At 45.0% G+C, this 144,179-nt stretch overlaps 5 protein-coding genes across 9 annotated transcripts; 4 read left to right on the plus strand and 1 right to left on the minus strand.

Annotated features, from left to right (window-relative positions):
* Window positions 1–3,339: 3,339 nt before the first annotated feature.
* LOC111861157 (proliferating cell nuclear antigen-like) lies at window positions 3,340–6,865 on the plus strand. The gene is made up of 6 exons (XM_023845510.2): window positions 3,340–3,776; window positions 4,647–4,744; window positions 4,905–4,972; window positions 5,194–5,388; window positions 5,767–5,890; window positions 6,284–6,865. Exons 1-6 carry the CDS (start codon window positions 3,556–3,558, stop codon window positions 6,358–6,360), a joined length of 783 nt encoding a protein of 260 aa, XP_023701278.1. The 5' UTR covers window positions 3,340–3,555; the 3' UTR covers window positions 6,361–6,865.
* Window positions 6,866–13,036: 6,171 nt separating this feature from the next.
* LOC111861158 (calsenilin-like) lies at window positions 13,037–47,874 on the plus strand. Of its 4 annotated transcripts, none has more exons than XM_023845515.2 (9): window positions 13,037–13,172; window positions 28,292–28,478; window positions 43,209–43,333; window positions 43,784–43,853; window positions 44,084–44,154; window positions 45,806–45,913; window positions 46,144–46,248; window positions 46,694–46,756; window positions 46,940–47,874. In XM_023845515.2, the coding sequence occupies exons 1-9, from the start codon at window positions 13,167–13,169 to the stop codon at window positions 46,985–46,987; spliced, it is 783 nt and encodes a 260-aa protein (XP_023701283.1). In that variant the 5' UTR covers window positions 13,037–13,166; the 3' UTR covers window positions 46,988–47,874. The 4 variants fall into 4 exon arrangements, with proteins under 4 accessions (XP_023701283.1, XP_023701281.1, XP_023701282.1 ...); XM_023845513.2 differs by lacking the exon at window positions 13,037–13,172 and adding an exon at window positions 15,706–15,765; XM_023845514.2 differs by lacking the exons at window positions 13,037–13,172; window positions 28,292–28,478 and adding an exon at window positions 38,259–39,095 and having other exon boundaries at window positions 46,694–46,785.
* Window positions 47,875–51,870: 3,996 nt separating this feature from the next.
* Window positions 51,871–77,860, plus strand: LOC111861173 (solute carrier family 23 member 2-like). Its single transcript, XM_023845551.2, has 15 exons — window positions 51,871–52,136; window positions 57,134–57,334; window positions 58,511–58,609; window positions 63,798–63,914; window positions 64,680–64,837; window positions 67,971–68,059; window positions 68,348–68,415; window positions 68,571–68,752; window positions 68,925–69,045; window positions 69,506–69,662; window positions 70,132–70,279; window positions 70,385–70,490; window positions 72,356–72,623; window positions 74,835–74,930; window positions 75,376–77,860. The coding sequence occupies exons 2-15, from the start codon at window positions 57,230–57,232 to the stop codon at window positions 75,636–75,638; spliced, it is 1,977 nt and encodes a 658-aa protein (XP_023701319.2). The 5' UTR covers window positions 51,871–52,136; window positions 57,134–57,229; the 3' UTR covers window positions 75,639–77,860.
* Window positions 77,861–78,056: 196 nt separating this feature from the next.
* Window positions 78,057–88,952, plus strand: LOC111861159 (ras association domain-containing protein 2-like). Of its 2 annotated transcripts, none has more exons than XM_023845517.2 (10): window positions 78,057–78,262; window positions 83,257–83,336; window positions 83,496–83,571; window positions 84,166–84,317; window positions 84,701–84,834; window positions 84,931–85,097; window positions 85,546–85,699; window positions 86,245–86,366; window positions 86,912–87,009; window positions 87,223–88,952. In XM_023845517.2, the coding sequence occupies exons 2-10, from the start codon at window positions 83,284–83,286 to the stop codon at window positions 87,290–87,292; spliced, it is 1,026 nt and encodes a 341-aa protein (XP_023701285.2). In that variant the 5' UTR covers window positions 78,057–78,262; window positions 83,257–83,283; the 3' UTR covers window positions 87,293–88,952. The 2 variants fall into 2 exon arrangements, with proteins under 2 accessions (XP_023701285.2, XP_023701284.2); XM_023845516.2 differs by lacking the exon at window positions 78,057–78,262 and adding an exon at window positions 79,218–79,737.
* Window positions 88,953–108,626: 19,674 nt separating this feature from the next.
* LOC111846232 (polyunsaturated fatty acid 5-lipoxygenase-like) lies at window positions 108,627–122,185 on the minus strand. The gene is made up of 20 exons (XM_072714109.1): window positions 122,011–122,185; window positions 121,711–121,779; window positions 120,352–120,378; window positions 119,894–119,989; window positions 119,273–119,332; window positions 118,893–118,997; window positions 118,371–118,454; window positions 118,114–118,204; window positions 116,936–116,968; window positions 116,601–116,720; window positions 116,324–116,424; window positions 113,415–113,566; window positions 113,076–113,216; window positions 112,468–112,668; window positions 112,288–112,374; window positions 111,981–112,150; window positions 111,659–111,771; window positions 111,405–111,505; window positions 111,136–111,306; window positions 108,627–110,787 (listed from the first exon to the last, which is right to left on the minus strand). Exons 2-20 carry the CDS (start codon window positions 121,733–121,735, stop codon window positions 110,608–110,610), a joined length of 2,058 nt encoding a protein of 685 aa, XP_072570210.1. The 5' UTR covers window positions 121,736–121,779; window positions 122,011–122,185; the 3' UTR covers window positions 108,627–110,607.
* Window positions 122,186–144,179: the final 21,994 nt, after the last annotated feature.

Raw genomic sequence — 144,179 nt, forward strand, 5'->3', positions numbered from 1 at the left:
AGTAAACATAACCTTACTGACCATTGTGAAATGAGATCATGTTACTTTGCAGCTGTGGTTTTCATAGCTGTGTGATAAACCTGATTCTGTGTGATGGAGAACAGATCCACGGAACATGGAGCCTGCGGGATGGAATGGGGCAATTTTATTACTGCCCTCGGAATGTTTGAGCCAAACACCAAACGGAATATCTGAATACAAAACATCATTTCACTCGATAATGAGAAAACTGTGAAGTCACTGCTCCCAATCTCTCTCTTCTTCTAACACACACAGAAACATGCCAAAATGGGCTTCAAACTCACAAGATATTCGGTTACGGGAGATGCATAGATGATCTAAATGTTCTTTGTGGGCCATTTATCCAACAACAAAAGAACCGCATAATGCCGAAACAGGTTAATTAGCTGAAAACAAATGTAAAATTTCATACTTTTTTTCAGGCCGTTGGAGTAAAATGTAGCGCAAACCCCATAACACTATTACACTGTTTCACCTTTATTGACAAGGCGCTATAATTGACTGGTCAGGCATTTAAAAGAATTTATATGGTGTTAAGCCAATTATCCAAATCCTGACAGACTGAACTCCGTAAGTTTAGACAATGAGAGCAAGTCTATAAAACAAGCCTGCAATGTGTTCAAAATGATTTAAATGAAGCACATCACACCAGAATCATGATGTACTTCAGTAGTTGTGGTGCTTATTTGCAAATTTACCTGAACTTCTATTTTTATTTCAGAGTGGAACTCCATTTTCAGGTAGAACACTCTGATGGTGCACTTAAAAGTCACCATGGATCCCACCTTCAAAGTCTCTAATGTAGGCTATGTATTTATAGCACTAATTAAGGACAAGAAATTGGACAATAATGTTCCTTCTCTTTTACATAAATTTATGAAGCTATTGTAAATGATAAACTCATGGACAAAATAGGAAACACCTGCATGAATGTTTACAATGAGAATAGTAAAATTCTCACAATTGGAGTGGACTACCGATACATATATAATGGAGAGATCTGTTTTTCTATGTGTATGCGCAAAAAAATTGAATAGGTTAAGCAGAAGATCGCCTGGAGAGTAGAAATGCACCACTTTGTGATCATAATTCAGTTTATTGCTAAGGCTGTTGTCCCCACCTTGTGGTTATATCTGGGAATGGCGGACAAAGTCAGCCGCAAGCTGTAACCATCAAACGCGGCACCTCTCACGTTCTTCTTCTGCTGTTTGTGGAAACAACCAAGGTCCGCTTAAAGACCTCGCTCAAGGGCCCAGTGGTGGTCTGCAGGCCCAGTCTGCATAATTCCCGGCACAGGCACAAAATTACTTCAAACGGGTCGCCATCACATGCACCCCCTCCCACCTGGGCTCTCTGTTACACCCACCCGGGCCAAGGCTAGCTTCCCCAGTTGTCGGATCTGGCCTGGTGATATGATTAGTCTGCTGGCCAAGGGATTTGAACCTGAATTAAGATTCCTAACTCACTGCACTAAAAACATTTTATATCCAAGACTGTCTGGGTGGCCCCAGAAACCAGGCTGGGAAACACTGATGTAAACTGGACATGGGGTATGACTTTGTGTATTTGTGCTCTGCTATGGGCTGGCACCATGCTTGGTGTAGACCCCAGTCACCCTGACCAGGAAACATGCTTAGAAGATGAATAGAAATAATAAAAGGTGATTGGCAGCAGTTTGTTTCTGCTAAGTGTCTTGTAATATTGTCCTGGCATCAAACCACGACCAATTCTGTTATATTTGTAAATAAACTGTTCTGAGTTCGGTGAATGTTATGAGTAGTGTCTTCATTACTGATCAAAGTTGAGTTTTCATTTAGCATATCAGAAAAATAACTGTTTCACTCACTTTCCGAGGTAACCCATAGAGCTTCTAAAGGGACAGGGTCAGAAAACAATATTGCTGCCACCATGACAAAATAAAATTTGCCCACTTAGTCGTTATAAGGAGAAAAACATTTCTTGGAGGCTCAGTGGTATGTACAGTGCAGACAAAGTTTGGATATGCTAAGCCAGCAACAAAGGAGAGTGATGGTGTCACACCACATGACCTGGCCGTCGGACCTAAACACAGTAGAAATGTTTTTGGAGGAGTTAGACCTGAGATGGAAGGAAAAGCAGCCAATGAGTGCTCAGCATATATGTGGAACCTTTTTCAGGACTGCTGGAAAAGCATCCCAGGAGGCCACCTCATGATGTAGAGTAGGATCAGCCAGTCCATTGAGCATTGAGGTTAAGGGCCTTGCTCAAGGGCCCAACAGTGACATCACTCTAGTGGCCCAAGGATTTGAATTGGCATCCTTTTGAGTCCCAACCCACAGGTTGTATGCGGGACCTCTTTCAGGACAGCTGGAAAAGCATCTCTGCAGGCCACCTCATGATGTAGAGGAGTAAGGTCAACCAGCCCTGGAGCATTCAGGTTAAGGGCCTTGCTCAAGGGCCAGTGGTGACATCACTCTACTGAGGGATTTGAACTGGCAATCTTTTGCCTGTTCAAATCCCACAAAGCTGCCCGCCTTCCAACATTTTTTTTTACTTAAGTGCATAATTCCATATATGTTATTTTATAGTTTTGATGTCTTTACAATTATTCTCAAATGTGGAAAATAGCAAAAAATAACCTTTCTATGGGGGGCTAGGTGTGTCCAAACTAGTAATGTTCATGTTTTTAGGCCTATTATAGTATGTAGGTTTGAATGACAATTACCTCAAAATTGCACCATAAAATTGGATCAAACTTGTCAGATATATGGGAATATTCTCAAATTGTAATGGGAATCATGATTATGGCTTATTTTAAAAATTGGAGCGAATAAATTTAGTGTCGTAAAAACCATAGTATCTGCACTATTTCAAACTATGTGCGAATAACTTGACCCCAGTCTAACACCCAGCATATTGATCAAATCATGTAAACGAGTCATTATCAGTTTGGCTCTCTCCTTTGACTTTAACATTTTTCTCCTTACAACATAGCATACCCATTATGTTATAAGGATAACAGTTTCGTTTTAGCCAGATGAGTTAGAATTAAATTAAAAGGCAAACACGTACCTCGTTATAACAAAAAACGGACGAATTGTACTTTGTCATGGTGGCAATAATACGCTGCGGTACGATTCTCTCAAGCAAATATTTCGCGCGCTTCGCTGTTTTCGTCGCCTGTGCGCGGGCGCGAAGTGACGGCCATTTTGGCTCAACGCAACAGGAAAGAATTTGGTCGAATGCATTGCAGGCTTGACGGTGGATCCGAAATGGAACCTCGTCAATCTCCGTTTTCACTTCCGGGGGAGGAGTCTAGCGATATCGGAAATGACCGAAGGAACGCAGAGTAGTTTTATCTACGCTGAGGCGCGCTGAAGCTCAATATCCTAGTGCGCAGTTTGCCGAAGAAGTTTCTGCGCGTTAGTAGAGGCCCTTATTTGAATTAAAGAACGTCATCGATTTGTTTCCAGTTATTTGAGAGTACAGTACGTTTTGTGCTAGCGACGTAGCCAGGTCACTTTTGTTGTAGACGTTTAAAGTCGAGTTTTGATCATGTTTGAGGCACGTCTAGTCCAGGGTTCAATTCTGAAAAAGGTTTTGGAGGCGCTTAAGGACCTCATCACCGAAGCTTGTTGGGATGTCAGCTCGTCGGGGATCTCGCTGCAAAGCATGGACTCATCCCATGTCTCCCTGGTCCAGCTTACCCTGCGGAGTGATGGTTTCGACTCCTACCGATGTGACCGAAACCTCGCCATGGGAGTTAACTTGAGCAGGTGACTGTCCTAAATTATGAAATGGCGTACAGTAGTCATAGTCCAGCCCTTTCCTTACCTTTGTAAGATAATGATTAGTCGTTATTTTAAGTGCAATTTCTGTATCTGAGTGCACGGGGTATGTTTTCTGGAACTTGGCATGAGTGAATGTATTAAGGGTTGGGCATGTCTGTACATGTCTGCACAATAACCCCGGGGCGCGGGGTACTTATAAATTAAATGCTTACCTAGTTACTTAAATCGATTAATCTATTCAAAGGCAGCCTGCGTAAATCATATTACCGTACTCAGCGATTTTTAAAATGTGCTGGTGTGGTTCGGTTTGCAGAAGAAACTCACTGTAGCATTGGATTACAGTAAATGCGAAAAAGGATAGAAATGACCTCGTGATGAAATCAAGAAATAGTGAAACAGTGGATTAGATACTGATAACTAAAATGTAAAGCTAATCCTGTGCCTCTCCTCTTTGATGGCCACGGGCCGCTACGAGCTGCAAAGAGACTTGTTGTGACGTCACTAAGGCGCCAAATCTTGAGAGTCTTAGCGCGAAATTGTAGCACAGCCTTGTGCACCCTTATAATCAACCCAGCACTGCTCAAACGATAGATGATAATGCTTTTTGATATTTCCGATTCAGTTGTCGGGCGTTATGTTTAATAACTGGTGTAATTAATTAAATTAAAATTTACTAGTATATAATAATGAGTAGCTATCCAATATTGACAACTGCACCAGCTGTCTTACAAATGAAAACCAGCGGTTGACTGGTATACTTTTTCCTTATATATATATATATATATATATATAAATAAAAGAATTTCGGAATTTCCTGTATGTGTAATCTGAATGTGCGTTTCTGGATCTTTACAGCATGTCCAAGATCCTAAAATGTGCTGGTAATGAAGATATCATCACAATGCGGGCGGAGGACAATGCCGACACGCTGGCCCTGGTCTTTGAGACGCCCAGTAAGTTACTTTAAGCCTTAAGCATGATGCCATGGCTTTGAGGAAACGCTGCATCCCCTAGGTAACATAAGCAACTGCCAGGATTTGTTCCCTTGATACTGTTTTTTGTTCCATGTGTGATTCATTTTTTATGGTGTAAACCAACCACGTTCTCTCTCAGACCAGGAGAAGGTGTCTGACTATGAGATGAAGCTCATGGACCTGGATGTCGAGCAGCTAGGTATTCCCGTAAGTGCAGCTCCTGTCATGCTCGTTGTGTCCCACCAAAACATTGCTGGTTCCACGTGGCTGTGGAGTGATTATCTTTTTCATTGCACTGTATATGAGTCGTCATGATTGCACATTTGATTTTATTGCCAGATGTCTGTGATGCTGCTCCTTTAAACCCCGCCCACTGTACCATGTGACACTGACAGCTGTGAAGTGACGCGTCTCCTTCTTCTCCCCAGGAGCAGGAGTACAGCTGTGTGGTGAAGATGCCGTCGGGCGAGTTCGCCCGTATCTGCAGGGACCTGTCCCAGATCGGAGATGCAGTCATGATCTCATGTGCCAAGGACGGCGTCAAGTTCTCTGCCTCCGGAGAGCTGGGCACGGGCAACATCAAGCTCTCGCAGACCAGCAGTGTGGACAAAGAGGAGGAGGCGGTTAGTCTCCATTTAAGGGCAAAGGGATGCTGGGAGTCAAAGACCACTAACCACTACAAAGACCCTTGATCACACTCCTTTTTTGCTGACATATACTTAAGCATTTCTTGTAAGTAGATAGTATGTGGGTCTTAATTTTTGAGTCTGATTGATCTAATACTATTCAGTGGAATCTAGATTTGGCAGCGTGGGCACAGTACTTTCACAAAAATGCTGAATATCTAGCACTTTATGACTGCCAATAAGTGGTCTTAGTAGGTGTTAAGATGGTGGTTGTCAGGATGTGCTGTGCATTTGAGAGAGCAGCAGGGCAGACTTATGTAAACGTTGCGTATTGAAGGCGGTACCCGTGCGTGAACTCCTGCATCTCCTCTCCAGGTGACGATTGAGATGAACGAGCCTGTGCAGCTCATCTTTGCCCTGAACTATCTCAACTTCTTCACCAAGGCCACACCCCTCTCCAAGACCGTGGTCCTCAGCATGTCTGCAGATATTCCCCTGGGTGCGTATCCCTGCCATGTCAGGCTACAACCCCTCACACATCAGTAGATTAAAATTCATGAGTTCATGAGCAATTGATTCCTTGATAAGTGATTTTTTTCCCCCAGTGTGTCTTAAATGTGTACAATTCAGTGCCTTAAGCCACAGTATCAGCACATTGGTCTTTGTACAAGATATCACATAGTGGTATAACACACTCATAAATCTGCTGATTTAAACTTTTAAAATAGGGTCAGGTCAGTGAATTTCCTCTAAGCTTTGGCTGTACAACAGCAGATTTCCCAATGATTTTAAATGTATGTGTTTGTTGATATTGCTTATTTTATCATTTTACGTATGCAAGTAATCCATCTGGACAGAATCACCAAAGTAAACGTCTTATTTTCTTTGACAGTGGTGGAGTACAAGATCGCCGATATGGGCCATGTAAAGTATTACCTGGCACCCAAGATTGATGAGGAGGCCTCCTGATTGGTAGACCACGGAGCAATGGACCAATGAGCTTGCTTGTGGGAGGGGCCAGTTTCCTATGAAAATTTCATTTTGAATAAATCTGCTGCATTAGGAATATTGTGCCAGGAACAACCAATTTTGAGCAGAAGCAAGTTGCTCCAGCAAATGTGTGTGTGTGTGTGTGTGTGTGGGGGGGGGGGGGGGGGGCTGAGTTCATGAAATAAGTGTATTACATTAAACAGTAATTGCTCTATTATGTGGGGGGGCAGTGAACAGTAGTTTTTTTTTTTTTTGCTGTAGTCCTGGGTGTTTTTTTTTTTTTTCTTTTTAAACGATTTCATTTGTTCAGAAGCCCAGTCAGCCTTTTCTCTCTTTCCCCGCTTTATTCATACTTAATGATTCAGCAGAATGTTCCCTTCTGAATTGTAGATATCGTTTTCCTGTAAATATATATTGTTTGGTCCAGTTTTACCTTTTTGTATAACTTTTTTATTGAAAATAAATACATGTCTATGCAGCTAAATACTGTGTCAGTTCAGTTGTTTTAGGTTGTTTGTGCTCTGGCCTGTGGAAGGTTTGCTACGACACCTGCACAGGGTTACAGGGTTACAGGGATACAGGGATACAGGGTTACAGGGATACAGGGTTACAGGGATACAGGGATACAGGAGTGTGTCCTGCCTCCAGTGCTGTTGCCCTGTTCAAAGCAAGTAGCTTGATTTTCAACCCATAGTACTAAAGATTCTTGTCTTAATGATGAGGTTTATCTTAAGGAATCAGGACGAAAAGCCTGTTTAATTTTGCTTTAAAGTAATGCGATGGATTATGGAAAGGTATTGTGTAGCTGAGTCCCCATGCCCTAAGGTTGTGGGTTCAGATCTCAGGAATGTCTGAACCCATCATTTTCTGTTTTGCTTTGTGAAAAGCAACTTTTTTTTTTTTTTTTTTTTTTTTTGCTTTTTTCTTAGTTCTTACCAGTAGGTGCCACCATTTAGTCGTTAATCGAGAAACCTGTCATGAGTTCAGTGTTTTTTTTTTTCTTCCTCTACAAGCGGTTCCTCTTTTAGGATGTACCGTCCATGATTAGCAAATATTAGAATTTATTCAGGGCTATTATGAGAATAGCTAAAATGCTGATTATTTCTGCTACAACGACACCCTACATGAAGCAGAAATGCTCTCAACACAGGAGGGAAATGGTTAGCATAAGCATAATTTGGATCTAAGCTTCTAATTTAGGATGTCCAGTTGGGGGGAGAGAATTAATGGTTATGTGTAACACCTCTGGTTAACAAAGCCAGCATTCCTGTAGCCTGAATCTAAGCAGTAGGCAGGTGAATAAAAATGATCTGGATCGGAGAGCAGCAAACCCTTTGCTCTTAGTTGTATAACGAAAAGTAGATTGCATCAGATTCATTCATTCATTCATTTTCCGTTACTGCTTGTCCTATTCAGGGGTGGGGGTAGGGGTGGGGGTGGGACAGTATCCCGGAGGCTACGGGTGCAAAGCAGGGAACAACCCAGGATGCATGGGTTCATCGGATCTTTTAATCATAATGCCTTGTTTTTCATATCAACTTTTTAAAATAGATGACTCATCTAATCTGCTTTCAACTGAACTTGGTGTTCTCATTTTAGGTGATGTTTTTCATTTGACTTAATATGCTGTGTTCAACAAATTTGGATTAGGTTTTGAATCCATCCATCCATCAATCTTCCAAACTGCTTTTCTGGTATGGGGTCACAGTGTTGGCACAAGGTCGGTGACACAGGATGTCTGTCCGTGACACTGCCGCACATTGGCAGTTTGTCCATCAGTTTGTGAAACCGTTTAACCCAGTGAGATATCTATTCTTGAGTCACTGCAGTATTAGCACTGTAAGCCTGGAGCTGATCCCAGGGAGCACAGTGTATGAGGTAAGGGGCACTGGACGGAATGCCAGGCCACCGCAGGTCACACACTCTCAGTCTACGGGTAAATTAGAGATGCTTTTTTAAGAACACAGAAGATGTGGAATCAAGTCCCAACCCACTAGGCACGAGGCTACATTGCTATCCACTGAAGAGTATCACAGCCTTGTATTATGGTCGTAAACAGTATTAAAAATACATTTATCTTTAAAATGGTTTTACAAATGGGGTGCAGATACTGCGAAGGCAGTGAAAGTACATAAAACGGTGAGGAGCGCAAACATAATGTTTTCGGTCTCCTCCCCATATGGCTGGCTTGCCGGTGTTATGCCAAAAAAGGCATCCCTGCCGTAGAATGCATGCCTGTCTCTAAATGACCGATTGGTCGCTGATCTGAAACGAGTTGAGCTACTTTGTCGAATGTCGAGTAAGGCTACCGTAGTGCTAATCAATAGCCCCAAAAAACCCGTAAAACTCTAACCCTAACCCCCAAAAGACCCAAAAAACCTCTAAAACCCTAACCCCCAAAACCCCCCTAAAACCCTAACCCCCAAAACACCCCTAAAACCCTAACCCTAACCCCTAAAAAACCCCTGACCCCCAAAATACCCTTAAAAGCTCAACTCGTCTGAACACCGGCATGCATTCTAAGGCAGGGATGCCTTTTTCGGCAGGGATGCATCCTGTAGCGAACCGGTTCCAAAGATGTAGGCAAATTGACGGCGGCCAGTGCCCCCATCCTCACAGGGCATCAGCGAAAGGAAAACGCAAACGGGACTGTGAGAGGAAATGAAGGCGAGCCACTCTGAGAAATAATTAAGCTGTCAGCTTTGTTAGCGCTTGATTAAAAAGTGTGATATCATGTCCTCTGAGCAGGTTAGCTACTTTAGTATTTAATTAGTGAGAGGCAGATTAACGTGGAATTATGGGAGCCGGTCTCAGAGATTGACCAGGTTGCTGGCTTTTTTGCCCTGAGGTTTGAGTCGGTACGTCTTCATGCTACCTTACATAACCTGTTTGACATGCGCCGGTATGCGCATGTCGGTATGCGCATGTCGGTATGTGTTCTTCTGTTGCTTCCTTTTTATCTGTCTGTCATCCTCTAATGTTCCTCTTCCTAGCCGACCCATTAATTACAGTCGTCAATAGGAGGATTGCAGAAGACGACAGAGAGATAATCTTCTCCGGTGAGGTTATTTGTGACGTTGCTTCCTGATTAAAAAGGAGACACTTTCTTCTCGCCTTTTTAATTTTTTAGAACATTTTTCCTGTCATCTTTCCCCTTTCTAGTTAGCATAGCATTGACAATCTCCTTTAGATGTTGAAGTGTTCATGTATGGAGTCCAGATCATATAATTGTTATATGTTTAGCCAGTCAATATACAGCTTCGCTTGTATGTGGCCATCTGCTATACTCCTGTCACAGCTGGATATGCAAAGAATAACTCTTTTAAAGAAAATTTACTTGAGGATATATATCTTGTTGTTTTGAATGTGTAATATGAGAACCCAATGCACGTATCAGCGAAATTCTAAGAGCTACTTTTTAAAATTACATAGCATAGACTCATGGCACCACATCAAACCCATACACATTCAATGAATCCTTGTAGTGCCTCTCAGTCCTCAGGAGACCACAGGCTGAAGCCTGATTCTGGAGCTGAATTTGCTAAAAATAGACCGAGAGCTTGAGATGGACCTGCAGGCAGTTACGTACCTACAGAGGGACCGAACTTCAGGATGAAACATGTAGCTGTATTGATCATATTAGATGAAGCACGTAATTGTATTGGTCATATTGGAGGAGACTAATTAATTTACTAATTGGGTGATTTATAATTTTACACCAAATGCCAGTAGTTCCGTCATAACAGAGACATTTTTACAAACAAAGGTCTATAAAGATGCTCATGGAGTTCAAGCACCTAGAATTGTCTGATTTTGTGTTTGCAAGAATAAGGGTGCTGATCGTTTTTGGGCAGGGCAAGGTCAGCTAATGAGGCTCATTGTCATCCACCTTCTCCTTATTCCCGGTCGATTTCCCTCTCAGACCCTGAACCTGACTGTTTATCCAAGTCCCCAGTTTTATTGTCACATGTGTTCCGAGGAATACAGTGAAATGTTTGTTCTACAGTTGTAAGGAAGGGGCTGGTGCTTGGGGGGGGGGGAATAGGGCGAAGAGCAGTGCAATGAAAGACATGGCAGTGCGAGAGAAAAGAGTGCAAGATCAGGACTGAGGTGCTTTACAAAGGAGGAAGGAAAGGAGGGACCAAAACTTCCCAAAAATGGAGGGGAAAAAAACCTATGGGCGTAGATCAGCTGGCGGCCCAGCCCCCCCTCCCCTCCCCCCCCCCAGGCATGCTAGGCTTATATCATACAAACAAAAAAAATGATGCTGCATTTGTTTGGTTGGTTTTTCTTTGCCCAAACTTAATTTTATATGTTCTTATTAGTTAGAGTATGGAATAGTCTTCCTGCTAGTGTAGCACAAGCTAAAACTCTGGGTTCCTTTAAATCACAGCTAGATAAGATTTTAACAACTCTGAGCTACAGTATTAGTTAAGTTCTCCCCAAATGAGCTTGATGGGCCGAATGGCCTCCTCTCGTTTGTAAATTTCTTGTGTTCTTATGTTCATGCTGATTCTGTTAGACCCACTTCACCTCTCCTCAGTAAGTCTCTGTTCCTTCTCCCTGCCTCCAGGCCATTCGATTGGCTTGCCGCCCTGCCCGGTGATGCATCTCACAGCATTGTTCTGAAAAAGTTATTTCTACATGAGCTCCCGTTCAGACTTTGTCATTCGCTCTTCTCCCCTCCGTTTGACATCCTGTCTCTCTCTTCCTTACGGACCCTCTTAGGTCTGCATGTTATTCCATCATTTCCTGTGTCTTCCTCTCCATCTGCCTCCTTGCAGATTAATTGCATCCTTGGCACTAGCAACAGTTTCCATAGCGACGAGCCCCCCAACCCTCCTGTTCCACCCGTTTAAGGTACACCGCTGGCATTCCTCTGCTTGATTCCCATCGGAAATGTACTGCATAGAAAAGACGTAATTAAGTTGTGTCTAAAGAAAATGGATTCCGTTCATATCGATGGAAGCATCTCGACCACTGTAACTTCACTGAACAAATATTTTTATTCGCTGCTTAATTCCACAATTATTGCCTTTGACCTCTGACTGAACACACAGTATGTGTGGGTGTTTCTGGTTGCTCGAAAGTGCAAGGCCGGTATTTGTTTTTCTTGGGTCTTTAAATAAAACTACATAAGAGACTTTAACTGACATCTACAATGCACTACACCTCACTGGAGAATGATAATTATTGTGGTTGTTATGGCGTGTACAATATTCTCACTTTGGTTTAGCTCAGAACCGAGCCGACTCGGTGTGAAGAGACCCTAAATGGATGGGAGACATTTATCATCATAACATCCTGCTGGCCAAAAAGTGACGATTTTTGTTGCACCTAATATGATTCATGTTGTCCTGCAAAGAAACCTGATTCTAGTTCAACCTCACCATCCTTACCGAATATGAATGAGAGTTTGGCAGAGATTCCTGTAGAGTCGACTGTCCTGGTATGGAAGGACACGAAGGCATGCAGTCTGTGCCCTCCATCCACCGCGAAACATAAGGCAGGAACAGCAGCAGCTTCCTGTGTGACTGGAAGTCGAAGGTGTGTGACTGACATTTGGCACTGACTTGCTGGATGGGTATATGAGGGTGACGAATGGGTCAGTAAGAATGACGTCTGAGTCCTGGGTTCACTCTCCTAACAAAGTAGCTTGTTGGGGTGCCACTACTAGAACAGATCCAGACCATAGGCAGTAGCCTGGAGCATTTTAAGCCAAACCCCGAGTATTTTAGCCCTGATGACAACCTTCCTTCAAAAATGAAGTCAAGCCCCGGATAAGCTTGACTTAACCCCTAGTGTTTTCACCAGTTAGAAACACCCTGATCCAGACCACAGTCTAAGAAGGTATTTTCTACTTCAGTGAACGTGTAAGAAAGCCAGGAAGGAAGAGCTGAATAATTTGGCTGATCTAATAAACCAGTAATCAATGAAATGCTATTACAGCTAAATGGCGACTTCGTTTTCGGATTTGCTAAAAAGGTAATTTCGCCATGGTTGCCTACAATACGCAAAATCTTGTGAAAGATTTTGAAGAATTAAATAGGTTATTAATAACTTCCCATTTGAATAAATCTTCAACACGAGACCACAAGCATCAGCTGAACCATGTGCAAAGCAGGTTTCTGTTAAACCACAGAAAAGATCACCTCTTGAGGCATTTATGCGATTTCTAAAGGGACACAGCTGTTGGCTTTATATACTGTAGCTGTTAACGGAGTTTAAAAAAACTACGCGACTTTTTCAGCTACATTGATATCAGAGCATTTTCCCTACATGTTCGCTATCATCTCTCCGTCCATTATTATTTGTTGTATTGTTGTTGTATAAAAAAATATTGTTGCATAAAATGTATTCTCAATATGATGAAAAAATCCAAATCGTTTCTATGTTTGGAAAATGTAAGAAATACATGCATTTATTAGTCATGTAAAGAAAAAAAGTTAACAAGAATATGGTTTGGTGTAATTCAGATATTGACTGACCATCCGGTCACTGGCATTGTTCAGGTCGTCAATAACCTGATCTTCAAATAATGTGAAGAGACGTTTTCATTATATAAATATCTTGCTGGGATCGAAGGCAGGAAGGGCATCGCGTCCGCACACCCTCCCGCGATTATCTCCGCGTCTCTATCCGTTTTGCCCTTTCCTCGCTCACTCTCTCTCTCCCTCCAGTCTTACGGGGGCCGCAGCGTCTCGCTTCTCTCACACAGACAGTGAAACGCGAGCGCCGGACGCGCAAACGGGACTTTTCCGCGCAGCGGCGCAGCGAAGTGGATCATGCAGGTAACTGTAATGCCTTTCGATTCTTCTATTTTTCCAGTTTGTCCCGTTAGATCCGTAACGAATGATTCGGCTCAAGCGTAATGCCTATTTGCTTAGAACAAACTATGTTTCTTTCCCCGTCTATTTGTTAAATCCTCACAATTGAAACATTAATGTCCTTAGCGTGAAAGTTAAACAATCGTCTCTTACGATACGAGACTCAAAAGTATTATAATACTTCGCGTTGATCAGTATTTTTCTGAGTGGGGTTTTGTATGTTCAGGACAGCAGATGTTGCACCCAGTGTCTCAAGTGAAAGTTGTGTTCACTTACAGTAACTCATAAGATCTTTTCATTGTCTCTTCTAACATCTTATTTTTACAAGCACTTAAATAGTGTAAGTACTTGGTTTTTGTGTATATTCATGTATCTAAGCAGGGTTCCCCAGTTCAGGGTTCCCTGCTTAAACACATTTTAATCAGCTAATTACCAGGTGGGAAATCTGAAAGCTGTGTTGGAATCTGGCCCCCCAGGATCGGAACTGGGAAACCCTAATCTAAGTGGTGCATATTTCGCAACATTTCCAGCTTCTTCCTCTGAGCTGTATACAGTGTCCAACAGTACGCAGCATCCAACGGTATACAGTGTCACAGCGTCCAACAGTATCCAATGGTATAGTGTCACAGTGTTCAACGGTACACAGCGTCCAACGGTATACAGCATCCAACGGTATACAGTGTCACAGCGTCCAACAGTATACAGCGTCCAATGGTATACAGTGTCACAGTGTCCAACAGTATACAGCGTCCAATGGTATAGTGTCACAGTGTTCAACGGTACACAGCGTCCAACGGTATACAGCATCCAACGGTATACAGTGTCACAGCGTCCAACAGTACACAGCGTCCAATGGTATAGTGTCACAGTGTTCAACGGTACACAGCGTCCAACGGTATGCAGTGTCACAGTGTCCAACGATACACAGCATCCAACAGTATACAGCGTCCAACGGTATACAGTGTCTAACGGTATACAGCTTCAAATGTAGTGACTTTAGGGAGCAATAAGTGAAAATGATTTCCAGCTTCTTCCTCTGAGCTGTATACAGTGTCCAATGGTACACAGCGTCCAACGGTATACAATGTCAGAGTGTCTTACGGTATACAGCGTCTAACGGTATACAGCTTCAAATGTAGTGACTTCAAGGAGCAATAAGTGAAAATGATTTAATGACTGAACTCAGTAGTATAACATCTAAGGAAGGGCTATTCAACTCACGGTCCTCAAGGGCCGAGCCCTGCAGGTGTGAAGCCTCTGACCAATCAGAATCAGTATTCTGGTATTCATAGCCTTGGTTTTATTGAACTAGTATCGGGAAAAATTCATTGTAGAGTCTTAAAGCACTTATGTAAGTCGCTCTGGCTAAGGGCGTCTGCCAAATGCTGTAAATGTAAATGTACATGTAAATGTAAATATATTAAACTAACTACCTGGGAGAACTGAAAACAAGGCCTGGATTTGGAATCGAGGGCCTGAATTGAATGGCCCCACTCTACTTGTGATGCAGCTCTCACATGGGTTTGCACCAGTATGGCCCCCTATCACCATGGAGTTAGGATTAGTATGGAGGTACACAGCTGTCCTGTTAGGTTTCCTCACACGTGGTGTGTAGGTTGTCTAAGCATCTCTGTATTGAGAATGTATATCCCATCCTGCATTTGATCCGTGTTGGTAAATACATGGCAGCCATGCAGTTAAGTGTAGCCACACAACCTGGGAGAAAAATAAGAGAATTGGGGGGAAAATAGTTTCTGTGCAACCAGAGAATTGGAAATAGCAGCATGCGGACTGAAAATATGTAGAAATGTGACGTCTTAGTGATGCAGAGCAGCAGTAATGTGTTTTCCACCAACGCTCAATGCAGGCATGCGATGCGTCCTGACACTCGCAGTCTCGCTCAGGGAGATAAACAGTCAGTGTGCAGAAATCAGAGAAATCAAGCTGCTGTACACAGGCAGTGGGTGCGGTTTCCAGTGATCAGTGTATGTCTGAAGCCTTCAGAAGCTGCTTTTTATCAGCATATGGAGGACTTATGATACGTGCTCAGGACAGCTGCCATGGAGCTATCCACAAACAAGACCCTGAGAAAGACATGGGCACATTAATGTCACCCAAAGCCAACATCAGCCAAGCGCAGGGCGAACCCTTACCCAGCGCCAGTGAGGTCCCACCAAGGCAGCTGAGTACTGGTGCTGCGTCTTTGTCTTTGTGACTTTCGGGCTGGTCCATGGTCAAAAGGCGCTCCTGGGCCCACCCTAGATGTTTAGTTGAATTCAGAGTAATAATGGTAATAACCATAACTGTTGCATGAATACGTGCGACACAAAAGGCTTTTCCTGGCTGCATAGGGCACAAGGCAGGCATGTACCCTGAACAGGATGGCAATCCGTCTTTGGCCGTTTGCACGAGACGGGCACCTTGACGGGCACCTTGACGGGCACCTTGGGGTCCCCACCCTGCTGCGACCAGGGTACTCGGAAGAAGCCCACATGACATGCAGAGAACATGCAGACTGCACACACACGCGAAGCAGAGGGGCCATTCAAACCTGCAGGTGCGAGACTTTCCGTACTGAACCACTGCGGTGTGACACCGAATTACAAAGTAATATGCTAAGTTTAGCGTAACGCGACAATTTTGAAATACTGAAATTAAACTGTAAAATCGAACCTGTTCTGGTTTGTCTCTCAGGACAGCTGTTTGGTTTCATATTCTGTAATTGTAGCTTATAGAATATCAAAAAGAATCGCTAAACGCGGTGTTTGGATCAAATGTGCTGATCTGGCTCGAACAAAAAAGTACCGTATCTCCCTGTGCTGTTTGGTGTGAAGGAGCATCCGTCAGGCGTGTGTGTTTATATCGCAGTCGTGGGCGTCTCCATGAGTTGTGGTCTTTACTGTCACAGATATGCATCTGGGACTGCAGGGCCAGGTTCTGCCTGCATGGCGCCCTCTGTTGGTAACATCGTGCATTACATGACTCCTCACGTTAAGCTTATGTTGACAGAGTAGAGATTTGGTGAAAGACTGCTGCTGTCTCTCTTTCTATGTTTGTTGTCAGATTAGAATAGTCATGAACTCATACCTTCAAGGTCACCAGTCCAAGTACCAGGAGGAGCCCAACTGTTGTACCTTTGAAAAAAAGGAAACATTTTATGCTCCAGTTATTCCAGTAAACTATCATGCTGTATGAAAGGGTTAGGGTTAACCCCTTTTCCAATTATTGAAATTCCTTTAGGTTTCCATTTTCTCAGTCCTTCGTTCCCCTTCGGTAACAGGCGACAGGTCTAGCTATGGACTCACACAGCACTGCTAAGCCAAAACATCACCTCCATTTCGCCATTAAAAGCACTCTGCTGTCATTCTCCCCAACTTTCCCACTATAACAGGCATTTTATTGACTACTTCTTCAAAAACAGCACTTTCTTGCTGTCAGCTGGGTGTTCTGTTGAGAATAGTAGTTGCTGTGATCATACTGTTTTCTGGCAGGGATGAGTGATGCTTTGTATTTATTCTCTTTTATTATGTTTGAAATATGGGGGATGACATCCAGACATGGGGGGGGGGGTGTTGATTTCAGATATTCAAGATATTTTGTTGCCAATTTGTAATGAGTGTATACATTCTCAATTAGAACAACAAACCATGTACAAATTATATAGAAATATGCAAACAAACATGGATGAAAGAAACATTTATCTGCTGGTCAGTGTCCTGAAGTTGCTACCAGGGATTAGCTTAAAACCGGTTGGTTTGGCCCTGTGTTACATTTTGTGCAGTGTGCAGGTTATTGATTTTATTATTATATTATTTAGTCTCTGTGTTGTTCTGGACCAACCTCACAAGCCTCTGTTTGGCCATCATGTGCTGAGCTGTTGCCCGACTGAACCATACCGTAATGCCTCTAGTATGATGGCACCATAGCTCAGCACATGGAAAAAAGCTGGAACAATAGAGAGGGAGGCCGAAGAAGAGCGAGTTTGGATGAGAAGAAGAGAACTGGGGGAGTTGTGAAGGTCAAAGAGAGGGAAGAAAAGATGGAGAAGAGAGTAAATGGGCCGTGTCGAGAAGACGAGATGGGGCAGGTTCCTCTGTCTGAGTGGGAAAGATGATGAGGTGAGAGAAGAGGTCAGAGCCTCAGCAGGCAGGGTCTGTGTCGGGCAGGAGGTGGGGGCTGTGGGGCAGGAGGACTGGGGGGGCTTTGAGCATGCACGCGTCCACCAGTGACGTCAGGCAGATCTTCAGCCAGCCCAGAATGCGGGACCTTAATCATGCATGGTGCAGTGCAGTACCTGAAGCAGAGCTTTTACTAATAGATAGAACACGTCAGAGGATAATGCTTCCGCCGCTTCCCTTTCCAGAATGTGAGGAAAAGCAAAATAAAACTCCAGATCCAGAAATTTAAATTTTGAGATAACCAGAAAACATGGATTTTTGAGGATTTATTTCACAAGCACTAAAACTGCAGTCTAGCTAATATTAAGCAGTAGCTATTCATTGTATATTTCACTCCTAACCCAATTTGCACATTGATCGTCAATTATTTCAATAAATAGCCCAGTGACCAAAAGCTATTTAACCAGACAGGTTGACTTGTAAGACTGACCTGTTGCTGTTGTGCAGTGGTTGCCAACTGGTCGATCACTAAGGAAAAATTAACAGAGAGGACCCCCCCTTCTCCAGTCACAGTTGTGATTTGGTAGCTCGCCAGTGTATTGGTCAAAGTAAAAGTAGCTCTCTCAACAGAATGGGGGTGGCAGGAAGCGGTGGGGGTAATTAAGGGTAAATATGACTGCCATTCAGGATGGATGGACCCCATATTCTGCACCAATTGGTTCAGAAATTGCATTTCTTTGCAGTTTCAAAGATGGATTTATGATATCTGAGCCTGGACACCGCTTCAGTTTCCATTGGCGGCTTTCTGATTTGGTGACTTTTGCGAGGTTCCGGAGAGGGAATCAGAAGAATCCAGTGTGCCGTCACTGCGGCCCGACTCCTCAGATGAAATGTCTGGGTCGGATCGCTAACCGCTACGGCGTTGGGGAAATCTGAGAGCACCTGGCTGACCTTGCGAGATGACAGTGCCGGGTGGGTCTTCAAAGGCTAAGGAGTGTGGGAACTCGGCCAGTCAGTGGCCGTGATGCTTAGCTTGGTCCTCTCCGTTATCCTGTTTCCGGTGTGTTTGAAAGGAGATGCTCCTGATCACAGCCATGACTAACACCAGGACTGACCTGCTGTCCTTCACAGGCATGACTGACGCCGGGACTGACCTGCTGTCCTTCACAGCCATGACTGACGCCGGGACTGACCTGCTGTCCTTCACAGCCATGACTGACGCCGGGACTGACCTGCTGTCCTTCACAGGCATGACTGACGCCGGGACTGACCTGCTGTCCTTCACAGCCATGACTGACGCCGGGACTGACCTGGTGTCCTTCACAGCCATGACTGACGCCGGGACTGACCTACTGTCCTTCACAGCTATGACTGACGCCGGGACTGACCTACTGTCCTTCACAGCCATGACTGACGCCGGGACTGACCTGTTGTCCTTCACAGCCATGACTGATGCCGGGACTGACCTGCTGTCCTTCACAGGCATGACTGACCCCGGGACTGACCTACTGTCCTTCACAGCCATGACTGATGCCGGGACTGACCTACTGTCCTTCACAGCCATGACTGACGCCGGGACTGACCTGCTGTCCTTCACAGCTATGACTGACGCCGGGACTGACCTGCTGTCCTTCACAGCCATGACTGACGCCGGGACTGACCTGCTGTCCTTCTTACCTTCTTCTGACCCTATTCATACGTCTGCATCCTCATTTATATCGTAGTAATTAATCAATTAGTGAATGCTATTACCCAGAGGGATGTGCTCAGCTTTGAATTTTACAGAAATCAATCTCATAAGTCAGTGTGTTTAGGGCTTTTCCCCTTTGCGACTTTGGTGACATGTCTTGTTTTTTAATAACTACCGCCCCACACAAAGGCTTTACAATCTATAATTAATTTTTTCAAACAAGATAAAAAACTTCACCACATCTTGATTGTGTATAAACATGTCACTATAGCTGACTTTAATCAGGACTGTCATTGGCCAGAGTCACATGTGACAACACTGCATCATGACACAGAGGGTATGAATAGGTTAGGACAGGGGTGGGCAATCTTATCCTTAAAGGGCCGGTGTGTATGCAGGTTTTTGGGATAACCTTTAGGTCAGCTGTTCAAACCCAGGTGTGAGGACTCTTCAGCCAATCAGTCCTCTAATTAGTGACCTAATTAGGGAGTTTCAGTGAAAACCTGCATACACACCAGCCCTTTGCGGAGAAGATTGCCCACCCCTGGGTTAGGGCGTGTCTCAGTTGATGGCCACATCAAGTGGCTTTGTTGTCCGGTTGGGTGGCTACATCTTGCTAGTTCCCAGACATTGGGGATTTGTCAATCCTCATCTTATCACCTAGCTCTACCTTATGAGACTGATTAGGAGACAGTGGGCTTGTCAGCTATTATCTGCTTATCTGTCAACCATGAAGCCACTGGTTGAAAGACCTCGCAGGAAGGAGGTTTAGGGTGACATCTAGGCCCAAAAATTTTACCCTAAGTTAGCAATGATCCCTCTGGCAAGGTCCGTGTTCATGTCCAGAGATCAGAGGTCCGACACACATTCCTACGCTAGAGGCAAAAATCACACAGCCAGAATATGTAAATTAACAAAAAGATCCACTATTTTAGTACCATGGAAGACATTAAAATCCTCCGTGGAGTCATTTTTGTCTGGATGAGTTTCATTCTGAGGTTCGATTCCTTTAATTCCAAAAAAATAAGCAATCCGAATGCTTTCAGGGAAACCATTTCTTCCGATGCAAAAACTTGGAAAGGAAGTGAAAAAGGAAGACATATTGATGGCGAGAGGCCACTGTCTAACCTGATGCGTTGTGACAGAATAGGGGGGGGGGGGGGTTAATCATGCCGTTAAAGCACAGTGAGTCTCTGGGCGTCCTGCCATTGATGCCAGCTTGATGTAATGGGACAGTTACGCTCGGAATTATTTTGGTTCAGTTTGGCTGTCTTTTGAGTGTTTATTTTAACCTGCCGGGCATGAAAAATAAATTTCAGAAGGTAACAGGATGGAGGATAAGCAGGGAGGGAAGAAGGATGAGTGAGCGATGAGGACGAAAGAGTGAGAGTGGGACTTGGTGTTCTGGGGGTGTGAGCCATAGTGGGACGTACTGTGATGGTTTAATGAAGGCTGTGCATTGGTAATAGGATACACGGCGAGAATGAATATAAACAGTGAGGGAGGTAGGGCTGTGCTACTTTGTTTGGGGAGGGGGTCATTTATGGCGGTAAGATAAGATTCCGTGCTTCACCAAGATGCCAGCTGGCAGACGAGTCTGCGACCTCCCTGCGACCTTCCTGCGACCTTCCTGCGACCTCCCTGCGACCTTCCGAGGGTTCCGTAGGGAGCAGCTTTACGGCGAAGCGGGGGCGTGGGTGGGGGTGGGGGGGTGCATCTCAGCCTGGATCGGCGGGAGCCCCTGATGTGTGTGTATGGCGCCAGCATGTGGATCTGGGAAACCGGGGCTCTGGAGGAGCTCGAGACTCAGGAGGAACCTGCATTCAGGGTCCCCAGGATCCCCAAGAACAGTGAGGCTCTTGGTCCAGTCACACATCTGGCACGGAACTCGGATGACGGGATGAGAGACACGCCGCTGTCCAGTACCAGAGATCCAGGGCCCCCTGGTCTCCGGCACGTATCTGTTTTCCCCCCATGTAGCTGATTGATCACGGCTCAATGCCCTTAAACACTCTGCCCCCTCCCCAGCCCACCCCGCCCCAGACCGAGGGTCTCGCTTTTCATCGTTTTCTTCTGAGGTTTCCTCTCTCGACATGCTCAGAAATAGTTATGCCCGTCGATATATTAGTATCATCCTGAAATATCTCTATGGTTTCCTGTGCGCCTTCCTCATTGCTGCCGCGTTCCCCGTAATGACCAGATATTTGGGTTCTGATGGGCCAGACATGCCTATTTCAACTCTTTTATTGCTTTCAAAATCCCCAGCTTTCACACAGGAGCTGAAAGCTGTCAGAAGAGCTGCATAGAGTGCTGCGTAACACAGTGCTGCGTAACACAGTGCTGCGTAACACATTGCTGCGTAACACAGTGCTGCGTAACACAGTGCTGCGTATCACAGTGCTGCGTAACACAGTGCTGCGTAACACATTGCTGCGTAACACATTGCTGCGTAACACAGTGCTGCGTAACACAGTGCTGCGTATCACAGTGCTGCGTAACACAGTGCTGCGTAACACATTGCTGCGTAACACAGTGCTGCGTAACACAGTGCTGCGTAACACATTGCTGCGTAACACAGTGCTGCGTATCACAGTGCTGCGTAACACAGTGCTGCGTAACACAGTGCTGCGTAACACATTGCTGCGTAACACAGTGCTGCGTAACACAGTGCTGCGTAAGGATCCTCACACTGCGTTATCTGTTTCATTTTGATTTTTTGTCTTTTCATTTAGTGTGGATGATTAAATAAATTAAATTAAAGAAATTTACAAACGAGAGGAGGCCATTCGGCCCATCAAGCTCGTTTGGGGAAAACTTAACTAATAGCTCAGAGTTGTTAAAATCTTATCTAGCTCTGATTTAAAGGGACCCAGGGTTTTAGCTTGTGCTACACTAGCAGGAAGACTATTCCACACTCTAACTACACGCTGTGTAAAGAAGTGCTTCCTCAAATTCAGTTTAAAATGTTCTCCCGCTAATTTCCACCTATGGCCACGAGTTCTAGTATTTAAACTAATATTGAAGTAGCCATTTGGCTGAACAGCATCCAGACCCGTTAGAATCTTATATACCTGGATCATGTCCCCCCTTAATCTCCTTTGTGCGACGCCGAACAGATTCAGCTCAGCTAACCTCTCCTCATAAGACATTCCTCTATGACCAGGAATCATTCTCGTGGCCCTACATTGAACCTTTTCCAAGGCAGCAATGTCCTTAAGGTATGGTGACCAAACCTGCACACAATATTCTAGGTGGGGTCTTACCAAGGAATTGTATAATCGTAGCATCATCTATCTTGACTTAAACTACACACACCTAGAGATGTAACCTAACATCCTATTGGCCTTTTTATTGCTTCCCCACACTGGCGAGAATGAGACATGGAAGCGTCTTTCTCATAGTCAGCTACCTTTATTTCAGTGGAACCCATAAAATATCTGTACTTCATATTTCTGCTCCCTGCATGGATTACCTTTCATTTATCTAAATTCAATTCCATCTGCCTGGTTTCAGCCCAGTCGTTAATTAAATCAAGATCCCATTGTAACCTCTGTAGCCTTGGTGTCGTCTGCAAATTTAACCAGTTTACTGTATGTATTGGTGTCTATATCATTTATGTAAATTAGAAACAATAATGGTCCTAAAATTGAACCCTGCGGTACCCCACTATGAACGCAGGCCCACTGTGACATTGCGCCTCTAATAACTACTCGCTGCTTCCTGTCTGTTAACCAGTTTTTGATCCAAGTTGCCACAGTTCCTAAAATCCCTGCATCTTTGAGCTTTAGCAAGAGCCGTTTGTGGGGGACAACATCAAAGGCCTTCTGGAAATCTAAGTAGATCACGTCGTACGCCTTTTTGTGATCAATTTCTCTTGTATCTTCCTCAAAGAACTCAAGTAGATTCGTTAAGCAGGATCTACCTCTCCTAAATCCATTTTGGCTATCCCTCAGAATGTTATTTGAATCCAGGTAACCTACCATTTTCACTTGGATTATAGCTTCCATTACCTTTCCAGTTATGCAAGTTAACTGATTGGCCTATAGTTTGCTGGATTACTTCTATCCCCTTTTTTGAATATGGGTGTTATATTAGCATGCTTCCAATCAGAAGGTACCACACCCGCAGATAAGGATTTCTGAGATAGTAATGTTAAAGGCTGGCAAATAATATCTCTCATCTCTTTTAAAACTATAGGTAAGATGCCATCAGGGCCCTGAGATTTATTTATTTTGAGTTTAGCTAGGCTATGTACCACATCAGCCTCAGTTATGCATATATTGGTCATAGATGATGCTGTATTTGTACTAAATGGTGGTAAGTTACTCGTGTTCTCTACTTTGAACACTCGTGTAAAATAATCATTAAACTCATTTACTATATCAATTTCATTTTCAATTATAAGACCTTTACTATCCTGCAGATTAGTGATTTCAGCTTTTAGAGCTCTTTTGGAGTTAAAATATTGGAAGAAACTTTTAACGTCATCCTTATCCTCCAATGCAATCTTCCTTTCTACATTCTTCTTAGTGAGTCTAATGTTATTTTTTAACTCAACCTGTAGACTTAGATACTCCTGCTTTATTTTGAAATCGTTAGTTAATTTCCATTTATGGAACAGAGCCATTTTCCTACTGACTTTATTCTTAATTTCCTTAGTAAACCACCTTGGCTGCAGTTTCCAGATTTAGTTTTGCTGGAAACAGGTATGAAGTCCTCTTGCACTTGCAACAATGTGCTTTTAAAAAATTCCCATGCCTCTTCAACTCTTTTGCTGTTTAACTCCACCCAGTTTCCTCTACAGCTACATTAGCTGCTCTATAACAAACCCTGACAATTAGGCCATTTGAGTCTTTAGCATCCAGTTGTATCCATACAGCTTCTGAATTTTTATTTTTATCAGTGAGCTCCCTTGCCTGCAAGTTCTCTTTTACGTATACTGCAACACCACCTCCCTTCTTGCCTATCCGGTCTCTACGGAACAACGTGTAACCATCCATATTATATTCTTCACCATCATTGTCACTCATCCATGTTACAGTTATTCCTATAATGTCGTGTCTGATGAAATAAAAACCTCTAAATCATGAATTTTGTTTCTAATACTCCTAGATTAAATACAGACTGCAAAGGGTAGGCCTTTTACAGTGCCCACTTTTAATATTTATTGGGGCTTTCCATCTCTCCCCACCTATATTCTTAACTAACTTCCCTGCCCCCCCCCCCAGTCCCTATTTTAAACATTCCTCAACTACTCAACACATACACCTCCCCAATACACTGGTTCCCCTCTGGTTCAGATGCAACCCACCTGTTCCAGAAGGTCTTCCAGTGCCCCATAAACCTGAACCCCTCTTTCCTCCACCATTTTAGCCACGCATTTAATCCCCTTATCTCAGCTAACTTAGCCTGGCTTGCATGTGGCACAGGAAGTATTCCAGAGAATACCACCGTGGATGTTCTGCTTCTAAGCTTATCCGCGACTTCTATAAATTTATCTTGCAGAACAGCCCTCCTGCCCTTTCCTATGTCATTGGTGCCAACATGCACCACGACCACTGGATCCACCCCGGCTGGGGCCAAAAGCCTGTCCACTCGATCTGGAAGGTCCCCTACCTGGGCACCAGGCAGGCAAGACACCGTACGAGACCCTCTATCACGGGTGCACACATAACTGTCTACACCTCTAATAATTGAATTAGCACGACCCCCCAGAAAGGAGTCCTGTATAGCACAGGTAAATGCATGGGCGTAAATTATGGGGGGAATGGGGGGGATTGTAACCCCCCCCCCCCCCCAAGAAGCAAATCCAGCCAATATAACCCCCTGGACCACCTTAAATGGGGGAACCTCACCCTCCAGTGCTGAGCCCAGAGCTGAGCCCTATGCTCCTATGCCTTTGGGTGGATGATCCTTTGGTTGTGAACATAAATATGTTTATAGTCATATTTTTTTTTAATTGATGGAGACTACAGCAGTTTCGGCTGCATCTTTTGTATGTCTTGATTGGCTCAACCTTCATTAAACATATTGTGCTCAAACACACCTCTTTACATCCTGCCTTGAGACATCGCCGCTGATGAGATCATTTTACCCTTTCAGTGTATCTTCAGATCTGTTCATCCTGTTGGTTTGTGAATCGTCTCTGACATGTTCTCCGCTCGGAGTATAGCCGGCTGCTAACAGGGTGTAGCTCAGTGGTGGAGTGCGTGCTTTGAGGTCCCTGGTTAAATCCTCACCCTCCTCCCTCTCGGACTGTGGCCCCATGGGATAGGATACTGTCCTCTGCTAAGAAGAAGTCCTCCACGGAGCCAGGTCCTTAACCTCAATCGCTCCAGGGACTGGCTGAGCCTGCTCTCTTACTTGGGCCTAGGCAACCCTGATCCTGATGTTCTGGTATCCAGCAGGTTTTCCATCCAACCTGGAGGGCGTTCCATAAAGCAGGATTTCTCAGTTAGCTGGGTTAACTTAAGCTAGAAGTCAGGATTGTCCAATAGGAATGCTGTTCATCTAAACTCTTACTGGAGGATCATGACTTCTAGCTTAAGTTAACCCAGCTAACTGAGAAATCCTGCTTTGTGAAACACCCCCCTGGTCTCTGATGAACCACACCTGAACTCAAGCAGATAGTAACTCATTAAGTAGGATAGAAAACCTGCTGGATACTGGCTCTCCAGCAACTGGGTTGCCTACTCCCAGTACCTTGCTTTGTATAAAAGTTTCTGCTAAGTAAACCAAACGCAAAAGCTAATGGAGGTCTTGGCTCTGGCCAGAAACATAAAGCCATCTCAGTACAAATCAATGTACGGTGCAGTCTTTAAGGTACCTCTTCTGTTGGTTCTCCGATAGGCTGATGCCAACACTACCAGACAATTCTGGGAGGTGCGTCACTTTATAAAAAACAGCACAATGCATTTTTATTTCCTGGTTTTCATATTGTAATCATTGTAAGCTGATTTATGTGGCCATGAAGTGACTATGAAAACATATTAATTTTTTGAATTACATTAATTTCTTTCTCATCCCTGAATATTTATTCCATTTTCTGTTGTATTACATTCGATGTCAATATACTGTGATTTGGAAGCATTATTATTATAGTTAAAATCTTGGTTTACACACAAGAAAAGCCTGGTGCACATTTTAGGGGGACAAAGTTTGTAAATCCTTTATATCTAGTTTTTCATTCTTTTGACCTAAACCGTAACAGTAAATTCAGGATCAGTCTGCACTTATTTCACTTATTTTCCTTGTAATGGAATTTCGCTGAAGGTCAGATCACATATTAGGTTAAAACAACGCAGGAAAGTGGGTAATTCCAGATGGTTTATAGTGCCGCACTGGTGTTCAATTCGAGCCAGAGTGGTTTTAAAGATGCCAGTCAGGAGTCCTAAGGGAAGCTGAAACAGCTCTGACTTCCCCTTGGCACGATGCTCTTCTAGAGGATGTCAGGTGCAGCTCTGCTTGTCTGCGTAGCAGCATCACCGGGTATCATCAGCCTTGCTGTCTCTGCTGGATGTGAATGAATGAATGCATGTTACATTTATATAGCGCTTTTTCAAACACCCAAAGCACTTCACAGAAGCGATGGGGAGCCACTTCAGCCACCCCCACTGTGTGGCCCCCACCTGGATGATGTGACGGCAGCCATTCTGCACCAGTACGCTCACCACACCGTAGCTAAGGTGGCGAAGGGACAGGGGAGAATTCACCAGTTAGATATAGGGGGTGATTAGGAGGCCAGATTTGATCGGGCCACAGTGGGCAATTTTAGCCAGGGCATCGGGGCACCACCCCTGCTCTCTTGAAAGATGCCCAGGGATCGTTCATAACCTCAGGCAGTCAGGACCTCAGTTTTGCGTCTCACCCAAAGGACGACACCATTTTTGCAGCTGCACTGGGGCATTGGGATCCACACTGACCACACTAATCCTAACCCTGTTAGCCACAGCAACACCTCTTATGTGCTTATGCTCCTCACTGTAGGATGTAAGTTCTGTGCATGTCTGGGTGTTTCTGCGTGTGTGTGTGTGTGTGTGTAGCGCTACCGTGTGGGACAGAGCAGTGTGTCCTGCCCCTTCTCTCCTCTCCTCTCCCCTTCTCTCCTCTTCTCTCCTCTCCTCTCCTCTCCTTTCCTCTCCGAAGGCACATTTCTCCTGTCTGATGTCCTATTGATGCTCTTTTTAGGTGTCTAAATTATGCAGAGTGTCTCTCTCCTCGGGTCACGTGAGCGAGAACAAAGCCTCATATTCGCAGGCAGAAAGTATGTATGTACAGGTGAACAAACACGCCTGTATGAACACACACATATAAGGCAGTACACACACATGCAAACACACAAATACAATCCCACACCCTCGCATCTTGCACGCATACTTATCCATGCAGGTATGCATGCATGCACACAACAGCCCAGAGACACTAATACACATTGTAAAAATGTACAAATGTACAGGATCATGCACACACGCAAACTCATACCCTTATAGCTGCACATGCAAACACGCAGTCATGCACGGGTGCCAAGTGGACACTCTGACGCGCAATTAAACGCACATGCGCCCACACATGCGCCCACACATGCAGACGCAGACAGCCAGTCTTCCCTGAATTCCCATACGCTTCACTTATTCTGTCTCGTCCTGTTATTTATTTTTTTATCTGTCACCCCCCCAATCAGACTCGACCCACTTCCCTGGCTTCATATGCACACCTACCTCTCCAGTAAATTGAGCCGATTCTGATTCCTCTACTCCATTCTAAGCCCACACCCAGTTTCACAGAGTGGATTGGCCTGTTTCTCTGTGAGACATACTGCTGTGACAATGCATCTGGACCTATGTGTCATAATTAAAGCCTTTCGATGGTTATTTAATATGTCAACTGGGTGATTTAATATGTCGTTTCACCTCTGATGTTTAGTCAGTTTCATTGTCAAATTGCACATCACTTGACTTTAATTACAGCTCTGCTTTCAGAAAGTCATTATTGTTACATTCGGTAGGTAAACAGTCAAATATGTGTGACCAGACACCGTGGTCTAAAGTGAGAGCCACTTCCTGGTGATGCACTGCATTCTGGGTGTCCTGTTCAGCAATGGCCATCGGGGACTTGGAGCGGAAACCACGTGGTCACAGAGTGACAAACATGCCACCCGCTCTTTCCTCTCCCAGAAGACCCGGGCGTTTAAGTGCCAGAAAGGGACTCCTCTCTTTTGCTCTGTGCTTAACTGTGTGAGCGTTACTAACCTGAATTACTCCGAAATCAATGTGCAGCCCATCACCCAGGTGGACAGGAAGGTGGCGGACGGCTCCCCTCTGGCCGGTGCCAATGGCGGGAGGCCCAGTCCCCGGATGCAGAAGCCTGCTGGGACCTCGCCCCGGCCCAGACTGACCCGCAAGGCGCTGATGAAGTGCTGCCTGGTCAAGTGGATCCTCACCGGTACCACATCAGATGGGACAGGTAGGGGGCGATACTGAGATTACTTCACAGTGGATCCGGGATGATTGTGCTGGTTAAGGGTGGTTTGGGGGGGTATCTGGGGAAGGCCCTGGGGTGGACAAGGCATAATACACTGGGAGAGCATAATCCAGCATTCCACTAACATGAAGCAGTCATGACTTCACACACAACCTCGGTGTCCCTCCACACAGACTTTTCTGCAGTTAATCATGTCCAGCCAGAGTCGTGACTTTTCCTCCCCCCACTTTCATCCGCATTGTCTAACCTCTGGGGTGTCGCCCCTGTGGCTTCACCTGCTGGAATCCATGGGAATCCTGACACCCTCCCCAGTGACACCCCCCCCCCCCCCTTTGACATTAGCACTGCATCCGCCTGAAGGTTTTTTCTCTCCATTACAGTTTTGTATTGATTTATTCTATTTAACATTCTAGACTCCTTGGTGGTGTCATCATGAGCCTGAAATCCAAAGCCAAGATAAAACAGATTCCAGAAAAAAACCCAGAATGATTACAGTGACTTATAAATAAATTGCATTCATTTAAAAAACAGAGTGATATAGTAATTTCAGCCCTAAAGGGCAATAATCTGCTGAAATGGGCCGGTACAGATTAGTGACTTTTAAATGACTTTTAAAAACTTTTGATTTTCATTTTGTCTATTGATTACTTTACATGTGAGTGTGTATCCCAATTGACATAGTTACACTTTTTGTTACACTTACCTGAAAGTGCATGCAGTTGTTTCCATTTTTTTAACTTTAAGAGATTACTTGAGACATTCATTCTTTTTACAGTATGAATTTTGGAGGAATGATTGAACTTCATGAATTAAGTTGCACTGAGATATTGGCAGCAGATTTTTCTAGTATCCCTGGATACAGGGTCTGTTTCATTAACTGTTGTGCAGAGAATTTTATTGAGCTGGTGCCCTCTAGTGGTGGGAAAAGGATTAGTGGTACTCCATCCATCCATCCATCCATCCATCTTCCAAACCCTTATCCTGGAGATGGTCGATGGTCATACTTAGATAACTGCTAATGGCTACTAGATCAATCGGTGTAACATATTAAAATTCCTCATAGAATTCTTAAATGGTTTTCAAAAGATTGCGGATCTTTTAATAACTTTTTTTTCTATAAAAGGCTGGTGTTCTTTTCATTCTATTGGACACAAGGACAGACAAGATGACCCTTATTAACACCAAAGAAGGTAAATCCACATCTCAGATACAGATTTAGAGCGCCCTCTGGTGGAACATTTTAATCATGACAATACAATATAAATATTCAAATATTCCCAGTAAAGGGTATTGAAATACAGCAGAGATAGGTAACTTGTTGTTTTAACTTATTTTGTTTTATGATTCTGTGTAACTCAAACTGCACATGTGTTGATCCCCGATTCAAAGAAGATGGAGAACATTACTTTGCGTAGTGTTTGCAAGTCTGGAGAACAACATGATCTTGGATGATGTTGGAAAACCTAATAACAGTTTTTCCAGTTCACCATGCATTACTCTCCTCATATTCCTGTATCCATCTGTAGTATTATACACTGCCAGCAGAGGGATTCTGCTACCATGTGTGACAAAGTCATCAACGGTACTGGTTAATCAGATTGGTTAATCTTACCTGCGTGTCCTGGTAAGCTCTCTCCGGCCCTGTTTACACTTGGTTTTAAAATGTGTCTTTGGAGATGGGATCACAAGCTGACACAGCACTGTTTACACCTCTGTCTGTCATGTTTCTCCAAGGTGACGCATGATAGACACAGCTGAGGACTCGTGTTGAGATTCCATTACCACCTGCGTCACTTCTGCTAGAAGCTTAAATGGCCCTGCATACAGTTATTGCAACGTCCAAGTCAGGGACGCATCAAGATGCATTAGTGTTTACACTACAAAAGATGTGTGGTCAAATACGTCCCAGACCGCCTCGGCAAGAGGTTTGAGTGACCGGATCACAATGTGCCTTAGTGGTCATTTCTACTTCTGTTTAACACTGTCTACTCGTCATCCGATCGCCCGAGACACATTTTAAAACCAAATGTGAACAAAATGAGTTTGTTCCTCAAACCCTAGTTTAGTTGCAGTTGTGTTATTGCCCCGCCCCATTGCAACATCCCAGAAGTCCATCATCTACTTGCAGATCCTCCCCCCCCCCCCCCCACATTCCCATGGGGCAGCCTGTCCACCTTGAACATCTTCTCCACCTTGAGCATATAATCTAGGACAATGCCCTGGGTCCCATCTGGCATGTCACTCTGCATCAAGCTCATGATCATCCTGAACTCGACCTGTGAGATACACCTCGCTTCCTCCCAACACGAAACAGCTGTAGATCCCCCCCGCAATTCCCCATTGTACATATTTGGCTGCTTTGCCCATATAAAGCTGCAAACCCAGATGTTGGTTCATGGCCACCGTCATCTCCCACCTCCCACTAAGCCGCACTTCTGCAGCGTGCCATCAGTCCTTCCCAGCACGTCCATAACTGCTCACATGTTTCCATCCACTGGCTTCAAGCTGGAGCCCGTATCAAGTTTGAGAGTTTGGTGCTGATATTCGAGGCAGATAAGGTAACAGCATCATCCTACCTCCAAGTTCCTAACAGATGCTCCTCGCTGTATTCTTGCTGTCCTCAGCATGAGACCGGTTCCAGGCCTGAATGGCTGGAAATGGAAACCTTGTCAATTTTTAGCCTTGGCACTTGTGTGTTATGAAGCAGTATCCCCCAACCCCCAAGGTTTACAGAATCTTTTCATATCTCCATGACATGACTCTGAACTCACCCATATGTTCTGCCACATCTACACATCAGTGCATTTGATAGTCAATCAGATGATTCTGATTGGTAGGACATATGGCAATGGTGATAAGTCACAACTACTCCTGGCCTTTGGTCGAATTGGTCAAATTTAACTTTACGTCAAGCTTAATTTAAGCATTTAATTTATTTTATTTTATCCCAGGAATTCATCTGAATATGCTTAGTAACCTATTGTTAAGATAATTAAGATAATTAGCAGGTTGATAGCAATGCATTCATGCATTGTTTCCTGCTCAGTGTACACAAGTATCATATTATATGCATATTATATAACCTCAGCAGCTCATATATAAACATGCACAGCATTTACCAGCAGTCTGCATGGTTTGGTATTCGGTGTTTATCTCATACAGCTGTGTTTTACCTCCCCCCCCCCCTTGTAAAAACTCCCCTTCCCAACAGACAAGTGATAATGCTCTTGGTTGAGGTTTTGTGTTCAATGTGCACTAGAGCAAAAAACCTGAAAGCCAACATAGTTAGTTCTTGCAAGATCCCTTTATATAATCCCCCTGCAAGATCATGTCACATCAAACCGAAACCCACAATAAAAGCTTATTGTCTGTTGTCTCTGTGTTTTAGGGTAACTGAAATCAGTTTAGGTGTTTGTGTTATAGGTGTAGTTTAACAGCCAAGTGATTCTAGCAGTGGATTTCTCTAAGGGGTTGTTTTGGCAGGTATTTAAACATTCCAGAGGTCAAATGAGAAACTTAAAGTGTCTCAGCCCTGTAACCCGAGAACAGGATGGCCTGGGTTCAACACGTAGATGCGGCACGTAGTCCTGCCCCAGGCAGCACAGAAGGTGCCAGAAGCACCAGTGATATTATTTCAGTATTATCCATTTCATTTTCCATGACTAATTATTTTGTACAGGATCCGAGTGGGTCTGGAGCCTATCCTGAGGAACGCCCTGGATGGGGCGCCAGGCCAGCGCAGGGCACACAAACACCATCAGCAATACAGGGAGACAAATTCACCTAACCATGTGTTTTTGGACCAAGGAAGACGACACAGAAGCTCCGGACACAGCGAGCCTGCAGTGGTTCATATTTATAAAAGCACTTATCGCGTCAAACATGATCTGTTTGTATTGAATTCCTGTTGGCACAGTAAAGGTATGTTTAAAATGTTTGGGATTCCGCCCATTGAATTTATTCTTCTTGCTATTACGTAACCTACACATGACCTACATCTATATGCACTGATCTTACAGTTTTGTGTTTTTACACTCGGAATTTACTGAAATGCTTCAGTTATTACCTCGTCCAGATGAACAATTCCAGCTGTCAGAGTTTACAAAAATGAATTGAACTTCCATCTGTTTAGTCCAGCCACCTGTCCCAGTGAATCTTCTCCGTGGTATTTTCACTCACTCATTGAGTAAAGTACTTTGCCTTTGGGCTTCTTGGTATCAAATCTATTGTGCCTTTTCTGTTTCAATAATTCTGTTAGTACCAGAAACACTGCATTATGCATTAAAGTCGATGAAGAGGAGCAGTGTTCAAATTAAAGTGGCTCTGTAAAATTTTGGGGGGCAGTTGAGGGATGAAGAGTTTGCAGTCTTTTTAATGGCCCCCGATTGACGAGCTGTGATATTTTCTCTGTTTGTAAATCACACACACGCGGCAGTTGTGATGTAATTTCTATCAAGGGGGTCGGCATTAGACACCGCATAGGGGTGCCACGCTCAAGGCCACGCTACGGCAAAGACCGGAAACAATGGGGCAGCTCTGTGGGGACTCCGCCCGATGATAAAAGCGGGACTCCGCCCGATGATAAAAGCGGGACTCCGCCCGATGATAAAAGCGGGACTCCGCCCAATGATAAAAGCAAACCCCGATTGTTCACGGGCCAGGGGAAATGTAGCAGACAGTCGGAAAGTTGTTAGGCCAAATATCGTATATACTCCTTTTCTACCCTCTATTGGCACTCCAACCACCAGAAAAAAACTCACACTGGTCCATTTGGACGAGTGTGGTGCTGAGGTATCACCTGCCACATGGTTGCACTCAGGTTCTCACCCCTGAGGTGGTTTGTCGTGTGGTGGGTGTGGCAACGCACTGTAATCAGCGCACACTCCTTATGCACTGTAATCAGCGCACACTCCTTATGCACTGTAATCAGCGCACACTCCTTATGCACTGTAATCAGCACACTCCTTATGCACTGTAATCAGCGCACACTCCTTACGCACTGTAATCAGCGCACACTCCTTATGCACTGTAATCAGCGCACACTCCTTATGCACTGTAATCAGCACACTCCTTATGCACTGTAATCAGCGCACACTCCTTATGCACTGTAATCAGCGCACACTCCTTATGCACTGTAATCAGCATACTCCTTACGCACTGTAATCAGCGCACACTCCTTACGCACTGTAATCAGCGCACACTCCTTATGCACTGTAATCAGCACACTCCTTATGCACTGTAATCAGCACACTCCTTATGCACTGTAATCAGCGCACACTCCTTATGCACTGTAATCAGCGCACACTCCTTACGCACTGTAATCAGCATACTCCTTACGCACTGTAATCAGCGCACACTCCTTACGCACTGTAATCAGCGCACACTCCTTACGCACTGTAATCAGCACACTCCTTACGCACTGTAATCAGCGCACACTCCTTACGCACTGTAATCAGCGCACACTCCTTACGCACTGTAATCAGCGCACACTCCTTACGCACTGTAATCAGCGCATACTCCTTACCTCTCTACTCTCTATGATCATAATGACAAGTATGGGGGGTAAATTTGAAGCATGACTGACTGCAAATACCGGCATTTATGTGATTCCTTGCTACAGGATTATAAAGACTCCCGGATGGCCACAAACTAACATTAAATAAGTTTGTACTGCAACGCCATATACCTTTACATAAGTTTGTACTGCAACGCCATATACCTTTACATAAGTTTGTACTGCAACGCCATATACCTTTATATAACTTTGTACTGCAACGCCATATACCTTTATATAACTTTGTACTGCAATGCCATATACCTTTACGTGGTTTCTTTTGAGTCACTGTTATTGTTGTTTAAATTTTTTTATTTAGTTTTGAATTATTTTCTATTGTCATTTGAACTAGTTTAGTTTCAGTTTTTGGGGGTTTTGTTAGTTTTTATTTTAATGATATAAATCTATTTAGATATATATTTTATTTTATACTTTAGTTTAGGTTTTAGTAATTTTATTTCTAGGGACAGATGAAAACTTGTAGGACTTTGCTTCCTACAACAGAATATCGTGATGTCATTGGCTGTTTCTATGATTCCTTACTCGAGAGTCCTAAAGATAAAAAAGTAATTACTTCAGCTAAATAGTATTTAAAAACAATAACGGAAAGTATTTGCCGTTGTTTCATTTGGTTTCGGAAGCAATATTTATAGTTCATGTTCAGTTGTAGTTTAAATTTTATTTTTGTATCGTATTTTATTTCAGTTTATGAAAATGTTTTTGTTAATGATAATCATGCCTTGCGTACCATAAATACTATAAATACATAAATGCACGGTCAGTTTTTAGTAAAATTCTTGCTTATTTTTATAACATTCATACCACACTTCATAAACGTAGGCCTAACTTTAAGTGGTCTTCAGCTCTGCCCCAGGCCTGACGTCAAAGTCCATGCTTTCCTGGTGCGTTGGCGCTAGAAGTATGAACATTCAGGATCGCAGACGGTCCAGCACTGCGTTGCGCACACTGTACCCGCTGTCGCGTGAAGTATGAAGCAGCCTTCAGGAAGCTGCCGTTGATTCATGTCTTCTGGCCTCACAGATGGTGTGGAGACCCCTTCATCTCCTCCGCCTCCTGCTTGTCTCCCTTTTGCTCTCCCTTCTTGCTGCTTTCTCCCCCCTGCTGGCTAATGGCTTCGGGCCCCTTGCTGAGGTTAACCTGTCTGTCTCCACCATTATGATGCAGGAGTTGAAGTTAAAGGCTCACTAACACTGTAGAACCTGGCATATGATCTTTAAGGGCATCGTCGATTTGAGAAATTGTGTGTAATAAACTCGCATACAGTATATGTATTGCCTGAGGAAAATTGGACCTGTATAGGTGTCTGCAAGATGTTGTCATGCCTTCCTTACTCTCTATTTAACCATAAGTTATGAATGAAAAGGTTTTTTCACGTTGTTCTGCTGAGAAAAGACATTTGGCAAGAGGGGGTTCTCAAAATGGAAAAGACAATGAAAGAAATGAAAAGTGAGAGATGGAGGGAACATGACCAAGGACAGATACAGGGACAAATATGATAGACAGAGGAAAGATGTACAGTAGGTGGTCAGAAGCAGTGACCTGTACAGACTTTTTGAGAGGCAGGTGACTAAACGGGGGTGTGACCGAATGGTGTCAACCTGGGAGGTGGTCCCACTTGGTTCCTAGTATGCGTGATTGTCGCACTTGGGGGACACTTTCATTTGTTCAGGTGAAAGAGGCAGATCCTCAGGCACTGCCAGCCCTCAACCCCCCCTCCATATGCCTGGTGGGATGGGACCTGTGATGCGCTGAAATGAGGCCCTGAATGTTACTCTAGATGGAATTACATGCTGTCAGTTGTTATGTGCTGTCAGTCATTATGCGCTGTCAGTTGTTATGCATTGTCACTTGTTATGTGCTGTCAGTTGTTATGCAATGTCACTCATTATCGCATAATTATGCATTATGTGCTGTCAGGCCTTATGCACTGTCACTCATTATGTGCTGTCAGGCCTTATGCACTGTCACTCATTATGTGCTGTCAGGCCTTATGTGCTGTCACTCGTTATGTGCTGTCAGTCATTATGTGCTGTCAGGCCTTATGCGCTGTCACTCGTTATGTGCTGTCAGTCGTTATGTGCTGTCAGGCCTTATGCGCTGTCACTCGTTATGTACTGTCAGGCCTTATGCGCTGTCACTCGCTATGTGCTGTCAGGCCTTATGCGCTGTCACTCGTTATGTGCTGTCAGGCCTTATGCGCTGTCACTCATGTGCTGTCAGTCGTTATGTGCTGTCAGGACTTATGCGCTGTCACTCGTTATGTGCTGTCAGTCGTTATGTGCTGTCAGGCCTTATGCGCTGTCACTCATTATGTGCTGTCAGGCCTTATGTGCTGTCACTCGTTATGTGCTGTCAGTCGTTATGTGCTGTCAGTCCTTATGCGTTGTCACTCGTTATGTGCTGTCAGACCTTATGTGCTGTCAGGCCTTATGCGCTGTCACTCGTTATGTGCTGTCAGGCCTTATGTGCTGTCACTCGTTATGTGCTGTCAGTCGTTATGTGCTGTCAGTCCTTATGCGTTGTCACTCGTTATGTGCTGTCAGACCTTATGTGCTGTCACTCGTTATGTGCTGTCAGACCTTATGCGCTGTCACTCGTTATGTGCTGTCAGACCTTATGCGCTGTCACTCGTTATGTGCTGTCAGACCTTATGCGCTGTCACTCGTTATGTGCTGTCAGACCTTATGCGCTGTCACTCGTTATGTGCTGTCAGACCTTATGTGCTGTCACTCGTTATGTGCTGTCAGACCTTATGCGCTGTCACTCGTTATGTGCTGTCAGACCTTATGTGCTGTCACTCGTTATGTGCTGTCAGACCTTATGTGCTGTCACTCGTTATGTGCTGTCAGACCTTATGTGCTGTCACTCGTTATGCGCTGTCAGTCGTTATGTGCTGTCAGTCCTTATGCGTTGTCACTCGTTATGTGCTGTCAGACCTTATGCGCTGTCACTCGTTATGTGCTGTCAGACCTTATGCGTTGTCACTCGTTATGTGCTGTCAGACCTTATGCGCTGTCACTCGTTATGTGCTGTCAGACCTTATGTGCTGTCACTCGTTATGTGCTGTCAGACCTTATGCGCTGTCACTCGTTATGTGCTGTCAGACCTTATGTGCTGTCACTCGTTATGTGCTGTCAGACCTTATGTGCTGTCACTCGTTATGTACTGTCAGTCATTATGTGCTGTCACTCGTTATGTGCTGTCAGTCGTTATGTGCTGTCAGACCTTATGTGCTGTCACTCGTTATGTGCTGTCAGACCTTATGTGCTGTCACTCGTTATGTGCTGTCAGACCTTATGTGCTGTCACTCGTTATGTGCTGTCAGACCTTATGTGCTGTCACTCGTTATGTACTGTCAGTCATTATGTGCTGTCACTCGTTATGTGCTGTCAGTCATTATGTGCTGTCAGACCTTATGTGCTGTCACTCGTTATGTGCTGTCAGTCGTTATGTGCTGCCAGGCCTTATGCGCTGTCACTTGTTATGTGCTGCCAGTCATAAACTTCTAACAACCACCAGTGGAATGTTTGACAGTCCCCAATGATTGACAACACCTGTGAACTCCACCCCCTGGGGCTGTTGAAGCCCAATTTCTCCCTTCAGTGTTTATATGAAAGTATTTCTAAAGATATCTAAAGATACTGTGGGGGTGTGGCACTGGTAGATGAGGATGAAAAGTGGGAAATGCAAGAGGAAAGAGGGAGAGATCAGTGTCTGACGTACTTCAGGGACTGGCCATATGACAGACATAGGATGGTGTGATGGGGGGGAACGCGATGGTAGTCTTTGTTCTCTCAGTCACAGGGTCCTGCACATTCCATATGGAGGCAATTTTAATACACCAAAAATCCCACTGAACAAGTTCCTTCCAGAGATGCTGCTGGTGGAATTCTGGAAATCATTCTGTAAATTTATAGACATCCAATCTATGAAAAGTGCACGTTTTTTTTCTCTTGGATGGGGTATATTTTTGTTTCACCTGGATGTGGAATTGTTTTTGGTCTCAATGAAATGGAAGGTGATACTCAGACTTTGGTAAATATATTTAGAACTTTTCAAAGAGCAATAGTGTTGTTTTTGGTACACAAAACTTCTGCTCTCTGATTTCTCTCAAGAACTGTCTGAATAAGATATACTGCAGAGCTCTAGTCTCAGCGATTCTGATTAAAAAAAAATAGGGACTTTGAATATTTATCTTGTTATTTTTTTCACTTATATAGTGCTTGTGTGGGTGTGTGTGAGAGAGAGAGCGTGAAAGAATATCTTTGAAATTAATTCGCGCAGGTCTCAATGTGTCACAATTAGCGTCTCATGACGGACACACGATCATCTAGCATCGCTGCTGGGAATCTGCTCTGTCTCAAAGAACGCTTAGCATCCCCTCAGCCGCCACTTCTGTGGAAACCATAGAGAACAGGACCGTCGTTAGGGAACCCTTCAAGGCAAGGGACCAACGTCAATCAGATTCCAGCACTTCCGCGACTTCCTGTGGAGCACTATGTGAGGGGCTTCGGCGTGCAATTTTGACGGACACGCATCAGCCATCGTCTTTGTCATCAAGGGCTTCCTTTCTTCCCGTCTTCATGCCGGGTCTGGATCTCAGTGGCTTTCCCGTTTTGCCTGAGTAGGGGTTCAGAGGAACGCTGGGAACAGAATAATAAAATGAAGAACCACAGAACCTTCATGGTGACTCACCTTCCCTTTCCAGCAAGATCACACTTATTATAAAACCCTCTGTGTATCCGGCCTGCACCGCCAAAGATGGATCCTCACAATGCTGACCCACTTCACTAGTTTTGGGCTGCACCAGTCCCTCCAGGTTGCGAGCTGCATCCACCCGGAGTGTACGCCTCACAACCTGTCTGCTTTCCCATCCTCCCTGCACCCACACCGCTGCGCACTGCCAGCGGCCCCCGGCCACCGGGGCTTCTGGGGCATGGAAATCCTCACCATTGGTGTTATCATTGTCTTGTTTGTGGTGGTGTTCAAACAACTGTGCATCTTGGACCCTTTGCCTATAGAAGGTAAGGATTTTATAAGGAATAAAACTGTGTTTCTGTTAAGTGATCGAAAGTTGGATGATGGATGGATAGATGGATGGAGAACCTGGGGCTATGAACATAGATTGTTGAAATGAATGACGAAATATGTTCTTGCACTTTTTTTTTCCAAGATGCGACACTGTCCCTTGGTGCTGCGTATGTGTAAATGTTGGTCAGCTGAGAGAGTTTGGAACACTTAGTTTTGCAATTACTGACAGCTCCGTACGTGTAAAGGACAGTAGGTGGAGGAGCCTGAAAGCATTACTACAGAAAACAGCCAATGATGAAAGCTCATTATTTGGGATCAACAGTTGTCCCTGGCTTTTAGGTGAGAGTTACTCAGTAGCATCTATGGAGGAAAGACAGCTGAATGGAGTTTTTTTGCCTGTGTTTCCCACAATATCGTTATGTTTACATTACATTAAGTTAGCAATTAAGTTATCCAAAGTGACATATTATTCAATGAACGTTGTCAGCCGATCACTGGAGCAGTGGGGATTACGGACCCGATGGCGAAAAGACTCTGCTGACCACAGGATTTGAACTGGCAACCTTCTGATCACAGGCACCTCACCTGCAGAGCCACACATCATCCCCATAATTTTCCAATCATGCATAAGGAAATGTGTCTAAACAGTGCAGGTGTAGTAATGCCGCAGTAAGCCGCCTGTAATTTCCATGTAGCAAATGAGGCCTTTCAGACACACATCTCCTCTTACCTTATTGGTCCCAGTTGCATTACGTCCAGATGGGCCTGATGCTAACCCCGCCCTCCATGATTGTTCCAGACCCACATCTCCTGTTACCTTATTGGTCCCAGTTGCATTACGTCCAGATGGGCCTGATGCTGACCCCGCCCTCTATGATTGTCCCAGACCCACATCTCTCATTACCTTATTGGTCCCAGTTGCATTACGTCCAGATGGGCCTGATGCTAACCCCGCCCTCCATGATTGTCCCAGACCCACATCTCCTGTTACCTTATTGGTCCCAGTTGCACTATGTCAGGAAGGGCCTGATGCTAACCCCGCCCTCCATGATTGTCCCAGACCCACATCTCCTGTTACCTTATTGGTCCCAGTTGCACTATGTCAGGAAGGGCCTGATGCTAACCCCGCCCTCCATGATTGTTCCAGACCCACATCTCCTGTTACCTTATTGGTCCCAGTTGCATTACGTCCAGATGGGCCTGATGCTGACCCCGCCCTCCATGATTGTCCCAGACCCACATCTCTCATTACCTTATTGGTCCCAGTTGCATTACGTCCAGATGGGCCTGATGCTAACCCCGCCCTCCATGATTGTCCCAGACCCACATCTCCTGTTACCTTATTGGTCCCAGTTGCACTATGTCAGGAAGGGCCTGATGCTAACCCCGCCCTCCATGATTGTCCCAGACCCACATCTCCTGTTACCTTATTGGTCCCAGTTGCACTATGTCAGGAAGGGCCTGATGCTAACCCCGCCCTCCATGATTCTCCCAGGCCTCTCATATACTGTTTTCTTGCCTATCTTCTTCCCACGGTTCGTCAGTGTGGCTCCTCTGCTCCCCCACCCTGCACAGGCCCCTGGGCTCCCTTCCTTTCGCCTCCTGCTCTCCTCCCCTGCTGGGCTGACAGGCACAGCTCATCCGCTAAACCCCTTGACGCTCCCACTGTTTATTTTTCCTCTCTTTCTCCACATCACTTGCTCCTTTCGTATTATCTTCGTTATTTCATTGCCTAGCTAATGCTGAATTCCCGCCCCTCCCTCCCCATACAGCTGCATGAATTCCTGAGTTCATGTCAGGCCAGTGCTCTGCTCAAGGGCTAAGCAGTATTACTCCTGCGGCCGCTACAAAAACCCTTCATCTAATCTCACCTTTTCCAGTTGAATATCCTTGCCTCTATACCGTTTGCCTTTGACCCTACACTTCTTAAAAACTCCCCCTATTTCAGTAACATAAATCTTTCAGAGATTCATTCTTGAGGTATCATCGTTGGCTCACAGCACCAGAGTTGGGGGCTTTGAGACCTTCCTGCACCCTGTATCTGTGTGGAGTCTCCCCCAGTGTGCCACAGGTGGTCTCCTGCGGTCCTCATGTGCTGAGGTGAAATGGCATGTCTCAGTTTCCTGTTGCTTGTGTGTGTTTGTTCTCTGATAGACTTGTACACCGACCACGATGTACCTGGGCCTTGCATTCTCCTCTCCTGCTGTTTTCTTCTGATCTGTCTATGTCCCTCATGCAGTCCAGGTTGTACCACATCCTTGTGTTCTATGGTTCCTGGCATAGGTTCCGCCCCACCTTTCCACCCCCATCCCCCAACTCCCTCCCCCCCCTCGACACTGCTCAGGTTGACTGGCTGGAAGATGGACGGATGCTTCTCTCTCGTGTACTATGTGGCCATGCTGCTTCTTCACCGCTCTGCCGTCTGCTTCCTGGCCGCCCACTCCGTCTCCTCTCCGTGTCTCTCCTCCCACATCTCTGCATGGCTTTTTTATCTTATTCTCTCTTCTGAAGCACAGCTCGCTACCAAATGTTTCGTTTTCTTCTCCATCTCATGTAGCTATCAGAATGTTTCTGCGCGTTGTTAAAAATACAAAAGTACTAAGCCAGAATTGAACTTTTCCGTTAAATTAATTTAACTGAAATTGTGTTCATTGTAATGCTGTACATTGTTCTGCTCCCACTCTTTGATGCAGACTTATTGTTTGCAGCCAAACCAGATTTTTACAGGCTTCATTTAACAAAAACAGATTATATTATGCAAGCGGCATCTAGTGAAGTATTGCAGTGTTTTTTTCCTGTCAAGAATTCCATCCATCTAAGTGGTTATCCGATACTACAGGGGATTTCAGCGTTTCTTACACCAGGGACGTCCAGATGAGAAGAAATTAGAGTTAGAGACCCCACCCACTAATGTGTGATCATATAAGTAACTAAGAACTATGCACTAGGGACGCTTTAATCTTTTTTTTTTCCGAGGGGTGGTGCCCCATGAATATTTTTTCTCTGAACCAGCAATTACCCCCCCCAATATGTCTGTGAAGGACCCACTCTAATAAAGGGTCATTGTGGGGGCCTGGAGCCAACTCTAAGAAGCAAAGGAACGTCCTGTAATACCCAGAGGAAAGTCACACAACACATGCAGAACATGCAAGCTGCACATACAGAGAGTGGGGGAGGCGACCCAGGAGGTGCGAGGCGATGGCGTTAGCCATCATACCAACCCTTCTGTAAGGATTTCTCTTCCTAATTTTTTAAATGAGCTTGGTAGATTTTTTTCCATTGTACATATACTGTATATGGAGGGAAACATGCAGTGAGTCATCCATGAAACCAAGGCTACTGCTGCTTATTGGTTAAGAAAGTAAGGCAGTGGAAACATTTACACTGCCTAACGCTCCAGTGATAGAAGATCATCTTTGTTTGGTTTATCTGTGTTTTGCTGGGGTTTCCACAGAGCCCCCCTGTCCCTGAAGGAGGGGGGAGAGCTCCTGTGGGGTTTGGCTCAGTTGTCCAGCTCACACTTACCTCACAGCTGGCTACCTAACTGATGTGCTGCTTCACTTTCAAGTTTAATTTTTCATTGCCTTCTATGTCAGAAATTATTTTCTGTCTTTCCCTGCATCTCTCTAATCTCTTTTTATCTCCCCTTTTCTTCCTCCTCCATCTCTCCCATGGCTACATCTCCCACCTCACATGTCCGCTCTCTCTGAACTTCCTCTCTCTCTCTCTCTCTCTCTCTCTCTCACACGCACCCACATACATGCACACACACGCACATGCACACACACACACACATGCACACACACACACACGCGCACACACACACACACACATGCACACACACACACACGCGCACACACACACACACATGCACACACACACACACATGCACACACACATGCACACACACACACGCACACACACACACATGCACACACACACATGCACACGCGCACACACGCACACACACACACACATGCACACACACACACACGCGCACACACACATGCACACACACACACACATGCACACACACATGCACACACACGCACACACACACACATGCACACACACACATGCACACACGCACACACACACACACGCAGAAGGCAGTGAGATTGACCTTGAGCTGTCTGCTGCACGCTACCAGCCGCAGGGCCTGGACAAGCTGGCTGCCCAGACCAAGTTCACCAGGAAGGAGCTTCAGTCGCTCTACAGGGGCTTCAAGAATGTAAGACGGGGAGCCAAGCAGGGTATGGGCGGTCTGGGTGGCATCATATTTTGGGTCGTGGGCGTTCTGGGTGGCGTCATATTTTGGGTCGTGGGCGGTCTGGGTGGCATCATATTTTGGGTCGTGGTCGGTCTGGGTGGCATCATATTTTGGGTCGTGGTCGGTCTGGGTGACGTCATAATTTGGGTCATGGTCGGTCTGGGTGGTGTCATAATTTGGGTCGTGGTCGGTCTGGGTGGCGTCATAATTTGGGTCGTGGTCGTGCTAGGTGGTGTCATATTTTGGGTCGTGGTCGGTCTGGGTGGAGTCATATTTTGGGGCATGGTCCATTGTTCCTTATGTTGGTTTCTCCCAGTCTGTCCTATGCCTTACACCTTAGTCTGCACTGCAGTGTCTCTCCAGGACAGACGTTCTGTCCATTTACCCCAGTCTTTGCTGTCCCTCTAATAGGAATGTCCCAGTGGGCTTGTGGATGAAGAGACATTCAAAACCATCTATTCTCACTTTTTTCCTCAAGGAGGTGAGGGGCATCTTGGACTCCAGTGCAGTCAAGTAATGTAACTTTCCATCTGATATATAGAAATAGAGTTTGCCTCTGATATATAGAGAGGTAATAGTGATGAATGATAAGACGTTAAGAGGTCAGGAATTGTGATATACGTAGAAAAAGTTGGCAGATTGTCTTAAACGGCAATTAATAACTTGAATAAGTTGCCCACCAGTCACTGAACTCTCTCCAAATCATTACAGATTCCTCCAAGTATGCACACTTCCTGTTTAACGCCTTTGACTTAGACAGGAGCGGATCTATCCGATTTGAGGTGAGACTTTGATATGATATCTATGTGCTAGCAGAACAGGAACACATATGAATACGACTGAACACGACTGAACACAACATGAAAAAAACTCAAGACACTGTGAAAGAACCCAATGGAATGAAACAGAACACAAAACGACATTGAAACAGATTCGAACAGAAAATAATATTATTCAAATCAAATTATTTAATATATTTATATACACTTACATGCTTCTTGTGAATGTTCTATGAATGCATTATGAAGGTGCATTGAATGTTCTGTGAATGAATTATTAAGGAACTATGAAGGTGCAGTTAATGCAAAACATTATCAAATACAAGATAATACAGCAGACCAACAGAATGCCTTCGAGATGAACCAGAATGTAGCTGTCCATTTTTAGCTGTGGTATCACAACATTTAGAAGTTGCATCAAACAGTCGGGGTCAAAGGGCATGTTTTTACATCCTCGACTTTAGCCTTCAGTCAAGAGGCAGGGGGAGACATGACTTTTATGTTATTTTATATTTATTTTTGGTAATAGAAAGTATTTTGTTCTGCACCCTGTCACTTTAAGAAACCCCATCTCCTCCTTCTTGCCTGTGTCCACATCTTACAGTCTGTGCTTTGTTTATTTTGTAACACTTACAGTTTCCTGGGCTTCCTGCCGCTATCTTTGACCGTATCTATCGCCCTTTGCTATGCATGCCTACAGTGTACTTTGCCCAATGAGTCGGTGTATGAATGTGAATGAAATGGCCCTTAACATTCAACAGGATATAGCAAAAAAAAAAAAAGAAACCCACTGTGAAGTGTGAATGTGCAAGAGGAATATGGGTGTGACATCTCATATGGTGCTTCTCCACTGGCTTACAGGAACCGAGCCGTACCGCGAAGAGAGACTAGTTACAGCACGGTTCCAGCTCGCTTCGGTTTTCCACTGCAGAAGGGCCGGCTCGGTAAAGGCGTTGCTGGGTTTGGAAAGCGACAGTGATGTAACACTTAAGAGACGTCTATGTACTGTTCACATGGTGTACATCTTGATTTACTATCTGCAAATTTTTCTTTTTTTTTTTGTTTTTTACTGTGTGCTAATTTCCACACATCTGTGAGAATTGCTGTTTATGTTAGCATCAGACACTAGAGGAATTAGCATTCACTTGTGTGAGTTTGCATTATGAATCCATTCCAACTGTTCTACAGGACTTTTTAAGTAGGAAATGTTGGAAATTTTCAAGTTCTGAGTTATCGGGAATGCATTAATAAATCGTGATGTGCAAAACGTCTAATTAAAAAATTATAAAATATGCTGTTTTTTCCTTCAAATAATCCATGCTTATTGACGCAGATCACTAGTATCTCCATGCTTTCAACCAATCAGAGGGTGGTGATGCAGCAGCTCGCTTTGGTCACGCTTTTGGCCCTGCTAATAAGCAGAGCTGCGTCAGCACTAGTGCGGCTCAGGTACGGCTCGCATGCTTTGCAATGGAAAACCGCCGGTTTGCGGTGCCACTCGGGTTCATCTCGGTTCCTGGTGGCAGTGGAAAAACACCAGTAGTGATGACGTCATCAAATCAGCCAGGTCCCAGCATGCCATGCGGGGGGCAGGCATACTGATCGAGTCAGCTGCTCTACCCTTAACTACTGTGTCACGTGGGGCTCATTGCAGGATTTCGTGCTCGGACTCTCCTTGCTGCTCAGGGGCTCTGTGACCGAGAAGCTGCACTGGGCTTTCAACCTCTATGACATCAATAAGGATGGATATATTACCAAAGAGGTGTGTGACTCCAAGAAGGATTGATTACCTCATTTGGCAGTGTCTAATAGAGTCTTTATGTGTGACTAGAGTTTATTTTAAGCAGATAATATTTTGCGGTTAGCTGATGTTTCTAAAGAATATCAGTCAGCACGAGACTTACCACTAATTCATTTTATGTTATGGTTGTGTCATAAATGATAGCTGGCCAAAGACTGGTTTGACTGACTCATGTGCTTGCTGTCTGGCAGGAGATGCTGGCCATCATGAAATCCATCTACGATATGATGGGTCAGTACACTTCCCCGAGGCTGCGGGACGACGCCCCGGTGGAGCATGTGGAGAAGTTCTTCCAGGTGCACCTCCCACACGCTGTCCAGTGCTCCATCTGGAAGAGCTTACCCCTTACATAATGTGTGATACCATGATACACACATAAGCATTCCAGACCCTTACTGCATTGTAAGCAGTTAGGCTATCACCAACTGTTTAGATCTGCAGATCCTTTTATCAGATTATAGCTATACAAAATTATACTGACATTTTTGCAAAGATAAAGAAGCAACTTTTATTGTCTGCCTCCTATCAATTTCCTCACTCAAGGGTATGACAGTAGGACCCTTTGTGGATTAAAATTCAAACTGTGGCAAAGTCATAAAACAATCTCCTTAAGTGGGATACAGTGACTGTTTTAGGGTATTTTAGATTATTATGACTCCTTTTGTCCTTTGCCTGAACCATAAGTATGAACGGTATGATTTACAAAAAGACCAAATGTCTTAAATTCTTTCTTTTTTCCAGAAAATGGACAGGAATCGGGATGGAGTAGTCACCATCGAGGAGTTCATGGAGACCTGCCGAAAGGTATCGCCGGGACACAGAAAAAGCCAGCGGTGAATGGTTTACCTGGTTGACTGGTTACAGAAGTGGGACAAGGCTAGCATTACACCACAGCCAAAAGCTCAGATAAATAAGCCTCTGTCATTCAACATAGAAAAAGCCACAACACAGTCATTCACATCAGTACATTATTTTCTTCTTTTCTAGGATGAGAACATCATGAATTCCATGCAACTGTTTGAAAATGTTATCTAGGAAGAACCTGCCATGCTACTTGGTCGTAATCTGCCGCACCATTCCTGCATTCTCAACACCGACAGAACACCCCCCCCCCTCCCCACCCCTGTGCTCTGTGAAGGCCGCAATGTGAACCTGGCAAACACAGCAGATATGTTCTCTGCATAACAAGAGGAGGACTACATGTGTGTCAAAGAGCTAAGATGCTACCTTATGGGAGTTTCTGTCTTTAGGAAAAAAAAAAGATAAGGGTAGATGATTAGAAGAAAACTACTGAAGAAAATGATCAGTTTTTCTTTGCTACAGATTTTGTTTTTGAAGAGAGGAATATGAGAGAATATGGCTTGCTGATGCCCTGGGGCCTGTAACGTCTCTGCATCCTCCCACTTTGCTGACCATTCCAGCTCAGCAGGGGATCATCTGGACTGGGATAATGATACTCACGGCTTTAGCCAGTTTGGGTCACAGGGCTACTATATAAGTCGGTGGGCCCTACATCAGCAAGCAAGACTGAAGATCACTATACTGAAGGAGAAAATGAGTATGCTCATCTAAAGTTTGCTATTTAAGGTTTTGTTTTGAGAAAGGCATATTACAAACCTTGCATTTGCTCTGAATTATACTGAATACCTTAAATAACAATGTTGCATTTACTCTACAGTTATAGAGATCAATCACATATGATTTTACAATTGTAAAGGAACACAGGTGGACACCTGAGCCAGAATAGAGTAGAATAATAATCTCTGTTCTCTGTAGCTAACTTGAGACATATCTCAGTGGGGACAATATTGTTTTATCCAAAAAAAATCTGTAATAAATGACCTGTAACTGAAATTTATAAACAATATAAAGATGTAAAACAGAAAACCTCCTAAACAAATAAAATGACTAAGTTTGGTGTATTCTTCTTTTTCAAGGTGCCTCATTTTAAATTATAACTGTAATCCAGGAGTCTATAACTGTGGTCTGGGAGAGTTACTGTCCAGCAGGTTATCTATCTATCCTAAAGTGCCAAGGGGAAACAATCAAACCTGTCACTTTCCAGCTCAGGTATTGCAGCCAAGCTTAATTCAACTCCTTTCAAAACAGGTTACTTGAAAAAGAGCACTGTATGACCAGCAGGGGGATTCCCATTCTCTGACTCGTAAAGAGAGAGAACACAAAAAGTTCTCTCATTTGGCATGCAGGGGATTACCTAGATCACACCAGACATATTCTCTGGTATGGTTCTTTAATGCTTTAATAGAATGTACCAGGCATTCAGTTATAATCCTTTTGGGGAAGGGATTTATACTATCCATGCTTGTCGGTACTCTGACCCCAGACTGGATTGTACTGTAAACTCAACCCGAGAGATGTCGTACTCAACGCCTGCTGATGGCCATTGCTCTGAGCAGATGTTCCTTTAAAGTATAAATATCAAATTCAACTTCCATTGGTTTCTGTGGTAGAACATCTGGAAGCAGTGACAATTACACTAGAGGAATACGGAGACTAAAGACTGCAGGTTCAGTGCAAGCTGCCAAAGATTTCTGATGTATTTAGATTGAAGTTAGAATGTTATTATTGTTATTACACCTGCTAACAATAACCCAACATTTACCATGCTAACTCAGACACTGATAATTGTGTCCAGTATTTACCCACGTCGCTCTACAAGGTTAGATTAGGGGATCAACAGATTTGACACATTTTTCATCCACGCCATTTAAATTGCAGAAAAAAAACCTTCTGATTGGTGTTCGAACATGTGGCCGATTCCCATGTTCACGCCACTGATCGTCTGATGAAGAGCAACTTTCGGGAACGGGAAACAGTTTCTGGCATGATGAAGTCAGCGGTGCAGTCATGAAGCTAATTTATTTCTGTATTGGCCCAAATATAATTTAAATTTACATTCAAAAACTTGGGATTGTCTTATATTCGAGGACTACAATTTAAATGGTATTATACACATTCAACAGTAGATGGCGTAAATTACTTACCTCCTGGCCGTATACTTCAAACGTAATCGACAGAATCGACGTCGATTTAGCAATATGACGTCGTATAAGCGGTTGTGGCCGCGTGTCGATTCTGTTTATTCTGATCCCACCCGCTACCCAGAATAAGCTGATATGTGTGTATGAAACACACATACATATGAAACTAATATATGATATGTGAAACTGATATATGAAACTAATATGTGTATTCCAGTAATTTTGTTAATGGTAAATATCTTAACCGAACAATGGTTGCGGAGGAATGCGTGTAACCGTGAGTGTCTTGTAAATTGTTGGCTTCTCTGTCCGTGGTGCTGCTTATATTAAATCAGGAGTATCTGTTTAAAAAGAGAGTATTTTATTTTAAAAGGGTTATTATGTCTTTCATTATAATGACTCAAAAACTCACCACGATACTTTTTTTCTGTGCTGTTTGGGAAACATTCTGCGCTCTCTGTCGTTGTGCATGGGCTTTGTGGTACTGTATCGATTATAATCTATTGTTCCCCTTCCCATAAAAAAAACAGGCCTACATTTTGATGTTTGCCGTTTGACACTTATTGTAATGCAGTTGCACGTGGTTGCTTTTTTAACATGGATACGGTTAACTTCTTATATGTTCATCTCAAATAAAAATATTTTTCTTTGCAAAAATGAGATTTCAAAAAACGTTTTAGTTATCGAACACGTGGGGGAGTTGTCTAGCTTATATTCGGCCCAAAACGGAATACAACAATCAGAAACGACTGTTACTGGCCGAGGTGCTGACGTTTTCAGCTGAATGGCAGGTATGCGTGATTTCTATCGGCTAATGTGACAACTCAAATACTGAGGCCCGTCAGGACTTAGGAAGTCCGTATGTTCTCCAGCATAGGTGATCATCCTGGGTTATCTCCGGCGATTTAATATGTATAGCCTACTTGTCACATGTATAATCGAAAAAAAAATCTGATCCATGTAAAAGAAAAAAAACAATGTGCTATACTGTATACTCAAATACGAGACCTATATTTGTCGAAAAAATCCAATATTTGCTGTCAAATCTATTGTATTTGCCACATGTGGTTTTTAGCCTCTGTACTGACATGAGAAGGATTCGTTATTGTCCCGTAAAACTGGACTATGATCTATCGTAGATTGAAGGCAAAACTTGAGTTAATTTGATATAATATACGTTCTACACATTTTCCTCGAAATTTAAAATATTTTGACATCAATTTTTGCTTTTACACACGTGCCTGGTCCGTGAGCTCAGGCTGTCCTTGTCCTTGGTTTATCTTTAGTTACCTCCTACGATACAAAGATATTTGGGGTACTGGTTACTGCTGAAATGAATGTGTCGGGACAGCGCGTACGTGTGAGCGCGGCGATGCAGCTCGAGAGCGGCGCGCTGTTTAGTGCCATCATGCACGGCCTGCTTTCCGCGTTACATGTGAGTAAGGCATACTCACTGGGAAATTATTTGATTGACATTTTAAATATTGTTACTCCTTTTTGAAGTAGTACGTGTCCCACTACTTTCGCTGGCTTTACACTCTCTTCCCTCCAGTCATATCTACCCATTTACGCATATGCTTAAATTACCCTGATTGTATTAATTATTCTGCAAGACAACGTGAATCGCCGGTTCGATGGATCAGTAGATTGCATTTTGTATTCAACTTTCAGTGGCGTGCAATTTGCACTTCACCGAAAACGCGTCGGCTTCATCCAGGTAGGCCTACCCCCAAAATTTCTCCCGGAGTACAAACACATGTGAATTAGGTGAGTGAGTGTGTCTAAATTTCCTTTTGTTGAGTAGACTTGTATTTCTGAGTTCCTTGTAATGGATCAGCATCCCGTTCGGTGTGTAGGCTATATTGGTCCAGATTCATCACATTGTTGGGTTGCATAAGCGGTTTCTTTTAACGAGAACAGATGGATGATGATTATATTTCCTCAGTGATTGGATGGGAAATTAAAAGGTGGTGGAACCGCTACAGATTCGCGCCCTATATCAATGAACGCTGTGAGCTCTTGGGGGGGGGGGCACGTGAGGGAAATGACAGAGAAGTTTGTGCTGTGGTTTCAGGTGGGATCAGACCTACTTTGAAATTGCAACCTTTGAAAATGATATGAACATATATGCCTGTACACATATCACAATAAACTGAAATAGTGACATTTTTGAAATTTATTTGGGGTCAGTGTGTTAGGTTTTAGGTAATCACGACAAGAATATAAGTCTGGGGAGCCCAGTCAAAAAAAGTTTGAATATCACTGTCCTATATAATTATAAAACGTCGGCCGCCTTTGGTTTGGACAGAGCTGGTTGTAATGATGTGGGGAGAAGCCATCAGTTTTTTAGACAGTAGTTTACCTTTACTTATTCCTTTGATAAACATTACTCTAACTTCCGAAACTCACTGAACTAGGAGCATAAACTCAGTATGGGGAAATGCAATCAAATATTAACCGTTTTATGACATAATATTTCCATTATCACTGTACGTTATCTTGCGGTAGTGCGTTTTAACCTTTAGACATTTTTGGTAATACTTCTTCCGGCGATGGTTGAATTTCATCAGCAGAGCTGTTCCATGTCAAAAGAATTACTCAAAATAGGTCATTGAGATGATGACCCACTTCTATCGCTAGAGGGAGACGTGGAGGTCGAGACGACTCGAGAGTTCCTAAATTATTGGTGGGGGGGAACACAGAACGATGCACAGGCAGCGTAACGATCACTGGGTCTAAAAACTGGGTAGTTGATTTTTCGTCCATTTTTTTTAACATATTATAAAACAATAATAATAATAGTAACTCCGAAAAAGCTGTCTGTGGGATTACCATGTTTAATCAGAAGCGACGCGCTTCCCGGGGCGGGCTGAAGTTGGGCTCGGCGATGACGTCACATTTAGACAGTGACGCGCCTGGAACCACTCGCCGTGTTTATGTGCGCGTGCGAGTGCGTGCGGGGCTTAGCCGGCGGCCAGTCACGCGAGTCCCGTCGTTACAGTACGGATAAGCAGATATAAACGCGGACCGAAACGCCAGAATCCTCAATATGTGTTAAGTAGAACTAAAGCCAGTGTTAGGTTTTGGGGGGGTTAAATCTACCCAGGGAGCGATCGGCAGTGATCATCGCGGGGGACACCTGAAAGAAGAGGGGACCCTTGAATCGCAGTTTCCCCTGACAAGTAAGTACAATAACCTGCGCGCCCTCGCGTTTATATCAACGTTACGAGGCTATTTGCGACGGAAATTAACTCGCTATTTTTACCGCTTACTCCTCCATTTAGTGCTGCTACCGCATTAGCCAGCCGCCTTCAGTATCTGTATAATGAGACTGACTTTCCATAATTAGGTTAACTAATATGAAACGACGACATGGATTCGCTGTCTGGCGAAAGGCATCGGTTCAGCGCGGCATCGCAGCCGAGGGCAGGGAGGATACCGGGCAGTAGGTGGCGTAGTGGTAAAGGGACTGGCCCCGTAATGGAAAGTCATTCTGCCTTCGCTTCAGATGGAGGTAAAATCACGGCGGATGACCAGATATCCTGTCCTGGGCAGTTAAGGCAGCTGATTGTGTTGGGTGTTAAAATCTGTCATTTCGGATCTGAAAGCCAAACGACGACGGTCGTACCCGGTTCACAGTCCGAAACATACTCTCACATTTCCACCGAGCGATGGCTTTGCTGGCTGGAGAGATTGTTCTTCTGTGACGTTGGGAAGCCTTTTTATACGTATAAGAATTGGGTAAATACAACAAATGACGCCTATTTCCCCCACGATCGAGTCCGCTTGACGGCGTGACGGCTCTGGCGCCGCCGTGGATCCGCATGAAGCACCTATCAGTGGCAGCGCTGACATTTGCGTGGCACTTTACGGCACTTTCCTGCACATGGCTCGTAACTGGTTGTAATTCACACACTTTATCTTCCCGGTGAGGAGTTTCCTGCATTGCGCGTGCGGTTCACACTGCAGTTCATTCATGTTACGTGTAATTTCAAAACCGCAGTAAATGGTTTAAGTCGCTTGACTGACGAAAGCCTGGTTTCAAGATTAATTTTATGGTCAGACAATGAATGTTGGTGCGGATCGGATTTTGCATTAGTCATGCTTATCGTGCCTGTCTTGCGATGGACTGGCGTCCCATAAACGATGATACCGCCTTGATTTACCGACCCCGGGGTCACTGCGATCCACAAGGGGACCCTGAAGTGAAATAGGTCGGTGTTTTAAATGACCAAAAAGCACTACCTAGGATATGAACTAATAACTTACAATCTACTGATATTTAGCCAGCATCGCCGCCGTAAATCCCCGAACAGCGATGTGGGCTTTCTGGGTTAGACCACCATCAAATGTCACCTTGGTGGATTGCGGACACTCCGCTGCAGTTTATCTGTCATTCCGCTCCAGGTGGGGAGTCCCACACTGCAACGTTTACTCAGCCTTTTTATTACTATTATTTCCGACATATTGTCACTCCAGGCGAGTCATTTCCAATCCTATTTTTTTTTGAAAGAGTAAAGTTGCTTGTTTTTCTAATACCTCCAAGCACGCATGCACACCCTATCCCGCCCTGTGTTAAAATGAGCAGGATGCAGCCCCTGACCTCGGACTGCCCCACCCTAATAGAAGTAGGCCTAGCAATTAGTGTTTCACAGCGAGTAGCTAGATAGCATAAAGTTCAGGTGAATTATATCACTTCCGATTGTCGTGAGGAATTAAGGTATGTTGCGGCGCGCGCGTACGTTCGTCTTATCTGACTCCTGGATGCTGGACGTGTTCCGCGTGCTGGAAGCAAACAGTGCATCTTAGTTTGAGATCTCGTTGTTGCAATTGCAAAACCAATCGCCGACATGATCTTTGGGGCGGCGGGTAAACTTACTGTGGATGATAGGAAAAAAAGCACACGATACGAGGCAGTGCGATTGGGAATTGCATCACCCCGGGCATATCTGCTCGGCTCACCTTGGCTGTGTTTTTTTGTCCTTATCCTTATCTAACTCCCCCACCCTTTTACTGCCTGTCTTCGTCAGTCCTGTACCTGCTCTCCCTCCAAACCCAGCGATCATGTCCTCGCCGCTTTAAAAAATAAATAAATACAATGACTGGTCTGTATGAACCTGACAGCTGAGTAAGTTCATTAAAGTCAATATAAAAGCCAACAAAAGACTACAGATTGACGGCTAATCAAAGGTCAGTTTGATGTGTGGTGGTTAAACATCCTCCTCATGATTGCCTTGTATTGCCTTCTGCTATTCAGAGGCCCTTTGGCACGTGGATATTAGCTGTAATACACTTACAAGCATGCAGGCTAATAATTCCTTTAAAAATGTTCAGATACCCACCCACATGTGCACTTTTATATACTATGTCATGTTATCAGTATTCTTTAAGCATTTGAATGATAGTAGCCCCTAACCAATAATAGATCTACAGTTCCCTGTACATGACATTGGATGCACGTCTGCATTATGTTCACAGTTCTTTTCGCTAAATGACCAGAAACGGCTGCCCTGCACTAAGTCAAGAATAGAATTTGGCAGTGAGACTTGGACCTAGATGCCCAGCTGATCAGTTCTAGTTTTTTTACCGAGTTCCCAAACATTGGCCCGGTTCCCTAAGGTCCCATGGAGACGGCTGGGCAGAGAGGATGTGCAGAGTGTCTCAACTCAGATTTCATAACACCGCTGTCACCCTCCGTTAGGGAGTGGCTGGTTTCCAGCGGTGTGTCTGTGTCTGCTTCTGAATTTGGCCCAACATCAGCTTCCCATGGCCGCTGTGTGTTCTGGCTCAGCGGGCCCCTGTCCCTCGCTCATCCGGCTCACCGGGCCCCTGTCCCTCGCTCATCCGGATCACCGGGCCCCTGTCCCTCGCTCATCCGGCTCACCGGGCCCCTGTCCCTCGCTCATCCGGATCACCGGGCCCCTGTCCCTCGCTCATCCGGATCACCGGGCCCCTGTCCCTCGCTCATCCGGCTCACCGGGCCCCTGTCCCTCGCTCATCCGGCTCACCGGGCCCCTGTCCCTCGCTCATCCGGATCACCGGGCCCCTGTCCCTCGCTCATCCGGCTCACCGGGCCCCTGTCCCTCGCTCATCCGGATCACCGGGCCCCTGTCCCTCGCTCATCTGCCGTGGCGAAGGCCTGAGACGTCGGGCTGCTCGATGGCTGCAGTTCCTACATTCTGTGATTTTGTTTGGAGGCAGTAAAACGTTTCTGTACTTTGTAGAGTTTTAAGTTATAAGGTTACCCAAACTGCTGGGACGTCATACCCATTCTGAGGCAGCAGTGTGCCAGTTGCATGAGTATCAATATAAGAGTAGAATACTGTTCCAGCTGCAGAACAGACCCTACACGCTGTTCTGTTGGGCACGCAGAACTTGCTCCTTAGCTCTGGTATCCACGGTTACAAGGTGGTCTAGCGCCCCCCTGCTGCAGGAATTAAATGAACAAAAGCTTCCCTGAATTAGCAGCAGTGAGGAATGTGGGCTCCCCAGGGTGGGGATTTATGGCTTGACAGCAGTACCAGTGCTCAGGGTTCAGTGCCCCCCCCCCCCCCACCACTACCTCGGCTGGTTGTCCACTTCCCTCCGTCTAGCGCTACCACACCACAGTGACAGATCCGCATCACACCTGGAAATGGGGTAATTGGCACAGATGTTTATGTGGGTCGCCACCATGCCAGAATAAACTCCGCTGGTCAGATTTGTGCACTTGTGCCAAACTGGATACGTCTCCAACAAGGAAAAATCACTGTCTAGGTCTGTCAGACTACTGTACACTTTCTCTGTTTATCAGCTGTTAAGAGCAATAAAGTGAATTTTTTTGTAATAGTTTTTTTTTGTTTTTTAACAAACGGTATTAATGCTTTCAGATTCAGATATTTCTTTGTAGAAAGAGTGAGGTTTCGAAGCCCATTGGTTATGGGAGGCTTTATTGTTTTCTGTCAGTCTATGTGTAACTCGGCTCGCTTTAGTTAAATCTGTTGTTGGTTGGCATATAGTAATCCCATCTGTGCTCAATCACCAAAAACACGTTTTAACACAGTAGTTTAGAAATATGCAGGTTATGAATTGCATGCTAAGGCACCGCTGGATTCCTTTGACCCAAACTGAGGTGGGAATGTTGAGAGATTAATTACAAATAATTAATCTCGGTAACATTTCCATATATATATGATACTGAACATTCTGAGGATTGCTTGTTTCCCGAGAGGGTAAACCAAACATAATTAGAAGTTTTGGGGCTTTGCGTTCACCAGGTGACAAGCATGACACAGGAGCCGATGAGATGTAAATCAGGGAAAACCTGTTCTTAAATTGGAGGAAGTTGGGTGAAGTACAAGATGTCTTGCATGAGTGCGTTTGTGCCCACGCGCGTGTGTGTGTCCGCGCGTGTGTGTGCCCGCGCGTGTGTGTGCCCGCGCGTGTGTGTGCCCGCGCGTGTGTGTGCCCGTGCGTGTGTGCCCTCGTGTGTGTGTGCCCGCGTGCCCGCATGTGTGTGTGTGTGTGCTGTGTTCATCATGGTGCTGTCCCACTCCTTTCACAATGGCTAAGTATCATCCGCAGGAGGTGTGCCAACACCTTTTCTGGGAAAGATTTAAGAGCCAAAACTGAACACGCTCAAAGTAGCATCCAAATTGCTGCAGGTTAGGCAGCTAAAACAAAGGCATGTGTCAGGAAAAGGTGCTACGGTGAAACCTAATCGGCAGTCAGCTGCAGGTCTGGCTAAACTAGTAATGCTGGTGATTTACCTGGAGTTCTGGTAGATGTTGATGAAAAACAGATCGTTGATGTTACCTTGAATATCACACTGGTTTATTTCAGCATCTTCTCATAACTTCCCACTTTTTGCTACATAAGGGTACAACATGAATATAAAAAAACAGAACTTTAAAAATGTAATAACGACACAGAATGGACCCCATATGCCCCATAAAGCTAGTTTTCAGTATAAATTGGCCCAGTAGTGGCAGAAATCAACCCGTTACTATCCAGACCTTCCGGAAATTAAAAACAGAACATTTTCACATGCCATGCTGATCTGAGTTCTGTGGGGAGATTCTAATAGAGACGGACAGTTTCCAGGTGTTAATGTGGGTAATTTTTTTTCCCCCGCGAGTGATAATTTGTGGTAGAGAAGGGGAACTGCTCTGAGAGTTCACAGGTCCCGGTATTTTTATAGGGCACGCCACTGGGCTGCACTGGAGCATGTGACTGAGCCGGAGGACGTGCAGTGAGGACACATCTTAAAAAGAGCTGCGTGGAAGGAGCGTCTGGAATGGGTGTGGGCAAGAACGTCACCTCCAAGGCTGTGGATTCCATCGGGGAGGGAGCCATCTGTGAAGACGAGGTTAAGAACGACCAAGGCTTCTACCCCATTCCCGTGAGTAGCTGGCTTTCGTGTCCTCGGAGCGGCTGCTGTTCTTTCCTCCCAGCATTGTGTGTAGTGCCTGGTCGTGTCCCAGGATCCCGCCCATGTTGCTCTGTGCTAATTGCTAATTGTGCTTGAGCTCGTAGGTGCGCCCCTCCCCGTTGTGGACATGCGCGAGAGGGTGTGTCACTTTGCTCTGGTGCTGTTCTCACCGGGACTGGGGAGGGGAGGCTCTGCGTACGAGCTGTGGCACGGTTGGGCCCGTGGAGTCAGAGGTGTTTGGTTCTGCCTGTAGGGCGCCAAGTCGGGAGCCCTGCTGGCTCCACATGCACTGCGGCAACCGGTGTGACCAAAAACCCAAGCCTGTGCAGGCCTAGACCGGTTTGTCAGGACGGCCTGATTGAAGGGACTTTTAATTAAAGCACGGTGGTAAATTTCTCTGACAAAAGACTTCTCCAGCTACGACTCAGCCAACCTTATTTAATATTCTTTTTCCCAGCAGTAACTTATTAAATATTGTAGTGCTGTCTCTTCCTGGCATTTTGCTAGCATTATATCCATGCTGACTAGGCCCCGCCCCTTTCAACTATGCAATGGCCACGCCCCTTTACACTATGCACTGGCCCTGCCCGTTTCCACTATGCACTTGCCCCACCCCTTTCACTACAACTCTCCGTCCCACCTTGATAGCATGCTAACCGGCATAAAAGATGAATGTGGGACAAAATCACTGCACGAGGAACACGATGTAATTCTCACCGAGAGTGTCCTTGTTTGCCTTCCCCGCTCACTTCAGTGACGTCCTGTTTTTTTTGTACGGTCGCGCCATGTCAGATCTCCCTGGGGGAGCGTTTTTTCTCTTTGAATACTGTTTACTCAGGATCTTCTAAGGGTCACAAAGTAAAAGCCGATTCAAAGCTTGTTCCGGCTCGTCGCTCTTCTCTAGCCGTGTTCCTCCCATGTGGCCTTCAGGAAATCCCATTGTGGGAGGTTCAAGTAGGGCGTGGCTTATTTCCTATGTCCGTTTGTATTGTTTTTGTCCTTATCCCCTTATTTTCTGGCTTTTTTATTAGCTTGTATTGTTCTGTTTGTGTGTGTGTGTGTAGTTTTGATACTTCACAAACAGGATGTCCCACTGAGTGTGTCAAAGACTGGCTAGCAGACCACCCCCCACTTTGTTCCTGACAGGTGGTGGTTAATCGAGTAGGCCCGCCCCCTGCAGACCAGGATGGAGAAGACACTGAGCTCATGGCTATTTTTTCCAAGGGGGGTCCAGGCGAGGACAAGGTAGGGGAGCCACTGTTAGTCTATCATCAGCATTTTTCTTTTTTCTTTTCTTTTTTTCTTATTCACCATATAACTCCAGGAAAAGGCAGAGAATGAGCACAATGATGTAATCAGACTGGGGAGAGGATCGCAAAGTATGTTTTTTTGTAAAATACACCGAGAGGCTAATTCATTACATAGTTCCAGGTCTGCTCCACCTCTGTCTCCAGGACAGTTTTAAGGGCAGATGAGTTGCGTGTTTAGAGAGGCTTTTCCGCACAACACTGTTGTACTAAGCTGGCATTTTTGTGACCTGACTCTTAGCTGTGACAAGTCTGGCCGTTCTCCTCTGACCTCGCTCATTTACGAGGTGCTTTCACTCGCAGAAGTGCCCCAGACTGAATGCTTTTTCTTTATTGTCCTCTGGAGCGTGGTGGTTTATGAGATGCTGGAACCTCCTTGTCTGGCACTGGCAATTACGTCACATGTAAAATCACATACTGTAGATGGTACATCATAGCCTTTCCAAGGCTTAGCCACGCAGGAACTGGGCCCCGTGATTCGGTCTGCGTGCTGGAGGAAGCTGTTTGCATTAACGGGGAAATTAATACGTGGACCGTAAAATAAAAGAAGGAACGGTGATAGGTATGGGGATGCTGATAAAGAATGAAGAGAATGCAGTCTGACTGAACTGGAGTGATGGCTGTGCCAAGGAGAGACCCCCCCCCCCCCCCCCCACCCCAGTTAAAGGCGATTCGGCAGTATCAGCTAATCTCAGATAGTCCCATGATACAACACATTTTCAGATTTGGAAAAGCAGAAATGTGTATTAGCACAATATGTAACACATGTATGCTAAACACCTGAATCAACCTGCACGATTCTGGATAAAATATGAATCTCAATTTTCTCATGCGATTACTGAGCAAAATATTTCTTTCTTTATTATTTTCATTATTATTTTGCATTACATATTGCCCTTATCAGAATCAGAATCAGAATCAGCCTTTATTCGCCAAGTGTGCTGGGGCACACAAGGAATTTGTTCCGGCAGCTTGAGACTCTCTCGTACATAGAGATGAAGATGGAATAAACAGTATGTAGACATGCACGGTATATCAGTTAACATACTGGAAACGTCCTGTTTCTTAATCTTCATCAGTATTTAAAATTAGCAGAATAGAGCTGCTATTGAAATAATGGAGAAGATTGCATTGGACAGTCAGCCATTTTCCGTAGTGGAGAACAAGGGATTTCGTCGTGTTAGAAGAGGTCTCAAAGTACTGGCCTGCGGTATGTTTACAGCCTATAAATCAATCTTTAATTTTCCACACAATATACAAGTCATTTTGTCATTTTGCTAATCTGCACTGGCAAGCTCGGCAAGTTTCACTGCATTTTCTGAATAAAAAGAAAATGTGACTCAGCTGTACATCTTGTGCTGCACTGTAACTTGAAGTACTGTATTCTAATCTGTCTGTACTCTACTGTATTCTAATCTGTTTTAGTGAATTTAGAATGATAGATTACTTTTTGTAAGATGAATAGTTTTGAATGTACAGTACTTTTACATAAACAATTAAAATTTGAAATACTTGAGTATTTGAGTCAGGTCCCGACCTTTGAGCTGGGCTGGCAGTGTTTGGGTTGGCTGGTCAGGTCCCGACCTTTGAGCTGGGCTGACAGTGTTTGGGTTGGCAGGTCAGGGCCCGAACTTTGAGCTGGGCTGGCAGTGTTTGGGTTGGTAGGTCAGGCCCCGACCTTTAAGCTGGGCTGGCAGTGTTTGGGTTGGTAGGTCAGGTCCCGACCTTTGAGCTGGGCTGACAGTGTTTGGATTGGCAGGTCAGGTCCCGACCTTTGAGCTGGGCTGGCAGTGTTTGGGTTGGTAGGTCAGGTCCCGACCTTTGAGCTGGGCTGGCAGTGTTTGGGTTGGCAGGTCAGGCCCCGACCTCTGAGCTGGGCTGGCAGTGTTTGGGTTGGTAGGTCAGGTCCCGACCTTTGAGCTGGGCTGGCAGTGTTTGGATTGGCAGGTCAGGCTCCGACCTCTGAGCTGGGCTGGCAGTGTTTGGGTTGGCAGGTCAGGTCCCGACCTTTGAGCTGGGCTGGCAGTGTTTGGGTTGGCAGGTCAGGTCCCGACCTTTGAGCTGGGCTGACAGTGTTTGGGTTGGTAGGTCAGGTCCCGACCTTTGAGCTGGGCTGGCAGTGTTTGGGTTGGCAGGTCAGGTCCCGACCTTTGAGCTGGGCTGGCAGTGTTTGGGTTGGTAGGTCAGGTCCCGACCTTTGAGCTGGGCTGGCAGTGTTTGGGTTGGTAGGTCAGGTCCCGACCTTTGAGCTGGGCTGGCAGTGTTTGGGTTGGCAGGTCAGGTCCCGACCTTTGAGCTGGGCTGGCAGTGTTTGGGTTGGTAGGTCAGGTCCCGACCTTTGAGCTGGGCTGGCAGTGTTTGGGTTGGTAGGTCAGGTCCCGACCTTTGAGCTGGGCTGGCAGTGTTTGGGTTGGCAGGTCAGGTCCCGACCTTTGAGCTGGGCTGGCAGTGTTTGGGTTGGTAGGTCAGGTCCCGACCTTTGAGCTGGGCTGGCAGTGTTTGGGTTGGCAGGTCAGGTCCCCACCTTTGAGCTGGGCTGGCAGTGTTTGGGTTGGCAGGTCAGGTCCCGACCTTTGAGCTGGGCTGGCAGTGTTTGGGTTGGCAGGTCAGGTCCCCACCTTTGAGCTGGGCTGGCAGTGTTTGGGTTGGCAGGTCAGGTCCCGACCTTTGAGCTGGGCTGGCAGTGTTTGGGTTGGCAGGTCAGGTCCCGACCTTTGAGCTGGGCTGGCAGTGTTTGGGTTGGCAGGTCAGGTCCCCACCTTTGAGCTGGGCTGGCAGTGTTTGGGTTGGCAGGTCAGGTCCCGACCTTTGAGCTGGGCTGGCAGTGTTTGGGTTGGCAGGTCAGGTCCCCACCTTTGAGCTGGGCTGGCAGTGTTTGGGTTGGCAGGTCAGGTCCCGACCTTTGAGCTGGGCTGGCAGTGTTTGGGTTGGCAGGTCAGGTCCCGACCTTTGAGCTGGGCTGGCAGTGTTTGGGTTGGCAGGTCAGGTCCCCACCTTTGAGCTGGGCTGGCAGTGTTTGGGTTGGCAGGTCAGGTCCCCACCTTTGAGCTGGGCTGGCAGTGTTTGGGTTGGCAGGTCAGGTCCCCACCTTTGAGCTGGGCTGGCAGTGTTTGGGTTGGCAGGTCAGGTCCCCACCTTTGAGCTGGGCTGGCAGTGTTTGGGTTGGCAGGTCAGGTCCCCACCTTTGAGCTGGGCTGGCAGTGTTTGGGTTAGCAGGTCAGGCCCCGACCTCTGAGCTGGGCTGGCAGTGTTTGGGTTGGCAGGTCAGGTCCCGACCTTTGAGCTGGGCTGGCAGTGTTTGGGTTGGTAGGTCAGGCAACGCCCCACATTTCACAGAAGGCACCTGAATCACAGGGGTCCTCCTGCACGTCACAACTTACTGGAGTGAAATTGGAGCTGAAATCTAACTGGCAGAATACAATGTAACTGTTATAAATAAGTAAATTAGGGTTTGTATTCAGATAAACACTAGTAACACTAGTTACTGCTTTCTGTCTGGCATGACACTGCAGGCTTGTGTCGATAGATGGCTTTGGGGCAGCTTTGACATTGTAGAAAAGCAGAAATCTGCTCGTCGCTTTGTCTGGTGACATTGCCTTAAGTTGGTACCAAAAAAATGGATCACACTCTGGATTCCACCCAAGCCCCCTCTTACGCACCGATACCTTAAAAGTCAGCTGCACCCAAGACAGTCAAGACATCAGCAGCCTCGTATGTGTCACTCGTCTCCACGGCAAGGCCGAGCCTTTTAACGGTTTGGCTTGACTCCTGGCTTTGACGTGGGGGAGAAAATGCTCAGCAGGCGGACAAGCTGCCGCCCCGACCTCGATTCAGCTTCTGCTTGTCTAAACCTGCGTCGCTGTTATCACATCCCCAAACATACCATCCCCTTCCTTATCTACACATTTATTCTGAATTGTTCTTGGCAATGAGCCACCCATAGTGAAGCGTTTACTGTGGCATAGAAGACTGGCAGTGATTAATGTGTGAAGCGTACTTCGCTTGGGCAGCTTCCTGTCCTCAGGCTCCCAAATTGCGTGTTGATCCAGCCTGTCTGGCCCCTGCTTTAACGAGGCATATTTTTTTCATTAATTTAGTTTTAAGCATTAATAGGAAGAGGTGAGACACTTAAAACAAGAAGTGAATCACTAGTATTTGTTGACACCTATTAATTCTATAGTATCTATTTTATTAAAGGATAATATGTCTTATCTTGTGTGCCCATAATTTTTGGTAAACTCAGAAGATATTTGAGAATGAAGTTGGCTAGTGTGAAGTCCTGTTATATTGACTCCCATATGACGCTTCTGTGCATTATTAAAAGCCCTATTTGAAAAAACATCAGGACAGGTCTCTGCTTTATATTCCCAGAATCAATGTATGACTTAAATAATAAATACTATTGATTGACCTTGATAGTCAGTGAAGTAATTTAGTATTTACGGTCAGTGTATTCATTCGTTTGTTCATTTGTTCGTTCGTTCATTCGTTTCATCCATTCAATATACAGCTCTGGAAAAAAATTAGACCATTTAAGTTTTATTTTTCTTCTTTTCTTAAAGAATCTGCATTGTTAAACTCAGGCTTAATCCTGGTTCCGCTGGCAGAGTGCTAGGCTGCTTCTGGGCTCAAAGTTTCTAAGACAGCAGTACACAAAACAAGATGAAGCAGGAGACACTGGGAACGACCAGAAAGCAGCTTTCTAATGCCAGAGATGACCGTCAACTTATCTAACCGTGGCTCATAAATCGGAGGATGGCCTTAAGTGGCCTTCAAAGAGAATAGGAAACATTAAATGGTGTGAGGTGCACTGCTAGGACAGTTCATGTCAGGCTCTTAGAAGCAGGACTGAAGACCCATAAAGCACAAAGAAGCCCTTCATCAATGAGAAACAGGGAAGATCCAGGCTGCAGCTGGAAAAAAAAATTATTACACAGGCACATGCCCATAAATTGAGAAATGAGTGAAACTAGAAAATTTGCTGTGGTCTCTTAATTTTTGCCGGAGTTATATATGTGCTAGAGTTAAGTGTCGTAAGTCAGAGAAGCATTTTCCGTGATTATTATTGTTGTTTTTCTTAAATAACGTGTAGACGCCCGTCTTCCTGTCTTTCTGTCTGCGTGCAGAGCTTCGTGTCAGAGGCAGTGGAGAGCACAGACAGCGCGGACGCCAGGCGACTGGACATGATCTACACCATCGAAGACACGCCACCCTGGTATCTATGTGTGTTTCTGGGCCTCCAGGTTAGTAGAATGTCAGCTTCTCGGGCAGTAACCGAGCGCCATGATGCTTGGGCGAGGTACTCAACTGCAGACACTCCAGTTATTATACTGCGAAACGTAGGGGTAGAGTTTCCACTCGTCCCGTACAGTACCAGTCAAAAGTTTGGACACGCCAGGCTTCTTACAAAGGAGAGTAATAGTGCTGCGTCACATGACCTGCGTCTCATGACCTGCGTCACATGACCTAAACACAGTAGAAATGGTTTTGGAGGAGTTTGACCTGGCAGTGAAGGAAAGGCGACCACTCAGTGCTCAGCATATACCGTATGTAGGACCTCCTTCAGGACAGCTGGAGAAACCTCATGCAACTGGTGTGGAGGAGAAGGTGGGGTCAGCCAGTCCCTGGAGGAACTGGGGTTAAGGGCCACTCTCAAATGCCCAATGGTGGCATCACTCTGCCGACCACGGGATTTGAACTGGCAGCCTTCTGAGTCCCAACCCAAAGAGCTGCCCCTCTGCCAACAAATTAATTTTTTGTCTAATATTTTGCTCAGTGCATAATTAGATATGATATTTCATAGTTTTGATGTCTTTCTAATTGTAATTATTTTAGAATATGGAGAATAGTACAAATAAAGCTTTTTATGGGTAGGTTTTTTGTTGAGGATTTCCCCACATTCCACAGCAAAAAAACCCACAAAAAGTTCCCTCCAAAAATAACAAAAGCCATATGCACAATCACACCTGCATGTTCTGACTGCCCTCCCCCCCCCCTCTCACACACAGCACTACTTGACCTGCTTCAGTGGAACCATCGCTGTGCCCTTCCTCCTGGCAGAAGCCATGTGCGTCGGCTACGACCAGTGGGCCACCAGCCAGCTCATTGGCACCATCTTCTTCTGTGTGGGCATCACCACCCTGTTACAGACCACGCTGGGCTGCCGGTAACGCCGCAGGGCCCTCCATCTGTCTACCCTGCACTCTTCCGTTTATGTTCCACCTCAGCCACCGTTTTTCTGTTCAAAAACAGGAGTTAGAGGCTTAAAACTGAACAGTGGGGTATTAGCGACAAAGCAGGTTTACTCACTTTGATTGATCTCACCAGCTGAAAAAGACCATTAGCTTCCTCCTGAAAGGGAAAGGTTTTCACTGAAGCTCCCAGACTTCGTGAGTAAGAAAAAAAGCCTCGAAATGTCCCTGTGTAGAAGTCGGCACCATCCACAATCAGCAGTTTTTCTGCTGTGTCAGGGTGACTCTCCTACCAGCTGTCCGCTGCCTGCTGATTAAGTTCATTCTCGACTTGTCAGCTTTTGGAGGAAAGAACACGACCACATAGAGAAGCCTGCGTCTGGGGGGCTGCTGTTCCCTCCCAGCCTGGTCCTCGTAGACAGCGGCTTGGATTTAAGCGCAAAAGGAACAGAATCACCCACAGTGAAAATGAAGCTAATTTAGGAGTGATGAAGAGAATTAAGCCCAGTAATGGCATGATGAGCATATGTGCTATGGGTGATGATTTTACCTTTTTTTGTGTGACGTCACAGGTGAAAGCCAAGGGGAATCAATCAGCCTTTTTTTCCACTTTTTATGAAGAAGTACAAAGTGTGCATTGGCACTGTGAACTCGTGTGATTTTTCGTAATCTCACCACGGTGTCATGACTAGGGGCTGTAAACCCCCTGTGGTACCAAGCTATAGACGCACAGATGTTCTCTACTCCTCACTTCCTCAAATCCCTTCTAAAGACGTACTGTTGATGTTCACCTTATTCAGTAAATAGCCACCCCAGTCCTTCTTCCTCTTTCATTTTAAGCAGCTGGGACAATGCAAACCCCTGTGGGCTGTAACGATGAGCTCCAGCAGCTGTATTTAATAAATAAGGCCGTATTTAACTGGGGTTGTGCTCATGCTGAGATGCTGAAGGCTTTTTCAGTGAATAGACCGGCTCATGTGAGTGCGGAATCCAGCATATAAGCCACATGCAGAGCCCTGACCCAGGATGACCCTCACTCTCTAATTTGGGGCTTTTCTACACTCACACGTCCCAACTACTAGCTGAAAATATCTGCTTTTTTGCCCCCCTCCCCCATGGATTTGATGGAAATAGACTGCAAGTGAAACTGTTCCAACCACATGACGCTGAAAGCTTTGCGTGTTTTTTTTGTTTTTTGTTTTTGTTTTTTGTATTGTTTTTCCCCCATGCAGCCTGATGAAACCCCTACGATATTTCTAGAAATCCTGATAGAAAGAGAAGTGGATTTATCTTTCCGACTGCTTTGTTGTTTGTAAAAGTCCACTTTCATTTGTGAGATTACAGGAAACAAACACACTTCTCTAAACATGGTTTTGTGGAGGAGGTCCCAAAACAGGGTTTTACATACTGAACTTACCAGTGTTTCTGCTCGCATCTTAGTGTCATATTGGCCTGGGTATGATATCACATTATGGAATTAACGGAATTGGACATCATGGTTTGAATTTTTTTCTGTGTATACATATTAATAGAATTTGTAAATATACAGTGGTACCTCATAACTCGAACTTAATCCGTTCAGAACTCCGGATCGAATCCTAAAAAGTTTGAGTTCTGATCGAATTTTCCCCATAAGAAATAATGTAAAACCAATTAATTGGTTCCCGGCCCCAAAAAATTACACCTCAATATGTTTTTTTTTTTTGCATTTAAACACAAAATGAACCGGGTAAAATAAGAAGAGCATATACGGCACTAAACACATCTAAGCATTTATCATAACAGTAATTTTTAAAGTAAGAAAATAAATGTATCCCAACAATGTGTCCTGCCCCGATCGTCCGCTCCTTCTGTGTGCCACGCCCCCTCGTTTACCCCGTGTGGAATCCCCCTGTGATCAGCTGTTTCTGGTTGTTGTCATTAGCCCTCTGTATTTCATCCACGTTTCAGTTTGTTTCCCCAGTCCGGTCATTGTATTGTCCGTCTGCGTTTTGCCTGCCTTACCTGTAATTAACCCCCGTATTTCCCGATACCCTGACGTCTGCGCCTTTGTCTCCGTTCCGTCCCTGCTCGGCACAACAATATTATTATAATTAAATGTATTAATGGTTTATTATTAATATTAAAATAATTAATAAGAAATCTTTATTTTTAAATGTATTTTATTATATAATAATAATAATTACTGTTACTGTCTATCATTGTCTAAATGTATTTTTACTGTCTAAATATATGTATTCAGCTAGTGTAAACATGCACGATGCTATCTCAGCTAACGCGAGGCTGAGACTGAAGCGTTACCTTTTGTTTCTGCTGAGAGACGTGCCGCGTGACTCATTTCCCCGCGCATACAAGTTATCTTAGGTCTGCGTTCACGGTTTCACTTCTGAGATTCAGATTGAGTTCTAGGTAATTTTTTTTCGAACTGGTTGATTCGACTTTTAAGAAATTCGAGTTATAATGAGTTTGAGAACTGAGGTACCACTGTAATTTATAAATGCATATATGTGGACTATGATGCTCGAAGGTACCACATTTTGGATAAAATGTAACCTGTTTAATCTGAACACAGTTTAAGCCTTTTTTGTATTTATGTTGTTGAGGGACAGTGTGCGTTTAGGGAAGTCTCTCTCTTAAAGTTTGTTGAGTGTACACTTTTGCTGGTTTGCTTGGAACTCGTGAATAATGTGTGAGTCAGGAGATTTCCACTTTCTAGAGGAGAGATGAGAAAGAGCACAGGAAGTGACTGACTGTCACATGAGCTGTCATGATGAGTCAGACCATAGCCCCTAACCCCCTGCCTCTTCTACAGGTGCAATTTTGATCTTTAATTATTAATGAATTAAAACACTAATTAGTGGGGTGTAGCTAATAAAAAATGGTGTCTTGGTCAGTTAAATAATTTAATTACGGAAATAAAGTAGATATGTTTTTATCTCGTGGGATTATTAGAGAGACCTACCACATTCCCCATGATCATTTGCTAAATTTCATTCCCAAGGCATTAGTGACTTTAGTAGTGACATCTGGTTGTTTGATGATAATATTGCACTGGAAATAAACTTCAAAGAAATCATTCTTCTTTTGTGTCTGCTTTGTCTTTCTTAGCCTGCCCCTCTTCCAGGCCAGTGCCTTTGCCTTTCTGGCTCCTGCCCGCGCCATCCTGTCCCTGGACAAGTGGAAGTGTAACAGCACAGGTGAGGTCACATGACAGGTAGCTGAGCGAGATCCTGCACCAGAGCCAATCTGAGGAAGGGATTTGGTGGCCAGCTGAAATCCTCCTCCCTGTCAAGGGCTGTATGGCTGGCTGCACGCATAGGTTTTTACATAAACTGAAAGTCACATGACTTCATATGCGAAATCTCACCCAGGATTAGAACACCTGCTGATTGTGAGTAAAATGTGAGAATGGTGAGTGAAAGCGTAATTCTTCCTTTTTCCCTCCTCTGTCTCCTCCTCCCTTTCTCTCTTTCCCTTTGACTTAGTCGCTCCTGTGATAAATGACACCATGCTCCTCAATACAGAGCACATCTGGCACCCCCGGATCCGAGAGGTAACGGGGGGGGGGGTCTCCGTCTGTGACAAAATTGATAGCATGAGGCTGTTGTGTCACTTTGTGCAAATCTGAGTGGAAGGGGCAGAGAGAGGGCAGTAGAGGGTGGAGTCTCACTGTCCCCCCCCACTTTCCACATCCCCACCCCCCCACAGATCCAGGGCGCCATCATTGTGTCTTCCCTCATTGAGGTGTTCATTGGGGCTCTGGGCCTGCCTGGATTTTTACTGAAGTACATCGGCCCCCTGACCATCACCCCCACAGTGGCTCTCATTGGCCTGTCGGGCTTCCAGGCCGCTGGAGAGCGGGCAGGCAAACACTGGGGCATCGCTATGCTGTGAGTATATGGTACTGCGACAGTTGGCTATACGCCCATAGTGTGTATATACAGTGTGATTCGGACATCCTTCCCAGAGAGCTCCTCTGCTGCAAGCCGAATCACCTGTGAATTTAATTTTAGGTTAATGGAAAACAGGCTGCATCTCATGATTAGGGCATTTCCCCTACAGAACAATCTTCCTGGTGCTGCTGTTCTCCCAGTACGCCCGCAACGTTCAGCTGCCCCTCCCCATCTACAAGTCCAAGAAGGGCTGGACCTCTTACCGTCTGCAGCTCTTCAAGATGTTCCCAGTGAGTCTCTCTAGCACCCCTGCAGGCCATCCGTGGTTTAGCACCCACCCTTGGTAAAAGCAGGGGGTGTTTGCAAATTCAATGTACCAAAGGGTAGGGAGGCAGGAACTATCACAGGGGTTTGTTTTACAACGTTTACCTGACTTCATCATTTTAAATACCACAACCCCCCCCCCCTAAAACTGGGGGCTATATATTTCAGATTTTAAGTTTAAATATGTTTTGCAGTGCTATTATAGTACAGGGCACAAACTAAAAGGTTAGTATCTTACTGTAAGATGTAAATGGAATAATTTGACTCAATCAAAATTAACGCAATAATTATAAGGCTGAAAGTATCTCTTGTTTCATAATGGATACATTCAGTGCTACATTAGCAGTAATTAGCATGTGGCTGTTAATTATTATCAGTTATGCACTTATTGTGCCTGTCTCTCTCTCTCTCTTCCTGCCCCATCAGATCATCATGGCCATCCTGGTTTCTTGGTTGCTGTGTTTCATCTTCACCGTAACGGATATCTTCCCCCCACGGAAGAATGAGTACGGGTTCTACGCCCGCACTGACGCTCGGCAGGGAGTCCTCGCCGCTGCCCCCTGGTTCAAGATCCCCTACCCCCGTGAGTGTCATGGTCACAGTGTTGACCCCTGGTAACAGGAATGTGGGTCGAATCCCAGAGTTATGCAAGGACACAAGATCTAATTTGGTTTAACTGAGTCGGTCATCAGGATTGATAACAGCCAATCAAGTATTAGTTTACTCCACAATTGGTCCTCTGGTGCTGTGTGTTATAACTAACTAGTGTGGCCTACACCAATGAGAGCTGTAGACTGTGCCACAATGGATTAGGACTCTGGGTGCTTGTGAGCAGGAGGTTGCCAGAGAACCAGTTGGGATTGGAGAAAAGGCTATTTCCTACATAGATGAGTATATTGTATAACTTCCATCACATAAAATTTATGCAAAGCCTAACTGGGCAGAGAGCAGCCACCCTGTTACTGAACCGAGGTCTGTGTGTGGTGGGGAAGCTACAGGAAGTGAGGGTGTCGCTGATGTCAGCCTCGATGGTCCTCCCTGCTTTCCCATAGTGCAGTGGGGCCTGCCCACCGTGTCCGTGGCAGGTGTCATCGGCATGATGAGCGCGGTGGTGTCCAGCATCATCGAGTCCATCGGCGATTACTACGCCTGCGCCCGGCTCTCATGCGCCCCTCCTCCACCCATCCACGCCATCAACAGGTATCGTACTGGTCTCACTTCCTCCTGCTATAGAGTTAATATGCAAATGATTGTCATAGGAATGTGGTCTGACGGATTCACCTGCACCTTCACGTCTTCTCACAGAGGGATCATGATAGAGGGGGTGTCCTGTGTCCTGGACGGCCTGTTCGGGACGGGCAATGGCTCCACCTCCTCCAGCCCCAACATCGGAGTGTTGGGCATCACCAAGGTAACGCCCCGGTAACGCCTGACCCACAGTGGCCTGACAGAGTCTTTGCTCCTGGTTGCCAGTAGTGCTCCTGGTTCGGCATGTGCGAGAGGCCATGTTCAGGTCTCCAGTAATGACACAGGTGTTGATAGTTTGAGTAGGGTCAACTTATTTTAGGAAAAGGATTTATGGAAGGTGAGGACATGTGAAGCATGTCCTTGGTGAGTTATGCCCTGAGATTCTGGATGTAGTTTTTATCTTGCTGTAATTTGTGTTTCAGGATCTTTTAGTCACTGTTTATTGCAGTGAATTTGGTTTCCTTGTTCTTTATCTTATTATCCCTCTACTTGTAGGTGGTTGTGTGTCCAGCTTCATTCTCTTCTCAGTAATGCTTGTTCTGACCACATTTCAGTTCTGCAAGCCTGACGCTGAGGCCCATTAACCTTGCTGCCTGCTTTGAATGCGGCGAATGGAATGTGTTCTAGGGCTCAGGCACAGAGTTTGCAGGGGAAGTTATATAATATATCAAGCTCTACACTGATATTTCTGTTCCTACAAAAAGGAATCAAACCTACAAAGTAATGCAGTACTGGCACAAAACGCTGTGATGCATTTTTCCTTTTAATATAGTACAGCTTACTTGCTTCCGGTCTATCTATTTCCCTATGGAACTGGTGATATTGAAGTAAGTAGCATTACAGAAGCATCTGATTTTTAATTTCTTTAGAATGGGTGGCAGGAAGATATTTAAAACTGAATATTTTCAGAGGCATGAAAAAAATTATTCTGAACGCAGTTGTACACCTCTGTGTAGAGCATCTTCAAATTTTAAGTAAGTAAAATGTATTCATAAAGCACTTTTTATAGACACAAGTCATGAAGTGCTGTATAAAAAATATAACATTAAAAATAAGAATACCAAGAGTATTAAAGACATGAGTAATGAAGACACTTGAAAAATATATTAGAGAACAAAGCCCAAGCAGCGTTTACTCAGCTATATTCAAAGGCCTTTTTAAACAAGAAAGTCTTAAGATGTATTTTAAATGAGTCAACTGACACAGCAGAGCACAAAGCTAGAGGAAGAGCGTTCCAGAGTCTAGGTGCAGCTGACTGAAAATCTCGATCCCCATGTGTCTTAAGTCGTGTGCGGGGGACGACTAGAAGGTCTTGTTTAATAGACCTAAGAACCTGGCTGTCTGTGTGGCGTTGGAGAGTTGTATTTCTGTACAACTGAAGGTCATCTGCATAAAGGTGATATGAGATGTACTTGAAGGAGTTTATAACCTGAGACAGTGGAAGGATGTATAAAGAAAACAGCACTGGTCCCAGAATCGCGCCTTGAGGCACACGGCAGGTCAGAGGGGCAGAAGCAGGTGTAAAATCTGAAACACTAACTGAGAAACTCCTATCTGATAGATAAGATGAGAACCAGTTTAGGTTCCCTGGTCCCCATAAGGGAAAACTCAATTTATTAAAAATCTGTGATTGCAATGAAAAAACTAAAAATGCAAAAACTCTTGTATTTTGCTTGGTTACTTATGGTTATGGTTAGGGCTGGGTGGGGGTTAAGGTTGTCATAGTTACTTATGGTTATGGTTAGGGCTGGGTAGGGGTTAAGGTTGTCATAGTGAACCATCAGTCCAGTATTACTCAACATGAAAAAGTACAGTATTCCTTGCACCTGCACTCCATATGAATTGAAATTTCTGTGTTCACAGCACTATTGTCTATTATTATCGTATCTGTATGCCGTTGTTCTCTGTACAGGGTGTTGTTGAATGAGTGAGCATTAAGTAACACATCTGAATGTGTGTGATGCATTATTACCAGGCAGGTGAGCTTGGCGCTTCTCCTCCATCTCCCCCCCCCTTCTCCCCCTACAGGTAGGCAGCCGGCGTGTGATACAGTACGGGGCGGCCCTCATGTTGTTGCTGGGCCTGGTGGGGAAGTTCAGCGCGCTGTTCGCCTCGCTGCCGGACCCAGTGCTGGGCGCCCTCTTCTGCACGCTGTTCGGCATGATCACCGCCGTGGGCCTCTCCAACCTGCAGTTCATCGACCTCAACTCCTCCCGCAACCTCTTCGTGCTGGGGTTCTCCATCTTCTTCGGGTTGATGCTGCCCAGCTACCTCAGAGAGAACCCGCTGGTTACAGGTAGGGAACCTGCGAGACACACGGACAGCAAACACACACTCCCACTGGTACCAGTTCTACGAGCCCATCTTAAAATACAGCATTGAAGGTATAACTTAGGACACGTTATGAAACGTATATTAAGAATGTCCTGGAATACTGAATGAATTTCTCTCGAAAAAAGTCTTAACTTTATCACACAGCCAGAAAAAAATCAGAAAAGTACCATTTTCTATCTGACATTTAAAGCATAGGTCCGATCTGTTTGGGAAAAGCGCGCTGGAGTTAATTAAATTCTTTTGATAAATTTGAAATTAAGCTCGTGTACACTGTGCATTTAAGAAACACATTCTTCCAAACAGAGAATCCAGTTCTTATTTAAACACCTGCTTTAGCTCACGCTTTCCCATGCTCTTTAGATTTAGTCACTGATACCAAAGAGTCAAGAAATAATGCAGTATGAATCAGGTTGTCTAATCAAAATACCTTCAACTTCTGTCATCTCCTGTAGCAGTTCCACCATATCCATAGTAGACTTGATAAAGTGTAGTTTGAAAATATTTGGAAAAAATCTGACCTTGCTTGGGCTGTAGTGTTCTTGAAGCTTAGAGAATGACATCAAAATTCCATCAGAAAAACACTGGAAAATTGAAATTCCACATTGAGTCCAACCTAACAAGAAAGTAGGAGAAGGAAGGTCTGGGTTAAACACACATGGCAATGAGAGAGAGGGACTGGCAGAAATCATGAGGAATGTGTCATTATCCTTCCATGCTAGAAGGGCATTGGTTACAGCTAAATGTTCAGAAATGTTCTCAATAGTCTTTAAATTGCTTATAAAAGGCAAAAAAATTATTTGTGAAGGAGAGCAAGCCAATGGTTCTGTATTAATGCAAAAAGAATTGGGTCTGCCAGCGCACCAGGTGGAAAACGGACTGATAATAAAACTGGAAATTCTGTATACCTGCACTGCCTTTTTCATTAGGCTTTCTTAAGCTGGAAAATTTAGTTTGGGCTTTTTATTATTCCAAATAAACCCACTAAAATATGTTTTTATGATTTAAAAAAGCGATACATTTTTAATATATCCTGAAAAAAATAGGTACTATAGGCAGGGATCCCCAATTGCCAGCATCAGTGGAAATTTTGTGTACAAGAGTCACATAATTCATGTCAAAGAGTCATTAAGGTCTGTTGGGGGGGGGGGGGTAAAGCCATGGACTTCAATAGACTGATTTTATAACGTGAGAAAATGCTGTGTTGGGAAGTGAGCTCAAGAAGAGTGGAAGCAGATCGTTCCTCTTCTGAGACAAATAAATAAAACATCAGTGACATACAGAGAAATTGTATGTTCAACAGCAACAATGTTTATTAACATTATTATTGGATCTGACGAGTTCTGCTAATGGTTCAGTCGCCAAAGCAAGTGTGAGGCCCAAGAGCAGAGAACCCTGCCTAATTCTGTGTTATATGAATTGGCTGCAGCGTAAGGCCATTATTGGTGACTGCAACTAGAATGTGAGAATACAGCAAGTTAACAAGATTTATAAAATTACAGCCCAAATCAAATTTTTGGAGAGTAGCAACAAGGAAGCTCTATTGTACTCTGTCGAAAGCCTTCTCTGCATCCAGAGACACCATAATGGCAGCAGGATTCATTTATTCTTCTAGAAAAGTCGACAGTCTTTAATTAGTTAGGAATATTATCCGCCCCATAATGTGTTTTCACAAGACCCGTCTGGTCAGGCTCGATTATTTTGGGAAAGACCACCTCTAATCGGCAAGCAAGAACCGTAGCCATAATTTTGGAATCAGTGTTAAGTAGCCTGTCAAGTCAGTATGAGGAACAGTGTTGAGGGTCCTTTCTCTTCCTAAGAAGCAGGAAGATTGAGTCACTTTTCCATGTATCAGGTATTGAGTCATGGCTTAGTAGGTCTTGCAGTGCAGGCATGAGTACTGTATAGAATTCAGGTCAGAATAACTTATAAAACTCAGCTCAGTACCCATCTGGGCCTGGTGACTTATGACACGACCTAGATTCCTAAAACCTTGACCAAAGACAAAGGACCATTAAGATTCTGTATATCTTCCCTGGAGGAAATTCTAGTTTCAGCTTTGTTTTAGCCATTATATGCTATGCAGGATGTCTGTCATGATGACCCATAACATACTCTGTACTTATGTTGCTGAATATACACATCAACACCGTTAACCACTGCCCCCCCGGCACAGGCATTGCTGAGATCGACCAGGTCCTCAATGTGCTTCTGACCACGGCAATGTTTGTGGGAGGCTCTGTGGCATTTGTGCTGGATAACACTATTCCAGGTAAGTGTTCCTCTACCCTGCCTGTAGTGGCTCTGAATGGGCAGCAGGTGGCATAGCAATTAACAACCTATATCACTAAGGTTTCTGCTTCCAGTGCTGTTTATTGTTGTGTGACTGTCTGCATCCCATCCAGTTTGTTCCCTCCCTTATTCCCTTCTTGGGATAGGATCCAGGCTCACTGTAAGGCAGTGTTTCCCAATCCAGTCCTTGGGGACTCAGACAGTCCACGTTTTTCCTCTCTCCCAACTCCCGACCGGACTGTCTGGCAAGGAGCTCGGAGGGAGCAAAAACACGGGCCGCCTGGGTCCCCGAGGATCGGGTTGGGAAACACTGCCGTACTGGATATGTTTACAGAATATGAAGGAATTGTAATGATATGATACTGTAGTCAGTAAGGTTCTGTGTTTTATAACCCCTGCTGAGCCTGCACCCTCCCCCCACCCAGGTACCCTGGCAGAGCGGGGCATCCGGCGGCTGAAGCGGGGCGTACGCTACAGCGCCGCCGAGCTGGAGGGCATGCGCTCCTACGACCTGCCGTTCGGCATGGACTTCCTACGACGCCACCGCATCTTCCAGTACCTTCCCGTCAGCCCCACCTTCGCCGGCTACCCGCAGGGAATGGGCAGGTCGGGCTGTGGGAGGCGGGCGAGGGCCAGAGGGGCGGAGGGCGGCCCGGATGAGGACCCAGGGGCTGAGAGTGAAGTATAGCAGGTGGCCAAGGATAGAGGTTGTGAAAGAGATGCGGAGGACTAGAACATTCCATTTTAAAAAAAAACTTCTTCCATTTTGTTGTGTTGAGTTTGCAGACTTAAAATGCATTTGGTGCTGCTGTTGATGGGTTCCGTTCAGAACCGGGGAGCCTATTGGGTCAGTCTACTGTTGCTGCAGGTATTTTCTGGACCGAACCAATTACAGATCATCAATACAGCTGATGATGAAAACAGGTTATAACTTTACGTTTACGCAACCAGGTCAGGATAAAAACGACCCAGGGAGAATGCAGCCAATGAACAAAGAACAGTTTATGCAGAGAAGCAGACAAACTCTTGGATAACATTTGACACTCTGCTGAATGGCCACACAAGATCCTGGTTGAGGATCAGGTCGCCTTGCCCTATTATCCCGACTTAGGCTACCTGATCTACGATCAGGGTGTGGGCTCATTCATGAAATCAGGAAACGGCATTTGTGAACTTCACACGTGAGCATTAACGCGTAGAAGTATGCGGGCTATAAGGAGGCGGCCTCGCCTTACACTGAGACAAAGCGCCGTTTTTGTTTTAGGCTACGTGCTTCCATATTTAGTAGCCAGCAGTATTTCCCACGTTTTATTTCTTTCAATGTGTCCGCGCGGTGAATAGCCAGGCTGCCAACATCACGAGTTAAAGCCCGTTTGCTGGCAATAGTTTATTTATGGATAGAAATTCTCATGAACTTAAAACCGCGATAAAATAAGTTATTTTACATACCGTACTGACAACGTGAGTCTTCTAAGGGGAAAACCTGGTCTTCGTACTGTTGAAATTATTTTTTAGTTTCTGATCTGTCAAGGTACTGTACCATTAACATGGTGCCGCTGTCAGCGGGTATTTCTAACGTTGAAACCTAAGAGTCATTATTGCACATGAAAAGCTTATCGTTTGCTTGAGTTTACTGCGGTGATGCTATTAATGATCTAACAGTCTCCGCGTTGGCTCAGATTAAAGACTTATCTAGAAACCTGCTTTGATCACCATGCCCAGCTTTTGAGGTGCCAAAATAGTCCTCGTCCCGTTATATTTTGTATGCTATTTTATGCTTGCGAAGGCATTGGCAGGTTATATTTTTTCTATATAAAAGGACGAATTCTCTGACTTCCAAAGACCCAGTTAGAGAATCGCCTGCGTGGTCCCGATACAGTATATTCTTTTTCATCGAGCGGCATTTTATTTTTAGTAATCTTGTACGATGCGTTTCGACGCAGTTCCTTCAGACAGTATGTTAAGCATGAGAATGTTACTGGGATGTACGGTTGCACTCGGGGAGCGGGAGGGACAATTAAGTGGCCTTAGACTACCTTGTGTGAGGAGAGGATAAGTCCGTGTCATGGAGGCCGAGATCGTGCACCTGAGTGGCGTCGGCATGGATCCCTGCATGATCCGGATAATCCCGCCGTGCGGACAGGATCCGGCCAGTAAAACCAGACCGATGGGAGCAGCATGAGTGTGTGAAGGTTTTCCAAAGACCCGAGACGATGGTCTCCTTTGCTGGTATTAATCAGCAATAATCTTGTCACACGCAGACCGCTTCTCTAACTGGACTCCTATCAGTCTGGTCGTTTTATTTGATTAGGAGGACACTGGAATATCGCTATTAATCTTGTGCACTATGTCTTATATCTGATTTATGGCTGTTCAACTTATAGTGACGATATACCGCAATGAAATGTTTTAATTTTTTTATAATGAAATCGCAAAAGAAAAAAATCTCTTCAGTTTTTTGAAGGGAAAGATGTCCAGTAATATACATGGCCAGGTGTGTATATGTATATTACAATGAAATATTTGATTTTGTTTAGTGTTTTATTGTTATTATGCTTACGCACAATGTTGGTTAAGTAAAAATGCAGTCAATCTTAAATCTTCCAAAAGTGCACTATTATGTTACATTATTATTTAAAACGAATTCTTAAATCTGATGAGCCAATATTATTATTTTCAACTACAATTGTCAGACTATTTTTCTAGCATTGTTTTTCTTTTGATGTTAATAATTGTAAAAAGAAAGAAAAGATGTTTTAAGACAAATGTTTATAGGCTATACCCATGCAGTATAAATGTATATTGAAATACACTGATATAAATTCTTGGAATAGACATCCTGCACACTAATAAAATCCAATAATAATGTATCTTCCTCAAATCTATTTAAATAAAGGATGCTAATTGCTTCGTGCGTTTTGTCTTTCTATACGGTTTCCTCCGTCAGTGGACTTGTCTCTGTCTCATAGATCAATAGGGGTCTTGCAGAGTCTCATAGTTTCTCGTAGTGGCGTCGCAGGAAGTCAATGGACCTTTTGCGCTTGGACGGGGGGGCTGAAGCTCCCTGTATTAAAAGCTGCCAAGTGCGGCTTTGGTTGCGTGCCGCTCCTGATGGGTGGTGGCACGAAGGGGCGTCAGGCGACACCCGATTGGACGATCGTGTGTTAAGGACGATAAGCAGGCGAGCGGCGGGGAGCGACGCTCCTTAACCACACAGCAAAGCCGATCTGCTGAACCGAACCTAGCCGATCTTATCCAACCCATTAAAACACGCTACCCGAAACGGTAGAGAAGATCCGATCCTTATCCAGGGTAAGTTAAAGCAATTGCCCTTTATCTGGTCCGTTTCGTATGACATCTCTCAGTGACACGGAGCCACGCACGGAACAAAGTGTCAGATGCAAAACAGGGATTATCAACGATGTAAAGTACTGGGCAAGAAGGAGCAGCGAATGCAACCGCTTCGTTTTAACCTTCTTGACAGGCGTGTTGATACAGGAGGCTAAGTGGGTCGCTATTTTAAGATGGCAAATCCATTGCCGGACCCGTGCGATCGATGCCTTTATCTGACTACCTTATAGTTGTGACAGCGCGTCATTTGTGGGTTTTGCCCTCGTGAATGCCATGCGGGCACGACCGTCGGGAATAGGAGTGATAAAAACGCAAAAGATAAAATAATTCCCAAAATCTCACACACACACGAGTTAAACGCCATGTTTACTAAAACCCACAATTGCAGTGGAGGAAAAAACACTAAACGCAAATTGTATGTTTGATACAGAGCATGTATGTATGCTGCACACCGAGACAGCCCTATTCACGTACCTGTATTTGATAGTTTTCTGTTATATATGCAGATTTCACATACAGCCAGCTCTGATTTGCACAAATAAATAAAGATATGTTTGTGACAAGTAGTTAAGACGATTCTTACTGACGAGGAAGCGACTTATAATTTCATGTTAAGTTTTTTTTTTCTGCCTGTGTATCTGAGAAGTCTGGTTTGTTAACTTGCTGTCACCGGGTCGCGATCGGGGCTCGCAAACGGCATGCGGGTCCTTTTTCAGCAGCGCTTCTGAACGTGATGGTGGGAGGCTGGTGTGTGTTACACAGAATGAGAGGACCGACTGTCTTATTCCCAGCACTGCACGCTATATTTGGTGCCCGATCCGGCCCTGTTTTTAGAACCTGCATTATGACGATGGCGACAATAGGCGCACGGATTAACCTCGCCACCTGTTAATCACGTTTTTGAGGGTGAGAACGTGGTGGTTCGGTGGGGGTCAGAATAATTTCACTTAAAGGAAGGTTTACAGCTTCCTGTAAAACGATCCTGATGAGGGAGTGAACTCGATAAAGAGACGGCTGAAGGGGAAAAGGTAAAAGGAGAAGCGGGGTATGGGCGCGTGAAAGAGGAATTTATGTGGATACCAGCGGTTCCTGTCGCCTCGGCAAAGTATCCAGCTGTATTTCCGGGAGATGTAATTAAAATGTAAACCACGTTAACTGTCCAGTATACTAGTGACCACCAAGTAAACAGAGAGCGACAAAGGGAGCCACAGTGTCGACAGAAGGAGGAGGAGGAATTTGGAGTGAAAGATGTGGGGAGACAAAGAACATGTGGGAAAGAGTGACAAGGAACGCATTCTGTGGCCAGTTCTCGTGGAGTGTCAGGACCAAGAGCTTACCACTTTCCAGCAGCCAAAGGAGAGAGCCCATGAGATGGAATGACCCGGCAATGAGGGGACATACAAGGCAACAGAATGCCAGATTAAAAGATTATGAAGGCAAGTAATTTGATAAATGGTGACTGAGATAGCACAATAATAATAATAAGGTAGGCCTGTATAGATCTTGCAGGTTTGGGAACCCTCTTGATTAATTGTCTGCCTGGTCCACAAAGCTCTCTATGACGGTGCTGCTTTATTTAGGTATTGGGATGGTGCTGCAGGAAGGTCTGTTTCTGCAGCAGTGCCTAGCAAACTCTGCCAGCACTTGTAATTTCTGATAAAATGCAAAAAAAAATGAAAAAGCTCTACTGCTAGTTTGACGTGTGCATCTCGTATTCACACATGCACAGATACACTTCATAAATATTTCATTGCTTTTGTCACATTTTTTTTTAAGTCACGCACTGAATTTTATAGTGGCCTGATATTATGACATAGTTTTGAAGAGTGTATCTTTGCTGCTGGCCTGCACTGGCGTACATATGCGTGTGCGGGACAGAGAGCGGCTCCTTGCCATGATTTCTGTAGCCCAGAATTTCTCCATTTGCCCCACATGTGCTCGCCAGAGACTTGGCTGCAGACTCCCTTTGTGAACAGAAGCAGACTGTCACCGTGTCTAATTAGGCTTTTTTTGTAAGAGGAACCGTGTCGCCAGATCCAGTTAGAAAAGATCACAGGGCCTGGGGGCCTGTCACTGTCATGGGGGGGGGGGGAGGGTATCAGCCTTTTCCATTCTACCGAGCTCCATATGGAGCCAGACCTGATCCACATCATTAGTCTTGGGGGTGTCCATCCCCTCCTGCCTCGTTTGCCTCACTTCCAGCCAACCCCAGAATTAATCAGGTTTAGCTGGGCTGTTGACTGAGGGTTTGACCCACGCTGATGAGTCCATTTACAGATATTTTTTTTAAGCTTAGTAGCAAAAAAAGCAGCTAATTAGCTGATGCCCCGATGAAGACTCACTAGCTGAAGCACATAGGCGTGTAACCAGCACCAAATAAAAGCTTACAGTGTCATTGCCTCAGCTTCCTGCTTTTCTCAAAATGGTGAGATTTTTTTTTTCTGATCCAGGGAAACATTCCCGTTCTATTTTTTCTTAAAATACTAATTTTTTCCCATTTTGCTGCTACTTAGGATGCATACAGGTTGGAACAGTGGCTTTCATTGTAGCTTCATATTGCCAGGGTTACGGGTTCAAAATCCACCGTCTCTTGGTGGACTCCTATCCAGGATATCTTGTGCCCTGTGCCTTCTGGGATAGCTCCGGGCTCACAGCCACCCTGTACTGAATATGTGGTTATGGTAGATAAATGGACAGTGCTTGAAGTGGGCCAGTACCAGCCTCTTTTTTTTTCGTCTTCAAAGTACCAGCACTTCTCAGTATCTGCTAGTACTGAATACCAAGGGGAGTACCGGCACTTCTCATTATCTGCTAGTACTGAATACCAAGGGGAGTACCGGCACTTCTCAGTATCTGCTAGTACTGAATACCAAGGGGAGTACCGGCACTTCTCAGTATCTGCTAGTACTGAATACCAAGGGGAGTACCGGCACGTCTCAGTATCTGCTAGTACTGAATACAAAGGGGAGTACCGGCATTTCGCAGTATCTGCTAGTACTGTATAACAACGGGAGTACCGGCACTTCTCAGTATCTGCTAGTACTGAATACCAAGGGGAGTACCGGCACTTCTCATTATCTGCTAGTACTGAATACCAAGGGGAGTACCGGCACTTCTCAGTATCTGCTAGTACTGAATACCAAGGGGAGTACCGGCACGTCTCAGTATCTGCTAGTACTGAATACCAAGGGGAGTACCGGCATTTCACAGTATCTGCTAGTACTGTATAACAACGGGAGTACCGGCACTTCTCAGTATCTGCTAGTACTGAATACCAAGGGGAGTACCGGCACTTCTCAGTATCTGCTAGTACTGAATACCAAGGGGAGTACCGGCACTTCTCAGTATCTGCTAGTACTGAATATGAAGGGGAGTACCGGCACTTCTCAGTATCTGCTAGTACTGAATACCAAGGGGAGCACCGGCACTTCTCAGTATCTGCTAGTACTGAATACCAAGGGGAGCACCGGCACTTCTCAGTATCTGCTAGTACTGAATACCAAGGGGAGCACCGGCACTTCTCAGTATCTGCTAGTACTGAATACCAAGGGGAGCACCGGCACTTCTCAGTATCTGCTGGTACTGAATACCAAGAGGAGCACCGGCACTTCTCAGTATCTGCTGGTACTGAATACCAAGGGGAGCACCGGCACTTCTCAGTATCTGCTGGTACTGAATACCAAGGGGAGCACCAGCACTTGTTTTTCCCCATTTCATCCACTATTCACTTACTGGCTCATTAGTAATAATTCATTTTAATTCTAATCTGTTTTGTACAAATAACAACGTTCTATGTTTCAGCTTACCCAAAGAAACATGTACCACTGGATTTATAACTGACGTGTAGTTTATAATTATATTACATCTGTATTGTTTATATAACAGCTGAATTAAGTCGCCTTGATCAGTAGGTTGCTCTAGTTATAAAAGGTCAAACACTGGTCTGTCCGGATTGTTGGTTGCCCTGGATTTCCTGCAACCACTAAAATATTAATCATTGTGATTCGATTAGTTTTTAATATTTCATAGCATTGCACACTGGGGCTTCAGTCTGCTTTGGTGGGTGTGGCTTCCATCGTCTCCTAGTAAAGTTATGGCAGTTGTCAAGACAAGATAATCGTATACATCCTTATTTGGGATTTTGAGAGCAGATGTGCGGGGTATAGTATTACTGAAATCTTATACTGTTTGAATGTATGTTGCTCTTTAAAAATATATACTATACTGTAACATTTTATTTCATCGCACTGTTGGTTTTGGAAAGAGATGGAGTGCGATGGGACCCAGATAGGTTAGGTGTTTCAAAGACTAGCGTGTAGTTTTTATGCACCACTGTTAAATTGGGCACTTCTGATGGAGGAAGCTGTCTATGAGACAGTGTTGCTTCCTATGTGGGCATCTGCAAGAGGAACAGCAGGTTAGCATAGGGAAGTGCAACCAGTACTAGACTCTCCATCAAAGCCAAATAAATGCATCCCCTATACAGTGTGTATTGAGAGGAAGGGCCCATATTGGCTCTGACTTCAAAAGCTACTCTTCAGCTTTTTTTTTTGGCAGTTTTGCTTACAGTAGCCTGATAATCTTTTGTCTCAAGCTGTTCCTCACCTAGTGCCAGGATTTGCCATTTGTGCAGCAAGAATTGCGACGGCAACACTGTCTGCCTGACTTACTGCTGTTTTTCGTCCTTGGCTCTTCCTAGTAACGTGGCTTCAGCTTGTCATGTTGCGACTTGGTCTGTTCGGCATCTGTGTTGGTCTGGATGTTCTGCTTTTGCTCTGCTGATAGGGCATATTGTGATCTCGCTTTTGCCCGGTCATTGAATGCCTTGATCCAATCCCTGGGACACTGGCCCTGTGTCACTGCTCTCCTCAGTATTTATGTGTATTTCCTTGGTTTTTAGGTTGCTGGGCCTGTAATAACTAATTAGCAATAAACTGTCCCTGATCCCTCCCCAGCCCCCATGCTGCTTTGCCTGGGCCGATATGGATGATGGACAAGACTGCGTTGAGTTTGGAGAGAACAAGTTTGTTAGCAAGTAAGCCAACCCAACCGTCAGCTGGCAAAGTCATGGTGTCCACACCACCTACCGCTAATGACTGCTGCTACCTTCACTGTCAGGACCATCTAAACAAATGACAAACTGAGCCAATAGCAGCCTTTAAGACGCGATGATGCACTGGTGTTTGTTTTGTAGGGAGATGCTGCTCTCACATCTCAGGACGTACAATTTATACAACCAGGGGCAGAACTTGCAGCTCAGACACAGGGAGGTAAGCAATGCCATGAGCTTTGATGGATTCCAGTGATGGCTTCGTATTGTGCTACTCTGCCCTATTACAGCGTAAAACATCGTACAACGTTTGCCTCCGTCTTGCTCCCTGCCGTCTCCCTGTCCCTCTCTGCTTTCCAGTCCTTCCATGTCTGTGAAATTATGGCACTGTTCCATGACACCTCCCAGCTTCTGTTTAATTGTTAATGGTGACCACAGAGCATGATAATTGGTATTAACAGTGACCGCAGGACCTTATAATTGGTATCATGCATGAGTGTATTTGTTACTTGGTGTGTTTGTGTGTGGTAACACAGTAAGATGCCTAGACTTTTGAACATTTTCTCTTCCTGCAGTGACTCCTTTTGGTATCTCATGCAGCTATTTTACGGATGGACTTTACAGTATGGTTCAATCAATAAGTCAAAGAAATTGTGTCAAGTCTACAGGGCTGGAGGGTTATATCTAACCTTCTGTGTGAAAAAGTGTTAAAGTAACAACTGAAAATGGATTCCGGCATGTTCAAGGCAGTGAAGGCATCTGGACAGTATTTCTGCTTTATCACAAATTGTATGATATCTTCTCTTTTACATAGGAGGAGGGGGAGCTGATTGTGGAAGGTCTGCTCAATGTCTCCTGGGGTCTACGGCGGCCAATCAGACTGCAGATGCAGGACGACAAGGAGCCAATCAGACCGCCGCCCTCTTCCACGTCCTGGCATTCCGGCTGTAGTCTTGACACACAGAGGTCAGAAGGCATTGGAATACTGAGGTCACTTAGGACGTATGACACAGCCTCATAAAGATATTCTTAATGCCCTTTAAGGGAATGAAAAGGACAATGATCATAAAGTAGTAATTAGTGTAAGGATTATAATAATCAAAATATCTGTCCACTGATGAATAGATTTTTATCCAGGATGCTAAGAGGAAAGATCAGAATGCATGAAAAATATCCATCATTTGGTATTTGTAGTAACATTGACATAGTTTTATAGTAACATAGAATTATGTAACATTTTAGTGTGCAAAATAAATTAGAAATTTTAATGTATTCTATAAAAGTGGCATGTAAACAAAGGTTTTGGGCCTCCATTTTTGTAGTCTGTTTTATAATATGCCTTTCCCCAGTAATGATGCCACGCAGCAAGCCCCTCCCACAGAAGAAGTGACAGACCCAAAGGACCAATCACAAGACTGCATTATGAATAACAGGAAAGACACAGATGAGACGCCAGAACAGGATGGTGAATTAGACAAAATAAGTATGTAATGCTGAAATCTGAAGGTCAGTTTTGATTTTTATAAAGTGTTAAAAAATAAAACATTTTAATTCAGTCTTTCTGTTAATGTCAAACCAGACCAAATTCCCAAAGATACAGGTGAGGGGGAGGAAGATTCTCCACAGCTCCAAAGGACAAAGAGTGATGCAGGGGTTTGGAGGCGGGGTGCCAGAAGGTCGCCTAGCGACCAGCGACGAATCAGGCGCCACCGATTCTCAATCAATGGCCACTACTACAACCACAAGGTTGGCTTTCCTATCCTATTCAAAAAATAAACACATTTTATTTTGTGTTTTATAAGCAGAATTCATACAATGTGACAATGTTTGACTTTTATGGTCAAAAATTAAATATATGTGTGTGTGTGTGTGTGTTACATAAGGTTACATAAGTTACATAAGGTTCAGCCAGATGGCTGATGGTTCTGCAGATGCCCGGTCTAGGCATGCAGAGGTATATTTTAGGTTCTTGGTGATTAGATACAGGTGCCACCAGACTTTGCCCCAAAAATCACTCCTACCCATAAATCAGCAGCTCATTATCCAAGGTATCCAAGGATACTTGCAGCTAGTCATTATAGTCCTTTTCTTTGGGGTGTGGATATACTTCCCATGTCTGCTCTCTCCTTTGTCCTGCACCCCCCCCCCCCCCACTCCCCCTCTCTCGCCACCCTCCACCACCCCCTCGGGGCAGACGGCAGTTTTCACTCCCGCCTACGGTTCCGTCACCAACGTCCGCATCAACAGCTGCATGACCACGCAGCAGGCGATGCGCGTTCTGCTCAACAAGTTCAAGATTGAGAACAGCCCCGAGGACTTTGCACTCTACCTGGTGCACACCAGCGGAGGTGCGACCCACCGCTTCAGTGTCTACCTACACTTACAGACACAAGTCATGCGCGTTTAGATTCTATGTATTCCTTGTCTGCACGTGCCGTAGGAGATGCGGATCTGTCATCTGGATACCTGGTTCTAGAGCAATGGGGATTTATTTCTTTTGCAAAAGAGAAGCAGAGTGATGCACAAAGCATGATCACAGACAGCTTCAATGCAAAGGAGACTCTATGCTCTAATTTACAGCTATTTCTAGATGGGCTCCCCTCATATACATTCCAGTCATCGTGTTTTTCTTTGCTAAGGTCTTTTCTCTTACCTTGTTCTTTGATTACAGGAACATGGGTAATTTTAACCATTTCTATAGACACAACTTTGCCATTGTATATATTGTATGTATTATCCCAACCACCATTCCTTGCAAACAAGGAGTACATAGATTCTAAATGCGTCTTGTAAGGTTAATCACTGATGGTCAGTTTCAAAAACTTTTTCCACGCATGTATTAACTGTGCTGCATCTGTGCATGTTTACGCACGCGTGTGTACACGCGTTCCAGAGCGCGTGCAGCTGAAACACACCGACCACCCTTTGGTGGTGCGTGTGCTCCAAGGACCGTGTGAGCAGGTCAGCAAGATCTTCCTCATGGAGAAGGACCTGGGAGAGGAGGTCCCCTACGACGTAAGGCATTAACCATCATCAGACATTAAGACCACCAGGCTCTTATCCAGCTCTTTGCTGTGGGTAATCGTAGATGTACAAATACAAACGTACAAATACAGACTGTCCCCGACTTACAACCTGTGAAACATATGACAACTCACACATACGACTGACGTTTTTTTAAAAATTAAGCAAATGTATGTAAACATTAATTTCAGGTAGCAGTACCTACAATAACTAGTGTGTGCTACTGTGGCATGTACTGTTTGGCAGTGCGGCCATCCCAGCTTCACAGGCATCTCCCAGTCTCATTTTAGACATAAAAACCAGTATGATTATCTTTTTCTGACATATGACCATTTCTGCGTAAAATCTGTCTGTCCGAACGGAACCCAATCGCAAGTCGGGGACAGTCTAAATAATTTGAATGGCATTTCTGTCAAAAATTTTTGTATAAATAAATGTTTCTTTTTTAGCTCAAATGATAAGTGTAAACTTTAAAAAAATGCTTCACTTGGAGACTATAAATTTATACACCATGTAATACCTACGTTCACCTCCAGGTGGCTCAGTACATCAAGTTTGAGATGCCAGTCCTGCAGAGTTTCATCACCAAATTGAAAGAGGAGGAAGACAGGGAGGTTCTGAAACTCAGGAGCAGGTACTCAATGTCTGTAATGGGAAAAAATTCATATGAACGTGGCTTCAAGCTTTTCGACATTTCAGTTGCATTAAAGGGACAAAAGCATAACAGTCTTGCTATTTATCACTCACTGATTATTGGTTTTGGGTCTCCAGTAAGCATTGATCAGGCATTTTAAACGACGTGATAGACACAGATCATGCTGAGCTCTAATCTCTCTGCTTGCTTTAGGTATTCATCTCTCCGCTGCCTGATCGAGAAGCAGCTGCAGGTTCTGTCAGACGGTCCTTCACGCATGTGATGCAGGGTTGCCAAGCAACGTGAAATGTTTCAAGCACAGGTGGATCTGCAGGAGATCGGAGTTAGTTAATGCTGGCCATTTTCGAAGAAAAGATGGCATCAACATGTCCAAAAGAGCGTGGAGTTTGGTAGTCTCAAAGGAAGTCTATGGTGTGATGGAAGGCATCTTACTTCAGGAGGAAGGACAGGAAGTCTCTCCATGCTGTCATAATTAATTTATTTTTCTTACATTCATTTACTTGCTTCATTGCTGGGCTGCTGCTTCCTTATTTCAGTATTTTCCGTACCATCTCTACTGGAAAGGAAACCTACAATTTCAAAATCCACCCAAGGGCCCTTGTCATGTAATCGTGAGGTTTCCAAAATGCCACGTGCTTTCCCACAAATGCGACCACAGCCCAGCCCACCCACGTTGCTCAGGCACACAGCTGCAGAGAGCCTTCCTCCAGCCAAGTTTCCGACGCTGGGCTACTGATCAATGAGCTCCTCTGCTGTCTTGTTGCTACGGCAATCATGGAGGGTCAAACCAGGCCATCCATGTTCGGCATCACCATGTGGCAAAGGGCTTTAAATGTACAGACCATGTAATACCTACTTTCACCTCTAGGTGGCTCAATAAAGTTTGAGATGCCAGTCCTGCAGCGTTTCATCACCAAATTGAAAGAGGAAGAAGACAAGGAAGTACAGACACCCGGGAGCAGATGTAAATTTTTATCAGCTTTGAGAATCCTGCAGTAGGAGGACAGAGACAATCTCCAGTTTCCGTCTTTACCATACCCTGTTAGGGTCTCTGAATCAGCTCACTTTCCTGTTCCTGATGAAGTGCCTAAATTGCTTTTCATCCCAAATGATCTAACTGATATAGATTTTTTTTTTTTTGGTGTGGGGTGGGGGGGGGGGTTACATTTTTTTTTGTTTTTCAGACAAGCACAATTTGTAAAGGTTTTTTTTTTACAGAGAGTATGAGAGACATCAGAGTAGATGTGTAGTGAAGAGGATTGGTGATGGTGTGCCTGTGCTGTGCTGTGCTGTGCTGTGTGGATGGGAACTCCATGCGTGTGTGAGCGTGTGTGTCAGTGTATGAAAGAGAGGAAATCCAGCACAGGGATACACAGCTGCAGAAAGCTGTTTGACAGCTTGCATGGCATTTGTGTCTTTGCACCTCCAACCAGGACTGTCCTTTTAACCCCCAGGGGTTCTCCAACCAGGACTGTCCTTTTAACCCGCAGGTGTTCTCCAACCAGGACTGTCCTTTTAACCCCCAGGGATTCTCCAACCAGGACTGTCCTTTTAACCCCTAGGGGTTCTCCAACCAGGACTGTCCTTTTAACCCCCAGGGGTTCTCCAACCAGGACTGTCCTTTTAACCCGCAGGTGTTCTCCACTCCACTGTTTTGTTGTCAATGCAAAAAGATATAACATCCACATGAACCTTTTTCAGGAACTGAGCCCAATTGTAGTCCCTAGTATGGAGTAGCTATTTTTTCTTGACCAGGAACTAGGTAGGGCTTATAACAATTAACTTTGCTGATTGGTTGACCACAAGCACTGGGGCTTACTTGGAGGTTATGCGGTATTGGGCGGAAAAGAGAGTAGCAGAGGAAAACCTGAGCACATGGAATTATTTTTGTATCTCAGTCACATTAAATTCATTAATGATTACCTTTCTGCTTGCGTCTCCATATTTCTGCATTGGAAAATTCGATTGATAACCAATATACTTCTGTCTAATATCGCCGGTGTCGGTGAAACTTGCCAACGCTTATTAGCGGAATAATGTTACATTGTTTTTTATTCTGTGGGAAATGAAAGATGGTTCTGCTGGCCAGAGTTAATAATGAATAAACATGTCTTGGGCCATATAATTAAAATGCAGTGTCCCATTTTGATGTGATTTGTGCTGTTTTTCTAGACCGCGCAATCGATTCCCCCAGTAACGAACAAAATGGATTGTTCATCCTCAGTTATTTTGACGGTGGCGGTGTGTAGTTTTGTATGAAATTTTGTGTTTAGCATAAAGGTCCCGGTTCCTGTTCTGGGGTGGGAAAGCGACACATGAAGGTAGCCAGGAGCTACAAGAGTTCCCGGTCGAGACTGAGCTCTGGTGGGAAAGCTCCTGTAATAGCTTATAGGAGTCCAGGTTTCTTTGTTTTTGGGATCATGTTATTCAGCGCGCTATTCAGGGGGCAGACACTGAAGATTAACCCCATGGTGGCATTGCTCAAAAATGCCAAAACCCCAGAGAGCTGGAGCATTGCCCATGGTATCCCTCTCTAAGCTAAAAATTTACATGCTTACCAATGGATTACAGGTTTGCCCTACAACCTTTCTAGCCCCAAAACATCCACACTCTCCCAGTGTCTCACTATGACAAAGCTGCACACTTTGGTCGTTTTTTTGATTGTTTGCTTCTGTCTTCGCCAGTATTCGAGCATTTCTGAGGAATTCTTTGTGTCTCCTTTTGCTCTCCACAAACAGTGGCACCACATACAGTATTTTATAGAAACATACTTTGTTGTATCTCTTTCTGAGTCAATCTCACTGTGTGATTCTGCATAAAGGTCGTGAATCCCGGACACATTTGATGACAAGGAAGCTTTGTTGTAAATATTCCCTTCATTCTGAATTTCAGAGGGAAAAAAAATTCTTGTCATGTGTTGCTGGGTGAGTTATGTGCTTTCCTGTATACGTCTAATGAAATCAGGTCTTGAAAAAGCAATATGTACTGTGAACCAATAAAATCCCAGGATTTATATGAATACAAATAAACAACGCAGTAATCTCTGTCCCATCCGCATTGAAAGCACATAAATAGCTAGCATGACCTTGTATACGTCTGAAGCAGCGTTTCCCAATCCGGCCCTCAGGGATCCGCAGTCAGGGAGCTGGAAGGGAGAAAAAACATGGACTGTCTGTGTGTCCCTAAAGACCGGGCTGGGAAACGCTGGTCTAAAGACTACAGTACGTAAAATCATGCTCACCACAGCAAGTTGGCCATTCACCCGAAAATACGGCCACGTGCAATTTTTCTTTTTTTTAACTTTATTTTAATTATTTTTGTGAGGAGGAGAGCTGCCAAAATCTTTAAACATTCACCAGGGCTCCTAAGGATCTCAGTCAGCGGTCTATGCTGTGCGTCTCCCTGCCACCACGTCGCATCTCAAGCCTTTGCTTTTATAAAATGGCCTCCCTAACATGGCATCCCGGAGCATTTTAGACATACAAACACACACAGGAGAAACCAGAAGACAAGGGACAGGAACAAAAGCCTCTGGGAGTCCAAGTTTAAACACCCTCTACACAAATTAAGCTTGATGTCCAAATATCAGCAGGTAGGTAAGTGATGTTCAGCTTGTGAGGTTCAGGTGATCTGCTGCACTTTCCTGGTAGACGTCATAGCTAACATTCATGGTCTATCACCAGTCTGCTATGGCTGGGTGATTCCATGTGTAACGCTGCACGGGGCACGGAGCAGAGAATGTCGGGTGAACACGGGATCTAATTGGGATAAGCACACTCAGAAACACGAAACGACGTTACTGACGTTAATGACTGGACTAGGGAAACAGACTCGGACATGGACTTAAATATACCATACTGTAGTAATCACAGGACTGGAAACAGCTGGGGACATGGGGATTCCACACGAGGTGAGCAAGGGGGCACGGCACACAGGAGGATCGGAACAATAGAGACGCTACACCATGCCGGGGTATTTGAGACAAACACTGCAAGCCCATCATCTCGATTTATGGAAAAGCGAAGGGTCACCTGTCAAAGGTTAACGTCACGTTACGCACGAGACTCCAGTACAAACTGCTATGCGTAATTAATTTTCCAGACAGGTGACATGTACCTTTTTTCCGCACATGATAGATCTGCCAAAAACACACTACTTTTGTCAGCTGGCCTTCTGCTGCTGTCTGAAATTTATTCTGAAATACATACAATGTGGCGATTTTACTCTGCCATTTCAAAATGACACTTACTAGTCCTATTAAAAGCCAATTATTTCTGCTGCTTGGTCCAGTAACCTTCTTATAAGGAACCTTTCAGAAAAAAAATCATATTAAATATTATATATTTATATTGTAATATTATTAAATATTTAGAACACAACTGCAAAACTTAATTGTAGGTTTAGATTTTGCTTAGTTATTTTGCAGCATACTAGATTAACATTAATACACATTTGACTTCTATTCCGCTTGTTGAGGAAGTGGACAGAAGATATACACTCACCTAAAGGATTATTAGGAACACCTGTTCAATTTCTCATTAATGCAATTATCTAATCAACCAATCACATGGCAGTTGCTTCAATGCATTTAGGGGTGTGGTCCTGGTCAAGACAATCTCCTGAACTCCAAACTGAATGTCAGAATGGGAAAGAAAGGTGATTTAAGCAATTTTGAGCGTGGCATGGTTGTTGGTGCCAGACGGGCCGGTCTGAGTATTTCACAATCTGCTCATTTACTGGGATTTTCACGCACAACCATTTCTAGGGTTTACAAAGAATGGTGTGCAAAGGGAAAAACATCCAGTATGCGACAGTCCTGTGGGCGAAAATGCCTTGTTGATGCTAGAGGTCAGAGGAGAATGGGCCGACTGATTCAAGCTGATAGAAGAGCAACTTTGACTGAAATAACCACTCGTTACAACCGAGGTATGCAGCAAAGCATTTGTGAAGCCACAACACGCACAATCTTGAGGCGGATGGGCTACAACAGCTGAAGACCCCACCGGGTACCACTCATCTCCACTACAAATAGGAAAAAGAGGCTACAATTTGCACGAGCTCACCAAAATTGGACAGTTGAAGACTGGAAAAATGTTGCCTGGTCTGATGAGTCTCGATTTCTGTTGAGACATTCAAATGGTAGAGTCAGAATTTGGCGTAAACAGAATGAGAACATGGATCCATCATGCCTTGTTACCACTGTGCAGGCTGGTGGTGGTGGTGTAATGGGATGTTTTCTAGGCACACTTTAGGCCCCTTAGTGCCAATTGGGCATCGTTTAAATGCCACGGCCTACCTGAGCATTGTTTCTGACCATGTCCATCCCTTTATGACCACCATGTACCCATCCTCTGATGGCTACTTCCAGCAGGATAATGCACCATGTCACAAAGCTCGAATCATTTCAAATTGGTTTCTTGAACATGACAATGAGTTCACTGTACTACAATGGCCCCCACAGTCACCAGATCTCAACCCAATAGAGCATCTTTGGGATGTGGTGGAACGGGAGCTTCGTGACCTGGATGTGCATCCCACAAATCTCCATCAACTGCAAGATGCTATCCTATCAATATGGGCCAACATTTCTAAAGAATGCTTTCAGCACCTTGTTGAATCAATGCCACGTAGAATTAAGGCAGTTCTGAAGGCGAAAGGGGGTCAAACACCGTATTAGTATGGTGTTCCTAATAATCCTTTAGGTGAGTGTAGTATATGCAGAGTAATTGCCATCATAGTAACTTATCCTGTCATGAAAGTGCATGTCATTTGCTATTGATTCAAAGCCAATTGGAAATCCGGGGCGTGCCTCGAAGCAGAAGGTGGCCAGCGATTGGCCGCTGTAACGTGAGTGACAGAGGCTGTCTGCGGTCATCAGTAAGCAGGGAAGCTCAGGAGAGAGAAGCAGAAGCCTTGGTCTTCATCTGCATCCACAGAGAAGCTCTGCATTCTGCTGTAGTCGTCATCAGGTAAAGTCTGCACTCGACGTTCAGTCATGTTTCACAGTTCAAAATGGCTTCAGTGCTTTATAAATGGTTTTAACTGAAATGTGATTACTCATCATATTTAATACATACGTTATATTTGACTATGAAGCACATATTATACATTTATGTTTACTTCTCGGCACTCTGGTTATTGCTCTTGCATTCTTGCACGATATGTTTGCTTGTCTGCACTTATGCATCTTGCTGCTGCATGCATATGAATTTCCCAGTGGAATCAATAAAGTTCATCATATGTATTGTTTTTGCATGTACATTATACATGATGCATTCTATATACATTATATATTGCTATTTGCTGTAAAAAAAAAAATCACACGATTTTTCACAAGTTTGTAGTTTCATGCTTGTTGGAGCGCACTCTGTGTAGTGCAGAATAGACACGTATATTTATTTTGGAAAAGAAATCATTGTTATTGTTGCTGTTCACTACAAAATAAATATAAAGAGTGGGAAAAAGAATAATGACAGGTTTTTTTCTGGCAAAGCTGTCATTGAAAACAATGACTCTAGATCTCGAGATGCGACAGTAAACAACAGCATGACACGTACCGCACCATGACACGTACCACGGGGATCCAGTAGGACCCAGCCTGAACAAAACCCTTCTTTTCTTCTTTGCTGCTTTGTTCACTGGGGAGTGAATGCATAGCGTGGTTTGTTGTGAAAGCGCTGACAGCGACGACAGGAAAGACTGTCTGTTTGTTTGGGACTGAGTGATGGGACTCAGATGCTGCTTTGGCAGCGGGTACCAGGTCTGGCAAAGCAAGTTATGGGCAGGAAGATTCACCAGGTTGGGGCTTCTTCAACTTTCCCAGGTGTATGGTCTAGTTGAATGGTGTCTTATATTTTAGAAATCATGGAGAGAAGTCTATAACTTCTATAATTCTATCTCTGGTTTGAAATAATCATTTTTGTTATGCTAATATTTCAGGTAAAGATACCTGTTGTTGTTTTTTGAAAGGACTGAGCTCAGCTGAATAAGGCTTCCTTCACCTGTCGGCTTTTGTGTCATCCGCAGCTCCGCAGATGATTGGCCAGCGGTGGCTCCTCCCCCTTTGGGCACTGACGCTGCTCACAATGACAGTGGTCCCGTGTGTGGAATCAGGACGTGGAAGCTGGGACAAAGGACGCGGTCTGGGGGGAGCTGTCAAGCCCCCTCCCTCGTCCTGGAAGAAGGGAGGCCGGAATGCGCTAAAGATGGCCGGAGGGGCAGCGGCGGGGGCGGCGGTGGGGGCGGCGGCAGGCATGGTGGGCGGGGCAGCCCTGGGCTACGGCATCGGCTCACTGGGAAATTTACGGCCCGGCTACGGCTATGACAACACCTTTATGGAAAACCGGCATTATGCAGATACACAATTTGCCCACAATTACCCTCTGTACTACAGAGCTGCGGCTAATGGGGCCCCAGCTGCCAGTGTTCTGGCTCTATTGGGATCAATGTTGTCATTCTCGGTACGGAATTTCTTTCAGTTTAACTGAAACCCTCTTTACCTAATAAATTCTCCTTCTTCGTGATGGGTCAATGACATGGAATGCATATTTTTGTGTCCAAGTCCATTATGTTCATTGTATGTGTTTCAATTACACATAATTCAGTTTGAAATTTTTTAACTCATAAAAAGTCGCAAAACACTGTAGTTTTGGAACCATTAAGATAATTGAAATTTGGGTTATGCCCATAGAAATGAACCGAGAGCCCCCATAAAGATATGAGTACGTAGAGTGTGTGAGTGTGTGCGTGTGTGCGTGTGTGTCCATGTGTTATACTCTGTGCATGCATGTGGATGTTATTTAAAAAGAATACCAAACCATTGGAATAAATTGAAAATAAATAATCTACAATCATGTAATAAACTTAAACCCGGTTTTTGTTTATCTTATAGTCATAACCTGGTAGCCTGAACATTGTAAGGCCAGAATCAGCAGTCCAGCACCTTGCTTAGTCATATGTCTGTGTGGGCATGTTTCCTCTACACACAGCCTCTACATATGAAGCCTTTATCTAGATCTTCAGATCTACACAATATACATGGACCCAGGCCCCTCAATGGCGGAAGACAGCCCAGTTATTAGCGGATTTGGGATCAGCTGATCATCTTGTACAAGGACATTTGTTGTTCATGATCTTTTGTTGACATTCTTCCTGATGTTTTCCATTTTTGAATCTGTATATTCAATCTACTGTTTATCTATTAGGCTGAAAGTTGGAGCTTCTGCCCCTATTCTGCTCTCTTGCGCTCCTTCTGCTACATTTTCATGGTCCAACACTAATTACCTCATTGTGTTTCAGTCAGATAAAGCAGGTTATACCCAAACATGGTGAATCACACATTCTTTTCCGAGCATCAGTCTACACTGTTTAATACTGCTAAAGTAACATATGATTACACTACCTTGATTCACTGTTCAGCTTGTTACTGTACATCTATATTGCATATATCCATCCATTTTCTGTACTCGCTTGTGCTGTTCAGCATCTGCGGAGGGGTCTGTAGCCTATCCTGGAATCTAAGGGCATGTGGCATGGAACAACCCAGCAGGGGGCGCCAAACCATTGCACAAATCCTCTGTTTTTTGATTGCTACTCAATTCATCACCAGAGGGGATATTATTTACCCAGCCAACATGCCCATGTGGGCCCCATAAAGGTTATTAGAGGGCTTTATGGGTTCTAACTGGGCATGGGCTTATACTGGGCAATTCAATTGGGACCCATTTAAGTTAGTCATCTGGGTCACGTATGGGTTGGCCCATTTGGGTTTCCTGTGTAGGACTCATATAGGTTTTACCAGGGCAATCACACATGGGCTTATATCAGGTATTTAGTATGGGCCCCTGTGGGTTACCTGGGTTGGGCCCATATAGGTCATATCAGGCCAAACACATATTGGGCTCATCTGAGATACTAGTAGAGTGGGATTGTGTTTTCTGGTCAACATTTGAAAAAGCCAAGGACCATGTTATCAGCGTCAGGTACAAAGCCAGCATCTGTTATACTATGGGATGTGTCAGTGCCCATGGCAGAGGGAATTTGCTAATCTGTGAAGGCACCATTTAAGCACAAAGATATCTACCAGTTTTGGAGCCACATCTGATGCCGTCCAGATCCTTTTTCAGACACACCCTGCAGGACAATGCCAACCCATGTTCTACCAGGATTACCAGAGCATGGCTGTGCAGAGACTGCAGGTATTAGTCTGTTTTGCCTGTAGTCCTGACCTGTCACAAATTGAGAATAGCTGATTATAATAAAGTGCAAGATACAATAATCTAAAGCCCCATACAAGTCTACAACTGAGTGGCAAAAAATTCTGCGTGCTAAGCTGGTGTCTTCAGTGCCCAAACGCTTAATAAGTGTCATGGAAAGAAGCAGTGATGCTACACAGTGATAACACTCCACTGTCCCAACTTTGTTGGAGCCTGTTGCAGTCATCAGATTTTACATGAGTGTATATTTACAAAAAACAATGAAATATATACTCAGCAAAAAAAGAAACGTCCCTTTTTCAGGACTGTGTATTTCAACAATAATGTTGTAAAAATCCAAATAACTTTACAGATCTTCATTGTAAAGGGTCTAAACAATGTTTTCCATGCATGTTCAATTAACCATAATCAATTAATTAACATGCACATCCGAATATCACACCTACGTGACAGGTACAGGATGGCCACAACAATTGCCCGAGTCACACCAGGAACACACAAGCCCTCAGTCCAGCCTCTCTCAGCCTATTGCGGACAGTCTGAGCACTGATGGAGGGATTGTGTGTTCTTGGTGTGACTCGGGCAGTTGTTGTGGCCATCCTGTACCTGTCACGCAGGTGTGATATTCGGATGTACCGATCCTGTGCAGGTGTTGTTACACGTGGTCTTCCACTGCGAGGATGATCAGCTGTCCTTCCTGTCTCCCTGTAGCGCTGTCTTAGGCGTCTCACAGTGCGGACATGGCAATTTATTGCCCTAGCCACATCAGCAGTCCTCATGCCTCCCTGCAGCATGCCTAATGCACGTTCACGCAGATGAGCAGGGACCCTGGGCATCTTTCTTTGGGTGTTTTTCACAGTCGGTAGACAAGTCTCTTTAGTTCCTGCGTTTTTAGAACTGTGACCTTAAATGCTTACTTTCTGTAAGCTGTTAAGGTCTTAACGACCATTCCACAGGTACATGTTAATTAATTGATTATGGTTAATTGAACATGCATGGAAAACATTGTTTAAACCCTTTACAATGAAGATCTGTAAAGTTATTTGGATTTTTACAACATTATTGTTGAAATACACAGTCCTGAAAAAGGGACGTTTCTTTTTTTGCTGAGTATATATGATAACACATAATGTGTTATAGTGTTTTTAATATTTTACAGGGTGAATATGGAATTTGCAAATCACTCCTTTTTGCTTTTATTAGCATTTTCCATGCTGACCTGGCTTTGGGATTCTATGGGTCACAGATGGGTTCTGCTGTTCTGACTGTGCCTGGTATCCTATAAGGATCATAGGCAAACGGACACAGCAAAGAATCCTCAGGCACGTAGCCTACACTTCAATGATGAGAGAATAATCAGAAATTAAAATACACATAAATTGTTTTATTTATGATGCAGCGCGTTGCCACACCCACCACACAGCGAAACTCCTCGGGATCCCAGTTGATGACCCCCCCCAGGCAGACACTCGGTCCAGTCACACCCTCCAGAAATGGCCATCCATCTGCCGCAGCCAGGTGTTACGTGGGCGTCCCCTCGGCCTGATCCAGCCACTTGGGTCCTCAGCAGTGAGGATCCTGGGAGCCGGATCACCCTCAGGGAAACACCCTACATGGCCGTAGTGCCGTAACTGACGCTCCCTTACAATGCAGGTAATGTGCCTCATTCAGGACTCCTCAAGCAACCGCTCATTCGACACAAAGTCAAACCAGCGGTACCCAAGGATTCTCCGAAGAGAGACAGTACCAAAGGAGTCCAGTCGTCTCAGGTTACTGGATAGCGTCCATTTCTCACAGCCATATAATAAGATAGAGTCCTGGTGCTCCCTAAAGACCTTCGTCCTCTTGCAAAGTTATCGAAAGCGCCGCACACCCCTTTCCAGCGACCTCATGACCCCACAAGCTCTCCCAATCCGTCAGCTGACTTCATGGAAAGAATCACCAGAGACATAAATGTCACTGCCGAGGTAACGAGGTAACGAGGTCCCCGCAGACAGACACACTGCTGATGTCTGTGCCTAAGAAGTCAAAGGCTTGGATCTTGGTTTTTACTCAGGACACTCGTGAGTCCAAACACTCAGACTCCTCAATCAGTCTCTTGAGAGCCCGCAAAGATCACAGCAATCAAGATCAGTAAATCTTTTTTCACCATTAGATGCCCTACAGCTGCTGGACCCCACATCCGGGCCCAACACCCAGTCCATGCAAGCATAGAACAGAGTAGGAGCAAGAACACACCCCTGACGAACCCCAGAATCAACTGAAGACCGCAGAGTTTCTGCCTCCACTCTGCACAGCACTCACAGTACCAGTGTACAGGCCGGCCATGATGTCCAGCAACTTCGGGGGGGATCCCACTAAGGCTCAGGATGTCCCACAGGGCAACTCAATCAACAGAGTCAAACACTTTACGAAAACTGATGAAGGCTGCAAAGAAATTCTGCCGATACTCACATTTGCACTCAATATGAACCCTCATTGCCATGATGCGGTCGATAGTAGACTTCTTAGGTGGAGAGCTAGGCTGCGCTGGCCGCTGACAGCCAAGTGATCACGGATCCTGTTAAAGATGAGTCTAGCAAGGACCTTACCCGGCACTGAGAGCAGTGTTATCCCCCTGTAGTTGCCGCAATCCAGGTGGTCATACTTCCCTTTCCATATAGGGACTACAAGTCCTGTTTTCCAGTCAGTTGGGATGACGCCCGTCTCCCAAATGAAAGCAAAGATTGCCAGCAATACCAGGAGGACAGCCGTACCACCACCATGGAGAAGTTCACCTGGATACCATGGATCCCTGTGGCCTTTCCTACCCCCAGCTGACTCACCACCCACGCAATCTCAGTGAGACCGAGTGGTTCACAGCTGATTGGAGAACCAGCCTCAAGAACCATGGACTTACATGCTGATTGGAGGATCAGCTTTAAACAGCTGCTCAAAGTAGCCGGCCCAGTGGGTCACCACTGCAATGTCATCCGTAAGGACAATTCCATCACCTGCCCAGACTGCAGGTCTCCGATGAACTGATCCAGATGCGCATAAAGCCTTGATTCCTCTGTAAGCAGAACATGGGTCACTACACTACAGATTGTGTGTCACCTGCTCACAGATTTGTCACAGCCGTCCTTCTCAGTTCCCAGTACAGTCTGGAGATGCCACCAAGTCCTGCGCTGCAACTCCTCTCAATAATATCCAGGGTGCCCTGCAAGATGAAACACCTCCTTTTCAAAACACCAGCAACACACACAGAACCCTCAGCAACCTTCAGGGTCTTACGGACTTGGATGGATTTGGGGCGTGGCCGAGGCATGCTGCAGGCAGATAACTAAAAAAGGATAACTAAGGCAAACAAACAAAAGGAAAAGGGCTACCAGGTTGGTAGTGATGTTAAGCTTGACACTGAAGCTCCGAGGCATGTGTCAAAAAAAAGATACAGTGCGTTCTGAAGCAGAACTTCGATGCTTCTTCCGTTCTACCCTAAACACGTGACCATGGTGATCCGAAGCTTCGTTCTGCACTCAACCACGTGACTGCTTCAGAAAAGTGAAAGAGGCGCGAACCTCAGTGACCCCAATATACCACATACTGAAGACCCTTTGAGGTTCTGGGATATGCACCAGGCTGTGTATCCACACTTACACGAACTTGCAGTACAGTTTTTATGCACTGCAGCGTCCTCCGTTGCATGTGAGCGGGTATTCTCCAAAGCAGGAGAAGAGGTGAATAAAAAACGTAACCAACTTAGCCCCTGCACTGTTGAACAAATACTGTTCCTGAATAATAATCTGTAGATTAATGACCCCTCTTCAGTTACACAAGCACCCCTTCCCAGTTAAGTCAATGGTTTCCCAGTCCACAAGAAATCACATTCAATTTCACCAGGTCATTAATGTTCATGACGCACTACAGATTATTAGAATTTTTGTCAATTTATAAATATTCAGATTCATTGCGCTCACTCAAAATTAAGTGTTATTTCCTTATTTGACCACTTGGTGTCACTAATGGTCACCATTTCGGAAGGCTTCGAGTACAGAACCATTTTTCGACACACTTGAAAAGGAAGCTTCAGTGCTTTGAAAAGCTTCGTTTTGCCATCACTACAGGTTGGCAGGCAAAGGACCAATCACAACTATCTTTAGCAACAAACTTCAATGATTTCCAACAAACAAAAAACCACTGGAGAACTGAACAGAGGCAGGGACTTAAATACTTCGGGGAAACAAGACTAACAAGGGGCAGGTTAGATTAATCAACAAGGGTTTGGGAAAACAGGTCACAGGTGAAACTAATAATTAACTCAAGGTACTAAACAGGGAAACTAAGAACTAACCAAGAAACAGTGAAGACAGAATCTAACACTGGGAGTAACAAAAACTGATAAAACACAACTAAGGCTCAAAACAAGAAACCAAAACCGAATACAAAATCACAGGACTAAGCTGATACAAAAGAAACACTAGGAAGAAAATACAAAAACAGAGGAAGCGGGATTTGAACACGCGACAGAGGAGTTCACAGGCAACCGAACCTATAAAGACTCCCCCACACCATAGGAAGATGGCCATTATGCTGGAGAGACAAGACGTTCCACACACCTACCCAGATGGGCCGCCTCAAACTGGGACCCGAGTGCCGCCATGCAGCAGGTGACGCCTCAGCACCCCAACAGGCCCGACCCCAACAGGCCCGACCCCAACAGGCCCGACCCCAACAGGCCCGACCCCAACAGGCCCGACCCCAACAGGCCCGACCCCAACAGGCCCGACCCCAACAGGCCCGACCCCAACAGCCCCGACCCCAACAGCCCCGACCCCAACAGGCTTGTGTTACGTGCCGTTGTTTTTACCCCGCCTCCACGTGCGAACTCCGCCCACGACCATGCCCGCTCGACCTGTCCTGGCCCCGCCTCCACCTCCGGACCCCGCCTTCGTTTCCTGTTTGGCCTCCGTCATTTCCGTCCGGAGAAGGATAAGAGCCGGTCCAGGACACTCTTCGGGAGCTTAGCTCATTACTTGATTATTATTGGATTGTTTTCTTGGTTTTGATATTTGTGTATGACTTTTTGATTTCCCTGACTTACGATTCTTTGCCTTACCCCTTTCTGTACTTTCGCCCGGTTTTGCTTGCTTTTCTGGTTATCGATCTTTTTGCTTGCTTTTGGTTTACGTCTTCGCGCGCCCCTCTCACTTTGACGCTTTACTGTGTGTATGTTTTGTATGATTGTTTGGTGCTTAGGGAGTGATTGCCGGTTTTGTTTGGAAGTTTTTGTGACTGTTTTTGGATAGGGAGTTAGGAGTATCACTTGTTGTTTGGTTTTACACTTAGTTAAGCTAGCATTGGGTTGTGTTGGACAAGTGGGTTTTTGTTTCTTATTTTGGCGATAATCACTCCTGAGTCTTTCTGCACTAAACCATTTGTTCTGTGTCTGTCTTGCGTGAATAAAATATAAAAAACTATAAAAATATCCCCTTTGTCCACGTGTGTTCCCTTGTACACCACACCCTGTGTTCCCCTCGTTCCCCTTTCCCCATTCCCTTCATCTGTTACACCCTAACCCCTAGACAGGGTCGTAACAGAATTGGGGGCTCGTCCGGGATCCCATTGTCTGGGATTTCACTGTTTTGCATCATCCCTCTGTGTTGTCACTCGGTTGCTGTGTGTTTTTCGGGTTTGCTTGGCGGTTTATCTGTGGTAGGGATAGTTTGTGTAACTAGGTTTAGTATGGCTACGTTCGACCTGCTTGAGTTTACGCTGAACCCCACAGCGGAACAATTTGAGGCTTGCAGGAAGTCTGACCTGGTAGCCATAGCGGGATTCTTCAACGTGGTGATCCCTGTCGGTGCCTCGAAGCAGGTGATTAAGCAGGTCCTGCACGACGAGTTGGTTATGCAAGGAATCCTGCCAGAGCCTGGAGATCTCTCGGGTGTTGCACCTAGCCCAGCCCGGTCGCCTACGACGGCGGAAGCCGGAGGCCCGGTGCCAGGGTCTCGCATGGATCCCAAGAATCTCGGCTCGTCTAAGGAGGAGATCCTCCTCACAATTCGGCTGAGAGAAACCGAATTGGAGATTAAGAAGCAGGACTGCCAAGCCCAAATCTTACGAATTAGGGCTTTGGAGATGGAAGCAGAGCGGGACGCTGCCGTGCAAAGGGCGAGGGTAGGCCAGCCACAGCCTGTTCCTCCGCCGCGGAAGGTAAGCTCGCCCCTTGAAACTGCTCGCTCCACCGCTCGTGCCGGTGTAGGTTCGCCGGACGAGAACGTGCGTCCTAATCCTCAATCTCCGCTGGGTTTAACTCGATCTCCTGAAAAGGAGAACATTGGATTTGACGTGAGTCGCCATATTGGACTCGTGCCCATATTTAGAGAAAATGAAGTGGATGCATATTTCCCCATCTTCGAGCGCATCGCGACCACTTTGAATTGGCCCAGGCACCTTTGGTCGCTTTTGCTTCAATGCAAACTCGTAGGGAAAGCTCAGGAGGTATGTTCGGCTCTTGGATTAGAACAGAGTCTAGATTATGATGTGGTGAAGGCCACTGTTTTAAGGGCTTATGAGTTAGTGCCCGAAGCATACCGGCAGAACTTTCGGAAGCTTTGTAAATCCGCCTCGCAAACCCACGTGGAATTCGCTCGGGAAAAGTCACTCCTCTTTGATAAATGGTGTACCGCTAGTGGTGTGACTAACTTCGATCAACTCAAGGAACTGCTTTTGTTAGAGGAGTTTAAAAATTGTTTGCCTGATCGTGTGGTTATTTACTTGAATGAACAGAAAGCTATGTCTCTTGCGGAAGCCGCTACCCTGGCCGATGAGTTTGTATTAACCCACAGAACTGTGTTTGTCCCTACTCCTTTGCCTCGTAAGCTCCATCCTAGACCGGTGCCGCCTCCTGCGAAGGTTGCCCCGATGGCCCCACCGGTAGAAACTAGAGAATGTTTTTATTGTCATGAAGTTGGTCACCTCATCTCTGTTTGTCCTGCGTTACGACGCAAGAACGCTCGTTCGAATGTGAAAAAGGTACTTGTTACGGATTGTGTTCCTGTTTCTGATGTTCCGATGTCACCTAACTCTGTTGAACCCTCCTTCCAGCCTTTTGTATTCCATGGTTTTGTGTCACTTGGAAACTCTGATGTGAAGTACCCCATCACTATATTGCGGGACACTGGTGCTGCTCAGTCCTTCATATTGGACACTGTGTTAAATTTTGATGACTCATCCTATGCTGGTTATGACGTTCTAGTCCAAGGTATCGAGTTAGGAACCATGAGAGTGCCTCTCCACCAGGTTTGCTTAGAGACCAATGATTTTTCGGGTGTTGTGAAAGTTGCTGTTCGACCTCGACTTCCTGTTTCGGGTGTATCTTTTATTTTGGGGAATGACATTGCGGGAGGTAAGGTAGTTCCTCTACCTGAGGTAGCGTCAGAACCAGAGAGTGGCTCTGACAACTTAGAGATCGATTTCCCTAGTGCATTTCCCGCTTGTGTCCTTACTCGGGCCCAAGCACGGCAATTAGCGGACAGTGACCTAGCTGATTCCTTTATGGCTGAACGTGATGTACCTATCCTGCCCCCATGTGCTAGTCCCCCACCCATGAAAGAACCAGTTTTACCTCAGGGTATAGATGAAGTATGTACTCGTACGGATCTGATCGCAGCTCAAATAGCTGACCCGTCTCTGACGGAGTGTTTTGATTTGGCCGTAGAAAAAGCGACTTTAGCAGACCATTCTGTGGCGTACTTTGTAGATCGTGGTCTGTTGATGCGGAAGTGGACACCTCCTCAGACTCCTTTAGATTGGGCTATACTATTCCAGATAGTAGTTCCGTGTACCCTTAGAGACCAGGTACTAACTTTGGCTCATGACCACCCGTGTTCTGGACACTTAGGCATTAGAAAGACGCTCGCTCGTGTACTGAAATACTTCTATTGGCCGGGCATAAATTCGGAGGTTAAGAGATACTGTCGTTCGTGTCACATTTGTCAGCTGGTAGGGAAAACATATCAAGTGATTCCCCCTGCGCCCTTGCGTCCTGTCCCAGCTATCGAGGAGCCAGTAACCTTGTGGCAGATGCCCCCTCACGTTCCTGATGGATTTGTAATTTGGTTGTGTAATTGTATATTGTGGATTTTAGTGATGATTGTGAAATGTGTTTTTGTATACGATGTTAAATGGGTTAGAAATTGTGAATCCTACGAGGTTCACACTTATGGGGGGGGGTGTTACGTGCCGTTGTTTTTACCCCGCCTCCACGTGCGAACTCCGCCCACGACCATGCCCGCTCGACCTGTCCTGGCCCCGCCTCCACCTCCGGACCCCGCCTTCGTTTCCTGTTTGGCCTCCGTCATTTCCGTCCGGAGAAGGATAAGAGCCGGTCCAGGACACTCTTCGGGAGCTTAGCTCATTACTTGATTATTATTGGATTGTTTTCTTGGTTTTGATATTTGTGTATGACTTTTTGATTTCCCTGACTTACGATTCTTTGCCTTACCCCTTTCTGTACTTTCGCCCGGTTTTGCTTGCTTTTCTGGTTATCGATCTTTTTGCTTGCTTTTGGTTTACGTCTTCGCGCGCCCCTCTCACTTTGACGCTTTACTGTGTGTATGTTTTGTATGATTGTTTGGTGCTTAGGGAGTGATTGCCAGTTTTGTTTGGAAGTTTTTGTGACTGTTTTTGGATAGGGAGTTAGGAGTATCACTTGTTGTTTGGTTTTACACTTAGTTAAGCTAGCATTGGGTTGTGTTGGACAAGTGGGTTTTTGTTTCTTATTTTGGCGATAATCACTCCTGAGTCTTTCTGCACTAAACCATTTGTTCTGTGTCTGTCTTGCGTGAATAAAATATAAAAAACTATAAAAATATCCCCTTTGTCCACGTGTGTTCCCTTGTACACCACACCCTGTGTTCCCCTCGTTCCCCTTTCCCCATTCCCTTCATCTGTTACACCCTAACCCCTAGACAGGGTCGTAACACTTGATCCTGTTATCCTATGCAATGGTGGTGCAGGAGGTAGTGCTACTGTTTGGCAACTGGAGGGTTGCAGGTTTGAGCCCCTGGTCCTCCTGACATCATTGAAGTGTCTTTGAGCAAGACACTGTTGATGACCTGCTCCTTACATAAGAACTATACAAACCAGAGGAGGCCATTCGGCCCATCAAGCTCGCTTGGGGAGAACTTAACTAATAGCTCAGAGTTGTTAAAATCTTATCTAGCTCAGATTTAAAGGAACCCAAGGATTCAGCTTTCAGTACGTTATCAGGAAGACTATTCCATACTCTGACTACACGCCGTGTAAAGAAGTGCTTCCTTAAATCCAGTTTGAAATGTTCTCCCGCTAATTTCCACCTATGGCCACGAGTTCTTGTATTTGAACTAATGCTAGGAAGATTCCTTATATGAAGCTGATCTATATGACAGCTGAAATGTTGTTCAAAAGGAAAAAAAAGTCTGTTATTTCTCAATTACGAATAATCTACCAGCAAATCATAGTTTGTGCCTTTCCAAGTAAAATGTTTAAAGCTTAAATGTGCCGAAGGAAGTTTTATCTAGTTTTATCCGCCGTGGTCGTGTCTCATTCAAACAGTATATTCTGTGCAAGCCTGGAAAATATTGTATCAGATTATAGATACTATGAGACAGGAAAACATGATCTTTTCACTGCCTTCAGGTTTATACAGGCAGGCAGGCAGGCAGGAAAGAGAGCAGAATAAAGGCGAGTGGGTTGTGCTACAGCTGACTGAAGGAGCAGGAGGGTGTGGCAGAAAGGTTACTGTAGGTCATTTTTTCTGCAGTCTATCTCTTGCGAAACAAGCAGTCAAAAAAGATGCTGCTGCTGGGAACTGCTTGAAAGAACAGAAAAGAACAACCTCCTGAACTTGGAAACCAGGGTTCCCCAATTCCAGTCCTGGGGGGGCAGAATTCAGCACTGTTTGCAGATTTCCCTGTTCAAACACACCTACTAACCTTGGTAATTAGCAGGGAAATCTGCAAACTGCAAAAGGACCAAAACTGGAGAACCCTGCTGTAAACCCTAAGGGTCGCAAAGTGCTCAGTTCTCTATTTGCCTTTCGAGATGACGCAGCTCTGGATTCTTATTGTCCAAAGAAGGGGAAAGTCCTTCTGCTGAGAAGTATTTTCATCGTCAAGCAGAGGGTGATGAAACTTGCCATGAAAGAAGCCAGTGGTTTGTAATAATGAATGTACAGTATGCACAGCCTCATAACACTCCTGAACATTACGCGGTTTGTAATAACGAATGTACAGTATGCACAGCCTCATAACACTCCTGAACATTACGCGGTTTGTAATAACGAATGTATGCACGGCTTCATAACACTCCTGAACATTACGCGGTTTGTAATAACGAATGTACAGTATGCACAGCCTCATAACACTCCTGAACATTACGCGGTTTGTAATAACGAATGTATGCACGGCTTCATAACACTCCTGAACATTACGCGGTCTGTAATAACGAATGTATGCACGGCTTCATAACACTCCTGAACATTACGCGGTTTGTAATAACGAATGTATGCACGGCTTCATAACACTCCTGAACATTACGCGGTTTGTAATAACGAATGTATGCACGGCTTCATAACACTCCTGAACATTACGCGGTTTGTAATAACGAATGTATGCACGGCTTCATAACACTGCTGAACATTACGCGGTTTGTAATAACGAATGTATGCACGGCTTCATAACACTCCTGAACATTATGCAGTGATGGAAATAACAGTTCTTTTTTTTTTCTTATGGGCAAAGGTTATTAGGTTTATCCTCAAAATAATCAGTAGGAGAATTATAGGGTAACACTTAACTCTTTAAGAACCCTGACGCTGACAGCTTCTGCCTCTTGTGACTGGCTTGTTCTCACTGTTCACATAAGAGGAGTGCAGTGCATTGAGAGCAGGCAGTGAAAGTTGGGCATGAAGGTATAAAGTATGGCTCTCATATACGACAAGGTTCCCTTCATTCACACCAAAGAACCACTGGAAAGAATCAGATCATCTGTGAACATAACATCAATAATTTGTCAGTTCAAGGTGAAAATTTGACCTAATAACAGACTTAGGGAATAGTATTATTTGTTTCTATACTGGCCGATACAGTGCGTGTGTGACAGCGTTAAAGCATTTTTCAGTTTTCTGCAAAGTTTTCATTACAATAGTTTTATATATGAATTGCTGAATACGTCAAAATGCAGTGGCAGATATAGCAAATGTGCCTAAATTTCAAAATAGTAAAAGACATTTTATTTCTACTTTCAGTTGTTTATTACAGAAACTCTTTACTTAGGGAGATACAAATATTAATACATCCATCCATCCATCCATTGCCCAACCCGCTTATCCTACTGGGTCGCGGGGGGTCCGGAGCCTATCCCGGAAGCAATGGGCACGAGGCAGGGAACACATACACATGGACAAAATTAGTATTAAATTGACCACAGTTACATGTATCATAGTTACTAAAGGTGAAATTACTTGAGGATTGGCCAAGACTTGACATGACTTGCTTAAGTGTAACCAGGTGGAAATACAGGGAGGAACGTAGTTCCTTTAAGGGAGTGGCGCTGGGGAGTGAGGTCATCACTCTGTGAACAGGGAAAAAGGGAAGTGTGTTCGGGTGTGGTGGACATTCGTTTACTGGAAAAAGAGGGATCCTCTTTCGGTCTGAACTACTAGTGAGGCATTTGTGGAAATCCCTGGGGTTTATCGTAACCAAGGAGGAATTAGAAGCGTTAGATTTAGGAGGAAGTCAGATGAGGGAGGATTGAGCGTGGACACTGTGGTGGTCTGGCCTGGTGAGCTCAGTGGGTGGTGGTTCCTTGGTGAAGAGATGTGTTGAGGAAGCCACGTGTAGAGAAATGACTGATAAAAGTGTTTGTTGGATGAACAGCGTAGTGCATATGAAACATTTAATTATGGATAAGCTGAGTAATGTATTTGGTTTGGCGCAGGACTGCCACTACTGTGATTGTATTGGGGATCTTTTTCCCGTTTTCTCTTTTTATTTATTTTCTACTTTTGAAGGAGAATAAGGGGTTTATAAAACTTCTGGCTTGCCTGATTTAAGGGTTTTCTTAAATTTGAATTTTTACGAAGGCCAAATTGTAATTTTCTTTTCATTGTTTAATAAAAGATCCCACATAAGAAGTTGCTTGTTGTTTCGTGGATACCTTCCCCGGCAACATAAGTGTCTAACATGTCTTGACATTCTTGCTTCTAAGAAGTAAGACTTGAGACTTGACTTGAAACTTGATGCATAGGACTTCTGACTTAGTGAGTATAGAAAAGAATCGCCCCCATTCAAAATATTCACATTTTGTTGCTTTGCATCCGGAAATGAAGACACACACAATGTTTTTTTTTTCCCCAGCTGTATTTACTCAATGCAACTTATAACAACCAAGTGAAAGACATACTGTAATAGCAACAGTCCAGGAAAACATTAAAAAGAAAACAAAAAATCACTCAGATGGTTAAAGGATTACCCCCCCTGTGTCAGTACTTTGTGCTTCAGTATTTTGACTAATGGCCCAGTCTCTGCTGCAGAGAAACACCCCACAACAAAATGCTACCACCTCCATGCTTTACTGCAGCTATGCCAGGGGTGGCCAATCTTATCCGCAAAGGGCCGGCGTGTATGCGGGTTTTCTCTGCAACTCCCTAATTAGATTACTAATTAGAGGACTAATTGGCTGAAGAGTCCTCACACCTGAGTTTGAACAGCTGACCTACAGGTTATCCCAAAAACCTGCCTACACACCGGCCCTTTACGGATAAGATCGGCCACCCCTGAGCTATGCTGTTCTTTGGATGGAAAGCTCTATTGACTTTCCGCCAGATAAGCCTTTTGGCATTGAGACCAAAGAGTGTGATTTCGGTCTCATCTGACCATAACACCTTCTTCAAGGTGCCTTTTGGCAAATCGAGCACAATCGAGACTTAACGTGACCCTTGTTCAGGACTGACTTTTTCTTGCGACTCTCCCATACAAGCTACATTTGTGGAGCATGTGTGATATTGTTGTCACATGCACACAATGACCACTCTTTGCCAAAGATTACTATATCTGCCCTCTTGATAGCCTCTGTGACCACTTTCCTCCTCGCTCTTCTGTTCAGTTTGGAGCGACAGCCTGACCTGGAAGGTCATAATAATACCAAACACTTTCCATTCCTTGATTATGGACTTTACTCTGCTCCTAGGGATGAATAAAGCCTTTGATTTCTTTTTGTATCCAGCTCCTAACTTGTGTCTGTCCACAACTTTATCCCTGAGATCTTTGGCAGCCGCTTGCCATAGCTGATTGTTTGCTTTCAGTTTCACTTCCAAGCACTGGAATGCTCCAGGAACAGCTGTTTCATGCTGAACTCATCAGGATGATTACAAATGATCACAGGTGGAAGCCAAGTATTTCTTTTTGGAGGGGGGGGTGATCCTTTAACCATCTTAGTGATTCTGTACTGTAGGTATGAGCTTCATATCTCAGGCAAAATCAAAAATATATGTAAAGAACACAGTAATCAAAATGAATGAAGCCCCCTTGATTATTGCTATATTTCCCCCCACAGCTCACAGGCATGTCCTACATGTGTCTTTGCTCACTTCTCCATATTTCTCAACAGTTTGGAACATCAGGAATAGGAGCCAAGACAGCCTGCAGCCTTATGGACATCCAGCACGATGCAGACTAAATACAGATTAGGAGAAGACCAAAGCCCCAGGGATTACAATGCCACATGTGATTAGGTGATACTCTGCCCAACACCAACACCAACTATGTTCTATGTGCTCAATTTCAACTATCAATTACAGTCATGCATCACTTAACGACAGGGATACGTTCTGAGAAATGCGTGATTTGGCAATTTAGTCACTGTCTGAATATTAGAGTATACTTTCACAAATTTAAATAGTATAGCCTATTACAAGCCTAGGCTACAGTAAACATTTTTATAAGTAGAAAGAGCAGACCTGCACTGTAGAATAATGATAAAAAGTACAGTACAGTAAATGTATAAACCAGTAACATAGTTTTTTTATTATCATTATGAGTTATTATAATTGTATCTGTTATACTTCTATACGACTGGCAGTGCAGTAGATTTCTTTGGATGAGCATCACGACAAACACGTGAGCAATGCGTTGAGCTATGATGTCACTAGGCGATAGGAATTTTTCATCTCCGTTATAATCTTATGGGACCACCGTCGTAGATGCAATCCTTTGTTGACCAAAATGTCGTTATGCGGAACATGACTGTAATAATATCTACCAGCCACTACTCAGTAATTTGAGTAATGTTATCAAACAAACAAAGAAGGACATTATATTCTGGGTCATGCCCCCATCTTTCAGATGGCGATGCTGTTTTCAATATCACCTGGGTACAGATACTCGTACGGGAAGCTCTGACTCTTTGACCGCTCCTTAATTTCTTCCCCAATGTCATTTAGCTTTTCCTGGAAATTCTTGATCACATCCCTCAGATGTGGATCGTTGGATACATCATCTGCATAAGTTCCCAGGGCAACCTATGGGGGGCAGCATGGAGGGCTGAGTGATATAAATTATGTTAAGATTTTTTTCCAATAGCAAACCTACTTGAGATTGGAAAACTGAGGAACAAGGCTGTTTACTTTGTTACACTAAAGCTTGAAAAGAAGATTCCACAATAAAGTGCCATGAAATTGGTGCAAAATGACAGTGACTCAGTATCTTTTTATCACACAGAAAAGTAAACAGAACAAATCAATCCATCCATTATCAGGCCACTTACCAGTACAGGCTAACAGAGAAGAATGAGTCATTTAGGGATAAGAACATAGGGATCAAGGAATAACTGGAAAAGGTTCAGTACCAGCAAACAGATAAGCACTTACAAAATCTTCAGTGGCTTGACTGAGGAACCGGGCTACAGACATGCCCTGCAGGGTCGTCTTCATATCAGGCAGAGTATTCATGATGTAATCCTCATCTACCTCGTCCGCGTTCCTTGGTGGGGGCTGCCTCATTGTTGTGGGACCGTTTGGCATCCAAGCGTAAGTATCATACTGTAGGGAGGGTAAAGTATATGGCTGAACTTTGCTACAGCTTTAATAAAGATCTTATCATGCATGGATGGTGTGACTGTGATTATCAGCCATGTTACCTGTCCGTGGTTCACGGCGGCGTGCTGAGCTGAGCAGGTAAACATCACCATGCTCAGGTATTTGACTGCTTCTGCTTTAGTTTCCACTGTTTCAGGGAAATCTAATAAAATGCATAAAAAAATCTTTCTTGGCTTTCCTTAATGCTTAACAAACTCATCACCAGTGATGCTTTCTTTGTGATTTATAATATAAATACATACTTTACCTAAATAAATAAGAAAGAGAAATTTATTTCAGTTATTGACAGTGTTACCTTTTATTTTAAGTCCATAAGAGTGAGTATAGTACAAGAAGTTCTGAAGTTCTTTGTCCTTTTTAATATCACTGTCATCATTGTAGTATGTATCAACAACCTTCTGAAGAAATCTGAAATGACCATAAGTACTATTAATGCCATTGACAATATGTAATGATACTTTCAACGCTTACAGCAAGTGACAAAAAGCCGAAGCCACAATGTATCTGGCTAATGTACAATAGTAAAGGTGGCCTGTTCTTCCCAAGGCCCCTGGCAGAGTGGTGACAGATTGGATCTGTCACAACACACAATCAACAAAAAATAAGAGGCTCCTCACTCAGATATTGCATCCCAGATTTGCATGGCATCATCCCGGTAGTGATAGTTCTTCAGCTTCTGCACTCCACGGCTCTCCAGGTTGTCAGGCAGACAGAGGCTCTTGTATGTCAGTTGTTTGACTGCTCTCTGTAACACCTCCCACTGGGCGTCCATGCCAAAGCCTGTGTACTGTGAGGGAAATGAGACTGTATGACTCACATGTACTGAGTTCAACAGTTGTGCTGCATAATATGATCTGTTGCATATTAAGGTGGAAACCTTTTAGATTGTTTTCATGTCAATAAAAAACAGAATGTCCATCTAACCTCCATAAAGAAACCAGTGTTGTTGATGAGTGTATTTCTGGCGGCTACGTTGATTGGGATTGTGTATCGCCCGGTGACAGCAAAGATCTGAATGTGGACACAGGAAGGAAGTGTCCTTAAACTCTTACATCACCCAGATATTTCCATGTTCTTTGCCTACTTATGAAAAAAGACCTGCACCCTTAGGATTGGATGGTGATCATGCAGCGATGTGAAGATGCTGACGAAGAAGATCTCAGCCAGCAGGTGTGTCTTCAGAAGGTGGGATACCAGCTCATGGATGTAAAAGTCAGAGTTACGGACCCAGATCTTCGCCAGAAGCCAGGCCTCGGCGTCCTTTGGAGTGAAGATGGGATTCTCATCATCAGGCTTTTGTTTCAACTGTGGAAGTGCAGAGAATGGACATCAGCTCAACTGTTCAATGTATTACTGTCACATCTCGGGAAGGACGGAAATGAAGGCAGACATGGGGAAAACCAAAAGGGGCTTTATTTAAACAAAAACAACTGACAAGGCCAAAGGAAATAGACCACAAGGGGTCAAAACAGGGTAGGGAGAATCAGGAGAGAACGTGGGGTAAGCTGAGGAGCACAAGCAGACAGTAATATCAATGACTGGACTGGGGAACTCAAGACAGGGAGGCAGTATATACACCACTGACGAGGGAGGAGATGAGAGGCACTTGGGGTTCCACACACGGGCTGTAACGAGAGGAAGGGTCAAACGAGTAGGAATGTAGGGCGTGACAATTACAATAAAGGGGTACCATATGAATAAACCTTCATGACCTGGATGGCGATGGGCATCAGTCCCTGCTCCGTCTCCTGAAGAAGCACGATTGGTGCAGCCAGATACTGTCGATGGCCATGAGTGATGCCCTCTTTAATGTTATCAAGCAGTTCATAATCAACCATATAAATTTTCCCATTCTAAGAAAACAAGACAAAAAATATCAATTATAATAATAAATAAGTAGAATTTCTCCCTTAACTACAGAATTGGTTAAGAGATTGACCTATTAAATTAAGGTTGATTCTAGTATAACCAGCTAGCATGAATATGATCTGTTGAACTGAAAATGCATCACATTTCCACAGACTAGGGGATAAGTCGTTTAATGGTCCCACCTGGATGAGCTCGCTGATGTTAGGGCACACGTCTGATATCCCCGGAATTTTCTCTGGGATTTTTGTGCACTTCTCTATCATTCCTGGGTTACATCCATTAAGGAACTGACTCCCAAAAAAGGCATCATCCTTCCAATTTTTGGAGATGTACACTGGAAGAAAGATTAAGTACTTTGGTTGTGAGGACCCTATACCCCTCAGCAGAGGGACAGGATGAGGATCACAGACTCAGTGTTCACTCCAGAAGGAATGAGGATAGTCCCTGTGACTGTGTGAATATGTCTTTGATCCACTCTATTCCTACTCTGTCAGAGTCCCATCATCTGTTCACAAAGGGTGCTTTTCCACCACACCAAGTACCATATTTTTGGTACTTTCGGTACTTCCATAAAGTACAAAAAGTATGGTACTTCTATTGTGTTGGTTTTCCACTGGCGTAAAAACTGGTACCGGCACCAAATTACATCATCAGTGACCGCCCCTGACTGATATCATCACAAAGTTATTATGTCCTTATGATCCTTCACTTTCTTGTAGTCTTGCTTAAGTTTTTTGATTTTCAAGCGGCATTGTTCTGTCAGGGTCAGCCCCTGCTGTGGTCCTTCCGTGTCCCTTCCCCGTTTGACCAGCAGGTGTTGCTGGTCATCCCGTTCTCATGTTAGTCTTTGTTCTCCCTTGTTGCCTGTCTGGTCTTGTGGCTCTATGTGTTGAGCATGTGGTTGTCTGTGTACCCTTCTGTCCTGAGTACCCTTCTGTCCTATGCTTGAATCCCACCTCCTGTTTTTGTATTTTGCTCCCTAGTGTTTCATTTGAGTTTCTTGTGTCTGATTTTGTATTTGGTTATTGGTTTTGTTCCTGGTGCCCTTGCTTGTGTCTTTACCTGTTCTGTAATTCCCCAGTGTTAGTTTGTTTCCTTGGTTAGTTCTTAGTTCCCCTGTTTTCAGTGTCTTTGAGTTAATTGGTTTCACCTCTGTCCTGTTTCCCTAGTCTTTGTTAATCAGCCTCACCTGCCCTGTGTTAGTCCCGTTACCCATTAGTATTTTAGTTCCTGCCTGTGTTCAGTTCCCCAGTGGTTCATTGTCTTCAGTATGTCTAAGGTAGTTGTAGGTTGATGGTTTTTTTCAGTGTTCTGCGTGCATTCAGTTTTTGTTATGTAGTCTTGTTTAATCCCCTCTCTGTTTTTGACCCCTTGTGGTCTTTTTGGTTTAGTTGTGTTTTTTTGTGTTTTCTGTTTTGTTTAATAAACCCCTTTCTGTACCTGGAGCCGCAAGTGGGTCGTCCGCCCTTTTCTGAGCCTGCACCATGCCTCGTTCCCGTGCCCGAACCGTCCGGAACCATGACATGTTCGGTGTTTCGCATGCGGCCCATTTCTTCCAAGCAGCTTGCTATTACGGCAAATACTTTTTTATTTCGAGTCGTGCCATCCAAATCCCGCTGGATCTGTTCATCCAACCATATGGCGATTAAAGCCTGTGTTTCCTCGTTTGTCCATCCTTCCATTTTACTTTTTAAATATTTTTTTTTTCTACTGCTTTTTATTTTGTTTCTCGCTATTCTCTGTGTGTTTCAAAACATGGCGCTTGTATTTTGTGTTTCAGCAGCAGGCTATTTGCATAACCAATCAACAGCAAATACGTTTGCAAGTCCCACCCCAAAGTATCGAAGTACCAAAGAAGTACCCCAGCTAGTTTGGCACTTTCAGTACTGGAACTTTTGGTACTGGTACTCGAACGGAAGTCAATGGAGAAGCGAAAGTACCGTAGTTGTATGGTGGAAAAGCACCCTTACTTCCGGTCAGGTACTAGTACCAAAAATTCCAGTACCAAAAATTCCAGTACCAAAAGTACCATACCAGCTGGGGTACTTCTTTGGTTGTTTAGTACTTTGGGGTGGGACTTGAAACGCTTTCTTTGTTGATTGGTTATGCAAATAGCCTGCAAAAACACAATACATTTGCCGCCCTGAAAAAAGTTACGAACAACGATAAACAAAGTAAAACAAAAAATTGCAATCTGGTCAGAAGAACAGATACAAGAAATAGATCAGGATGGCAAGAGAAGACATTTTGAAAGTGTTTAATATTATAGGACAGCAGGCAGATAGCATATATAGCATATAGCTTGCTGTCCTAGTGATGTGATTTTGTTGTAAATATAGCGATGTGATTTTGATGTAATAAATATTGGGGAATTTATAAAACAAGAACTGAGTTCAGCAATTTCTCACAAACCCATCTAGGAGTGATTCAAACTACAAGGATGAAAATTATTATGATTGTCTCGGAGATCGCATGCAGCGCTTATGCAAAAGTAGCAGGGGTAAACTATAAACTGATTTTAAACATATATTAGATGATCCATAAAAGGAATAATAATTAAAATTGCAAAGCTACTGTAGCTAATGTTGCTTTTTTTCTATGACAGAGTAAAAATGTTTTAGCAAAACATAAATGCCCTGCGCTATGATGTCCGTACAGAACTGAAAGTAAGAAAAAGCCTGTTCTTAATCTAGCTGACTAGCGATGTAAGAATTGCACGTGCATAACATGCTATGTTGGTATTAATATTGCACATCATCCAGCCCTATAATATACTACAGTCATTTTTTGAACTTGGTACAAAATGCCCTGCCTCACGCTGTGATGTCAATCGGCGCTGGTACCAGTTTTTATGTCAATGGAAAACCAACATCTTGAAGTACTGTACAGTACGTTTGGTACTTTCTCGAAGTACCAAAAGTACGGTACCTGGTGTGGCGGGAAAGCGCCCCAATCCGCTGCATCTGAGTCCTGGGATTCTGTGCTAAAGTCAATGTAATAGAATAAAATACCCACATTCCCTGTTTCTGAAGTAGCAGTATTTTAAATACTATGAAAATGATGATATAATTTTCCATAAAACTTGACTTACCTGCTTTTTTACTTGGAAATAAAAATACTCTTTTTATGTCATCAATCTTTCTCCATCCGCAGCCAAAATTATTAAGTCTCCTTAGCACAGTCTGAATAGCCCTTTAGCAAACACAAGAGAATATTATTATGGCATTTAACAAACCTAAAGGGACAAATCAAATGCCAAAAACAGATTTTTATTGGGATAATATTTATAACTTATCATCCTGGTAACTGACCATGTCTGATTAGAACTCTCTGGAAGTCTTTGCATACTTTGTGAACTCAGCACTTACACAACCACGGAATTTTTGATTAATATCAGAAGTTTATGGGGGGCGAACCACAGGTCTGCTGGCAGCTGGAGGAAGTCACCATCTTTCACAAAGCTTGGAAGACCACTTTTGTGGATCTTTCTGTGAAGAGAGGAAATCTGCTCCATCAACTGAAGTTTTCATCCTTCAAGATAAGCAAACTTCACTGTATATTTTCTGTGACTATGCAAACACACATAATGGGGTTAGCTGGAATTCAGGGAGTTATGTATTCCAACTTGATATCTGTTAATATATACATACATGCAAAAACAAACAAAACACCAGTAAAATGAAGCATGGTATGAATTACTCACTCAATATCTTTGGAAATTTTCTGTCCAAATATCCTGAAAAATAAAATCAGATGAAACCGGTGAAATATACAGTAACAATGAAACCAGTTCCAAATGGAACCATTTGACAATGCAAGACTGGAAGCAACCATGCTGGAGAAAGTGTGTCACTCTGTCCCTGGTCAGTGAATCCTGATGTTCCCAACATGAAGCCATTCTGCAGCTGTGATGACCCAGACTGGTGTACCCAGCTGTGTACTGGGGAATGTGGAACAGGGCACACTGTACATTGACTGGACATGAGTGGAAATGAGAATTTATTCATCTGTCATAATTGTTAATAATACAGGGTGACAATGAGCTTGGAGCAAAGGGACACCTAGGACAAGATGCCAGTCCATCACACACTCTCATCCTCACTCACATGCACACAAACACACACACACAATATGTGATATTTATATTATTAAATATTGGGATGCTCAATAATACTGGGTTCGACCCCCCCCCCACCACACACACACACACACACACACACACACAGATTGTGTATCTATATCCATTTCTATGGCATAATCCTGATCCCAACTATGACAACCCTGATCCTAACCCAGCCCTAACCTTAACCTTAATACAAGACTTTCTTTCGGCATTTTTGTTTTTTGATTGCAGTCACAGATTTTTTTTATAAAATTGAGTTTCCCCTTGTGGAGACCAAAAATGTCCCCACATGCTCAAAATAACAGGTTTTTATCACGTTGTGGGGACATTTGGTCCTCACAATGCATTATATATATGACCAGACACACACACAGACACACACTAATGGGCAATATAAAAACACAACTTAGTCTAGCCACATGGACTGTGGGAAGAGACTGGAGTACCCAGAGGAAACCTGCATCACACAAAGAGGAGCTACTGGGCAAAGCAAGGTAAACTCAAACCTAGAAGTGCGAGAGTGCAGTGCGAGAGTGCAGTGCGAGAGTGCAGTGCTATCCACTGAGCCATGGCACTGCCTGTGCATTCAAACACAATGACAAATACAACAGTCAATAACAGTGATTTCAAATTAAAAATAAATCAGGTTTTAAAGATGTACAACTCTGTTTGCATCCAAGAGATCCATGGAAGAACTTTACAGGGTGCTGTGAAGATACAGTGGTGTACTGTAGAAAGCTGGAGCCAAATCTACTCACAGAAGATAATGGATCACACCACTGATCAGGTTCCTTGCTTTCTCTTTCATGGTGTACTGGCGAGTTATGGTTGGATTCGTTACTCTTGCAGCTAAGTGAAGCAGGAAAATAACAGGCATATTAAAATGCTTTAATTTACTGTAGGCAGATTGGTTCACCCTCATATCTGCTTATTAATATTAATTAATGAAATAAACAATCATTGATGGAAATCCTAGAGTATCAGTCTGGATGTTTGATCACAGGAAGCTCCTTACATTGCACAGTCATACTCTTTATCACATATGAAACTTCACCCCTGGATGCGGTCTTCTCTTGCTCATCTGTCATCTCAACTGTGGCTGCAAGGTCATATGAACAATTAGACTCGAAATGGCAAACTGCTAATAGACATTCACACTATGTTTACTAGCAGTAGTGTGTCTATAACAATTAGGCTGAACAGTCAATACAGTTTTTCCACAGGGGACTGCTGGTCAGAAACTACAAAATGGTTAAATTGTCATTTTACTGAATACTTAGATTGTGCGATAATTTTTTCTATACATTTTTTTTTCTTAAAATTACATTTGCTCACACATTGATTTGTCATGATAAGCTATAGAAATACGCTAATATTTGAATTGGTTAGTATTGTGCAACAGGTTAACCACATCACTAATGCAAGGACTGTCAAATGGAATTATTTTATTTCCGACTGGCCCAAAAGTCAAGCGGCCCACCGGGAAATCTCCCGATTAGCCACTCCGGGCCATTGATGGAAATCCTAGAGTATCAACCTGGACTTCCGATCAGAAGAAGCTCCTTATGATTCTCAGTCATGGCCATACTCATATGTGAAACATCAAGGGTCTTCAGTTTGCCAGATGTCTCCTTAATTGCAACTGCAAAGACATAAGAACAATTAGACATGACTTGATATGGTCAACTGCTGGTAAACATAGTATGTCTGTTTATAACAATTAGGCAAAACAGTCAATGCAGTTTTTCACATTTCATAACGTCACAAAGAATGCATGATTTGGTGCAAGTTATACAGTTAGACTGTGATCACATTTTTGGGTAAATTACATTTTGGGTTGTTTCTGTTACTCACAAAGGTGTCCTAAACAGATCACAGCTCACCCTGAATTTCAAGCTAATAGCTGGACTCACTTACGTTGTGTTTTATCCAAAGGTTTCTTCCACTTCTCTGGACACAGCTCCCAGAATATCCCACCTAAGATACAAGCTTGGACTCAATTCTCTACATGCATTTTCTGTTATAACAGCCTTCAGATGGATGCGTGATATATAGTAAAAGCCTTGGGTAGAAATATTAATGATAATTAAGTGCATGCTTGTTTTTAGGTTTGAATGTCAGTCCTTGCAATTATGGTAACACTTTTGGGAAAGTATTATTTACATTCTCAGAGTAATGCATTCACTTGCATATTTTTTAAGTCAAATCCAGTTAACTGAAGTATTTTCAATGCAGGACCAGACGTGCTTTTCTCTTGGTATCAGGCTCTGGACTCATCAATTGTATAAAATAACACCAACCACCAAAAACAGAAGCTATCACAACACAGCAAAATGTTGGGGAACATGCAAATGCTCTCCCTGAATCACTGAAAAAGGAGGGGATATAAGCTGTATTGTTTCAAAGAAACAAATATTTACATAAGTGTAGCTGGAAATGTGACCACAGTCAGAGAAACAATCATGGGTCAGTTCTTTAGATTCACAAAAATATCACAGTTATTGTATGATCTTATGGAAATGAACAGGACTGACTTACTGGAATCATCTTTGGCCAGTGATAGGAGGGAGAGGGTCTTCTTATTATTCATACTGAATCCACGTTTGGACCGTGACATGAGGGGGGCAGTGATCTCTGAAAGGAAGATGGGTTAATCATAACTGAGCAAACTTCCACTTACCAAATGACATGCCCTGGTTATAATATCGTATACACATCAAACACATAATTCACAGGCCAGGCAACTGGCCATGGTGAAGAAAGAAAACAATTCATGATGTATTATAAACTGGCTAACATTTTACTACTGAAGGTGATCTATTACTTCACATTGTTACATTTGATGTTACACTGCTTCTCATACCAACAGAAAGAGTTTATAAGATCAGGGGTTAGCCAGATGGTCAGTCCAGCCCTGAGTGCCTGCAAGGTTTTACTGAGAAACGGAGACTATGGTGTTTCAACAGCCTACTGTAACTGTCACTGCTTAAACTTACCACAAGGAGCTGTCCAGCCAATAAGGTCTAGAGAAAATATTAAAATCCATTAGAAGGTGAAAGGAATTTTACTCAAAAACAAGGAGAACCATCAGTATCAAGAGCCATGTCTGAATTCCACACAGTGTCATTCAATGCACAAAAAACAAACATCATTCTAAAATGAACAAATGTATGTCTATGAAGGCTGTCATACCACATCTGACAAATTCTCATTGTTGTGAATCATCGTTTTTTTATTTGGAGAGAAATCAATTTTTGCAATTTTTGGATGCGTTAAAAAAAATGGTCAGTTTTTACACATGTGATCAGTTTTTCTGAATAGGAAGAAAACCTTTCATTTGGTACACAACATTAGCCTTTAGTGACTGATGGTATCACTGATTTACTTTTTGATTAGATACAAGTTTGGTACCACAGATGCCGAAATTCACTGCTGGCCCAAACCCGACAATAAATAAAAAATACCAAGCCGGCAGGGTGGGGGGGTGTAAATTTGCCAGTAGATGGATCATTACATTTTTATTTAGTGTCTAGGACATTCTCCCTACCCATGGGCAGCACTGACTGATTGTTGCTCATATTCTGCTGCTTATAATAATAATATAAACATTTAAATTACAAGGCAAAAAACACTGAATTTGGACTCAAAATGAAAACATTCAGATGGAAAGAACTGCTACATCAGTATCAATCTGCTCATCCTTACTAGCCTGTCTTATCATTTGATGACAAAGGGGATATTCAGCTGTTTGCAGCTGTTCTGAATTCTTGTGTTTATGTTGGTTTTTGCTTAATTTTTTAAAGTATTTTTCCTTGATTCATAGGTCTGTCGGTGTACAATTCATGTCCAGTAAAAATCCAGATAAAAATAAATAATAGGCTCAGTTTTATCTTTCTGGCTAATTAACAGATGATAGATTATGTTGCTGCTTTGATTTCAATATTAATTTTTGTTTTCCTGAAGTACCATTTGAAACATGTTTAAGCTACTTTAGAATTGGAGGAATGCAGTATCTTCACCTTATTCTTTTCACTTGTTTGCTCAAAAGAAACATGAAAAACACACTGTCACTCATGTTAGTGCATGTCATCAGTTTTACAATTTCTTTCAGTATGCAAAGTTTTCTCAATAAGTTGCAAAAATTTAGTATTGTGTTTGCTGTGAAAAAGTTTGATCAAATTTGCATGCAAAAATTTCATATATCCATGTAGTTTTTTTGGTGTTGCATTTGATGTGAAATGGCCTTTAAGCTGCTGACTGGGACCTGATTGCTCACATCCTGTAAGCTATGGCAGTCTGACATTGAGGGTCATACTAACACAAATGTGACTGAAACTTTTAAAATGATCACTTACCTTTGAGATATTTCTTCTTTTCCATTCCCTTTTCTCTCTTATGCTCATCCTCTTCCCAAGGCAGCTTTCCTAGAATAGAACATGTGTTTACTGACATCTCTTCACCATGGTAAGTACACACTACTTACTTTGCCGCGTAACATGTATGATATCTTTGGTGTAAATCCTACTTGCACGTGCAACCATCACATAGTGAACTTGCAGCTCCATCACACTCATTAACATGCGGGTGACCATCACATTCATATATAAAATGACCACATCCTCCCTCCTCTGTGTAATCAGCGACAGACCGGATACCTGAGCCTTCTGCTATGGTCTCCTTTGTGGTGGAAATGTTTTTGAAGACTGGAAAGTAGAAGACAGATTCCGAGCTCTGCACCTCAATGTATTTGCAGTAAAATTTTGTGAATGTCCTTTTAAAAAAAGATGTTTTCCGTTGGATGATGATTTCTTGTGGTTTTTTGTCAAACTTAAGGATCTTTGGGAAGGAAAAGGCAGTATTATCCACACAATAAAAACATCAGTATTATTCCTTAAGAATATCAGTATTCTTTTGAAAATACTATAATAAAGCATTACTTACAAAGTACAGATATATTTAGTATCATACTCACTGTCATTTGTCCTGTAACCCTGACCTCTCCAGACAGCTCTTCTCCATTTTTCAGCTGAATGTAAATGCCATCAGCAGAGGCGTCGGGTTCGATCCTGACTGTGTACTCCATCAGTGTGACCCTTCTCAGCAAACTAAGCAGTATTGAGGATGCTTGACAACAGCTTCTTATAGATCACAGTAAGATATAAATCTCATAAATCACACCTTTTTATGACATCTCCTATAGGTAGGAACTTGTCGTCCCCCGTTGGTAGGAACTTGTTTCTGTGGAATTCTTCACTGGAAGTCAGTGAGGAAACAAAGAATAAAATTCCTGTTTTCTGTCAAACGGTCTTCATTTAATTACTTTGTAGGTGGGGCCAGATGCACACCAGCTTCACTCTGTTATGTTCTCCGGTAAGCAATGCATTAATAAAGAGATAAGTGTTACCTGGTAATTTGGCAGCTATACATATGGAGGAGAACATAAAGCATAATGACAGGTACTAAAAACACAGAATATACAGGAAGGTACGATGGAGACTAAGACTGTGTTTCGGCAAGAATCTGGTGATATGATGCGTATCATGATACACAGGTTGTGATTCAATATATTGTAACATATTGAGATTTTTTAAATCAAATTTTTGGAAAACGGTATAAAGTATATAGAAGTATAAAGAACACACCACCATATGGATAAAATCTGAGCAAAAAAAATAAGTTTACCTTTACTGTCACTTTACAAATGCAAGCCCGTAAAAGCCAGGAAAAGGATAAAACTATAAAAGTGTAACGTTTATAGACTACAAGTGCAGGTAAGGTTCATTATAAAATAAAATATGTACAGTACTATGTAAAAGTCATGAGCCACCCCTCATTTCTTTATATTTCGCTATGAAGATGGGACAATAAGCACAGTGATTTATTGCAACATGTGCAAACATACATGTAAATACAGTATATAACACAAAGAGTTTGTGTAGCTCTAACGAGCTTTAAAGTCAATGTTTGGTATGACCACCATTATTCTTCAATACACTCTGGACCGTCTTAGGCAAGCTTTCTTGTCATTTCTTTAAGTCGACTTCAGGAATAGTTCTCCTGGCTTCTTGAAGGACATTCCATCACAGAGCCTCCACCATGTTTTATTGATGCCTTTAGACGCTCACTGTTACAGCTCTCTCCTGATCTCCTGATATATATTGATGAATCGTAAATTTCAAATTTGGATTCATTGCTCCATAAGTCCTGTTGCCACTGTTTTTCAGTCCATTCTCTGTGTAACCTGGTGTACGTCGGCCTTTTCTCCCCATTTCCTTTCCTTAATAATGACTTTTTGACAGCCGCCCTTCCATTGAGACCATTTCTGTTGAGGCTTCGGCGATCAGTACATGGATGGACTGAAGGGCCAGATGCATCTCTTTGGTCCTGTGTCAGGTACTTGCTGGATTGTTTCCTATTTTTTAAGAATGTGACTTTGAGATACAGTTCATCAGCTGCAGATAGTTCTTCTTTTGTCCTCCACTTGTCCAGTTTCCTGAATTATTTCAAGGACATATGGTACACCATGCTGAGATATGCTGAGATATGGCAAGTTTTCAGCTAATAGCTCTTTGGGAATTAAAACTACTATTGGTGCAAAACTACTATTTTATGCATGTCAAACTGTCTTGCCATATGAAAAAACAGCATGGTTCATATAAGGTTATGAAGCATTTTTCTTATTTCAATTATATATGACAATGCATGATGTTTTTTATATGTTCACTACCATCCTGGGTATGACATCAAACTTCATCCGGTCCTGCAGGTCCAAAAACTTGCAGGGAAAAATTTGGGGGTTGGTGGCAGGATTGGCCCTCCAGCCACCGTAAAACTTCACACAGCTCCGAATTGGCAGACAGGACACCATAGGAAGGCTGCACGCACCATGAAGGGGATGGGGTGGGGGGGGGAGGGGGCCTGGGGAGACTAAACCCTCGGAGGCCCAATAGAATCAGGCCTGTTGGGGCTCGGAACTGGAGTTGTGTTGAGGCGTCGTCTGCTGCACAGGTACACTTGGGTCCCAATCTGATGTAGCCCATCCGGGTAAGTACGCGGAACGTCTTGTCTTTCTGGTCCATATGACCATCTTCCTCTGCTGTCGGGGGAGCTTCGTAAACTCTGCGTTTCAGTGGCAGAACTCTCTGAGGTACGCAGGCCAGGGATTGGCCAGATCTCGGTAGGTGGGTATACTAATTGTTGGTTTGGTTGCTCTGATGGCTGCCCTACTCAGGGAGTAGCTGTTGCTGTGGTGGATCGGCTCCCCCTGATAGTGTCCGATGTCCAATATCAGGCTGATTCTAGTGAGTTTGCTTGCAGGTTATGTGAGGAACATGCAGACTTGGGTATGACTGCTGATTCTAACGTAATGTGGGAGACCCTCTGTGATAAGACACTGAAGGTTGCTGAAGGTTGTGTTGGTGGTGCAGGTGTGCCCATAAGGTGGTGTTTCATCTGGCAGAGTTCCCTGGATATCATCGAGAGGAGTCGCAGCAAGCAGCTTGATGGCAACTCCAGTCTGAATCAGGAACGGATAAGGATGGCTTCAAGGCTTCTGAGGGCAGATAAAGAGGCATTTGAAAGATGAATCTGTGAGTAAGTGACACACCATCTATGGAATAGCAACCCACCTCGTGCTTACAGAGGAATCGAAGAATTACACACTCCAAATCTGTTCCTCAGAGAGTCGCAGTCAGGACGGGTGATGGAACGGTCTATAGGGATGATGTGGCAGTTGTGACCCACTTAGTCGGCTACTTTGAGCAGCTGTTTAAAGCTGATCCTCTAGCTAGGACGTTGGACATCTCTGGGTCCACAGTTTTTGAGGCTCATCCTCCGATTAGCTGTGAACCACCCAATCTGACTGACAGGTGGTGAATCAGCCAAGGAGAGGGAAGGCTGCAGTGATGTGTGGTATCCAGGGTGAACTTCTCCAGGTTGGTGGGAAGGCTGTCCTCCTGGTATTATAAGCAATCTTTGCTTACATTTGGGAGACAGGATATTGTTCGACTCAGTTGTTCAAGCCGCCCTGTGGGACATCCTGAGACTTTGCAGGATCCCCTGAAGCTGTTGGATGTCATGACTGGCCAGTACACTGTGCTGTGCAGAGTGGAGGCAGAAACTCTGCATTCTTCCCAGTTAATCCTAGGGTTTGCTAGGGGTATGTTCCTGCTCCTACTTTGTTCAATGCTTACATGCACTGGGTGTTGGGCAGAGTCATGAGGTCCAGTGGATGTGGAGCATCTGTTGGTGAAGAAAGATTTACTGATCTTGGCTTTGCCGACAATGCTGTGATTTTCGAGGAATCAATGAAGGCTCTGATCGGGACTCTCATGAGACTGAGTGATGAGTCTGAGTGGGCTTGTGAATGGCCTGGATCAAAACCAAGATCCAGGCCTTTAATGACCTCTTGGGCACAACCATCAGCAGTGAGTCTGTCTGCAGAGAGAATGTCGACTGCATTGAGAGGTTCACTTACCTCGGCAACAACATTCATGTGTCTGGTGACTCTTCATATGAAGTCAGTAGACAGATTGGAAGAGCATGAGGGGTCATGAGGTCGCTGAACAGGGGTGTGTGGCACTCCTGATATCTTTGTAAGAGGACAAAGGTCCAAGTCTTTAGAGTCCTGATCTTCATTGCTGAGGACACAAGTGACTGGACCAGGTTAAGGGGATGCCCACATAACACCTGGCTGCGGCAGATAGACAGTCATTTCTGGAGGGTGGGACTGGACCGTGAATCTGCCTGGGGGGTTGCCAACTGCGATCCTGAGGTATTTAATTGTGTGGTGAGTGTGACATCACGCTGCACCAGTGCACGCTCCCCAACCTGACCAGACTTGACTGCAAGTCAGTGTTTTATCTTGTATGATTATGGCCACATTCATACCAAAAACACACTTGACATGGAAAAGCCTTTTGGAACACTATAGCACTTTTACATGAATTTTTAATTTTATTATACATTATAGCACATGACTGATGGTGTCACGATCCGCTCCGAACGATCCTCATGTGTGCCACGCCCCCTCATTACCTCATGTTACTTCCTGATTGTTCCCACCTATGTCTAGTTAATTCCAACATGTCCTGTGTATTTAGTCCGAGTCTCAGTCAGTCTTCCCCAGATCAGTCTTTGTAGTGTCATACGTTGTTCCTGTTTGTTGCCAGTCTGCCCCGGAATAAATCCCTTCTGTCCGTATTAACGGCTGCAATCGCCTGCTTTCCGGCTCGCTTGCCCCGCGCCCTGACAGATGGCAGCCCATTCTTGCATAATTAATGCTTGGAGTTTGTCAGAATTTGTAAGTTTTTGTTTGTCCAGCTGCCTCTTGAGGATTGACCACAAGTTCTCAATGCGATTAAGGTCTGCCGTAGGTATGCGTAAGGTAGGCCGTTTACAACCAGGAAAGAATGCTATTGGTTTCTACTAATAATCTTTAACAAATTGTTTATTTTAATGCATAATAAATATATACAATATAAATAGTATTGTGTCACCCTATATGTCATGTTGAAAATATATTGTTAGCAATGGCCACGCCCCCTGGTTGAGAACTGCTGGACTATAACAGCTGGGGTCCCTAAAGCACCCAATCCCAAAATAAATAATGGAATACCGTTACATGTTGACAATATAAAAAAGATAAAAAACACAATATTCTTCAATTAAATGTTTTCTTTAAAAAAATGGTTTTATTTTACAATTGGCATTGCTGTTGATAACAATTAATGCAGCCCTCCACAAACTCCTCCTTCATCTTTCAAAAGACAAAACAAACACAACGGAACATCTGACACAGAAATGAAAAACCATCCATTCATTCTCTGAAACAATTATTCAAGGTTGCAGGGGATCCAGAGCCTATCCTGGAAGTTATGGGCACAATGCAGGGAATAACCCAGGGTGGGGTGAAAACCCATCGCAGGGAATAACCCAGGGTGGGGTGCCAACCCATCGCAGGGAATAACCCAGGGTGGGGTGCCAACCCATCGCAGGGAATAACCCAGGGTGGGGTGCCAACCCATCGCAGGGAATAACCCAGGGTGGGGTGCCAACCCATCGCAGGGAATAACCCAGGGTGGGGTGCCAACTAGAGACCTGCGTGGGACGGATTTTTCAGTCCCACTTCTGCCCGCTCCCGCAAGATTCTGTCCCGCTCCCGCAAGATTCTGTCCCGCTCCCGCAAGATTCTGTCCCACTCCTGCCCGCTCCCGCAAGATTCTGTCCCACTCCTGCCCGCTCCCGCAAGATTCTGTCCCGCTCCCGCAAAAAATATACAGTAATACCGGTCTAAGTCGACACTCGTGGGACCAGCTTAAAGGTGACGACTTAGAGAATTGACGAGATACACCTAAGTCGACACTTTGGCGACTTACACTCACCTAAAGGATTATCAGGAACACCATACCAATACGGTGTTTGACCCCCTTTCGCCTTCAGAACTGCCTTAATTCTACGTGGCATTGATTCAACAAGGTGCTGAAAGCATTCTTTAGAAATGTTGGCCCATATTGATAGGATAGCATCTTGCAGTTGATGGAGATTTGTGGGATGCACATCCAGGGCACGAAGCTCCCGTTCCACCACATCCCAAAGATGCTCTATTGGGTTGAGTTCTGGTGACTGTGGGGGCCATTGTAGTACAGTGAACTCATTGTCATGTTCAAGAAACCAATTTGAAATGATTTGAGCTTTGTGACATGGTGCATTATCCTGCTGGAAGTAGCCATCAGAGGATGGGTACATGGTGGTCATAAAGGGATGGACATGGTCAGAAACAATGCTCAGGTAGGCCGTGGCATTTAAACGATGCCCAATTGGCACTAAGGGGCCTAAAGTGTGCCTAGAAAACATCCCATTACACCACCACCACCAGCCTGCACAGTGGTAACAAGGCATGATGGATCCATGTTCTCATTCTGTTTACGCCAAATTCTGACTCTACCATTTGAATGTCTCAACAGAAATCGAGACTCATCAGACCAGGCAACATTTTTCCAGTCTTCAACTGTCCAATTTTGGTGAGCTCGTGCAAATTGTAGCCTCTTTTTCCTATTTGTAGTGGAGATGAGTGGTACCCGGTGGGGTCTTCAGCTGTTGTAGCCCATCCGCCTCAAGATTGTGCGTGTTGTGGCTTCACAAATGCTTTGCTGCATACCTCGGTTGTAACGAGTGGTTATTTCAGTCAAAGTTGCTCTTCTATCAGCTTGAATCAGTCGGCCCATTCTCCTCTGACCTCTAGCATCAACAAGGCATTTTCGCCCACAGGACTGCCGCATACTGGATGTTTTTCCCTTTGCACACCATTCTTTGTAAACCCTAGAACTGGTTGTGCGTGAAAATCCCAGTAACTGAGCAGATTGTGAAATACTCAGACCGGCCCATCTGGCACCAACAACCATGCCACACTCAAAATTGCTTAAATCACCTTTCTTTCCCATTCTGACATTCAGTTTGGAGTTCAGGAGATTGTCTTGACCAGGACCACACCCCTAAATGCATTGAAGCAATTGCCATGTGATTGGTTGATTAGATAATTGCATTAATGAGAAATTGAACAGGTGTTCCTAATAATCCTTTAGGTGAGTGTATATAAAAAAGAAACGGAAAATAAATATGTTTCGTTTTATCTGAGTTTAATTAAATGGAATGATGAACATGTACACGAGCGAGGAGCTTTTCAGAATATGCCATCCGATCCAAACACCAGGCTGATTCCTTCTTGGGGTGTCCGGTTACGTCCCCCGGCACTCAGAGCTCGGCTATTGTAGTTTCTGTAGACGATTCGCCTGTAAATTGTTATTATTTTAATTTAGTCGTTCTTGTTGCTTTTGTGCAGTAGATAAATAATAGAGTATTTGTTTTTAATAAATTAATTTTAAGATAATTCCATTTTGCGGGAGTCCCGCGATTAATTCTATTCTTCCGCAACCCGCACATACATGAGGACCTTACCGCCCGCACCCGCATTCACCCATCAAATCTTGTCCTCCCGCGGGAGTGCAGGTCTCTAGTGCCAACCCATCGCAGGGCGCACACACACACAATTCACACTTATGGACAATTTGATAACTCCTCAGCATGTTTTGGACTGTGGGGGGAAACTCGAGTACCTGGACAAAATCCAACAATGGCACAGTTAGAACATACAAACTCCACACACAGAAGCATGGCGGAGACTGGAACCCTGCTCCAAGAGGTGTGAGGCGACAGTGCTTAACCACTGCACTGCCATGTCAACCCAGCAATGAAAATGCAGATTCATTTTTGATAAAAAATTCACACCAAGTCTCACGTTTCACACATTCCTGTGCTTCACTTTCCCTGGAACAACAACTTAGGGCAGGTGTGGGCAGATACTCATGGTGGTCACAAGTTTCCTTCTCAGGAATAACTGGATTCGGTGGGTGAAGTTTCATCACCTTTAAAGCTGTTTTCCTTTGTTTTCTGAAGTGAAAAATTAACAAGTAATCTTTCACCTTCTTATCTCTTTGTGACATGGATGAGTTAGCCGTTCTGCCCATTATCATCATGCGGGTTCATGTTACACTCACCCGCCGCTGCTAGCTTGCGCAAACCGCGGCTCTGCCAGAGACATGGGTGGATTACAGCTTGGGCTCTTTGAGCCTTGGCCCAGGGGTGATGTGGCAACTAGCTATGGCAGTGCTAGTTGTTTAAAAAGGCCCAGGGCTGATTTAGGGTGCTTTTTCACTGCACCAGGTACCGTATTTCAAGAAAGTACCAAAAGTACAGTACTTCAAGGTGTTGGTTTTGGCGTAAGAAATTTAAGAAATTGTTAATGGGACAACACAGACAAAGCATGCCAAAGAATTCAATCGTTGGGCAGAATCATAATCCAGAAGCCAGAACAATACTGAAATAGTAAAAGTAGAATACACATGGAGTGCTTGAAGTTAGCATAAGCCAACAATCTCGCAAACAAGACACAGAACCAGGTCGGTATACTGTATACAGTCACATGCCGCATAACAAGTTCCAATCCATGACAGACTGCATTTACGGCGGTGGTTCCATAAGAATAAAATGGAGCAGAAAAAAATCACCTAGTGACATTGTAGCATCATAACGTCATACAGCAAAGCAATTCTTACATATTTGTGGTGATACTGGAGTAAACAAATGTACTGACTGTTAGTCATATCAAATTATAGGACAATTATGTGCAGTTCTTAATACTTGGCATTGATAATGAAGAACTATGTGATTGGTTTATGCATTTACTATGTGGAACTTTTTATTATTATTTAGGCCAAACTATATAAACTAAATGTTTAGTAGGCTATACCATCTAGGTTTGTGTAAGTACACTCTATGATGTTTGCATAATGATGAAATCGCCAAATGGCGCATTTCTCAGAATGTATCGCCATCGTTAAGCAACACATGACTGTACATAGCCTGTATATTGAAGTTAAACCTAATCAGTACCAGATGCACTTACCGTATTTGCCGACGTATAAGACGACTGGGCGTATAAGACGGCCCCCCAACATTTCCACTCAAAATATAGTTTGTTATATACTCGCCGTATAAGACTACCCCCTCTTCCGCACACCTTCCACACACCAAATAAAACGTAAAAGAACATCAGAGATGATTTCAACATGTTAATTTATATTCAAATGCTTATGACATGATAAGAGATTTGGATAGGGAGTATTTATCAAGGTATGCATAAGAAGGGGGGCGAGGAGAGATTTGCAAAATGTATAAAAGTGTACCCCTGTGTGCTATTATTGTTACCGGTATTATACCGGTATTACATGAGTGCCATTAGTATTAGTATTAGTGCCATTACAGTACCTGTCATTGTCACCATTGTACGACCGCAGCGCGACCGCAGCGCCTCCGGCCCGCCCCTGCATCTCCTTGTGACCGGCACTAGTGCGCATGTGCGAGCTCTGCGTAGACAAGGGGCGGGCCGGAGCGCCGCTGCTTCCTGCCGAGCAGAACGGGCCGGTCAAGCCGAAAAGGCTGGCACCCCTGTCTCGCTGCTGATGCTCGCCGCAGCCACGCTGATGACCCGCCGCAGCCGCGCTGGATACCGCGCGATACTGGATGGTATGTAGAATGAGGTGGGCGGGCATCGGGAGGCCACTATGGGCACCGGGTGGGCATCGGGAGGCCACTATGGGCAGCTATGTCTATCCCAACTGAAGTGCACCCGGCGTATAAGACGACCCCCCCACTTGGAGGCATGTTTTTCAGGGGGAAAAAGTCGTCTTATACGCCGGCAGATACGGTAATTAAATGCTAACACATCAATCAGATTTAAAAAGAAAACACCTGTTATACTTGGGTAGGCGCAATGTCTCTTGGAAAATGTAGTTCCACAACCCTCTTTCTTATTGGGCAGGGTAAGGGAAACAGCCACTGCTAACTGTCATCAGCTGTCTTCCAATTGCAGCTCTGGTTTTAGAGGAAAACAGCCTCTCATTTAACCAAGAAGTATATAAAAGAGCTGTGGCTGCTCCTGCTTTTTAAAGAAATGGTGCTTTATTTGCCATTTGTGCAGATACATTGTAATTCTTTAGTTTTCGCATCTCCCATCTTGCTTTCCTTTGACACACAGACACACATACGAGAGAGAGAGTGAAGCTTGCAGTGTGAGTGAAGGGTAAGCCATTTATCCGGCTGAGACAAATGAAGGAGCAATCCAGCAATGCGCTCCTGTCACACTCTGGCAACAAGTACCAAGTACCCCGAGCACAAAGAGCAACCAGTTGATAAACCATAACTCTCAATTCCAGATAAGGACTTCTAAGTCCTGATTGGTCACAAAACACCAACAAACCAAGCTCAAATGTATAACAAACACAATTCTCCTGGGGCCTGTTTCACAAAGCAGGATTACTTGCTTAGCCAGATAACTTGCCAGATTTAAGGTAGTCTGGGCTAAATGTAAGTTGATGAAAATAAGGTCTATTTAGCCCAGACTACCTTAAATCTGGCAAGTTATCTGGCTAAGCAAGAAATCCTGCTTTGTGAAACAGACCCCAGCTCTATTGGTTCACCTTGGCAGCTGTCACGCCCACCTCACGTGACTGGCAATGATTGCCAGAAACTGAGGGGAATACCGTATTTAAACCTCGCACTGACATCAGTCTGGTGCGAGGTATTGTAGTAATGTACATGCTGAGCGCTTTGATTGTTCGTTGTCTCCCTAGTTACGTTCCGTCTTCCTGGCCCTGCCCGCTCCTTCCTCGACTCCTGCCTGCCCTCCTTCCCGACCACCCTCTCCGTGACGCCCCTCGTGGACTTCCCCGTGTTTGTCTCCCGTGTCACCGGCTTGACCAACTGGCTTCTCGACCCTCGGCTTCCCCTTCCTCGACAACGGCATCGGATCACGGACTGGACTTTGGTTACTGTTCCCTGGCAACGACTTGGATACGGCTCACGACCTCCCCTCAGTCTATTCCTAATAAACTTGGTTGCCTGATATTGTCTCTGCGGATCTTCCTTGGCAGGACAGAATACCTCGCCCGTAACATGGATCCGCAAGACGTCCAGGACCAACTTCAGCAGGCGCTGGCTCAGATCTTGCGTTTAACACTAACAGACGTAGTGAGACAACTGCAGCTTTCTGGAGCGGCTGCAGTACCGATCCCTACCTCTCCACCACGCTCAGTCCTGCCGAACCAATACGACTGAAACCCCGATCACTGCAAAGCCTTCTTAATGGTTATATATAGAACATCACCCGGACCAGTTCCCCTCTGATCAGGATCGCGTCCACTTCATGATATCCCTGCTGTGTGGTAAGGCTCTTACCTGGGCGACCGCTCTCTGGTCCGAGGATAGCCCTCTGCTGCACTCTGCTCGAGACTTCCAAACGGCTTTTAAGGAAATATTTGATCATCCAGCTGTAGGGCGTAATGTTGGAGATTTGCTTTTAGATTTACGTCAGGGAAATCGCTCGGCAGCAGATTTCTCCTTGGAATTTCGAACCCTGGCGGCCAGTTTGGATTGGACCACCGACTGTTTACAAACAATCTATTGTCGCGCTCTTCGCCCAGAATTACGGGCCGAACTGACATGTCGGGGAGCCACCCGGACCTTCGGGGAATACGTGCGGCTCTCCATAACCCTGGACACCGCTCTCCGTGAACAGCGCAGATCAACGGTGCGTTCGGAAGGAATGAACCTGACCCTGCCAGTGCGCCCCACGAAACCGGAACCGATGGTTTTGGGGTGTGCGTCCCTTACCCCGGAAGAGTGTGAGAGACGCCGCAATCGAGGGCTGTGCTTTTACTGCGGAGAAGCGGGGCATTTCATGCGTGCATGCCCAAAGCGTCCCACCCGAAGCCGCCCTGAAGAGACTCAGGTAAGAACATTAGTTCCACCAGACCGTACCAAGACGCAGTTAACGGTGCCGGTTGTTCTTTTTTAGGAAACGAAAGGGGTGAAAGTTATGGGTTTGGTGGATTCAGGAGCTGCTGGTAACTTCATAGATATTGCATTTGCTCAACATCATGAGATTCCCTTAGAGGAAATGCCACAGCCGTTGCTGGTGCGAGGTGTGGATGGAGAACCACTCCCTTCTGGGTTAATTACTCACCGCACAGCACCACTAACCCTAAAGGTTGGGGTTCTCCATGTGGAGCTGACTCAATTACTTGTTGTTCCCTCCATACGAGATAAGATCATTCTAGGATTTCCATGGTTAAGATGGCACAACCCTGCAATAGATTGGAGAACCGGAGAGATTCAAGCACGGTCATCTGAATGTTTTCTGGAATGTCTTTCCCTACCCTGCCGAGTCTCCTCCGTTGAGAGCCCCCTGCCCGAGGATCTTTCAGGTATACCCGAACCCTACAGGGATTTTCAGGATGTCTTTAGTATAGCACAAGCCTATGGTCTCCCGCCTCATCGTACATACGATTGTGCCATCGATCTTGTAGAGGGTGCTGTTCCACCTCGTGGACGTCTTTTCTCCCTCTCTAGACCTGAAGAGGAGGCCATGAAAACATATGTGCAAGAGTCCCTAAAACAGGGAATTATTTGCCCCTCTACCTCCCCATTTGCTTCGGGGTTCTTTTTCGTGCCCAAGAAAGATGGCGGCTTACGACCTTGTATAGATTATCGAGGGCTCAATAAGATCACCATAAAGCATAGAGAACCTCTTATCCCCTCAGCCCGGGTTTTTTCAAAGCTAGACCTGAGAAGCGCCTATAACCTCATTAGGATCAAGAAAGGAGATGAATGGAAGACAGCGTTTATCACTACTACTGGACAATATGAGTATCTCGTGAAGCCTTACGGACTAATAGTCCCTCTGTGTTTCAGTCCTTCATTAATGAAGTGTTTTGAGATATGTTGCATAATTGTGTGATTGCCTATATTGACGATATCTTGATTTATTCAGATACAGAGGACCAACATGTGGGGCATGTCAAACAGCTACTACAAAGACTCCGAGAACATCAACTCTATGTAAAAGGTGAGAAATGTGAGTTTCATTGCAACACAATTAAATTCCTCGGTTATGTTATCTCTCCTGGAGGAGTGGCCATGGATCCAGACAAGGTCTCAGCTGTTCGCGATTGGCCCCAACCCAAAACCCTCAGAGATCTACAGAGGTTTTTAGGTTTTGCTAACTTCTATAGACGGTTCATCCAAAGTTTCAGCTCTGTGGCGGCTCCCCTCACGGAATTAATGTGCGGAGGTACTAAGAAGCTGAAGTGGACCCCAGGAGCAATGCTTGCCTTCGAAGATTTGAAGCAACGATTCTGTTCTGCTCCCATCCTACGACAACCTGACCCTCAGCTACCATCCCAGGTAGAGGTGGATGCATCTGAGGTAGGCATTGGAGCAGTGCTCACCCAAGAGGATCCCAGGTCAGGTAAATGTCATCCGTGTCTTTATGCAGATGATGTATTAATTTTCCTTCCAAACTCTCAATCCTCCCTATCTCACACAATTTCAGTCATAGAAAGATTTTCATCAATCTCTGAGTATTCCATCAACTGGTCAAAATCCACAGTCCTGCCTATAAACTGCGATTTTCAAAATGCGCCAACTACTACATTACAATCAGGAAATATCAAATATTTAGGTATAAATATTTCCCCCAGGTTGTCAGACCTGCAAAAATTAAACTTTACTCCACTTCTTAAAACAATAGAAGACGATCTTATACGGTGGAAAACCCAGCCCATATCACTCATGGGGAGGGTGGCCTCTATTAAAATGATGGTTCTACCCAAAATTAACTATTTGTTCTCAATGATCCCCTATAAACCCTCTTCTGCCTGGTTCAATTCATTAAATTCACACATTTCCAAATTTCTATGGCAGGATAAACCACCAAGAATTAGTTTAAAAACCTTACAAAAGACTAAACAATGCGGAGGTTTAGATTTGCCAAATTTTTACTACTACTTTCTTGCCAATAGATTACAATATGTTTTGAAATGGATTAATCCAAGCCCGCTAGACAGACTATGGTTAAATGTAGAACAGGAGTTCTGTGATAATTTAGATATCTCCGATTTGCCATTTATCAGCTCTAGTATCAAACACCATAAATGTTTCCTAAGTATTAATATTAGAACATCTCTGACAGCCTGGTGGGACTTTCTTAAATTAAACAAATCCTCGCTAACCCCATGCCAACGAACGCCCATCTGGAACAATCCAGACATCCTACTGAACAAGAAAGTGTTAAATTTCACTGTATGGAGGGATAAAGGCATACGGTATCTAGAGCATATTATCCAAAATGGACAATTTATTTCATTTGAAGAACTTGTCTCACAATACAATATTCAGAGAAGCAAGTTTCTAGAGTACCACCAACTTAAATATATAATGCGGGTTAAATACGGACATGATGAATTAAATCTACAATTACCTACAAAGGTAACCCAACTACTGAGAATCCATGCGCCTAAAACAATGTCAAAAATATATAGATCAGTGTCAGATTTAAACGACTCAATATCTCTTCCAACCTCAAAATGGGAAATTGATTTATCGATTAATATAGACCAGAACATCTGGACACAAATATGTTTAAATACTTTTAGAATGACCAAAAAACCCAATCTGCAACTCATACAATATAAGACTCTCCATAGAACACACTACACAGGACAAAGGATGTTCAAGATGGGCCTCATAGAATCCGACACCTGCCCTTACTGCACAAATAATACACCAGATAACTATATGCACGCTATGTGGGAATGCACAGCTGTTCACCTATTTTGGCAGAGGGTATGCGAAGACTTATCTACGTGTTTAGGGTATAATATTCCGGCCTCCCCGAGATTATGCTTGCTAGGCGATGTAAGTAATATGGATCTGGAGGGTAGTGCAACACAAATGGTTCTCACCGCCTTGTGTATCGCCAAGAAAACTATTCTTGTGAATTGGAAATCAAAAAACAATCTGAGTATTAATCAGTACAAAGGTCTCTTGTTGGACCACATTAGTATGGAGCGAATGTCTGCTTCCTCCAAGAATCAATTAGCCAATTTCAACTCTCTCTGGTCCCCAATAATTGACTCCATCACTTAGTGGGTGTGTGGGGTCATGGCTTTGCTGTTCCTTGTGTCCCTTGGATGGTGGGGGGGCTCTGGGGGGTGTGGGTGCTGGTGGCTCCGTGGGGCTGGGGGCCTGCGGTTCCTGGGCTGGGGGTTGTGGGTCGCCCCTGGGCTGGCGGGGTGGGGGGGCTGGGGGCGTCTACCCGGTGGGCACGGGGGGGGCCTGGCGGCCTGGGCGGGGGGCGCCGGCCCTGGCCGGGTGGCTAGGGCCTCGTGGGTGCGGGGTGGAGCGCGGGGTTCCGGGGGGCCCGCTAGTGGGGTGGGGGCCTCGTCAGTGCCGGGGGGGCCGGTCTCCCCCTGGGCGCCCCTTCCCATGTGGGACTGACTGGGGTGTCGCTCTGGGAGCCTCTGGGCATGCTGGCCTCTGGGGGGAGGGCACCGGGGCAGGGTACAGAGGGTACAGGTCCCAGGTCAGTCTGTCTGGTGAGTGTAGGTGTTTGTGTGAGAGCGGCTCGTCAGCGAGGCCTTCGCAGATGAGGCTCCGGATACCCCCCTCGGGTTGGGGCGGGGGTGCTGCGGCGGGGGGGGTAGCGCCCCCGTGGGCGTTGGCGCCGCGCATCCGGGCGCGTCGTGCTGGATGCCCGCTGCCCTGCTGCATTACCACCTATTCCCCCACAGCCCCTACAGCCCACACCCACCTACACCACACTCCATATAGGTACTGGGGGGTGATTAGCTAGTCACCCCCCATCTCTTTTAATTCCACTTTAGACAATACACCCACAACACCACACTGCATCACACTAGCCACTCACCCCCCTCTGTATTATTTTATTTGCACTTTAGACATACATTCATGTCACACCACTCTTTCACATAGGGCATTGGAGGGTAGGGGGAGCTGTTCAGGTCCTGGGTCGGCTGCTTCGGCAGCCCACAGCTGGACAGCGCGGCTCCCTTCCCCTCTATTTTAACTCCACTTTAGACATTGAGGGCCTGTGGGGGCTGGGGGGGGAGGACCGCAGCTCTGGCTGGGGTATCCATCCCCCACTTGTGTCCCCCCCACATTTTAACTGCACCCTAGCTCCACACACACACCCATTCCCACTGATCAAGGGGGGTGGTGGGCGGACCGGGGGAGTTGGGGGATGGCGGGGGTGGCGGGTGTTTTTGCCGGACGGGCCCGGGTGCGGGGCGGCGGCGTCCGTGGGGGGCTGCCGGCCTTCGGCGGGGGGCCACTAGCCTGCGACCTGGGGGGTGGGGGAACAGCCTCTGGAGCCGACCACTGGACAATTCCAGGGCATCTGCTGTTGGGCCTCGAGATGAGTGTGTGCGTGTGGGCGTGCGTGTCTGTGTGTGTGTATCTGGTGAGTGTGTGCGTGTGGGCGTGCGTGTCTGTGTGTGTATCTGGTGAGGGTGTGCGTGTTGGGCGTGCGTGTCTGTATGTGTGTATCCGGTGAGTATGCATGCTCTGTTTGTCTGCATGTATGGCCTGGGACGGGGGAGCACATTGGGGTTGGGGTGGTGCGGGTGTGGTGGGGTGCGACTCTTTGGTGAATGTGGGTATCTGGGTATGAATGGCTCGTCGGCGATGCCGGCGCAGATGAGGCCCCAGACACCTCCTTGGGTTGGGGCGGGGGGGCGCTGCGGCGGGGGGCGGGGGTGCCCCCCTGGGTGTTGGCGCCGTGCGTCCGGGCGTGCCTTGCCTGGCGCCCGCTGCCCTGTGGCACTGTCGACTATCGCCCCACGCCCCCCCTGCCGGCCCGCATCCACCTACACCACACATAGGTAATGGGGGGTGATCAGCTATTCACCCCCCATCTTACACATTAGACGCCACATATAGACATCACACCGCACCACACAGAGGGAAGGGGGGGCGATTAGCCACTCATCCCCCCCTCATTATCTTAACTGCATTTTAGACATACATCCACGTCACACCACTCATCCACATAGGGCATTGGAGGGCGGGGGGAGCTGGGCAGGTCCTGGGTCGGCTGCTTCTGCAGCCCGCAGCTGGACTGCGCAGCTCCCTTCCCCTCTATTTTAACTCCACTTTAGACACTTAGGGCTTGGGGGGGCCGGTGGGTGTCTTTTCCCCATATGCTCCCCCATATCTCAACGACACCTTAGCTCACACACATGTACACCATCAATGATCAAGGTGGGTGGGGGGCGGTTGGGGGGCGGACAGGGTGAGTGGTCCTGGGTGTGGCGGGGGTGGCGGGCGCCGGCGGGTGGGCTTGGGGGTGGGGCGGCTGCATCTGTGGGGTGCTGCCGGTCTCCGGCGGGGTGCCTGCTCGCCTGCGATCTGGGGGGGTGGGGAACATCCTCTGGGCCGTCCACTGGGCAAGTCCAGGGCATCTGCTGCCGGACTTCAAAGACGAGCAGGTGTGACTGGGAGTGTGTGTCTGAGTGTGTGTATGAGTGCATACATGGATCGGTGTGTCTGCATGTTTGTCCTGGTACGGGGAGCACGTGGATGATGGGGCGGTGTGGGGGCGGCAGTGAGGGGACTTGGGGGAGGGAGGGTACGGGGGCTGGGGAGGGAGGGTTGGGATCTGGGCTTGGGGGAGGGGGGGTCGGGGTAGCCAGGGGCGGGTGTGCTTGGTGGCTCTCGGGGCGTCCCCCTGGTCCCCCGGGTGGGGGTTCTTGGGGGGGGGCGGGTCTCCCCGGGGCTGGCGGGGCCCCCACGGGGTGTGCGGGTGCTCCGGGCTCCGGGCCGTGGGGTTCCTGGCTCGTGCTCGCCGGTGGGGGGCGCCCGGTGCCTCCCCCCCTGCCTTCCTTGGGTGGACGCGCAGCCTTCCGGTAGCGGGGGGCCCGGGTACCTGGCCGCTGTGGGGCGGCTGAGTCCATGACCCGTCGGGGCTTTCCCGGCCGTCTGGGGGCTCCGGGGCGGCGTTGTTGTGGCCTCGCACACTCACTGGGAATCATTCCATGTTAACCTGCACACTCATACATACACTCACAACACACAAACATACACACATACACAAATGCGTACACAAACACATACACGTATGCGTACACACACACACATACACGTACATATGCACACGCACACATACACACACTTTCATATCAACACACATACACTTAGAACGCACACACACATAGACATGCACGCACACATACACACAGTAGAGCCTAGGGCTCTCATCCCCTATTTTACCCCTGTTTCTCCTTGTATGGGTGTGGGTGTGAGAGTGTGTGTGAAAGTTGGTGTGTGGCTTCCACTCCCTCCTCTCAGATGCAGATACGGGTACGACGATATTTAGACAGTGTTCCTGGTGGTCTGCTTATGTATATATATTTATTTTCTTTCGTTGGTATTAACGTATTTAATTCCAGGAGCAGATACTGACACAAGCATATTCCCATGTCATAACGGTACCACTGGTTTCTTTGTGTGTATACTGTTTGTGTGTGTCCCTGGATCTTATCTTTCAGATACAGCAGCTGGTGTGATGATATGGTGTAAAGCAGCAAGATGCAGAAGCTGTCCTCTTATTACTCTTTCTTTTTTGTTCTACTGTTTATGTATTATTTCTCTTTCCCTGTCTCTCTCTCTGACCTCCCTCCTTATTTTATTTTTATTTTTATTATGCATTTATTTATTTTTCTACTTCCTCTGTCTCTCACCCCTTTCTCTCCTTTCTCACTTTCTCTATCTTTTTCCCACTAACCCCCCCTGTCAGCTCCGGCTTTGTGGCGCGTTGACATACAACCGATTAATAAAGAGTATACCTCAAGTAACAAGAGGAGCTTAAATCCGAAGCTCCACTTGGCAAAATAAAAGTGTTGGCACAATAAAGCACCCAGACTAACATCTTGCTTGCAAAACTGCCGGACACGACAAGGGGAAAAAAAAAAAAACAAAAAAAAAAAAAAGATTGGTAAAAAAAAAAAAATGTCATCCGTGTGCGTTTCTGTCAAAGAAACTGACCGACGCGGAACGTAACTATGATGTGGGTAATCGGGAATTGTTGGCTATTAAGCAAGCTCTCGAGGAGTGGAGGCACTGGTTGGAAGGGGCACTGCATCCCTTCCAGGTGTTGACCGACCACCGTAATTTGCAGTATCTCCGCGAGGCTAAACGGCTGAACGCCCGACAGGCACGCTGGGCTCTGTTCTTTACTCGGTTTAACTTTCAGGTCACCTACCTTCCTGGGGCTAAGAACATCAAAGCGGATGCCCTTTCACGCTGCTTCCCGTCGCGGAAGAACCCCAACACAGTGTCTCGCATTCTACCCTCTTCCTGTTTCTTGAGTACAGTGACCTGGGACTTGGAGCAGCGCCTCCTGGAATATAATCGTAACTCTGCCCCGCCTCCCGAATGTCCTCCAGAGAAGACCTTCGTACCCTCCCAGCTGCGCAACAAAGTCCTTCAATGGGTGCACACCTCCCTGGGGTCTGGGCACCCTGGAGTCAAAGTCACTGCTCGCCTCCTTGAAAAGCACTAATGGTGGCCAGGGTGGCGCCTGGAGGCTGAGAGGTACGTGCTGGCTTGTCCGTTATGTGCCCAGAATAAGAGCATCTCTGGCTCACCCTCGGGGCTCTTGAAGCCGTTGCCAGTTCCCAATCGCCCTTGGTCGCACATAGCATTGGACTTCATCACAGACCTACCCCTCTCCAGAGGGAACACTACCATTTTAACCCTTGTTGACTGCTTTTCAAAGATGTCGTCTCATACCACTTCCCAAACTACCATCCTCCTTAGAGCTTGCCGACCTGTTGTTACAAGGAGTCTTTCGTTATTATGGTTTACCTGAAGATATAGTCTCAGACCGAGGACCTCAGTTTACGTCTAAAGTATTCAGGGCCATGTGCTCCCGATTGAACATTTCACTTAGTCTCTCCTCAGCCTACCACCCACAGTCGAATGGTCAAACAGAGCGAACCAACCAAGAGGTGGGAAAGATGCTCCGGATCATGTGCGGCTCCCAACCCCGCGAGTGGTCTCGGTTTCTCCCTTGGGCGGAATATGTCCACAACTCTTTACCCCACTCAGTTACAGGTATGACCCCCTTTCAGTGTGTGCTTGGTTTTCAGCCTCCCCTATTCCCTTGGAACCCCACACCTGCCGATGTCCCCGCCCTGGATGACTGGTACCAACGTGGCAGAGAGGTGTGGGAGCAAACTCGTCGCCTCCTGGAACGTGGGGCCACGCGGATGAAACTCTATGATGATCGCAAACGTAGACCAGGACCCCGTTTTCAGGAGGGAGATAAGGTCTGGTTAGCCACTAAGAATCTCCGTCTTCCTGCAGGGCGTAAACTAGGCCCTAGGTTCATCGGCCCTTTTCGGATTGCTGGTCGGGTAGGTCCAGTCACGTACTGTCTACAACTCCCTCGGGTGTACCGAATAAATCCCACCTTTCATGTATCTTTGTTCAAGCCTGTCCATTATAGTCTTGCCCATCCGCCAGCTGTCTCCCACGAGGACCCCGCACCGCCTCCCATGTTGGGTGACGAAGTGTACGCTGTGCTTGACCTGCTGGATTCACGCCGCCGACGGGGCCAACTCCAATACCTCGTGGATTGGGAGGGGTTCGGCCCGGTGGAAAGAAGCTGGGTGCCGGCTAAGGACATCCTGGATCGCTCCCTTCTCCTCCAATTCCACAGGTCACATCCAGACCGCCCGGCCCCGAGGCCTCGTGGCTGTCCCCCAACCCATCCGCGGCCTCCAAGAGGTGGCCGTCGGGGGGGGGGGGGGTGGGGTTCTGTCACGCCCACCTCACGTGACTGGCAATGATTGCCGGAAACTGAGGGGAATACCGTATTTAAATGTACATGCTGAGCGCTTTGATTGTTCGTTGTCTCCCTAGTTACGTTCCGTCTTCCTGGCCCTGCCCGCTCCTTCCTCGACTTCTGCCTGCCCTCCTTCCCGACCACCCTCCCCGTGATGCCCCTCGTGGACTTCCCCGTGTTCGTCTCCCGTGTCACCGGCTTGACCAACTGGCTTCTCGACCCTCGGCTTCCCCTTACTCGACAACGGCATCGGATCACGGACTGGACTTTGGTTACTGTTCCCTGGCAACGACTTGGATATGGCTCACGGCCTCCCCTCAGTCTATTCCTAATAAACTTGGTTGCCTGAAATTGCAGGACAGCAGTAAGGTACATCCACCCATTTTGCTTAATTTTCCAAAACATGTCTCGACTGCTAGACTCCTACTTGAGATATGAATATAGATATTGATTATATAGATATTAATTCACTGTAAATACATGGCTAACATATTATTAATATGATTAACGTGACAACTACTTATACATTTATACTACTGCATAACATACTGAGTATGGCCTACTGCGACTACTTTATAATTACAACTCTCTGTGCACCATTTGGGGCAACTTTGAATCCCTTCCTGCAGGCGGTTTATCCCCCCCCCTATCCCCCCCACCATCCCCCCCCCCCCCCCCCCCTCCGCTGTCCATCTCTCCACGGTCTGATCTCTCTTCAGGGTCTGTGGAACTAACCACATGCAAGCTATCATGAGGCAAGGACAGACAGTATTCAAAACAATCTCTTCTTGCCTAAGACATAACAGACCCAATATGCCTCCCTTCTCTGGCCTACCAATGTCAATTTTTCTTTCCACAAAACCTGCCCTTCATCTTTCAAAAAACAAAACAAACACAATGGAACATCTCACGTAATGATGAAAAATCACCCTTCCTTTTTCTGAAAAAACTATTCAGGGTTGTGGGGGATCCAGAGCCTATCCTGGAAGCTATGGGCACAACGCAAGGAATAACCCAGGATTGGGTGCCAACCCATCGCAGGGCACACTCACACATGCACGATTTGGTAACACCTGAGCATCTATTTGAACTGAGGGGGGGAAACTCAAGTACCTGGAGGAAATCCAACAATGGCACAGTTAGAACATACAAACTCCACATACAGAGCTATGGTGGAGACTTGAACCTTGGTCCAAGGCAACAGTGCTAACCACTGCACCACCATGTCACCCCAACAGTGCACATGCAGATTAATTTTTGATTCAAGACAAAACATTGACAGCATTGAACAATTATAAGATCCTGTATGTTTCCTCACCTCCCTCCCCATCCATACTAAAGGCACTAAAGACCTTTTCACACCGAGTCTCACGTTTCACACATGCCTGTGCTTCACTTTCCCTGGAACAACAACTTAGGGCAGGTGTGGGCAGATACTCATAGTTGTCACAAGTTGGGCTGGTTTCCTTCTCAGGAATAACTACGTTGGGTGTGTGAATTTTCATCGCCACCAAAGCTCTGTTTTCTTCTGTTTTTATAAAGTGAGAAATTAACAAGTGATCT

Source organism: Paramormyrops kingsleyae, chromosome 7 (assembly GCF_048594095.1).
Source record: "Paramormyrops kingsleyae isolate MSU_618 chromosome 7, PKINGS_0.4, whole genome shotgun sequence".
Taxonomy (NCBI): Eukaryota; Metazoa; Chordata; class Actinopteri; order Osteoglossiformes; family Mormyridae; genus Paramormyrops; species Paramormyrops kingsleyae.

Bases quoted from the DNA above. Each gene is read 5' to 3' on its own strand.
- LOC111861157 (XM_023845510.2), top strand. From the start codon at position 3,556: ATGTTTGAGGCACGTCTAGTCCAGGGTTCAATTCTGAAAAAGGTTTTG. The intron at 4,745-4,904 runs GTAAGTTACTTT...GTTCTCTCTCAG, and splicing joins CCTGGTCTTTGAGACGCCCA to ACCAGGAGAAGGTGTCTGAC. The intron at 4,973-5,193 runs GTAAGTGCAGCT...TCTTCTCCCCAG, and splicing joins TCGAGCAGCTAGGTATTCCC to GAGCAGGAGTACAGCTGTGT.
- LOC111861158 (XM_023845512.2), top strand. From the start codon at position 38,846: ATGCTGACCCACTTCACTAGTTTTGGGCTGCACCAGTCCCTCCAGGTT. The intron at 45,914-46,143 runs GTGTGTGACTCC...GCTGTCTGGCAG, and splicing joins ATGGATATATTACCAAAGAG to GAGATGCTGGCCATCATGAA. The intron at 46,249-46,693 runs GTGCACCTCCCA...TCTTTTTTCCAG, and splicing joins ATGTGGAGAAGTTCTTCCAG to AAAATGGACAGGAATCGGGA.
- LOC111861173 (XM_023845551.2), top strand. From the start codon at position 57,230: ATGGGTGTGGGCAAGAACGTCACCTCCAAGGCTGTGGATTCCATCGGG. The intron at 69,046-69,505 runs GTGAGTCTCTCT...CTGCCCCATCAG, and splicing joins AGCTCTTCAAGATGTTCCCA to ATCATCATGGCCATCCTGGT. The intron at 72,624-74,834 runs GTAGGGAACCTG...CCCCCGGCACAG, and splicing joins AGAGAACCCGCTGGTTACAG to GCATTGCTGAGATCGACCAG.
- LOC111861159 (XM_023845516.2), top strand. The intron at 83,572-84,165 runs GTAAGCAATGCC...TCTTTTACATAG, and splicing joins TGCAGCTCAGACACAGGGAG to GAGGAGGGGGAGCTGATTGT. The intron at 86,367-86,911 runs GTAAGGCATTAA...GTTCACCTCCAG, and splicing joins GAGAGGAGGTCCCCTACGAC to GTGGCTCAGTACATCAAGTT.
- LOC111846232 (XM_072714109.1), bottom strand. From the start codon at position 121,735: ATGGAAAAGAAGAAATATCTCAAAG. The intron at 113,217-113,414 runs GTGGGACCATTA...TTGTTTTCTTAG, and splicing joins ACATCAGCGAGCTCATCCAG to AATGGGAAAATTTATATGGT. The intron at 111,506-111,658 runs GTAACACTGTCA...GCATTTTATTAG, and splicing joins TTATGGACTTAAAATAAAAG to ATTTCCCTGAAACAGTGGAA.